A 144,179-nucleotide genomic window follows, 5' to 3' on the forward strand; every position below is an offset into this window, starting at 1 on the left:
AACTCCACTTCTGGATATTGTATGATGTCAAATGGTAAATGAAATAAACCAAAATTGACTTGATGTGGTGGATGCCCCGGTGGATGGCTACATATTTACTCACTTGATCCTATGTACACAACAAGATTCCTATTGCAGTCGTCTGCACAAGTACAACATCGGTAAGGTACCTGACTGGTACATACACGGGGGTATCCAAAAGTTTTTGACATCACCCAGAAGTGAAAGAGCTATACCGATGTAATTTTGTCAGTGTAATCACTGGTCCTTATGTACATTATGATCCAAAAATGGTCTCATAAGTATGTTTACTTTCTTCACAGGTGGCGCTAGATGGGAAGTAGGCGCATAACCTTTTCATGATAGATCCTCCACTTTCTTGAGTTTTTTCACTGTGGCCACATCATCCATAAGTGATGGAGGTCCACTTCTTGGCTCATCTGTGAGGGACATGTGGCCAGTTTGGAAATTCCTTTTTCAAAAAGCAATAGTGCCATATGATGGGCAATCATCACCGTAGATTGCTTTCATTTCATCATAGATCTTCTGAGCATTGTAGGCCTAACCCTTCAAATGCAGGAACTTAATCACGCTGCGTGCCTCAATTTTCACCATCTTGCAGGTTATGCGCCTACTGTCCATCTAGCGCCACCTGTAAAGAAAGTAAACATACTTATGAGACCATTTTTGGACCATAATGTACATAAGGACCGGTGATTACACTGCCCGGTTACACTGACAAAATTTCATTGGTATAGCTCTTTCACTTCTGTGTGATGTCAAAAACTTTTGGATACCCCTCGTACAGAGTACCTACACCGTACCAATGCTGCTGCTGCTGCACATGACCCACCAGCACTGGTACAGCACAGTACCAAGTATTGTGACAGTGTACCTGTGCAGGCAGCTGCAATAGGAATCATGTTGTGTAGTTGTGTGGGTGTGATGTGGAAGCTGTGTATCACTACAGTCTGCTCAGGTGAAAAGACTAAAACAGGCCAGAAATTTCAACCTTCTAAACTCAACTGATACATCATCATAAATTAATACAAAGATCTTCTACACCCCTTGAGGTGGTTTTCTCTCATATTTTTCACATATTAATGCAAAAAATACTCCCAGATTTTGATATTCAACAAGAATAATTTACAGAAACAATACAAGCATGAGAGATGACTAGAAGAAGCAACAACAAAAATAGACTTGATACACTGTATTAGTGAGGCACATACAAATGGTATACATGGTACAGCTTATCCAAAATTTCTATACACTTATAATTTGTACAAGCAAGAAATAATATTTTATTTATACAAGATGTTTAATAACTTTTGTTGCAATTACCATAAAGCATCTCACTACATGTAGTGCTGTCATATGCAAATTGTACACAGCATTGAATCACCTATTTATTATATGCATTACATTTCCATGAGTAACTGAAATGTAGGCACTGAACACTTCATGATTCTGTTGCTGTGTGAATGGTCTGTACAGAGTCCCGACTAAGTGCATGATATATGATAATTTGCATCTTTAAGCTTGAGCATTACAAAGATTTACGCATGTAGCACCTAACATGCGTGCATCATTGGCATAAAACAACACAAATCACAAACAGGCATACACTTTATTTAGGGATGAAACAGTTACTGGCAGTTGAACCACATTACATTGTTTAGAACAATAGAAACCGGCTCCAACCAGACCCAACCACCTGGAACCGGTGATCAGACATGGATCGAGTTTTGATTTCATCCCTTAGACCATGGAGGTATATAAATAAATGGAGGATGATCCAGCCAAGCCTCTTTTGTACTACGTTGGTTATGACCAATTATTGTTGAATAGGCAATTTCAGGTTTATATTGATTATGCTAAGCTGATTACATTGTGAAGTCTGTTTCACTGGCCATTGATTTCAATGGGGTAAAATGAAGTTTATACTTATTGGAAATTAAGTGCTCATGTTTCATAAAAGTTTGATATCAAAATCTCATTTTCGCCAAAAATTGAGTGCTTAAATTGCATCAAGAAATCAGTCTTTTGAAAAAAAAAAACACCTTATCTGTTGTCATCTTGTGACTCCCTCATTTTTGGTCATGAAAAATTGAATTAGGCCTATGACTTTTTTTTCCCAAAAAGTTATGACCCCCCCCCCCCCCCGTATATTTGGAACCCCTCCCTCCAAAGAAAATGATAGCCTCCTAATAATATTAATAATCATTTAGGCCTAAATACTGCTAATTATTTATTATACAATGAGAAGTTTAATGATGATGATTTAGGCGGCCTATACGATTTCATGACAATACAGAATTAAAAGTTTAAAACAATAACATGACATATCCGTCATGGCACTCAATCAATTTGACCCAAGCTTCAACCAAAATCACGATTATCATACACTAAACTATGAGAAACTGTTTAAACAAAGTATATAGGGCCTATACATTCCATATATCAATTTCTCTCTAGAAAAGATTGTCTGATCATCACTTTTGCTTGAATTCAAGTACTTCCGGTAAATTTTTCTCGCTTTCAGTAACTCAAATGGCCCAAATTGGCCCAACATAATTGTTTCACAATCGGAAGGTAAAAACGCGTTTTGCTTTCATTTGCACTATATTTGAACTCCCTCAGACCCCTTAAAAGCTTGATATATGAACATGAAAACTAAGTATATTTGTCAAGTTACGGCACAACTAGTGTAGAAAACAGTTTCATAACTTGAGAACAGAACATCCGAATTTCTTCGGTTTTCGCATGCGATCATACATTGAAACTATAAGCTATCAAAACTGGTGACTTTGAACTAGCTGATTGACTAGCTGACGTCATTATACAGTCTCTTTTACAAGGCTTCCGATACGGGTCATTGTAGGGTCAATTCCTATGAGGAAATTTTGGGAGTGATAATCAATGAACCATGGTAGAGGCTCATAACCATCGTGGATATCAATAGCTTGGCTGAAGTGGCTGGTCAATTCAAGTTTGGTGACTCATTGAATAGAGGTAACGGGATAATCTCCACTTAGGAGATTAGAATTCTGGCGATCATTCTCCATTTATTTATATACCTCCATGCTTAGACATTTGGGCACATGGGGAAATAATGCTGAGGTACTATATACACTCCTCAAAAGAATCAGTTGAATATAATCAACATTTTTGAAAACATTGGATATGATGATAATATAATTGATAATTGTGCTTGATGTTTCATTACATAACTTGTTCCCTAAGTTGTAAACAAAATTCACTCATTACAAATATCCGCTATCACCAGGGACAGGCGATTTGCGCGGAACTTTTTTTCCGCGCAATTCCACGCAATTGGCTATTTTTTTTCCTATGGGCAGGAATACATGATTTGCACTGAAAAAAGAGTTCGCGCAATTCAGCGCAATTTGCTATTTTTTTCCGCGCAAATCGCCTGTCCCTGGCTATCACCCACATCTTGAGGGGAGGGGGGAAAATGGAGGCTAAAATTTTGATTTTGGAGCCATTTTTCAAACGTCACCACGGTCAAGGTCAAGTCACATATTGAGATGGGTTTGTGTACGTGATGTGTTTGGGTCTATACGACACATTAGTGGGTATAAGATGCCCTCAATGTATCCCCGGGGGTGGGGAAAGTCATTAATGTAACCACACAAAATAAGATCTCCCGGCCCCCTCCATCAGGGCTTATGTGAAGTATACTCTTTTACAACATGTGTGAATAAAATCTCTCCAAGTAAAATTTCTGAACACAATATAAATAATCTGTTAAATTGAGCAAATGCCAGGGGTGGATCCACCTGGGAGCAAATGTGTGGTACATACCTCTAAATTTCCAACAAGACAACAAGGAAGAGAAAGAAAAGAATGAGACACTTAACACCCCACTTCAAGTCAACTCCTGGATCTCTGCATCTGAATGGGTATAATTTAAATGGGTGGAAATGCTGACTTGCAACAGATAAAGCAATTTCATTCATGTCTAAACATAACACACTACATAAAACGAGTATTATCACAAGTAACAAAACCACCTTATCCCTAATTCTTCCATGAAACATACATTATGCCCATTATGTGATCATTTATTATGTACAATTGTGTAGCTGCACACCTTGCGCAGCTGTCTCAGCAAGTTTCTGGCATTTTGATAACTTTTCACTTTTTAATTCTAAGATTTGATTGGGCTATTTCAGTTGATATCTATACACCCCCATGGAAACGAAGACATAGCCTTCCCCACAATTGAATTTGAAATGGGGTTACCTGAATAGATGACTCCTATTTGAAATCTGCAGCCGAAATTTAGCTGGTGTAAACAAAAATGTGTAACCACTATGCACTTTATCCTATGGGGCATTGTTACACATATAGGCCCCTATATTTTTGCTTCTCATTATAAAAACTGCTGCAGTAATAAAACTCAAGGAAACAGATTGTTTTAATGGTAGACCTCAATGTAAGATACAAAACACAGCTTGCAAAGAAAATTCACAGAAACCTGATTTCCATACATATTAGTTGCAATAGTATTTATTCATCAATCAGCATCACCAATAAAACAGTGTTAGAAAACATCTGTCCTGCTACAGGCAAAATATCCAATTCTCGATCATGAGAGGATGTACCTTCTGCATCAGCATACTTTTCGTGGAATAACATAATCACGCAACCTACATGACCAAACTTTGACCTTGCCTAGCTACGACCGTATTCAACAACCTTGATTGGTCAATTCTCAAAAACTGTGTTTGCGCCATAAGCGTGTAGTCTTTGTGCAGTACGCTCAACGCAAATATCTGTGCGTAACCAAGTTGACTCTCATGATCGAGAATTAGATATTTTGCCTTTCATTTACATGAGAGACAGCAAATAGCCATGCTGCTTCCGTAGCTGTTTTGCACACTAGTTCAAGTGTCCCAAGCCTAATGTGTATGTGTGTGTAAAAATTGTGTAGATTTGTCCCATTTTATTCCAGGAAAGTATTGGGACCTCAGGTTTAGGGTCACAACCATAGACAAACAAGTATCCAGACCATCGACCGCCGAGCCACATATCCATGGGGATAGATGACCCGAACACATACATGTCTAAAAGAAAGATGCACTCATTTGCATCTTTGCCAAAATAGTTGCTATGCAGTGTCGACTTCAAAACGCACCCCGACATTGTTGGTATAGATACTACTTTAAAAGTAGAAATTTTCGCGAGGTTTTTATTTTCGCGAATTTCGCGTGTGGACATAAAATCGCGAAAATAAAAACTCACGAAAATAACCTTTTGTATTAGGTTTCTATTGTATCAATATCAAAACCGCGAAATTTAATTCTCGCACAATTGACAAAATCTTCAAAATCGCAAAAATATCTTCTCGCGAAAATATTGACTTTTACAGTAGTTTGTCTGGTGTCATGACCCTCAAGTAAGGAACATACTTCACTAGATAGTCATCAATACTGACAATGCCAGAAGATTCACAAGCTTTGGATGCTATTTGCTCTTATTTGTATCTTTTTTTTTAAATCCTGTGGAACTACTGCTGTATGATAAATCAGCATTGACTTGCATTCAATCTCTCTTCTACAACAAATATTTCAACATACCGGTACATGCTTGCCTGACATACACCGATACATTCTTTATGACAATCAGCATGGACACGTTGACCTAACAAGCTGTACTCTAAGGGATTCAATTATGCTACACAGTGGTTCATCTGAAATTAACATTGATACACCTATACATCTGCATATTTCTATAGCGTAAAAGCAGCATTAGCTTTCAGAGTGGTATAAAAAATATGCAGATGCGTTAGGTGCAACGTTGTTTTAAAATTTCTTATGAACCACTGTTTAACATGATTGAATCCTTTCAACATCAAAAGAAGTTTAAGATCGTCTAAATCACATGATTATTTCATGAGGAATGTCATTTTGTCACTGCCACTCAACATTACAAAGATTAATTAGGTTAAATTTATTTTGTTGATATCAGCAATATAACTATAGAATAAAATTGCAAAGTTTAGCCACTCTCTCCAAAAAAAAATGAATTCAACATGTAAGCATGTATACACACAAAAGTTCCAGGCATGACAAACTTTATCTGCGCACATGTAATGTGTATTTGTGCTTCCGTTTTCTTGTGTTCGCATATACGCTACTGCAAAAGTGTGGATTCATCACCGTTATTCATCCTACTTGTTTCTAGTTACAGCATGAATCACTCCTGAAAAACTCCCTCCCTTAAAACTCCCAAGTTCCTTTTGCTGCATATCTATTATATATAGGTAGGCCAGTAATGCATAATTATGCAAAGGCGTGGTGACTGGTTGATTTGCCATAGCTGGTTAACAGACCTGCCAACTGTCCCTCATTTGGAGTTTACCAAAGTGAAAAAGAGGGACAGCCCTGCTTTCTGAAAATTTCAGTGATGGCAAATTTAAATTTAAGAACAGCAGAAAATGATGCAAATTTTACTTTAAAATTTTGCTACAGCATTCTCTTTAGTCTATTGTGCTAAATTATGTCCCTCTTTCTGACTTTGGTAGGTTGGCAGGTCTGCTGGTAATAATATTACCCCTGTCCAGTCAATTATTGCACAGGCCTAACATAATTTGACTCAATTTTTACCGTATTAGGCAAGGCCAACCAATGGACGTATGCTGCAGCACACTACATACAAGGCTACAATCGGGGACTAGTACAGATCTGATTTTCTCTTCCATGACCCACCATACTACTTCACCATTAAACACCAAATGGACACCACAACATTCATAGAGTAACCTCACGACATTTGGCTGTTCCAGTTGAAATCCATACACCCCATATGGAAGACATAACCTTAATCTTCCACACATGGAGTGTGAATTTCAGATGGAATTACCAGAATGGATGACTCCATTTGAAATCTACACCCCCTGTGTGGAAGTTTAAGGTCTTCCAGGGTGTATGGATTTCAACTGGAATAGCCCATTTCTAGAGTAGCCTCACATGTTTAGCAAATCTTCTCCTTTCCCATTCCATGATGATCTGATAGGTGGATAAAGTAACTGAATCTGGAGTCCCATTTCACTAAACTTTTAACCCTTTGTAACTCAAGTAGCCGTTTGTAAAGTTACGAATACCCAATACTAGACGTAACTTTATGAATCGTCTCTGTAGTAAATCCCTATTATTTACGAAGGGTAACGTTCGTAAGGGTGAAATGAAACCGGACGACTCGTCGTAAGTTATGAATGATTTCAAGACTTACGAAACTTTCTTAAAGTTTAGTGAAATGGAGCCCAGATCCGTTCTTGTACAACTAAGTTAGGTGGAGTGATGGCCAAGCCAGCTCAATGTGTACACATGAGTAAAATAGTACGAGCATCAACACTTCGTAGCAAATCCTGGCACAACAGGTAAAGAATGCATTAACAAACTATAACACGGTAAGGGGGAAAGGAAACAAAATATAATACTTGAAATTGGATCTGTATGATCATAATTTGTGTATAGATATAAAACTTCAGATAAGGTAATCACGCAATATGGTTACAACGATTCAAACAATATACAAAATAATAAAGGATTGGTGAAGATTAAATCAATAACATTGCCAATATGAGGCACTAGGCAAGCATATAGAATATACAGAAAGGTAAATAGGAATCGGAGATGCCACTTGTTGTTGTCAAAATTTCCTGAAAAACATGGAAATATCCTGAAAATGCATGTTTCCCTATTCTTTTTCACAGGAAGGATAGAGCAAAAATTTCCGGAAAGCCGTAAATTTTGTTTAAAAATTCCTAAAAATCAGGAAAACTCCCGAAAAGTGGCACCTCTGAGGAATGGTATTTATTTGATTAGACTCTACATTGTGAGGGCACAGATACAAGCATTGACTCATCACTCATCACAACAGAGAGGTAGCTTCAGGTTTGTATTGTGCTATATTGTGCTTCTCTCCACCCACTCATATACTGGGAAGTCAACACACTTAAAAGGGCATTTTGTGATCCACAGCCACATCCCCCACTTTTCTCAAAAAAAGTTGAGATTTTTATACCACTGGAAATCTCTAGCTACATAATGTTTATGTGCCAAAAATTTCTTGCAGATTAATTTGTTTAGCAAAAATATCGTCAAATTTTAATAATTACAACAGTGGCCTATGGAGCAGTGCAATACACATAATCATGCATAACTCGCATACGCAAAATCGGAATCCACTTAAATTTTAGGAATAAGCCTTTTTCGTGGATATCTACTGAAAAATCACGAAATCCTCCTTTAAGAGAAGTAAAGGGAATGGGCCATGGTGAAATATTACAGATTATTTAGATAGAGATATGCACTTACAAAGTATACGTCAATTTAGATTATTAAATCATGTTTTATAAAAGTTGTTTGCTGTGCGTTGAGTGTAGAGTGCCTGAACCAAAACTCAACATTTTTTAATTTATATAGTTCTGTGCATTTTCTTCAAATACTGTTAATTAGTTTCATGTGAGGGCTGTTGGGCTATCCAAATGGAGAACTCACTCAGTTAATGCCATTTGAAATTCACACTCTCTGTGTGGGTGATTAAGGTCATGTCTTCCATATGGGGTATATGGATTTTAACCAAAATAGCCCATTGGTACCATTTGCTCATCAATACTGTTGTTCCCTCTAGGCATTTCGAGCTTGGACAAAAGAAGTAATTCCATGTCAAATTAGACCAGTGTGTAATTAAAAGCCAGTGGGAAAAAATAACCGAAGGTGTCCCATTGTGCCCCTACAAATGTAAAACTTAATGGATACATTCCTTAGCATGTGATTGCCTTGGTGCCCTTGCAAAAGCCAAAATGAACTTTTTGCACTGTTACCATTTCCTTTTTTATTTTCTTAAGTTTTTCTCCAGATCGTCAGGGCAAATTTAGACAAAATCCTGGTCAAGAAACAAGTTCAATAATTTAGAGTGCTTTGTGGCTATAAAACAGCAGACTCAACTTGGGATATAATAACACAATCCTTCCACAGTCAGCCATGGGAAATTTCTGGGATTTTATTTTCCATTTACAACACTGCCACTTCTAGGTAGATTCAAAAGACCTTTGTTTGCTCTTATGCAGGACTCTCAGACTCAACAATTGGTAAAACAAATATATATAAGTTTCAAAAAAGTGCAAAGGTCATCGCCATTGAAATACTGTGTGAGCCCCGGCCGCGATATCCAACCAGATTTTACCCACAATGCACTTTGTTCAGAATGATCAAACTGGCATATTCTGGTCTATATGACATCAGTGGGAACATTGCTCATGAATATGTAAAAAGATATGCATTAATGAACACGAACAATGCAAACATCATCATAATCTACATCACATTCTTATAATTGAGTAGATCTTGTCATTCTGAGCAATAATACTTTTAACTCATCAAAGCCTACCGATTAGTGGTTGCAATAAAGTACATTGCAGCCAGTCGCACAAGAAAACATGGTGTCCCAATAAGAGCAGAATCTAACACATGTGTGAATATCTGAACAATAATTTTAGGCCAAGTTTATTCATTCAAGGATGTGTTTAATGCTGCTACAAATACATTAAGATGATTTTATCTGCCACATGCTCTAGAGAGACATACCAACACACAAGATTAATGTGATAATGCATAATTATACAAACTTTTATGCTGGTTTCATACTTTCCTGCCGCTTGTCGCTTTGAAGATGATTTGACTTCACTGCGCAGTCGCACCAGAAACGCTAGCGGTGACCAGCGGAAAGCCGATATATCGATCACTCCACCGCTTTGCCGTGGCGGCAGCACCGCTGGGAGTTGAATTCAAATCAACTCGAAGCGGTGCCGCTCTGACGTATGAGAACAAAATACAATTTTGGAGCAATGCTTAGCAGCAAGAGTGGCTTTCAGAGTCATGCCGCTGCCGCTCAGTGGTGTGCCGCTCCGCTTGCAGACAAGTGCAAGCGGCATGATGAAACCTCACACCGCTCAGCGGCAAGCGGCAGAAAGTATGAAACCAGCATTAGGCAAGAAAGTTGGTATTGTCAGAAACCGAAGCCAATCCATCATAACATTTGTCCGTGACATATACCAGATTGACCTTTTCGGTAAATCCCATAAGCCTTTGCGCATACACCTGAGATGTCGTCATTTGAGGTGGTACTCACAAAAGCTTATGGGATTTACCGAAAAGGTCAATTACTAAAAATTGGGCTATTCCAATTGAAATTAAGGTCAAGTCTTCCATAGGGGGTGTATGACTTTTTGCGGCACAAAATAATTGATCCTAAGATCTCTTTTTTTTTTCTTTGCCAAATCTTAGAATCATGCAATTTCAGCAACAAATGACACATTGTCTTGAATGCATTACAGAATGGCAAACTCTGCTCTTTTTGGGACACTACATAGAGTTAACTTCTACAGTATTTCCATCATGAATTTTTCACCAAAATGCCGTCAATGCAACCATCCAAACTTCTCAAATCACAAAAATACTATTACGTATTAAACAATTCCTCACCTCACAAACTAGCATTTAATTGGCCTATTTACTACAAATATACATACATCAGTTGCAAGGTTATTATCATCATCATCATAGAGAAAACAAAATTCAATTTTGTGATAGAAAAATAAGAAATGATTCACAGTAGTGATTAAAAAAGGCAAATAAAAATGGGGGAACCCTATGCACCTATTCCTATTTACAATAACATAATTCAGTTGATCATATAGATAATATTATAATTCTCTATTTCTGTTCATGCTGTACAAGTTTGGTTTTGAATTGTATTGCAAAAACTGAGGCTAGAAATCACATAAGCAGACTAACTTTAGTAATGAAAACACAGCTCAATCCTAATCCTTTAGATGGAGATAAAAGTCAAATTGTAATATTTGGCAACCTTTGGAAATTAGGGTCCAAAACATCTTTTTAGAGTATTTTTGGTATGGTGCGACAATCAAGACTTGTACAAAGTCATATCAGTATATGCATTCTCTAATTTTTAGTAAACATATTCTATCCTATTTTATAGCAGATTAATACAAATTAACATACATCAGTCAGATTAAGCCTATGCTCAAGATTCTGGATGCTCAGACCTGTGATTGTCAAATAACGTGCAAACTTGCATGTTTTTGCCCCATTCCAAAAATTCCCAAATATAAAAATGTGACTTTCATTACCAGTTAATTCCGACTAAATGATTAGGATTGGATATATGTTTCATTTGGCAAAGAGGATTATAGGACTTAAATTTTTCTGGAAATCAGGAGTAAAGCCCATTTTAATCCAGTTCAGGTCTGCATTAGTCCGGAGTTTTTCACACCAATCAGTAATTCTAAAGTCTACTTCATTTGGTTTCTTTAAGGCAGTGACATCATGCTGTGTGCATACCAATGAAACATCTTTGAACGATGACATATGTGATGCGATCAAGCAAAATCAGTCGGAACTCAGAAATATTAAATTTTCAGTTTCTTATAGGATAGTAAAAAGCACTTACAAAGCTGCATTTTGCAGAAAACCCCATTGAAATTGAACAACCAGTTCCAAAAATATGAACAATTAAAGAGTTTCTAAAACAAGAGAAAAGAAAAGGAAATATTTCCCTTGTTTGGCTATATCTCAAAATCAATATTTCCGCGTTCCGACTGATTTTGCTTGATCGCATCACATATGTGTGACCTGACCAGTGACCAGCAAAATCTAGGACAATGTTGCTGTAACACTCTGATCTTTCAGCAAATTGAGGACAAGATGTTGTTGGCAAATAAATCTAAATCTGTGTTCTTCATTTACCTTCAGATATATTAATCACCAGCCATCTTTGATACAATTTTGATATAAAATTGGATCGATCGAGCCTATTAGCTATTGGTTGACCTACGAGTTTTAACCACAGATGAGAAAGAAACAGACCGCGTACAACCAGTCAAAGTCCCCGTGTATTGTATGATGCGAGTTCAGATTCAGGGCAGATTGTTCGATCGTGCCGTGTCTAACAATCACGCCAGCGCTGTGTGCCTTCTCGTATACGAGATCGAGCATGAAAATATGCGGTATTTGCGTAGCAGTCTCGCCTGTCACATTTCATAGAACAATCGGCCCTCATTATCAGGTGATGCTGAGACTCTGACTGGTTGTACGCGGTCTATTTCTTTCTCGTCTGTGGTTTTAACATATTGGACAAGACACAGTCCAACGAGACAGTCCAATATTTTAAAACTCATAGCGAGACCAAAAAAATATTGGCGTATAAAGCATCCAATTTCAACATTATTATGTTTTGGATCCAATATTTTCACACACTTGGATTCATCAAAACATAATAACGAAGACAGTTGGATCTAACTGAAGCCGATAAATTATTCTTAAAAAAAAATTTAAAATTGAAATTTTCCACTTGTCCTCGTTTTGCTTGATCATGTCATTCATTTCATCCCAAGATGCAAATTGGTCAAAATGAGCTATTCCAATTGAAATCTTCACATCCCAGAGGGAAGACATCTCCCGAGGCCGGTCGACTGCATATCCGTCAGTACACGCTTTTCAATACGGAATAAATGCTAACCTCATCGTGACATCATCCAAGCAGCAAAGTTCATTTCCCATTGAAAAAGCGTGTATTGACGGATATGCAGTTTACCGTTCTGCCCACACAGAGGCTGTAGATTTTAAATGGTGTCACCCATTCAGATAACACCAAGAAAATCGCACTCCTTATGTGGAAAATTAAGGTCATGTATTTCAACTGAAATAGCCCAATTTGTCGGCCCCATCACATAATGGCTGCCTTGTGTGATTTTTTCATCATTGTTGCCTTTCGTTTTGCTATTTTATATTTCAGCATGCTTCTTTCTTTATACCCACGATGCAGCATTCACAAACTTTCAGTCTTTCAGACCATTTGACATGTACATAAACAATTGCTAATTCAAACTCTCTGTAAAATCCTCATTTTCATTATTATGTATGATGATTTAATTATCATGATTATCATCATCATGTATATGAAGGATGTGTATTAATCATAATTGGTTTCCAATACATAATCAGTACAAAAACTGCTTTATAGGGGTAGAAATAACATGAACTGGTTTAAAAATAACTTCTATGGGTACAATACTGCATCTCATTGCATGGACACCATCAATTTTAGTAAAGTCCGCTGCATTTTATCTTGTTTTGTCGATAGAAATAGCAACACCTATTTTGTGTTCTTTTTTTGTTAATTGACATAAATTTGATATCCACACAATATAAAAAAGTCATAAAAACAGCAAAAAAAAACTGTTTAAAATATATCCTGTACAATATGTCTATACAGTATTGGAGATACGGTTTACCGATCACCCTCAATTCATTGGCCACACAGCAGCAACATATGTATAGTCTTGCGCTCAAAGGGGTGTAAGTACAACTCTAGTTTCCTCTCCAGGCCTTGAATTTTTTGGGGACACCCATTTTCCAGGCCACTGAGCAAAGACAAAGAAGGCCAAAAAGTGATGAAGAATGCCTCGGGAGTTGACAAAGATCTGGAGCACTAAGGCCACAACTGAAAAAGGGCAGGAAATGGCCTTGGTGGCCTCCCTGAAATTCAAGCCCTGTTCCTTCAACAGTTTCTTGTTTCCCTTAAAATGTTAATCACCACCTTAGACTCAGACCAGAGAAGGACTTCCTATAGCTCTATGCAAAGTGCTATGGAAATCTGTCATTTGAATTGTCAGGTATGGTGACCAAAATAGTGAACCTCTAATATTCTCCATCCTACATAAGGTGGAATTGAATAATGTGTGTCTTAGAAACTGTGGCATTCCCATTCACAGAGGTTTGCCTACCAACATTTGCTACATTAATTGACAATGATCTCCATCATGAGTAATAAGCCCAATCGCCATTATAACTTCCGGTTTTGAGAGCAGTTTTGGGACACTATGACCTCCGACATATCGGGGAAATTGCTGTAATTCTCGCTATTCACAATAAGGGCGCCGCCAGCGGTTTGCGATGTAATCGTGATGTATCATGGGAAAAGGTCGATATCCAAGTCCGCGCAATATGAATATTACCATGCTATTACATAGGAACATGTGACAATATTTTTTAGTTTGTCAATATAACGGTATTACACGCAGATCGATAGAGAAAAAGTTAATTGTGCACATTTCAAATCACATTATTAAGTATTATTGAGTATCGATTCGCGTGTAACACCTTTATTTTGACAAACTAAAAAATATTGTCTCGTGTTCCTATGTAATAGCATGGTAATATTCAGATTATGCTGGACTTTGATGTCGACCTTTTCCCATGATACATCACGATTACATCGCAAATCGCTGGCGCTCTTATTGTGAATAGCGAGAATTATTATTAATTAATTTATTATTGTCATAATGTTATCATTAAATATTTATTTATTTATTTATTCAATAATAACGTTTTTTTGGGTTTGTTTTCATTCTTGTAAAACATTTTAGATTATATTTTGTACGCACAAAAACCAATTATTCTGAATTTTCCCAATAAGTCAGAGGGCAAAATGTCCCAAAACTGCAAAAACTGTCCCACAATGCATTGCAAACTTCCAATGCCGATTTGGCTTATTCAGCCATCTCTGGTCTATTTCTGTGATCCTGTTCAAATTTCCCTCTTTATTGCAGTTTTTAGTAGAGGAAAGAAAAGTTGTATTTTGAAATTCTACACCCCCTGTAGTCCAGAACTAAACACATCCCACTGCTGTGAATGCCAGTAATTATGATTACACCTGAGAAGAATTTGGTAGAATTTATACACAATGGTTGCCAGGGTTACGGTGCTTTCAGTGATTTGATATTTCAATATTTTTTACAATAAATTCTTGTTTCCCAGCAATGAGCGACAAAAGGCGCTTCTTCTTCTTCTTTCAAAAGGTGAGAGTTGTGTTCACTTGATCTTCTCCGGTAATAAGAAATGAGTACATTTTTGGCACAGGTATGGTTACCATAGCGATGGTTGCTATGGTTAGCGTTTACGCCGGCACAGTCGCTTGTGTTCTTTGTGCCAGTGGTTCTGTTGACATGTGATGCTACAATAGGATGTGTTCCAACAGCAGTGGTACATGGCTTCCTGCTCACAATTGATACACTGCAACAAAAACAGACAGAATCAGTAAACAGATTTAGTTGCAATTTGCTCAATTTTTATCTACTATATTAGCAGGTAAATATTTCAAAACATTGCTGGAATAATTGTTAGTGAGAAAACTCGCCATCAAAGAATGAATATACAATACATCCATAAGGCAAAACAAATCCGACAAACCATAATCTGGCAAATCTGGAAAAGGTTTTACTGCACACAACTGATCCTACAATCCTGGTCATAAGTAGTTCAAACACTTGTGTCAAAGTAGGACTGTTTGAAACTGTATTTCTGTTATAAATGACATTTTACAATTTCGCTTTCTTTGGTGTGAAGTCTGAACTCTTCCCTACTACTACAACCCTCCCCCTGTCCCACCAATCAATGTTGGATGTTTCTAGGGGTGCATGGCCAAAAAAACAACTACCAACATTGATTGGGGGGAATGGGGGGAGCATATTTGAAGTACCTATGTTAAAGTGTTCGAACAATTATGACCGGGATTGTAGTTTTGGAAGTTGCAGAAAAGGGGTTTGTTTTTTCAGGATTGTTGACATCCTGTAAAGTTTTCTACACAGTTTCTTCAAAAGCATTTCTAAATTGTTTTAAAACATGAATGAATTCAAAAACTAGGCTTATTCATACCTATTTATTCATGTCCTTATGGAAGACATGACCTTAATTTCCCACAGAGGGGGTGTAGCTTGGAAATGGAGTCACTCGTTCAGGTAACCCCATTTGAAATCAACACTCCCTGTGTGGAAGATTAAGGTCATGTCTTCCATAGGGGGCATATAGATTTCAACTGGAATAGTCCATTGTGAATCTTACCCATTGCCTCTTCTTTGTCTGTGATATTTCCTCCTTCAGCTGGGCAATCTCTTCTTCATATTTGGTCTTCAATGTCTCCATCTCTTGTTCCTGATCTTCTTTATCCTTCTTTGCCTCTGTCTTAACGTTCTCAATATCAACCTCCATGCTTTCTGTCTTTTCCTTCACTGCTGTTTTCACAGCTTCTTTGATGGCTTTCTGTTTTTCACTCTCCCACTCTTTTTCAGCCTGAAAGTAAATTCAAGCAGAAAATATAATAATGCACACACATTCATTAAACAGGTTAATGTTATACTGCTCAACAATGTCCTTCAGTGGTGTTTGACTGCTCTTCCTGATTACCGCATAAAAAGAACTAGGTCACACATTTCTGCGCAGCTTGATCTGTGAATGAGGTGTCCATGTGATGATGGCACAATTCAATTAAGCCAGCGAAGTGTTACGTGTAATGCAAACTGGATCACGCTTTTGAGTTCTACACCATGATCAAAATGATCGCATCAATTCCAAAAGGTGCGTGATCCAGTTACTAGGGAGTTATGTAACCACTTCGCTGGCGAATTAGCCAATCAGAAGCCACCACTTCTGTGTTTACGCTATAAACAGCAGTGCCAAATCGGTAGACCACAGAAGAACCTTGCCAAAAACTATAGTAAAGCTATTCAGTTTTTTTCAAATTGGCATCTCTGTGAACTAATTTCCAAAGATTTCCTATCAGTTACTGAAAAGGTCTACAGTCAGTCTACTCTGAAGTACAAAGTACAGACGCTGACACACACATTGTGCCGACTTTGATATAAAATTGGATCGGTTGAGCCCATATTTATTGGTCTCGCTATGAGTTTTAAAATATTGGACGAGGCGTAGTCGAGTCCAATATTTTAAAACTCATAGCGAGACCAATAAATATTGGGCGTAAAGCATCAATTTTATAATAAAATGAATATTAAATCTGTTCATCTGGACTTACTATTTTTGATAGCGACAGTATCGCGTCTCATCCAAGACGCATCATCAGGCTGACTGACCAGGTTGTTGACTATTGACCTGGACGTACTTGATGGTATGACGTCACAGGAGTCGCCGGGTAGCTTCCGGATTGCTGCGTCGAGGTCCTGGACAGGTTGTGGCGAAGTCCCCCTCCTCTGTTGAGCGAAGGTTCCTCCCGCCGGACATGTATTGCCTCCTTAACTCCTCTTTCAAACCACTTATGTTCTCTGTCGAGCACTAGCACATCCTTGTCCTCAAAAGAATGGTTGGCAAATTTGAGGTGCGTATAAACTGCCGAATCGTTCAAACCTGTAGAACTGGGTCTACGGTGCTGATACATACGCTTGTGCAAGGGTTGTTTAGTCTCCCCTATATAGGAGTCCTCACAGTCAGAGTCTTTGCACTGGATGGCATAAACAATATTACTTTGTTTATTGCGGGGGGTTTGTCCTTGGGATGCACTAGTTTCTGTCTCAAAGTATTGCCCGGTTTCAAGGAGACGGGGATGTTGTGTTTCGAATATTCGCTTAAGCTTCTCCGAAACCCCAGCAATGTATGGGATGGTGATGTTCCTTGGACGAGTGCTCCTTGTGGTAGAGGAATCAGACGAGATGGATTTTGATTTCTCGTGAGGTTTGAGAGCTTTCTCAAATGTCCAGTTCTGGTACCCACAAGTACCTAACGCAGATTTGAGGTGATTACGTTCTTCCAACTTAGCCTCCTCGGTAGATGGGATTTTTTCTGCACGATGAAATAGGGTTTTAATTACCCCGAGTTTGTGAATGAGCGGATGGTGTGAATCGAACAACAGGTATTGGTCTGTATGAGTGGATTTCCTGTACACTGTGGTATTTAACGAGCCATTGTTCTCAACTGTGACCAAACAATCCAAAAATGGGAGTTTGTTGTCATGTAAACCTTCCTGCGTGAACCTGATGTTTTCGTCAACAGCGTTAACAGCCACAACCTGTCCAGGACCTACGACGCAGCAATCCGGAAGCTACCCCGGCGACTCCCCTGTGACGTCATACCATCAAGTACGTCACAGGTCAATAGTCAACAACCTGGTCAGTCAGCCTGATGATGCGTCTTGGATGAGACGCGATACTGTCGCTATCAAAAATAGTAAGTCCAGATGAACAGATTTAATATTCATTTTATTATGTTTATCTACCTGGATGACTGAGAATATTCACATCCAATTTTATCATTATTATGTTTTGGATCCAATATTATCACAACTTGGATCCATCAAAACATAATAATGAAGGTACTCATACCTGAAGCAGAGACGCAGCACTGCGCACTGTTAACACGCTGTATACGTGTGCATTGTCACTTTGTACTTCAGAGTGGACAAACTGTAAATGCCAGATGACTCGGCAACAGATCATGATATATTCTATATTCAACGTCACTTTTAAGGATATGTGCTGGTCACATTAATTGCCTATAATGTGTATTCATTACCATACAACCTCTACAATCAAATGGAACAAATGAGTTATTTCTGATCATTTCTACGAGGTATTATTCCTTTATTACTAGGCCTATATATTTTTACTAAATGGTGTGTTAATGACCTTGAAAATATTTACCTTTTTCAGGGCATCAGCAACAGCCTTTTCTATCTTTTCTGCAATATCATCTTTCTCTTTTTCTTTTTCCTTCTCTTTCTTTCCATTTTTCTGGGGAAAAATAAATGTATGTATATAATTACTACACATATCTTTTACAAATAATATCAATTAATTTTGTGACTCATGCACACATAAGAGCAAGAACCCATGTGTTTCTGTAATGGCTTGTTCGTTTTTCTGACCGCATACATGTTATGGGCATTTGTGCAATATGTGTGCCTAGATGTGCTGGTGTTGTATACACATTTGCTCCCAACAAAGAGGGAACAAGTTGCCATACATGGTTTTTAGTTATATGATGAAAAGATAATATTCCCCTGATAGTTACTTTCATGGTTTCTGACTGGCGGACCAAGTTTGAATTGGAAATGATGGAATTAACAATTAACAAATTATGCTAACCCTATTCATTCCAATGTAAAGTAGAAAACAAATTTGTCAGAATGATGATGCAAAAGTATCAGAATACCCTTCCCAAAATCATGTGTAAATGTACTTTTGGTGTCATTTTAAAGGAAAATTTCTGGCATTTTGTTCCACATCAAAAAATTACAACCTGTGACCCGCCAGCACAAACGACCCGTAAATTCCCTAAATTGTATTCTGAGTTATGGTGTAAAATGTACGAAGGTCGTATTCATCGGTCACTTAAGCTGGCGCGACATCTGTCTTATTTGGATAGTCACAACACCAATCAATAATCCTATTATTGAAGTGGATAATAAGCTTCTACCTTAGATGGCTATAGAACTTTTAATAGCTCTGGTCTTTGTTTGCTTTTGCTAAATCCTTTTCAAGTGGTGGGTTATTTGTAAATATATGCATAACCAACAATTAACAATGAGAAAACCTTCTTAAACCTCGTTGACTTGGGGATGATTTGAAATGACCGCCAATTATGACTGTTTGATATTTATTGCCAGCAATGTGGAAAAAGAGACACACATAGAAACGAAAAAAAAGCTATAATTTTGTTGAAGGAGCAAAGTTTAACTAACCATAACTCCGCTTCTGGATATCGTTTGAAGTCAAATGATATACCATTTTTAAGTTTATGATGTTTATTTTTAAACACAAAATAAAACAAAATTGACATGGGAGGAATTTACGGCTCATTCGCCGTGGACGGTCACATATAGCACTTACGACACCTTGTAAGTCTCAAAATTGATCATAAGTACTTTCATTCAAGGAGATTTATGAGAGGCATGTATCATAAGTAAAGGGATTTACCACAGGAACACATAGTAAGTTACGATGAGTAAAAAGTATTCATAACTTTACAATGGGTTACTTACACTACGATGTATTAAACGTTTAATGAAACACACCAAGGGTCCATTTCACTAAACTTTACGAAGCTTCGTAAGTCTCGAAATCGTTCGTAACTAACGACGAGTCATAAGTTCCATTTCACTAAACTTACTTACGAGCGGTAGCCTTCGTAAGTAATATGGATTTACTACAGGACCATTCTTAAGGTTACACGTCTAATATTGGGTATTCAAAACTTTACGAATGGTTATTGAGTTACGGAGCTTCGAAAAGTTGAGTGAAATGGACCCCAGGTCACATTTACACATAATTACCTTCTTTGCAGCAGCAGCAACAGCGGCAGCAGCAGTAGCAGCAGCCGCAGCGGCGTCCGCTTCTGCTTTCTCGATCGCCTTTGCAACTGCCTCCTCTTTTTCTTTCTCTGCCTTTTCCTTATAATTTTCTAACTTGACCGTATACTTGTCCTCACAGTTACATTTGACCTTGACCGGCGAGAGTGTTATAGAGGGTGATGATGCGGCGACGGCTTTCGCTGCAGCAGCTGTCATGACGATGCGGGGTGATCCTGATGTGAGGGGTGATCCTGATGTGATATTACTGCTGCTATTACTACTAGAGCTGCTGTCCTCATTATGGTGGTTATGTGAGCTCTTTCTCTGTAAAAAAAGAATCAATGTTGTCAGGTAATTTGTCAAACAATTCTGATCAGTGTCTTAGCTAGCCACCCGTCTGCCCGTCATTTCAGACAGGGAATTAGCTCCTGGGACGGGCAAAATTAATGCCTTTGACAGATGCTACATTATAATTGTAGGTGTTGAGAAAGGCTATTGACCTTTTAAATAGACCAGATTTGCAAAACAAGGCTATAGCAATACATATTTGAACTCTTTGAACTCCCAATGGGCTGCAGAAGTCTGGTAAATGTTTTAAAGGTCAAATTAGGACAGGCAATTTCATTCAAATGATGGACAAACCTCAATTCCTAGCTAAGACCCTGATTCTGATTCAATATATGATGCATATATAATTATCTTCTACAACAAGTCTGGGATTCTGATTTCAGATACACATTATTGTGAATATTTATGCATGACAATACCCATTTGCAACTTTCATTTCATAATTTTAACAAGCGCCCTCAAAAATGACTGACCTACCACTTACGTGCCTGGGGTGCTAATTAGGTTGAATCACGCACCAATGCTTGTTTCCATTTTGATAAATACCAGTGGGAGATCATGCAATTTGAAGGTGGTTTATTGGCTATGTTTGAATGTGCAACAATTATGCTAAGCCGGATCATGTCTGATCAATGAAATGCAATTTAAAAGAATCATGCTAGAAAGTGAACTATTTCAGGGCGAGTACATAATATTTTATTGAATCTGCACAAGAACTTGCTAAATGACATTTGTAAAGTCAACAGTGGCAAGGTAATACATTAAAATGTCAGTATTATATCAAATTTGAACCATTCCATAAAAATAGTTGGAAACCATTATTTCCACAAGATGAACTCACCTTAACTTTTTTGCTTGGTGTTGGCAGAGGTGTTGGGGCATCTTCTGTATGGGCCTCGGGTGATGCTTGGCTTGTACTTATGGAATGATCCTGGAAAACAAAATATGACACATATATAAATTATCATAATAATATGTGATGCGATCAAGCAAAATCAGTCGGAACTCGGAAATACTGATTTTGAGATATAGCTAAACAAAGAAAATATTTCCTTTTGTTTCCATTGTTTTGGGAAGTCTTTAATTGCTCATATCTTTAGAACTGGTTGTTCAACTCCAATGGGGTTTTCTGCAAAATGCATCTTTGTAAATGCCTTTCACTATCCTATAAGAAACTGAAAATTTAATATTTCCGAGTTTGGACTGATTTTGCTTGATCGCATCACATACATGCAAATTATACCCTCAAAAGAGTAGCCAGAGTTTCTGACATGACTTTCCTATCCTAGAATATCTGAACTCAATGCGACTATACATTCAAGAGCTACAGCATCTGGACAGAGGTACAGAGAAGATACAGACATTGCAAAAACAGGGACGTATCACTATGCAAGGGACTTCTTTGCCACATTGCATGGTATTCAAAAGTATGTGATTTAAGCAAATAAAAAATCCTTGTTCTGCTAAAAAAATTTTAACAGTACAAGATACAATCCACCCTTTGTAAATTGATTTGGACTGATATTTTTTTTTTTTTTTTATTCAGAAAATGTTTAAAATGATTTCAGATTTTTCATGCTTTCAGTATTTTTTTAAGGTCTTTTAGCCTCTTCCAGATAAAGAAAAAATCCTGACTAACTGACTGGCCCTACATGGGAAAAAAAAATTAAAAATATATTAAGTCTTACTTGTCCTGCATCAGTACTTGATACAAAGTCATCTTCTTGACTCTCCTCATCCCCATTACTGTCCCTCCTCCTCTTTGTTCCTCGTCTGTGTCCACTTCCTTTGTTGCCTTCCTTCACATACCCCTGGTGGCGCTCTAGCTCCTTCTTGGCGTTACGCCACCCTGGTGTCGGCTTGATGTTCATCTTTTTGATGTTGGTATCAATTGGTTTTGTGTTCGAATCTGGGATCCATGCCCTTGAAGATGAATAAATTATTAATATTGTAATGAAACATCAATGAATTTCATTTTTGCTTACAGGAAGAATTATCATTGTAAACTTTGTTCAATTATGGCAAAAGCAGTAACGTCAATAATGGAAAGAAATTATTCATATTTATAATCAACTCATTTTCACAAAACTAATAATTAATGAGATTTTATGTATAATTTTTGAATGTCCATTTTCATTACATATAAACTTGTCTAAATAATGCAAATTCCATGAACAGTTGATATGAGGTCTAACCCTCTACATTATCTTGTCCCTTGTAGAACCTTATAAAGGGCAACAAGGCATCTTCTTTTCAATTCTGTCTTCACAAAAAGCTACCACATAGAGTGCAATTTTTCACAAGGGGCGTTTATAATTAGAAGCAAATTTTCAATGAAAATGCTTCGAATTTTGGGGCGAAAATCGCAGAATATGACTCAATCCCGGTTCGCTTCTGGGTTCAAAATCCAATATGGTGCCCGAGCTCCTCGTAAACTCTGTGTTATCGGTAAATACTATTAAATTATATTTGTCAGTGCGTTTTTTACCTGACCTGATTTACTTAGTGAAATTCTACTACAGTTTGAATGAACTGGATGGACGCTTAAGTTAGAATAGGTTTTTGTGATCATGCAATTTAGCGATAGTGACAGCCAGCAAATGCTAGTTTTACGCTTACTCACATGATATTGCATGAAAATTTCTGCATTTCGGTCTCTTTTTCACTGGAAAATTATGGGGGCATTAATTGGAGGGGGTATTACAGACAATACAGTAAGTATTGAACTCACCTTTGATGTCTACTTCCAAAGAACCTGACATCAACTTGGCCTTCACTTCTTTGTAACACCTTAGCTGGCCAATAACCAAATCCTCTCAACTGTGCCCATACAAGCTCATGATTGGGATCCTGTCAAACAAGTACATATATTGTGGTTACTTAATGCACCATTTATCAGGGTTGTTGATTTTTTTAAATTTAAATCAGATTTTTTAAAATTCAAATCGATGTTTTAATATTTTTTTTTAGTCCAAGAACTGCTATACCCCATGATAAAGTCAAAAGAGTACCAGTGGAATGCTAGTCATATGCACATTCCTACAAGGTATTTACAAAATACAAAAAATCAAAACATGTATTTACATGTGAAAATTTCATAGAAAAATTTTTGGTAAAATCATGGGGAACAAACCTGTTGAATTCTGCACCTTGAAGATTAATTTTAGCAATAGATAAAGTGACATCATAGAGGTTTGTATCCAAAAGTTGTAGAAGCATTAAGAATGAAGTAAAACAGTCAATTTAAGCAAGAAATTAACTTACATTTATCAAAAATGGTAAAAAATGGAAAAAGTTGATTTAAATCAGTGATTAAAAAAAAATCAAGTGATTTAAATCGGCGTGATTTAAATCAAACAACCCTGCCATTTATCCACCCATTTTTGGTCAAATCACCATTTCTGGGGCCTCATAATTTCTCAAACACCATCATTAAAATGAGAAAACATTTGGAAACTACTGGGCCTGTACTGTTTACACATCTGGCAAGGCACAATCATTCACATATCACTTGTTACTCACTAATGCTGGTTTCATACTTTCCTGCCGCTTGCCGCTGTGAAGATGCTTTTCCTTCACTACTTGGCTAGGAGTTGAATTCAAATTAACTCGGAGCGGTGCCGCTCTGAAGTGCCAGGGGTAGCGTTAACCCCCGATCGGGGTGAATGACCCCCTAAATTTAAAAAATATTAATTTTTCACCCTCTATATTGGGAATATGTGCTCAGGGGTGAACTATGACCCTCTACTTTTGGACCTTACTCCTACCCCTGACTACACTGCAAAATATTTTTCACCCCCGAGATTTAATTTTCACCCCATATATTTGGATTTTCTGCAAGCTCGGGAGTGAAAAACATGGGAAAACAACACCCGACTTTCGGGCCTTAATGCTACCCCTGCTGACGTGTGAGAACAAAATACAATTTTGGAGCGGTGCAGAGCGGAAAGAGTGGCTTTCAGAGTCATGCCGCTGTCGCTCAGCGGTGTACCGCTCCACTTGCAGAAAAGTACAAGCGGCATGATGAAGCGTCACGCCGCTCAGCGGCAAGTGGCAGAAAGTATGAAACCAGCATTAGAGGCTTTTATGGCTATACCCTTCATGACAGAAAGCAGTGGAATTAGTGCAGAATTAAGGCTTTTTAATTACAGGATTATATCACATGAAACATACTGAAATAAAGCGATACAATTGAATACCTGAGTGGAAGAAGGGCCCAACTCCATCAAAACTGTTTTTGAGATATTAAGAAAAAACTTAATATTTGGAAAAGTTTTATAGGCAGAACGTTTTTATCTTCAGGGGACCTTTAATACATGAACATACAATAGTACATACATTCGAAATTATATATGATGTTTCCATGGCAACAGTACAGGTCTTAATAGGAGCTGCAGTTGCGCCGTTCTTCCACTAATATACCACAAGTACCAGTTCTGTGTTATAAATCGCTACAGAAATTAGATAATCACCATTAATTGCACAAGTAGAACTCATGTAATAGGTTGGCAAGAAAATTTATTGTAATGAAAAGCAGATTTCATGGATGAACAAAATTCCTCTTTAACACTATATTTGTGGAAGAAGGGCCCAACTCCATGGAGTTGGGCCTTTCTTCCATGAAAACCATGATTAAGTGTACATGGAAGACTATTTGGAGAGTGGATTTTGGCTCATCCTTCACACACAAGGAAGATCAGTCTGCTGGCAATAAAATGCTGGGTCCAACTCATTTTTGTAAAAAATTGGAGTTGGGCCCTTCTTCCACTCAGGTATTCAATTGCTCTACTATTTTTCTTTTTTCTTATGCATTAGATCAAAATCCCTAATTCAAATTCATACTGAAGCTTTTATACTTACACAGGCATATAGAAACCAATCCTGATCAGCTCTGTTATTGGACATCAGATAGCAATCCTTACACAGCCTGATCTCTGCCAGATCATACTCGCAGTCAGCTAGAGTCAGTCGGCAAAGCTCTGCTCTGTCACTTTCAGGTCCATGGTAAACCACTGAACAGTGTACGATCATCTTTGTGTCGGCTTCCATCTCTTCTAGAGAGCGATATGTCTCGTTATCAATTTTCTGTAAAATAAAAACAAAAATATAATAATCATAATATTGAGAGGGTGAAAATATATATTGTTTTTGATTAAAACAAACACAGAGCAGTATATTATTAATTGGGGGGGGGGGTATAATAAGTAAATTGCACCAATCCTAATTTGCAAAAATCTATCATTCTCCCAAAATTATCCTGCGAGAATCCAAATGTGCACTGTCACAAATTGCTCCCATTCAGAAAAATACAGCACTAATTTTTGGGGATTAAAAAATATTATCAAGTTTGACCAAATGAAGCATAGCTCAATCCTAATCATTCATTTAGTACTAACTGGAGATAAAAGAAAACGTTCACTATTTTACTAATTTCTTGAAAAAAGAGTCAAAAACATACATTTTCGGTATGTTTTATGACAATCGAGTCAAAAAAAATCACTTTATGTGCTACTTTAATTGAATGATTAGTTATAAACATGTCTTTTCCAATAATTGTAATGCATAAATTGTAATTAGACTTTGTACAAGTCTTTAGACTGGATTGTCACATCATATGAAAAGATAAAAATGCATGCTTTTGGCCCTAATTCATAAATTTGGCCAAATAGGGAAATTTTAACTTTTATTGCCAGGTAGAACTAAATGAATAATTAGGATTAAGCTGTGTTTAATTTGGGAGAAGTTGATAATATTTTTTTAATCTCAAAAAATAGTGCTGTATTTTTCTGGAATAGGGAGTAGGCCTGGATCCCTGTATGAAAACAAAACTGCACTCTCAGTTTAACCCTTTCAAAAGAATCTTGGGATGGAAGCAGTGTTTGATTTACCGCCTGCATACCTGCACCAGTGCATGTAACATTCCCTTTGTGCATGAAGCTTTTCACTACCTGCCTGCACGCGTGCATGTACGCGATTTTAGCGCTAGCGATATGACAAGGCCAATATACAAAAGTAAACAAGCAGTCAGTCCGATTTGGAAAAACCCAATCTATTTTTAGCGCAACATCCTGGCGCAATTGACAATTCCCGATACCCCTATCACGTGAGAACTGCATATCACTTTTTTCATTGACTTCCCTAGTCTTCTACACAGCCAGTTTGCGTCGGTCTGATACTCGTCGATCCTAACGAACATTCGCGATAGCCACATACAGTCTGGTCCGAAACTATGACTTCCCTTAGAGGGGCTAGCGTAATGTGACGTCATCCACCAATTCCCGATACCCTCGCACATGTCGAAGCTGTCATTTTCATTTAATTGAAAAAAAGAACCGAATTTAAACCGTGGGAAATATTTGTTTACGCACGGAAAATAATCATAATAATGTCCTGCAAAAAAAGTAAATAGCTCAAAAACACTTGCATCATTCTGGAAATTGTGCACCTCGTCGGTGACTAGTTCTAGAACAGATGAAGCCACAGCATCCAGTGTTTTGGCTAAGAAATCGGCGAGTGATCGGCATAAAAATGACACTGACAGTGGAGCCGGGAATATTATTACAAGCTTAACATACAATGATCGTGATTCAATGTGATTTTATGTTTGCTTTAATTTTGGTGCTTGCACACTTTTTGCTGTGCATGTAGAAATTTTGGGCTACATGCACCAGTGCAGGTAGGAAAAAATTTGTAAATCGGACACTGGATGGAAGTTCAGTGTGTTGTCTTACATACCTCCATGATTGTTCAGTAGATCCACACGCCTGTAAACTAGATTGTAGTAATTAGGCAACTCCTTCATGTTGGGTACTTTGTACAGATCACGAGCCTAAGCAAATGTAAAAATAACAAAATCATTTGTGAAAATTACGCTAACATATGAAAAGGTCATAACATCATAGAATAGGAACAAATTTTAATGCTGCGTAAAAAGGTCAAATTTTTAATTTACAGAAAAAAATAATAATAAATAAAACACACATTTTCAAAACTACCCCGAGTAAAACATGGCAGGAGTAGAATATAGCAATCTTAGTTAATTTGGGATAAAAGCATAAATCCCCCAATATTTTTCCAATGTTGATGCCTATATGTGGGTTTCTGACCAAATTAACCTCATATTTGGCCATTTTAGCCCCAAAAGTGCAACTTTGCGCAAAGCACAAATTTATTCCACTTTTGCACCATAGTTCAGCTTCAAATGACAATTTTTTTTGTGCGCATTTGTACCATTGACTTATTCTTTCGCCAAAATGTGCTGGATTCACTATACTTCAAGAATTTTTTCCAACCCATCCCCCAAATATCAAAAAGAAATGTACGCCACTGCACAGGGGTTGTGATCTTACCTTATCCTTCATCCTGCTCAAGACATGTGTTAGTAGCTGGTATAACTCTATCTTCTTTAAGCTCCCAAACTTATCCTTGTGAGCCTGTAACAAATAAATATGACAATATTCATGAACATGATGAATAGAAAAGGACTGTAGTATCACAATTTGTTCCATTAATCACCCATGCCTCCTATATATAAGCGCCCATTGAGTGACTTAACTACACACGATCCTCTATACTATGTGCATACTATGTGCAGGATCCATGCAACTATACATGTATCAGACACAGAACCATCTTAGTGGAATGAATACGGTAGTTCTCCCGGCACAATCACTGAAAAATTGTTTCCGCATGCACAGACAAAAACACTTTCCCCATGCACAGATAATTTCCCCGTGATTTCCAATCTTTTCCTCACCTGTCCTGTTGAATGTACTGACAGTTGTGATGGTGTGGCTGGGAACTTAAACAAGGAGTGATAACGGAAGGGTTACTAATTAGTATATTAGGTAGTATACAAATACTGAATGTTTATGAGTACAATGGTAAGAATATTTTCATGAGCTGACATATGGACTGTTCCATTCCATTCAACGAGGCTTTGCGAGTTGAATGGAACAGTTCATATTTCACCAAATGAAAATATTCTTTCCATTGAACAAATATAAACATTCAATATTTGTTAAATATAACTCATATAAAAATTCTTTTTCCTCCACCTAATTTTATAAATTACCAGAAAACCAGATGAATTAAAAAATATTACAAACTGTATTTATATTAGAAGCGACACCCATAATATAATTGGCGAGTTGAGGTAGTCTCCGTGCGCGATATACGCTCAGGTCTGTCAGCTTTGCCATGGTAGCTGCGCATGAGTGCAATGGAAAATGAACTATTGCACTGGCGCTGAGTGCAAAAAGTCTTTTTCTATAAATAGCAAAAATAATCAATAGTAATTGACCAATCAAATGATAAGAATCTTTGTATGAGTTATATAATACCTGCTAAATAATGGTAAATTACATTTTAGTTAATATTCTCCTCTTTCAACAATCAAATGATTCACTTGACTTGCTGACTCGCCACCGCACAGGACATCTCCAGGCTTATCGCATTCAAAGCGGCATAATAATACCTATGTGACTTACCTCACACATAGGGCATGTCCATGCATCAGTGAAGTCATCCTCTTTCCCAGCGCACGCAGGATGGTAGACTTTATAACATGACCCACAGCACAGGACATCTCCAGGCTTATGGCATTTAAAGCGGCATAATAAGACCTATGTGACTTACCTCACACATAGGGCATGTCCATGCATCGGTGAAATCATCCTCTTTCCCAGCACAAGCAGGATGGTAGACTTTTTAACATGACCCACCGCACAGGACATCTCCAGGTTTATGGTATTTAAAGCGGCATAATAAGACCTATGTGACTTACCTCACACATAGGGCATGTCCATGCATCGGTGAAGTCATCCTCTTTCCCAGCGCAAGCAGGTGGTAGACTTTATAACATGACCCACAGCACAGGACATCTCCAGGCTTATGGCATTTAAAGTGGCATACTAAGACCTATGTAACTTACCTCACACATAGGGCATGTCCATGCATCGGTGAAGTCATCCTCTTTCCCAGCGCAAGCAGGGTGGTAGACTTTATAACATGACCCACAGCACAGGACATCTCCAGGCTTATGACATTCAAAGCGGCATAATAAGACCTATGTGACTTACCTCACACATAGGGCATGTCCATGCATCGGTGAAGTCATCCTCTTTCCCAGCACACGCAGGATGGTAGACTTTATAACATGACCCACAGCACAGGACATCTCCAGGCTTATGACATTCAAAGCGGCATACTAAGACCTATGTAACTTACCTCACACATAGGGCATGTCCATGCATCAGTGAAGTCATCCTCTTTCCCAGCACACGCAGGATGGTAGACTTTATAACATGACCCACAGCACAGGACATCTCCAGGCTTATGGCATTTAAAGTGGCATACTAAGACCTATGTAACTTACCTCACACATAGGGCATGTCCATGCATCGGTGAAATCATCCTCTTTCCCAGCGCAAGCAGGATGGTAGACTTTATAACATGACCCACAGCACAGGACATCTCCAGGCTTATGACATTCAAAGCGGCATAATAATACCTATGTGACTTACCTCACACATAGGGCATGTCCATGCATCGGTGAAGTCATCCTCTTTCCCAGCGCAAGCAGGATGGTAGACTTTATAACATGACCCACAGCACAGGACATCTCCAGGCTTATGACATTCAAAGCGGCATAATAAGACCTATGTGACTTACCTCACACATAGGGCATGTCCATGCATCGGTGAAGTCATCCTCTTTCCCAGCACACGCAGGATGGTAGACTTTATAACATGACCCACAGCACAGGACATCTCCGGGTTTATGGCATTCAAAGCAGTACCAATCATGAGTGTCTTCACTCTGCAATCAAATAATATAGCAGCTCATTCAGATACAGGTCACCCTTATGAGATGAGATTGAAATACTTATGAAACTAGAGCGGTTACCGCACCATAGCTGAACCATGGGGATTTGGCAGTATATTGTGGTATATGTATCACCCCTTTATACCCCTTAATGCGCTTAAATGAATATTAAAATATTTTAAACATGTTTAGAATGTCATAAGGATCATTGCATATAAATTTCAGCTCGATTGGAGCATTTTCGGTTAAAATGACCTTTTTTGACCCCTTGGATGACCTCTGACTTTAGGAAATATTTTTATTATATTCTTTACTTCTTTCTCTTTTATTTGACACCACTTGGGGGGTTCATACCTTCGTGGCATTTAAAGATATGTCCATTTCAGACCAAATGGTTGGTAAGTAAGTAAGCAAGTAAGTAAGTAAGCAAGTAAGTAACATACACTAATATAGGCTGATACCATTTCATGGTTCAGCAAAAATTATTCATCATAATCAACATCAATAGACCTTTTCATATCGAAGTTTTCTGAAGTGATGACCCAATGGGGTCATCATACAGTTCTTAGGCTAGTATACTTAAGCCAGTTGTGCGTAGTGTCAATGCACAAAGTTGAGGAGCATTTGTGTGTATTTACGTGTGCATGTAAAGGCATCATGATGGCTCGCTGTAAACTGTAACTTTTTAAATTCGGGTATTTTTCTTCAAAGGCACTACTGTGTTGTTAATATTGAACGACATTTGACAAATGGGGTATCAAAATGCGCGTAAATAAATCATCCTTCTTTCTATGCAGAAATATTGTGGAAACAATTATTAGTTTTGAAGCTGTAGGTCACTAGGCATATTTATAACAGCTGGGTTACTTTTTATGGCATGAACGCAGTTGGGCGCAATGCTTACACTAGTTGTGTGTTGCGTAATGCATGACTGGTGCACACTTATGTGAATTTACGCGAGCGTGCGTTTTGACTTTACTGACGCGCGCAGTAACAAAAGACAAATAATTTCCACCTTATATAAGCCGAACAAACTGGTGTAGCTTATGCGTGTAAAAGGAAGGCAGGTATGAATTTAGGTCAATCAATTTCACAGCTTCCTGCCTCTGCTTATCTATTTTAGATCTTGAAATCTGATTTAGATCTGATTGCTCGGTTGAATATCATGCAATGACATTACCCTTCCTATCTATATTTAATTCTCGGACACACCATGTACATTTGAAAGTAACAAGTGCGTCTCACAAACATATGATGCTGGAAACTACTGTGCACAAAAAAAATTAAACCAATCACATATAAAAAAATGCTTTTTTTGTAACTAAGCAGCCATTTGCTTAGGCCTTCTGAAAAGTATGCACACATAGTGATTGACACAACACCAGGCATAGAGCAACAGTAGCCCTTTCATTTAGCAAGAAGGAAATTTACATAAATTCAAATATATTTAGGAAAAAAAAACCTTCCATCGTTAATTTTGTTCATAATTTGTAAGATCAATTCACACAATGAAAACTGGGCCGTGTATATAATTGCACAAGGTGTGAGCATAAAGAATTAATAATTCATTTGTAGTCACAAGTCGTCAAAGATCAATGATTTTAATTAGTTGCCAGGCACTCTGTTTCATGAAAATGAAAACATGTAACTGCCAAATTTGTGCAAGCCATGTCAAATGGTAATGATTGAGGTATGCATGTGAAAATGAAAATGCCTATGTAATTATCAGGCATGAGAATGGCTTTTTTTGTAAACTGCCTGAAAAAGCGTGTGAATTTGGTCTTTAAAAGGCCCAAAATAGGCTGAAAAAAGATGTGTAAATTTGGACAACAGAACTGCCTGAATTCATGCAACAGCCTGAGAATTCTCATGCCTGAATTATTAAAGCATTCATTCCAATACCAAAAAGTTTTATCTTTGACAGGGCTAGACCCATCTGTTGCAAGGTAGGCCACATTCCAACAATTTATGAATTTATAAAAAAAAATTATACATCCATGCAATTTCTCAGGCAAAATATAATATATAATTTGTGGATTTTTTGAATTAAAACATGTATTTTTGGCCCAAATTATATTCTGGATGGATGAGTATATATTATTAAATCCCAGCAGAACTATATAGAAATGGAAGCAATTACTAGTGCATACTCCACAAAAACTATCCTGCTACAAGGGATTTGCTTTTATCGGCATGCATCTGGTTACCGAGTTATGAGCAATAATTTATTAATGGCTGAAAACAATATAAAACAAAAGAATTTGAACACTGTTTATGCCAATATCTCAAAAACAATATTAGCAACATCTGACTCATTCCTCTTGATCATGTCACATTTTATTATCAGGCTTGAGAATAGCTTTTTGAAAACTACCTGAAAAAACGTGTGTATTCGGCCTTAAAAGGCCCAAAACAGGCTGGAAAGAAAAATGTGTAAATTTGGACAACAAAACTGCCTGAATTCAGGCAAAAGACAGAAAATTCTCATGCCTGAATTATTAAAGCATTCAATTCTATAACAAAAAGTTACATCTTTGGCAGGACTAGACCCATCTGTTGCAAGGTAGCCAACAATTTCTCAATTTATGAATTTATAAAATTAAAAAAAATAGATCCATGCAATTTCTCAGGCAAAATATAATATATTTGTGGATTTTTTGAATTAGAAACATGTATTTTTGGCCCAAATTATATTCTGGATGGATGAGTATAATTAAATCCCAGCAGAACTATATAGAAATGGAAGCAATTACTAGGGCATACTCCACAAAAAATATCCTGCTACAAGGGAATTGCTTTTGAAATATAAATTTATAAATCTGCATGCATTAAATAATATATATGCCACATGTATAAATATGTCTTAACTAATGATCCATGGATATTATACCAATCACAAATATAGGGTGATGATATAAGGTCAAGGGCACACATACTACTAAAGAACAAGGAAACCCAAAAAGAATTGCTACTTCTCACAGATGTATGGGACCATGGGTGTGACTACACGTAGTTCTTTTCAGCTGTTTTGTGTTGCAGTGGGTCTAAGGTGAAATCACTATTATTCTGTTTCAACATTATCAATAATTCCTAATTTCACCTTTGTGCCAAAAACTCTAGTTTATACTAGATTCCAATATTTATCTTCAGAGTTACAGTGGGAAAGGTTTGAGCAGACCTCGGTCATTGCCTCAAACCGGGAACACACTTAAAGCCATATTGTAACATTTGCTGAGGAGAACGCCCTCAAAAATTTTTAAATTCTGGTTTCTACACGATTGTAATGTACTTTAGTAAACAAAGATACTCTGCAAAAATCAAGACTTTAGGTGCTGTACATGTAGTTTTGTCAACAGCAGGAACTGTTGTTTTATTATTACGATGGAAATATTAGTCAAACACGCTGTTTATAACATAGTACGTACAAGGCGTGCGGGACACATATACACACATGATTAAGAGAGAAATAAACTTACATTTATCATAAAGATAAAAAATTAAAAAGTTGATTTAAATCAGCGATTAAAAAAAAAATCGAGTGATTTAAATCGTGATTTAAATCAGCGATTTAAATCAAACAACCCTGCCTGCTACATGAAGTTACATTTGTACAATATTTTATTTCCTTTTTCTTGTGTTTTCTAATTGTTTTTGGTTCCTTGTAACTTTATAAATATGTATTTAAAATTCAAACATTTCTAGCATTGCCCAGAGTGGGTTAGATCATTTTGCATTTGCTAAATTTCAACATTCCTTCTTCTGCAAAACTCAAAATTCACACAAAATGTCTCAAATTTCAACATTCCTTCTTCTGCAAAACTCAAAATTCACACAAAATGTCTAAAATTAGAATTTATTTATAAAAAAAAAAAGACCAAATGCACAGGTACCTCTTCAGTGGCCTCCTCCATACACCAATATCCATCTTGTTCCAAACCAGCTCTGGCTCCTTTCTTCCCCAATGATGTTTCCTTGACAACCAATTCATCTTTGACAGCTAGAGTCAACTGGTTTGGGTAAAATGAAGAAAACAAACAATGAGAAGTCACCTAGCCAGATTGATGGAGAGGGAGTGTGCACTTTATTAACAACTCACTATGATTGCTTGCTATATATTATTGCTCAACACTGAAAAGACGATTTTTTCAAAGGAAATTTTTTGTTATACTGTGAATACAAAATAGGATGCCCAAATTTATGTGAAGCTGCAAAAACATGCAACAAAAGTGCACAAAAGTGCAAAAAAATGCAAAAAATTGCAAAAAGTACAAAAAAGTGGGGCGCCCATAGGCTTGAGACGCGCCTGGAGTTATGAACATGTGCTGATTTTTAAATCATATAATCATATTGGAAATGAAATCAGGGTCAGAAATTTGGTATCAATTACTCCAATAATCCATTCTTGAAAATTGTATTCTCCCGACTAGATTTGCGGATTTCACACCACCAAATAGAAATATGGTTGAGTGCACTTAATACTGTTCATATCAACTGAACTTGGAAAAAAACATTTCAAAGATAAAAAAAAACACATTAAAATGAGCTAGAATTTGCATTGATGTTGGCTAAATTTGGATTGGTCATGATTAGCGATGTTAAATCCTGCAAGTATACCACAGAGAGTAAATTTCAATGATTTTAAGCACCATTTTTCTTCTGCTTTCTGTTCAGAAACTCTAACATGATTCTGCATGTAGCGTATGTAATTCCCAGACATGATAAACTTTGAAAGCCAGTCGTAAAAAATAATGACGGTCAACCCATTGCTTTTCCTAGTCTGAGGGATCAGGCAAGGGCTGATTTCAACAATCATAGCTATCGCTAAGAACAGAATTGCTCCTGTGAAGAAAAATTATGTTTTCTTCAGGTGAATTATTTTAGTATTTAACATCTCTACGAGACTGGCATTTGGGGATGTGATATCATACTGATATGCAAGAATATAAGTAGATTTTGTAAATATGTAGGCTGTAGCCTAATTAATTGTTTATGTATATACACTAATGAAAATGGGAGAGAGTCCAAATATCTTCTAAAATCATTTTTTCTGAATCCGCATGAATTTTGGCTTGTTTTAGCTTGTGGCACACTGAACAAATTGATGTTGACTTAAAAGGGCATTTCGTGATCCACAGCTTCTTGCATGAAATTTTGATTTCGTTCTGGTATACCAGAACGAAATTACAACACATTGTCTATGGAGCAGTGTAATACACATAGTCATGCATAACTCGCAAACGCAAAATCGGAATCCCCTGAAATTTTGGGTAGAAGCTTTTTGCGTGGACAATGGACATCTACTGAAAAATGTAATAAAAAGAGGATGCTAGGATCACAAAATACTCCTTTAATTACACTTAATAATACTACAAAAGAAAATTCCAGGGGGAGAGATGTGACCACTACATAACTTGTGCATACCCACACTTTTAAACAAAAATATCCATGCAGAGAGTATGTGATGATTTTGTGAGAATATTTCCAGAAATATTTGTCCGAAAGCCTGTGCCCCTATATTGTGAAGCTAGCACATTTGATTTAAACATATATTTTAAAATACGGCCAACAGCTTACCTGTTTTTGTGTGTCTTTCGGGTTCACATTATGCTTGCGTTGCATGTAGCGCTCAATTCGGTCATAGTTTGCCACTTGCTTCCCAGCTCTTATTGAGGTGATAATGTCCCACAGTTGCAAGACCACCTGTGGGTCTGCCTGACGACGCTTCACTACACCATGCACCATGACTTAGCTACAAATATATAAGAAGAGAAAAATCATTGTTTATTAAGAGTAAGACAATACACAGTGTCATATTAAGAATTTCTATTTCAGGTTTTTATTGGCCAATGCATTCTGGGGAGGCAACGTCACAATTGCCACACGCCGTTGAAAAGATGGTCGTGTGCTGGTGAAAACACTCCTGATGTTTATGTTTGTAAACAACTTACACTAAGCACCAGAGAAAAACGCAATTTGGGAAGCCACAAAACACAACCACACAATTTTTTTTAATCTTTTTAAATTTTTTTGTAAGTTATAGACCCTAACTTTCTTGTTATTAAAGGTTGGAACCAGAGGAAAAACTCCTATTTAAAAAAAGTAAATAGTAAAGTTGGAAATTTTTGTTGCTTCTATTAAACAGCCAGGGACATGTTGAATTAACATGCATTTCTTTTTGTTTTTTTTCGCAATTGCACCCAAAAACCAATTGCAATTGCGTTTTCCTTACACGTAATAAGGTAAATAAGGACTCCATGCAATGTGCTGGAATTGTGCTTCTTAATAATATGCATGTTTTTCCTAGACTTAGGCCTCCTTAACCCTAACCCTACTAGGTCTCACTAAAGCTCACTATTAAAACCACTCTGCGTGCATGCATTTCATGTGACTTGATGACTTAATCAGCCCAAGTCATATATACCCAGGGAATCGTTGGCGAACGCGTCACCTGTGTGGCTACATGCTGGGGATCTTCTGTGGGGTCCCAGGTTCGAATCCCAGGGTGCCAAGTGACTTTTCTCCTCATCTTCTCTCCTTTTTTGTTTCTTCTTTCCCTTCCGATAGCAAAAAAAACCACGGATAGGGTTAATCATATCAACACAACATGTTGCTACGTCAACCAAATTCTTTAGCAAGCCCCAGCCTAAACAACATTAAATGGGGATGAGCCTCAAAATTTTAGGGCACTATACTAAGGTGATGAGGTATGCCCTTTTAAATTTTGTCACAAATCTTTGTTAATTTTAAAATAATTCTTCAGTTCTGGATGGTTTTGCTACTCTTCTTTGTCTTTAGAAAGTTGCCTTAAAAATGAGAGATGACTAGTTTGGGAAAATACACAATGCAGAAATCTCAAGATCTATGATGATTAGAAAATTTGCTCAAATAAATTGTGAAATAGATTTCTTATTCTCTATCTCCATGGCTATTGGCTAACTTAAACTTGTATGCAAAGTTTATCTTCATCTCCATGGCTAACTTAAAACAATTCAATCCTATAGCAACAATCACAAATTGTGATGCAATCAAGCAAACTCAGTCGGAACTTGGAAATATTAAATTTTCAGTTTCTTATTGGACAGTAAAAACTTAAAGGCATTTACAAATCTGGATTTAGCAGTTAAATTGAACAACCTGTTGCAAAGATATTAGGAATTTTTATAAGAGTATTTCCAAAACAACAGGAAACAAAAGGAAATATAACCTTTTTGTGACTATATCTCAAAATCAATATTTCCTAGTTCTGACTGATGGCTTGATCGCATCACAATTATGTCTGAATATCAAAGTAAAAGAACATCATCTAAACTATTTTCAACTGTTTGCTGGTATAAATGTTAAATATTTTTCCTTTGTCAATTTGGGTATTTTCCCTAGACTGTTAAGTTTTCAAAATAATATTATAATTCAAAATGATTTTGTCCAAATTCAGAATTTACAAGCAAAAAAATAATTTGCTAGCCAAACAGTACCAGAGAAACTGTGATTTTGTCTTCCAGCTCTTTACTTCAACCATGATACTGTATTTAAGTGGTAATTTTCACGTACAGTTATTTTCGCGATTTGGAGTGAGAGACACATTTTCGCAAACGTTATTTTTGCGATTGCCCAGTTCTTCCCTATAGGCCTACTTGTAATACATTATTGCATATATTGGCGAGGTGTAATTTTCGCGGTTGGCGCTCTGATCGCGAAATTATCGAAAATAAAACCCTCGCGAAAATTACCACTTATACATGTATTACTGTAAAAGTTGTTATTGCAGTGTCAATTTCCTTGACACCATTCATTTTATCAAACATGGATTTGTATTCAATCCAACTTGACACCCTGAGTTCCACATGTAAGTCAATATCAGCCATGTTGATGATGTCACTATTTATGCACCTGTTTTACCATAAACCCTGAAAGGGGGTCTTGTAGGTTCACTAGATTCTGGCAAGCATCACAATTACAGGCCACACTCCATACCTATTGAGTGAGCACTGGAAACAACAAGTTTCAAGATTTAGCTCAGGTATCAGACCAGGGCTACTTTGTCAATCCTGGGGTAAGGGTTCAAATTCGTTTTAAAATTTTGTGTAGCAGTTTTTGGCTAATTCATCATAATCAGGATACCTGATACCTCCATATATAAAGCACTATAAAAAGTGCTATACAAATGCAAAATTGGGTATCAGTTACTTCAAAATGTGGAGCAAACTGCTATGCGATACAGCCGAATTCGAACCCTGCCTGGGGTTACTTTGCCACCATGCCAAAACAAAAGATGTGTTATTTGCCGAGTTCACAAACATCAGGATGTCAATTGGCCCAAGTGGAAGTATCATACCCTATTATGTACATGAATGCGGGCAAAAATATATCTCATGTATCATTCATGATTTCGTAACTGTAGCAAGGTAAAAATAAATCTGACTATTTGATGCACTTCTCCAAATTTTGTATAATGTGTCCTTATCCAAGTATAAAATTTAACAAACCTCAATCTCTAGATTTTCACAAAAACAGCCCATGGAAAACCCGAGGCTACTTTGCCACCCTTGACCAGGGTAACTTTGCTATCCCCTACTATACTAAATTTAAATTGCAATCACTAGCATTATGAACCAATGAGTTTATTTGGAAAGAGTCCCCATTAACTGAAAATACACCATCTGTCTATTTCTCTGTAATTTACACTGTCCCATATTTTTTGATCTGATCTAATCTCATCCCGCAAAAAATATTGTGAAACTTTTGATAATACATGTAGTTGTAAATTACATCTGTAAACTATAAACTGTGATTTATCACATATATACATGGGTAGTTATTGGTTTACACCTGTAACAGATGCAATAATGAAATGGTATAAAATAATGAATAATGAAACAAATGGTCACCTACACAGTCATGAAAAATTATGTAACGGGAAACTACATGTAGGAATTGACTTCATAAGCCTATGCCACTTGATGTGGCTGTGGTTGATGTCCAAGTTGACCGCATGTCCTCTCCCTGGTCCTCTGCAGTAGAGCTCTCTTTTGAACCTCAAAGCAAAGAGCCAAAAGCTTTACAAATTTCTTGAGCCACGCATTTGCAGGGCTGCCAACTTTGAAAAACACTTTTCAGTATTCTTAGACCTCAAAATCAGTATTTTCCTTACAAAATCAGTATTTTGAAAAGACGCCGACGCCCTAAAATATGTGTATAGTCACGTCTTATTTTCAAGAGGTAAATGTAATGTTTTAACTAAAGTACTATCACAAATAATATATATAATCGTAGATGCTCACTACATAAGGAATTACCTTTGATTGTTGCTTTTTGCATTCAACACAGCTGATACATGTATATCAAAAGCCAATGCATTTTGATAATCTGTTTCACCAAATTTGTGAAATGATCTGCTGCTGCAAAGCTAACCACTTCATTAGCCTAAGGGTATGTTATGTTCGATGAAAAACTGAGTCATTAGAGTCTCGGCTTTTATCACCGAATAATCCGTTGGTTGTGCATAACTTGTTATTGGCCGAGTGCTAGATTTGGCATCCACGCTTCCCTTGTGTTTCTTCGATTTAAGATGCGATGTGATATCATTTGCACCCCCGTGCCCCATGCTGAAATCGCTGTTCGTGTGTTGCAAAGCGTACACCGTGACCGTGCATGGTGTTTATCCCTCCCGCTTGGAATCACAAAGTTCCATCTTTTGATGTAGTCAGGCCTAAATTCTTGCTTCCTGGCACTGCTGCTGCTAATTTTCTTTCCAATCGATGCCATATTTATATTTCAAACATAAAAAAATCGGGCGAAAACTGCACTTCAAATTATCTTTCTGTCGCAAAATAGTCCACCGGAAAGTTTTTATTTGCAGGGCGCACACCACTAAATAATCTTCCCATTGAAGCGCGTGTAAAAACACCGGTTTTCTTTGCTCATTTTGAGGCCTTTTGGGCTCGTTTTAAAATATTTTATGATGACCAGCCGATTGCAAATCGATGAAAGTTTAACATATGTTTCAATGTATGGGGCTTCTTCCATCTCGTTTTCCCGCTAGGAGGCTGCGAACAGCGCCCTCACTGTTTTTGACATGCTCTCAAGACTGCAAACCCGATTCTGCCATTTTTTAATTCATGGACCTATTTTCTCAATAATTATAAAATGCGACTTTTTGGCGACTCAAATTTATGTATAGGCTTTACACTTTAATTTAAGCTATAATTCGCCACTCTTTCTGATTAATAAGTCCAAAGACCAGCCCAAAATACCTCAAAAGTTTCTGTTTTTTACCGAACTCATTAGGGTTACACAAATGGCGCATTGATTTAGTGGTGTGCCCCTTCAAGGAAAAATGATGTTCATAAAATCGAATTTTTTTATATTTTTCTTGAAATATAAAATGTTTTGAGTAAAACACTCAAGGTTTGAGTGCTCTGTGACATCCACATCAAGAGAAATGTCCTATCAAAGATGCATGGTGCATTCAAAAAATGTGCACATTTTCAACATTTTGACCATTTGTGCTTATTTCCCTAGATTTGCATTAAATACCAATTCTCAACATATAGGTTTTGACCGTTTATCTGCTAAAAACCGCTTTAAAATGAAAAGAAATTAGGTTTCAATATGGCAAAGGTCTATATATTAATGATTTTACAACAATCACCCCCCCCCTTATAAAATAATTAAGATTTGAGAGGTTTAAAGACTTGTGCCGATTTGTCACCTTAAGGGGGTACTACACCCCTCGATAAATTTGTGTGTATTTTTGCATTTTTCTCAAAAACAAATAACACACTGGTAACAAAAGTTATGTATATTATAGGGGCAAGGAATCCAATTACTACACTGGAATTTCAGTGACCTAAGACAAGCGGTTCGTTATTTAGGATAAGAAATAAGGTACAATTAGGATGTACCTCATTTCTTATCATAACAAATGAACCGCTTGTCTTGAATCACTGAAATTTCAGTGTAGAAATTGGATTCCTTGCCCCAATAATATACATAACTTTTGTTACCAGTGTGTTATTATTTTTGAGAAAAATGCAAAATAGTCACAATTTACCACAGGGTGTAGTACCCCCTTAAGACAATTTTGCTTCAAATCTGAGAAATCTTAGTTTTCTCACAATTTTTGACAGTTTCTTTAACTTTGAAGGCCTCTGAGAGAATAAACTTAGCGCGACTTGCATCTAAAACGCATTAAATATATTCACTAACATAAAAACTATCTATTAAAATTTAAAAAACCGCAACTTAATCGACAGAAAACTTCAATTTTGGCTAAATCTCTCAGGAGCACGATTTTACGCCTAGGCCCTTCAAGGGCGCACACCACTAAATAATCTTCCCATTGAAACGCGTGTAAAAACACCGGTTTTCTTTGCTCATTTTGAGGCCTTTTGGGCTCGTTTTAAAATATTTTATGATGACCAGCCGATTGCAAATCGATGAAAGTTTAACATATGTTTCAATGTATGGGGTTCTTCCATCTCGTTTTCCGCTAGGAGGCCATGAACAGCGCCCTCACTGTTTTGACATGCTCTCAAGACTGCAAACCCGATTCTGCCATTTTTTAATTAGCGGACCTATTTTCTCAATAATTATAAAAATGCGACTTTTTTGGTGACTCAAATTTATGTATAGGCTTTACACTTTAATTTAAGCTACATGCATAATTCGCCACTCTTTCTGATTAATAAGTCCAAAGACCAGCCCAAAATACCTCAAAAAGTTTCTGTTTTTTACCGGAACTCATTAGGGTTACACAAATGCCGCATTGATTTAGTGGTGTGCCCCCTGCACGCGGTACGTCTGGCAATCATGGCTAATAACAGTCCGTGATATATTATAGCCCGTGGTATAAATCAATCACCTCTTCAACAAAACACAATTATACGCTCACATAAGCGAGGTCAATGTAAATGATACCTCATCAGGACCTTAATAGCAGGGGAAGAGATTGCTTTTACGGAACACGAAACACAAACAATTTTTAAGGTATTTTATTTTCACATAACAAATGGCCTTACTTTTAATACATATCACGAACTTTTTGAAAAACGTATTTTAGGACAAAAATCCAGTACTCCGTATTCTTTACCAATTTCCGACGAAACACGGAAAATCCGTACTAGTTGGCAGCCCTGCATTTAGCTATGTTAAGGGGTACTACACCCTGGCCAATTTTGTGCCTATTTTTGCATTTTTCTCAAAAATTATAGCACATTGGTGACAAGTAAGATATGTATGTTATAGGGGCAAGGACTACAACTACTGCAATGGATATTCAGTAACCATCAAAGCAAGTAGTGATTTATTGATCAAATATTGGTTTTCCCTCATTTTGGACTGTAACCGCATTACTGTTGTCTGTGATGAAATAAAATTTCCATTGCAGTAGTTGTGGTCCTTGCCCCATCTTACTTGTCCCCAATGCACTATAATTTTTGAGAAAACTGCAAAAATTGGCACAAAATTGGGCAGGGATGTAGTCACCTTGGTCTGGGGCGGACATTTTAAAAATGAATTTAGAAGAGCAGCAACGACATCACTTGCATTACATTCCAGATGTTAAATCTACATCATATGCAAAATTTGAGGAAATTCGCACGAGTCAGTTTTATTTTAGGGCCATTTGTCTATAACTGGTCTTTACATGTAGCCCTATGGAGAGAGTGCCCGTTGAGGCGCTTATAACCCCATTTTAGGAATAAAATGTGATTTAAAAAAAACGGACTCGTGCGAATTTTCTAAAATTTTCAGAGTATGTAGTTTGAACATGTAGAAATATAATCAAGTAGTTGCCCTACCTGCTCTTCTCCGAAAAAATAAAAAGTCCTATACCTCAATGATAATGAAACCTAGGTGTAGTACCCCCTTAACTGATCCTGTTTTGGCCTGTTTTGGAACTCCCAATATACAATGTACATGTAGCTACTGCTAGAGTATCGACTTTGACACTTTAGTGCAACAAACATCCTTAAGGGGTACTACACCCCTGGCCAATTTTGTGCCTATTTTTGCATTTTTCTCAAAATTATAACGCATTGGTGACAAGTAAGATATGTATATTATAGGGGCAAGGACTACAACTACTGCACTGAAAATTCAGCAACTCCAGGCAAGTAGTTATTGATTTATTGATCAAATATTTGTTTACCCTCATTTTTGACTGTAACTCCACAACTGTTGTCTGTGTTGAAATAAAATTTCCAGTGCAGTAGTTTGTAGTCCTTGCCCCTATAATATACATACCGTATTGTTTGTAATAAACGCTCCCCTCTAATAACGCCCCTCCAATTTTTCTGTGAAAAATTGATAAAAATGCGAACATTTCCATGACATATCATGTAGGTAAGCTTAAAACTTGCATCAGTCATGTCAGTCACGATCACTAAATTGCATGGACAAAACCTATTATGACTCAACTCCCATCACATCCATTTCATTGCCTAATTATGGTAGAATTTCACTAATTCCATGCACTTACAGGTGTAATTTTGTTGTATTTCCCACGAAAATATCATTTTCCGTGGGCGCCGCCATCATGTATAGTCGTAAATCCCTTCTTTTAACAGGAGCACCATCGGGAAATTGAACCCAATTTTTAAGCATTTTTCACTGACAATTCACTTCCAATAAACGCCCCCCTTTTGGAAAAATGCAACGCCCCCGGGGCGTTTATTACAAACAATACGGTATCTTACTTGTCACCAATGCGCTATAATTTTTGAGAAAAATGCAAAAATAGGCACAAAATTGGGCAGGGGTCTAGTACCCCCTTAAGTAACTGCAATAGAATGCAGGCTTCCGAAAACGAGTGTGATAGTCTAAGGCATGATGGTTGAGCCCACTCATCAACTCCAATCCCCATTCCTGAAACTTCACTGACACAAACACTTCTCAAGGAACAATTTTCTCACATCCTGTGACACAAACAAATTTTAGTTTCTCACATCGTACAGTATTAAAACCATGCAAGTCTGCTGGAATTTCCCCACAAACAGAAAAAGTAAAAAGTATATCATTCATGCTCATTAGCATGATAGAAAACATACTTAATTTCAATATCCTTATAAATATCTAAATTTTGAATTCTATTGCTCCAAATGAAAAAGTAAACTAATTTTTTAAGAATATTTCACAAGCAGTTTTTTTAATAAATGTCAAAAAAAACCTGTCATGACTGGGGTACAATTTATTTGTACATCCTACATTTTATAGAACTTTATTAATATAGCAGCTCCAAAGCATCAGACATGATGTAGGGTGTTACATGCACACATAAAACACTTTCAGCGATCAAAGATGAACTGGTATACTATTTCTATGTTGTCCCATTTGATTCAGAAGTCTTTGTGCATTTAATACTAAAAAGCTATGATGTTTTGCAGCATTTTATTAACATATCATTACATAGATATAATACACTATAGGGCATAAAACTTCTAAAATCACAGGGGAAAAACTGAAAACTTAAAATTTTGTACAAAATACAAAATAATGAATTGTTTTGAGATTTTGCATCTCAAAATGTGACAGAAAAATCCAAACACGGGCAGGTTACAGGAAACCTAAAATTGATATCCTGAGTAAAATGTTTCTTATTCTTAGTAACTGACTCTTAGTTACTCGAGATCTCTAGCTGCAAATTTGCACACGATAGTTACATTTCTTTTTGTACGCATTCGATGCTAGAGTGCGTTGCTATCGTTTTTCAGTTGGACAGCGGTACAACTTTTTGCACCGGAGGTTATTTATTCTGTTAATTATACTGTTGAAATTTGGATGAAAGTTATTTCAACTGTATCTTTTGAGGAAGATTTGCCTATTTTGGACAGTCTAAAATTTTGCTGAAGTGTAGGCCTATTTTTAGCAACATTTTTGATACAATCGCCTGTCGTGATCGGCTGTGTTTACTTCTGAACAGCGAATCTAACTAGATTTTGAATGCAACGGTCTCTATAGAAAAATTATTAAATTCGTGTACATCATGGAACATTCAACTCCGCGACTAATCATGCTAAGACACTAGCGTACAGCGCAGCCCTCGAATAAAGGATCTGAAGGGGCACGGCAACTTTTTTAGGGCAAGTTGATAATTGCCGTGGATTTTCACTGAAAAGGCCAGGCAGCACGGCAATTTGTAATATTTCAAAAGGGCATCAAGGCAACTGTTGAAAATTTGAGAAGGGCACCAAGGCAAATTTTCAAAAGCGAATAGATGCATTACCGTCAGCTGAATTTGACACCAAAGTAAAATTTGACTCTCAACTTTACACTAAAACTAACCTGATTGCTTAAAAAACCTGCTTTATAATAAAAAGCAATCAAAAATCAACAGTTTAATTTTGCGTTCCCTAGTTCTGAGCTGCAAAACTGACTCGAAACAGCGATGAAACAGCTGTAACTTTGGTAATAATATTGATCAAATTCGCCGGGATAAAAACTATTTCGTGCAAAACATATCTAGAGATGGGCTCACATGTACATGATAAGACGATACCGGAAGGGTATCGCCATTGGTTTGCAATGGGAAGTCAATGTTTGATAATCGAGAGAACAATTGATTTGCCCAGCGCTTAGATTTTGTTCACGACACGAGGTCGAGGAAGCTTTAGTTACTAACAGCGTTTCTGATTGGTCGATAGTACGTTGAAGGTATTTCTCTGACCAATCGAGAAAATGAAGTCAGATGAAGTCGGATTTCTAGCAACCAGATAATGTATAAAAGCCGATGTGATTGGCTGAATATGTAAGCTTATAAGGGGTAATGAATATTAATTCACAACTAACTATTATGAATACTGTGATTGAGAGCTGGGTTACGATGCTCAAAATAGCGATCGTGTTCAAGATTTTTGATTTAATTTTCCACAATTTTATGGGATTTAACCAGTACTTGTTAATGATTTTATAATGAAGGGCAGGGCTGGCGGCTAGGGCACCCACGGCAACTTCATTTAGGGCACGACAAGTGACTGCCGTCGGTAAAGGACATATTTTGAGGGCATTACGGCAATGGGGGTGGGCACCCACGGCAATATGCCGTCGGTGCCGTGGGTTAATTCGAGGGCTGGTACAGCGCTACTCTACGCGTCCATATTGCGAGGTTATCTGCGTACAACAGCTTACTACGCACAGCCACGCAAAGTCGAGTATGTTCCACGATGTACACAAATTAAGTAATTTTTCTATAGCCTAGAATGTGAAGCTACCGGTTAGCAAATTCTTGGCTAGACTTCTCGAGCAAAGTCTTACATGTAGTCGACTGTACTAGTTAAAATATTATATAATCACCTTCCTTTGATTAATGATTCAGGATTGTCTTGTGCACTTTACTAACAAATTCCATGGTGAAATGCACACATGGAAACTTAAAATTGGGTAATGTCAACAATAACAAAATTATCATCCAGATATTTGACACGTCCGATCGATAGCCCAGTTTTTACAGAATCAATGCATGCAAGTTTGCCAAGTCTGTGAATATTTATGTCAATTATGATTCACAAATTAAACAGAATTAGCAACAACAACATAACAAGTAAAGCTGTCTACTCATAGAACCTACAGCTGAGGACTAAGTCTGAGTTCCGCAGTCTACATCTAGGTACATGTTCACTCAATTCATGAATTGCACTGGCCATCATTCGCATACTGACACACACAGTCACAGACACTGCTGTGTACTGCACTGCAACACAGACAGTTCAATTCAGTCGACAAGTACCACCCACCAGGTCAATAAAACTACACGAGATTACGACTTTTATGATCTAAAATTGAAATGTCTACATTCAAAAGTCTTTGGAAATATAAAATATAGCTAAATCTAAAATAAACAATACCTCAATTCTGTAGAAATAAGATCAAACTTACCTTGATTTTTAGACACCTGCCCTTTCAGTCCGGCAAATCCGTCAAATCGGGATGTACACCCCGATCGGGATGTACATCCCAATCGGGATGTATATGGCGCATTTGGAAATGAAACATGTGGGCAGTTTGTATTCGCCATGGTAGGGTGTGACAAACACGCTGGCGGAAATTTGTTCATGGTTTCGGAAAATTTTAACCATGTTTAATCGATTCCTTACAAAATTTTACCCCCAGGTTATCCGTGGGAAAAAGGGGTTTACCGTTGCAAAAAAAAGTTATAGAGCCTCAAAGTTGGATTTTACGTTAAAAAAAACTAATTTTGTAAGAATTCAGGGTCCCGGAGCTTCCCCAGTCAGATTGTCGCAGAAAAAGCGGGTCCAAACGAATGTGGTGACATTATAAAATGTGTTTCCAACAATAATTCAGTGTCAAGATAAAAGTCACGACTTTTAGCTATCATTTGCAAAAAACCAGAGCTCATTTGATAAAACAGTTTTGAAGATATGATTTCGAATGTAAAAATGGTTGAAGGATGCAATTGTAAGCTATTTTAGGCCTAAATGTTGATCAGCCTAAGTCGCACCGCACTGCACCGCACCGCACAGATCGCACATGCATAGGCCTACTTCATTCAAATGGGTTTTGTTTGTTTGTTTGTTATTGTTGTTGTTTTTTGTTTTGTTTTGTTGCTGTTGTGTTTGTTTTGGGGGATTTTGGTAAGCAAGGAAGGATTTTGGTAGGGGTGCAGCCCGGGGGGTGCAGGCAGCTGTGCAAGGCAAGCAACTTTTAAACTTTTTAAGTTCGTTGAATAGATTCATCATGCAGGTTCAGTAAATAGGCTTGTAAAACACATTTTGGGGTTTTTTTTTGACAAAACGAAGTGAATTTTTACTCACTATACAATTTTTTTTGTAGGACGACACATTGTATGTAGTCAGTACAAATTCACTTGGTTTTGTCAAACAAAAACCCATGTTTATCAACTTTTAAGTTGAAAATGGAAAGGGTGCAAGTCAAAAAGAGGGGGGGGGGTGGATATTTACGGATACACTTTAAAACACTTTAGGCCTATAAAAGAATATAGAAACTGAACATTACAGAAAATGTCAATGTATACCGGTATGCTTTATGCAAAGGATTTTTTTGCAGGCCAAAAAACAATCAATTTTTAGCAGGTCGAGAGGGAATTTTTTTGGGCATTGACGTGACGAGAGGGAGCACCAGATTTTGGCATGTAATTTTCAAACTCACCGCTGCTCACAGACAATTAATTTCATAGCCCCTTTCGTAAACTGCGAGGACATTAACAAGTCTAGTGCAAAAATTATGTAACGAGTTACAGAAAAAAGGTTGAATTAAAAAGTTATGATCATTATATGCATTTTTATTGCAAAAGCTCATATTAATGTATAATGTTGGGTCTGTGAGGTATCAGGTTTTAAATAAGAAATTCATAAACTACAGACATTTTAACCCTAATAATACAATATCTTTTATGGTTATTTTCACCCCTAAATACTTTTTTCACACTTTTGGCAATGAAACCGGGGTCAGATCTCAAACCCTGTCATACCCTCTGGAATTCCAGACTTTTTTAGTAGTCAATTAAAAATTCCATCTTTTTATTGGTGAAAAATTCCTACTTTTTATTTGGGTATTTAAAAAAAACACCTATAGGCCTATATCCCTCTCTGGAATTCCAGATTTTTTTGGTTATAGTCAATTGAAAAATTCCAACTTTTTTTTTAGTATTTTTAAAACCCTCTGGGCCTATAAGAGTATACCCCTCCATGGAATCCAGATTTTTTTATGCACAAAACGGGGTCGGCATTCCTGGCCCCGCTTTGGAATTTCTGACATTTTTGAATAAATCTTATTTGCCCTCTATAGGGGGGTGTATGTACTATGTTTTATCTAAGTTATCATCATGGTTTATTTGAAATGCATTAGAAATTTAAACTAGACAAAAATGCAGATAACATTTTTTGGCAGGCCATTTTTTGGCCTAGCCTAGCCATGTGTGTTACATAGGCTACTCGTTGAAATTGGTAAGATCTTTAAATGTTGAGCAATATCGAGGATATGCCCATATTAGGGGCTGTGCAATAATTATAATCCCTGGGGAGGGTAAAATTGGGGGGGGGGGATAAGAAATTTGTCGAGCAGAAGGGGGGGCAAGCAATTTTTGGCAAGCCGAGAGGGGAGGGGGAAAGTGCTTTTTGGCACACATTCTTGGGCGCCTTTTAAATAAAACGCTCTAAAAAAGGCCAGGAAAAAAGGCTTAGCAAAACCATACGGAAACGCAGTGCTTGATGCGCTCGCAACATGTATATAGAATAGACCATTTAAGATTTACAAATTGGGATCCCAAAAATTTAGCATGTGCAAGGGGGGGGGGCATATATTTTGGCGGACCAAGAGGGGGGGGCAAGTGATTTTTGTCGAGCCGTTTGGAAATTTTACCCCCCAGGCTCATAATTATTGCACAGCCCCTTATAGATAGTGCAGTTTCATGCATCCGCTTCACAATTCTTGGTTTTTATTTTTATTTTTTACGTTTTATTATTATTATTTAGCAGTTTTATGGTTATGGCTAGGTCTATTATAGTAAAAGGTTGGGGTCGGGCAGGGGTGCAAATTGTGCTTTCTTCCTCACGAGCAAGGGTTTTAGGCTCAAGATTTCCTCAATCATATACCAGACATAAAATAGGTTTGTTCTGCACTTAGAAAAATGATAATGGTAACACTAACATAGGATGAAAATTTGGTATTTTATACTAATATGGTCCATGATTGGTGTAATTTTGCTGGGACACGGGCTCCTTTCCTTTCCTTTGCCACCCCCATTTTCTCTTTCATATTTTGTCAGAGGGAGCACTTTTCTCTCATATTTTGTCACTCTGCCATCCCCCTCTTCTGATAACTTTTCCTTTATATCAAAAAATCCCTACCTCTTTTGTTTGTGTTTGATATTTGTTCCCTTAAATTTCCTCAAATCGTACTTGTCAGTAGGAACCACTTGCTGACCCTTGTATCTCCATTTTGTTACTATGGTTGGTTACTTACTGCCTTTTTATATTTATCTCTTAATGTTGATGGGTCCATTTCACTGTCTTTTACAACTTGTTCAGTGCTATATGTTATCTTTTTAAATTCCCTCACAATTTTCCAGGTTGTCATCTCCTCACTGGCACTTCTGATTTATGTTTGATAATGATTGACAAGGGTCTTCCTCTCTTCCATTCAGTAGCTTCACTGCTTCACCTACCGGTATTAACTCATTATCTTTTGCTGAGATCTGTTTCCCTCTTCTACCTCATCCTCTTCTTCTTTCCTCTTTCCCTCTTCCTCCCCTCCCTTTTTACCAGCCCCCCACCAAAGTATTTCTGAACACTCCCTAGGATTTTTCTTCTCAAGGCATTATTTCCTCAATTTTGACTGTCATTTCCTAGGAGCGGTGTTCCCCGCTCCCACACAATTTGCATCGGGGTTAGTCCTATAGGCCCGATATATCCTATAGGGAGTGTTCAGAAATACTTTGGTGGGGGGGCTGGTAAAAGGGAGGGGAGGGGGCCAAAAAGTTTTGGACCTTCAAAGAGGGGGACCAAAAGTTTTAGGTGGTAGGAAAGGGGGGGGCAAAAAAGTTTTCTGCTTTAAAACCCAACATTTTCGCGCGCATTGAGACCCTATACATCACTTTTAATATGGGCAAGTTTTGGTTTTCAGTGCTTTTGTTCGAAAAAATGATGGCACTTAGTGTACACATGTCTATTAATTACTATAACATTAAAGATGATCAGCAACATGCAACATCTGGGTTGGTCTAAGAAATACTGGCACTTTTATCATAGAATATTATATCTCTACAAAGTAGGCTACAAACATGATTATGTATATCAATCTGATCAAAATACAACTAAATCAAGAAAATATTGCAAATAAATTGGATTTCTTTGCACGTAAACTACACACTTCACTTCAGTTTACTATTTCTCATTACAAAATCATTTTGGTACACATAGGCCCATGGTTAGATTTACCATAGGGCAGCCTGGGTGGGCACAGGCCCAGGTGATTTTGACCAAATTAATCTCATATTTGACCATTTTAGCTTTTTGCATAAATTAGTTCAATTTTAACAATATTTGACCATTCAAGCTTCAATATGGCCATTTTTTTACGCGTTTCACGCCCATTTGTAGTCATAATAGCCACGGATCCAAATTATGCTGCTGTGCCTATGAACCTCCAAATAAATCCTCTATTTCACTTATCCCTGTAAAATCAGATAAACACCCTGATTTGAGACAAATCTAAATTAAGTATCAAATGAGAATTTCCTTGTGCTTGTACCGTATTTCATGCGCAATTGTCCCACCAGGAATTTTTCAAACATTTTCCACATGCCACACCACTGGAAACAACACTATTAAGTATGTTTGTTTTAATGAAAATCAGTAGGCCTATATAGAAGACTCTTAAAAACAAGTGCTACTTAGAAGTTAGAATCTCGTTTTGTCTCGTATACACCCCAAGCAATGTTAAAGTTCTATGAATAGGCTAACCCTAAAATTTACGTAATGAACCTTAATTCTAATTAATAGTTCAGGGACTAATCACTAAGTGAAAAGAGGTGTAAACCCTTAATTTGTTTGCCTAAAAACCCGCCTTTTTTCTGTTCTACTTAGAACCCTTAGCTACCCTTGAAAGGTTCCAGGTTCTACAATAAACCATTTTCTTGGCTAAAGATGGAACATTTAATGAAGAACCCTTCAAAGATTCTATGTAGAAAAGAAAAAAAAACTTCTTTAGCCAAGCAAATGGTTTTATCCCAAAAAATATCACACTGCTTTTCCTGTACTAGGCCTATTTAAATCTTTAAGGTTTTTTGTATATAACTTTTTAAGGTTCTTTATATAGGCCTAATATCAGTTCTAATATCATTGCTTAGGGCGCTGAAAACGGGAAAAAAGCAGGTTCTTACCGGTACGTTGCACTTTTTTTTTTCTAAGAGAGAACAATGTTTGGCTGATCTATCTTCTGTTTGAGTCCTTGGTTAAATATGATATTGCATATAAATATATCAATTCAAATCTTTAAAATAAGAATAAATTGTTTTTCATCTCGTTTGAGAACGTGTGCTGCAAAAAAGCCTATTAATAAAATTAGAAATGTCCTGGAATAAATCACTGCAAGGTAGGTACCGGGCCCTACTGGGCGCCCAGTTGCAAGCATGGCGCTTTATACATCCCATTCGGGATGTACTTCCCGCTTATACATCCCGTTCGGGATGTACATCCCGTTTTGGTATATATGCTCGTTTTGACGGATTTGCCGAACTGCCTTTGGTGATAGGCGAAGCAACATACGCTTCTTTGACCTTTGACATCAATCACTCACTGAAAATTTAGCTATTTCACGAACATACACTTTACCTTGACCAACACAAGCTGTACGTTAGTATTAAAACTCAAAACTTGTTGAGGATGGGAAGGAAACTTTGAAAGTCTATATCGGAGTCTAAGAAACTTTAGGAATAAAATGTTTTGTTTAAATATTGTGAATGACATTTAATACCAGTGTTGAATCAGCATTGGTTAATAAGTAGTAAATAAAATGGGTTGCTTGATATTATAAATTTCTATTCTCTTATTAAAATACAAAAATTCCCAAATAAATTTTCAAAACGACTGAATTGTAAATGAATATTCATAAGGTCCAACAAGACAGATTAGCATATTTGACCTCAAGTGACCTTCATGACCTCCGGTGTAAAAAAAAGTGCACATGTTGCATGTTGTTGATCAGTGTTTGTTATGATTTTGCATGTTTGTGTGTGGTTGACAATATCCTTTGATAATTGTTACATGTTATAGTGAAAATTTGCTGCAAGCTGTTCACTGCTGAATCGATCATGGCTCGTATAGTGGAATGTGTTCCAAACTTTTCTGAGGGAAGAAATAAACAGGTATAAGCTTAAAAATTATACATGTTTATGATGTTATAAGAAGCATTGGAGCCACACATACAATTAACCCTACCTCTAGCTTGAAAAAGTGTGTGCAATGTGTTTATAAATGATACAGTTACAACCAAGAACTTCTTAAAATGTCTTTTCATCACACAAATTTTAGAAGTAAGGGAGCAAATAAGAAAAATAACAAAAATATTTGTTTTCACTAAATTCAGGCACTTGATCTGATATAAATTTGGGCCATCTAAATTTGTAGCTTTTTTTACTACACCCCTCGATAAATTTGTGTCTATTTTTTCTTTTTTCTCAAAAACTGATAATACAGTGTTTACAATTTTTTTATATTATAGTGTGCAAGGAATCCAATTACTACACTGGAATTTCAGTGACCCAAGACAAGTGGTTTGTTATTTATGACCAGAAATGAGGTACCACTAGGATGTACCTCGTTTCCTATCATATATACTGAACCACTCTGTCTTGAGTCACTGAAATTTCAGTGTAGTAATTGGATTCTTGCCCCAATAATATACATAACTTTTGTTACCAGTGTGTAATTATTTTTTGAGACAAATGCAAAAATAGTCACAAATTTACCACATGGCCATGGTGTAGTACCCCCTTTAGCTGAACTTGTACTCAATCGCTTTTGCAGAAAAGCGATTTTCATGCATGCTCAATGCACAATCAAACTTGCACCATTGGCACTGTGCAAATAATTAAGAGAACACACCAGGTACCACCACCATATGATGATCAATTGCACAGTTGGGAAACCACCAACCAACAGTAGGCCTACACACAGAGCTGCTCGCATTACAACCCCATGCACTGAACTGACCAATCAGGTGCATGGATTTTCAAGAAAATTTGTTCTGGACTATGAAAAATGCTCATGCATATTACGTTTGTCCATCAACATTTGACTGTCTCCACTTGTGTATGTACTTCCTACACAAGTAGCTTGAATAAACCTTAAACTTCAGTAGAAAAACTTTGAAAATCTCCGAAAAACTTGTAATTTTTTACAAAAAGGTCTTGAAATTTGAGTAATGTTGGTTCCACTTACAGCAGTTGTATTTCAATGGGATGTAATTTGAGCTGGTGATGTCATTGGGTTATAATGAGCTGTGGTTGATTCATTTGCATAAGTTGAATTTGTACAGAAGTTTGCTTACAAGTGCAATGTTTACATTTCCAGAGCGTCAAGCCGATCAATCGATTCAAATCGCCCAGGCAAAAAAACGACGTCGCTTTTGCAAGTTGAAGAAATCTCAACTTCCCTGCGATATCGCTTGACACGTGAATGTGTCAACCAATCATATACAACCATCTGGATCTATTATTTTGCTAATTAATTTACCTTTCTCGATTATTAATTTTTGGTGATGCAGTAATTTAAAGCAATAATTATTGACAGCAACTGATGTTTTAAAAATGTATTTTGTGGCATTTAGAATATTTTAATTGTCGTCTGCAATCGCTATCGCCGTGATAAGTATAAATGCAAAAGCGACGAGCGATGCATCGCAAAATTCGGCGATTGCCCATCGCTTTCCAAGAGCATTTAATCGCAATCGCTCGGCGATCAAGTATAAATTCAGCCTTATGAAAGTTATGTTATGATAAGGCCCTTCGCAGTTGATTATTAGTTTCCTGTTTACCGCCCGTGTCCAAAATTAAAAATCTCAAAATAATTAATTATTTTATTTTTATTTCCAATTTTCTCCTTAAAATAACTTTCAACTATTTCTACTTGCCATTTTCTGACTTTAATAATACTGTATCAACAATAATGATGAATGAACAAAGAGTACAACTCCACCTTCACTTATTTATAAAATCAAATATTGTTGTGAAATAATAAAATGCCCGCTCTAGTCAAAATGAGTCAATAGTTGCTTGTAATAGTTCAAACTAAATTTAAAGAAAATAAAAGATAATTAATAATTAATAATTAAGTCACCTCGTCCCTTTTTCAAAACCTTTAACAGGAAACTACATGTAATAATCAAGTGCGAAGGGCCTAATGATGATGATCTTGATCTTGTCAATGTAAGGGATTCCTAACCCATCTCCATTTTTTTGTATATAAGATGTTTATGATACACTATTTCCACCTTCAATAAAAAAAAGGGGCAGGTATGTTTTATAATACTTGAAAGATTTGTCTCAACTTGATTTAATGATTGTTAGACATTGTAGGTTTTGTTTGTTTATTATTTTATATGTTTGTTTGCTAATCAGATTATTGATGCTATCGCAGCTGCTGCCAGTAACACAGATGGTTGTACGTTACTTGATGTTGATCCTGGACCATCCACAAACCGTACTGTGTACACCTTAGTTGGCTCGCCTGAAGCGGTTGTAGAGGGCGCTCTCAATATGGCTAAAGTGGCATTCAAGTTGATTGATATGTCAAAACACCATGGTAAATTAAATCTGTTTACAGAGCAATAATCACCACATGGTAAATTAAGGGGTACTACACCCCTGCCCAATTTTGTGCCTATTTTTGCATTTTCCTCAAAAATTATAGCGCATTGGGGACAAGTAAGATATGTACAATATATATTATAGGGCAAGGACTACAACTACTGCACTGGAAATTTTATTTCAACACAGACAACAGTTGTGGAGTTACAGTCAAAAATGAGGGAAAACCAATATTTGATCAATAAATCAATAACTACTTGCCTTGAGTTGCTGAATTTTCAGTGCAGTAGTTGTAGTCCTTGCCCTATAATATACATATCTTACTTGTCACCAATTCGCTATAATTTTTGAGAAAAATAAAAAAATAGGCACAAAATTGGCCAGGGGTGTAGTACCCCTTAATCTGTTTACAGAGCAATAATCACCACAAAAATACAATTTTTACTAGTTAACCATCCAAACTGGCTGTACTGCTAGATTGTAGTGTATGACTCTATGAGGGCTTTGATTGCATGAGGCACATCGTCATCATCCCTATATCTTCGTGTCAAAAATTGCCGTGATAGTACAGCGACTCCTCTCGTTTTTCAACAGCTACGCATCGCGATTTTGTTCGAGATAGGCCGAGCGACTCAGGCTAAGCATACCATGACTATCATATGAGATACACACAGAGTTTTTTTTTGTTTTTGTTGAACACATTTTCAATCGCATATTTTTCACAGGTATGCAACTTAAAAGCAAGTTGAACAATAATTACATTTATTTTTAAGTGATTTTTTTGTTGAACACATTTTCAATTGCATATTTTTCACAGGTATGCAACTTAAAAGCAAGTTGATTAAATGTTGTAATTGTTCTTTGTCCAGTAAGTTCTGTCTCGCATTTACATAATAAGTGATCATTACAATTAATGCTGTGAAGTTCAATTCTTTTACAGGTGAGCACCCCCGGTTTGGAGCTTTGGATGTGTGTCCATTTATACCAGTAAGTCCTGACATCACCATGGATGACTGTGTGATGTGTGCTAAGCAATTTGGGGAACGCCTTGCCAAGGAGATCAATGTACCAGGTTGGTGCACAATATATTTCAGTTCATGCCAGATCAGTGTCTTTGTTGTTGATCTGTGGGTCCATTTTCACCATATTTTTGAAAACAGAATTGTCTGGATCAAAGTTGATTCCTGTAAATGTGAGAGCTCTGAAAGTTAATTAAGTTAATAGAATTCAAAGATTCTTATAAAACATGTTTGGAAGAATAGATTCTTACATTGGGCAAAGGGCAAAAAAAAAAGATAGCCCATCCCTCAACAGAAACTTTCATAAGCAACAAATTTTCCAGGAAACAATTCAGCATTTTAGAAATCATATTTTTTACATACATGTATGTAGCTTTTGAATTTGTTTTCCTTTTTTGAACCAATATGACCTGATCCACATAGAATATTAATGTCGGATACTTAAGTGTTGGCAAAAACCAGGTGCAACAACAAAAATCTTCACTTCAAATTTGGTTGGTTCCATCCTGGCTATATTTAATTATGTGGGTTAAATCAACAAATTTAGTCATGGTTTCATAGGAAGCTTTTTCTTTCAAAATTGTGTTACTTATTGCAACCTGACTATAGTTTGATCAGGCTCGTAATCAGCAGCCCTATAACATCGCGGATTAATATCAATATCTTTTATTTTGAAAATTGTCTTGTGACATCTCGCCAGAAGCATCATGAATTGTTAATTCAAGCCCTATACCTTGTCTACTCTCTGTAACATGCAAAATATATCATTTTTAACATGGGTCTACTTTTTCGGCATAGTGGTAAAAGCCTAACAATTCCCGCCGCTTACAAGCTGATCAAACTATACATTTCTGTACTATTAGAAAATAAACAATAGGAATTTTTGTTTTTACCATCTTCCATAGTGTTATAGAGGATATGTAGGTCCAATATTTTGAGTATAGTGGAAATGACGCTCTCAGTATCCACTACAATAACATATCGGACGTGCCTATATTAACCTGCCTACATATTTGGTAAAAACAAAAATTCCTATCATTTATTCTTATTCTAAGCCGGTTACATATTATTTTTAACTAAAACTTGCTTCATTTCGCAAAAGTAAGCTACAGTGCATGAAAACTTCTTATTCTAAAATTACTGAAACCTGTTTGAAAAATTACCTTGTGCATACTGCGATAGCATTCACATATTACACACTGACTTACATGCGATGTAAGTGCGCTCTACAAGTGTCCCCCACAACAATGCAGCCACTGCCTTCTATCATCTCATACATAGATAGATGACATTAGGAACCAATAAAATTACAAGCTAGGAATGTAGGCTATATATCTGACCATCATATAGGAGGTTTGTAAGAAACTTGCCTTTACATTTACATTGTACATTACGTAAATACTGTCCAAGCTGAACCATTTTGTTTACTTGTATTTTCAGTATACCTGTATGGTTTTGCTGCACAAGAGGAGAAACGTAAGAAGTTACCAACCATTAGGGCAGGTGAATATGAGAAACTTGCAGACAAGGTGAGATTATCACATCAGATAGAGCAGTACCAGCTGGTTATCCATTTATCTAAATGAGGAGGAGGGGAATGAGAAAGCACTCCAGAGAGTGTGGGGTGGATGTGTGTGTGTGATTGTGTGCATGAGTCTGAGAGAGAGAGAGAGGGAGAGAGAGAGGGTGAGAGAGAGTGCATGGGTAAGTAAGAGAGTGAGTATACATTTTATTCTTTCACTACCAGCTATAAGTCTAATATCATCCTCAAAGTGAAGGTTTGTGATCATTTGTCCTTGAATGATAACACCCACTTTTTGTGTCATGAGTAACAATTAGTGCTGTCGTCACTTGTCGGCAAGCGTTTGGCTTGTCAACATGTCAGGAAAAAATTAATCCCGATGTCGACACGTTGTAGACAAAGTCAACAAATCAGATCAACCAACGGTCCTGACCATCAAAAGCGGTGATCGTCACAAAAGTAAAAACAAAGTATATAACAAAAAAGATACAATGTTCCATTTTTGTTCTCTTATTATTTTATTTAAAACTTTCTGGAACTTATTCATCCACCACAATCGCAATCATTGTGTGATGCTGAATCATGTTGCTACATGCCTAGTAAACTCTTTTTTTCCCTTCTTGTTGACAATTCGATTATTTGACTAGTATTGTCGACTGTCGGGGAAATGTGTCTTGTCGACAACAGCACTAGTAACAATGTACCTGGCTTTCTAACTTTTATCTAATAGCTGGTAGAAAGAAGCAAAAGTGTAATATTTCCTGATCATAATATATTTGACATGATTTGTTAATTCAGCTTAAAGACTCTGAATGGAAACCAGACTTTGGACCATCAGAATTTGTGCCATCATGGGGTGCAACAGCCACAGGCGGGCGCAAGTTCCTTATCGCATACAATGTCAATGTACTGGGAACCAAGGAGCAAAGTCATCGTATCGCTCTTGATATCAGAGAAAAAGGACGAGGAGAAGGAAAGGTAAGTGTATCAATTAGTAAGTTTTTAGGGTTTGTGTCGGACAAGTTTAGAACCATCAAGATTTTTCGTCACAAGCAGCTCTGACTTCTTCAGGACAAAGTACGTAAGTATGAGAAATGTGGCTTCCCCTTGCCTACCTACCTACTACTGCTACCTACTGAAGAGTGCCCCTTGTGAACAAGCAGACCGCGCCTATCTGCTAATGTAAAAGTTTTTGGTGGCTCTGAAGAGAGCTGTTCACTGAAGACCGCCCTGTTTCAACAGATTAAAATAAATAAGTTGTGGCTCTGAAAAGAGCCATTTACTGAACAAGCAGACCTTGCCTATCTGCTAATGTAAAAGGGTTTGGTGGCTTGGAAAAGCTGTTCATTGAAGACTGCCCCTTGTTAACATAGAACAAGCAGACCTCTCCTGTGTGCTAATGCATCTGCAGAGAGTTTGCATTATTAGTTTTTTATTTATTTATTTATTTATTATTCATTAGGCATTTCAACAAAAATATACAGCAAAATTAGACCAGCAAGCAAGGGCTGCCAGGGCCCAACAAAAGTGGCAAATAAAGCACTGACATCTAAAAGATGAGTGGACCCCACCCTTGCAAGCTGGTCATGAAAATAAACAAAGTATTGCACTATAAATACACATAAAAATTACAAAGATTATTAACACATTAAAAGTACAAACATTTTTTAAAAACAGCACTATGTTAAAACTAGAAGCATGAAGCCCCAAGATACAAGAGACACAATATATTGCACTTAGCCAAGCAGGAAAAAACACACCACAACATAATGAGATAATGCCCCCCCCCCCTCCCACCCTATCACCACAACAAAACATAGATGGCACCAAGGATTAAATTTCTTGAATGGACTGAAAGTAGTCTCTCAAGTGGGATTTGAAGCAGTTAAAGCTATTGCACAAATAAATATCAGTGATGAGACGGGGGAGGTCAGACCATTTTTGGGGGAAGCGTTGGATGGAATGATAAAGAAAAGCATCAGTTTTGGCTTTGAGATGGTGAAAAATAAGGTGATCGGGATGCCTACTATTTGGACGGATTTTATTTAAAGCAGGCATAGCATTGCAGCAGTCAACATTGAGAAGGCATTTGGAAACAAGTGAAATGGACATGTATTCACGTCTTTGGGACAAATAACTGAGGTCAAGACGCGCCAAACGAACATTGTACTCCTCCTCGCGACGCTTCTGATGGAGAATAGCCCTGGTGGCTGTCCTTTGAACGCGTTCAAGAGCATTTTTGAGACGCTTTGTGTGGGGCATCCAGACAGGGGAGCAATAATCGAGGATGGGCAAGACCATGGTCCGATATAATTGGAGGAGAACCTCTGGGGGAGATTCCCCGGCCACATGGCGAATAAAACCAAGAAGTTTGTTGCTTCTTGCTATAACATCCTTAACATGAGCATCCCAATTTAGCTTATCTGAGATGATGACACCCAAGAGGGGAAGATTATTTACCTGATCAAGATTGATGTTGTTAATACTATACACTGATGGATATGAAGTACGTTTACGAGTGATAGATATAAATTTACATTTGGTAGGATTCAATTTGGTACGACCATACTGAAAGCTTGTCAAGATCCATTTGTAAATCCCTTACATCATTAGCATTGTAAATAGCACGATAAAGAAATGTATCATCAGCAAATTGCCCGATACCAGAGGTCAAGTGCTGGCCTAGATCATTGGCATAAATGGTGAAGAGCAGGGGGCCAAGAACAGAGCCCTGGGGAATTCCAGAAAGGACCGAGACCCAATCAGCACTCTGCCCTCTAAAAGTAACCCTCTGAACACGACCTAAGACAAAGGAACTGATCCAGGCAAGCAGTTGACCTCTGATACCATAAGTTTTTTCAAGTTTAGAAATTAGAATGTTATGTGATATACAGTCAAATGCTTTGCTGTAGTCTAGAGAAATGAGGTCAACTTGAGTAGATTTACTGTCCATTAATTCCAAGAGTTCATTTGTTTTATCAAGTAATAGTGTACAGCATGATAAACCAGGCTTAAAGCCATGTTGACTTAATGATAAGAGATTGTTGTTACCTAGATGGACACGAAGGTTGTCAGCCACGATGCTTTCAAGCATTTTACAGACAATACTAGTCAGAGCGATGGGCCTGTAATTGGCAACATTTGAGCGGTCCCCTTTTTATAAACAGGGACAATATTGGCTTGTTTCCAGCCGCGAGGAAGGTGACCAGAACTAAGAGAAAGATTAAATAATTTGGTGAGGATTGGAGCAACCTGGTACATGCAGAGCTTAAGCATCCTCGCTGACAAACCATCGGGACCAACAGCACCATCGGTTTTAATTTTTTTGATGCGGTGTATAACTTGGTCTATGGTTATTTGGAGGGAGCATAAGGGGTCACAGGTAATAAAGGGAGATGTGATATCAAAGGCTGGAGAGGTGGGGGCAGTAAAGTAGCTAGCAAAAGTTTGGTTAAAATTGTCAGCAATAACGGCCGGGTCAGAGCACAGTTTGCCGTTGACAACAAATGATTTAACATCGGGTTCTTTTTGCGACACGAACAAAAAAGACCAAAAGCGTTTTTACTGTCGCCAGCAGTGAGGAGAGAATGAAGGTAGTTACTGTAAGCAGCTTTTATACCATTGGATACCCTGTTACGAAGTTTTTTAAATGCAGCCCAATCAGTTTGTGATTGAGAAGACTTCGCCTTGCGAAAAAGGGCATGTTTACGAGTTATGAGTCTGTGCATTTCTGGTGTAATCCAGGGCTTGGGACGTTTTCTTTGAGTGCGAGAAGGTATGGAGTCCCTAACACATGCCATGAATAAATCGAGAAATTGATCCCAGGCACCATCGATGTCGAGGGGGAGCAAGACGTCCCATGCAGTCCGGGAAACAAGATTTTGCAATTTAATCTTGTCAGCCTTTGCATAAACAAAGCATGTCCGGAGAGGGTTTTGAAGGCGACTCGGAGTACCACGGATGCGAAATTTCACACCCAAGTGATAAGACTTGCCAAGCCCATCAGTGACGTCAACGTTGCAAATACGGTCCGGTCTTGATGTAAACAGCAGATCTAACATGGTACCATCTTCAGGGTTCATGGCAGAATGGCGGGGACAAGTAACCTGATTAACAAGTTGATGGAGGTTATTTGCGTTTGCCAAATTGGCAAGTTCAGGAAACAAGGGGTGATTGGAATTCCAGTTTATATTAAAGTCACCTACAACTAGGATACCACTGTAGGGCGTAGCAGTCAGCTCCCAGAGCATGGTTTCAAGGTCTTGGATACCATTTGTAACTTCCTTAGGGCGTGTAGACTACACCACACAACCATTTTTCATTTTTGATTGTAAATGACACCCATTTGGTTTCAAGCAGGGTATCAATGTGAGAGGTGTTGACAACAATGGGATCTAATTCAGGTGTCAGGGCTAGGAGAACACCGCCACCTCTGCGGTTTGGACGATCACTGCGAAAGATTGAGTAGTTCTGAAGCACAACTGAGTTTGGAATTGAGTCATTCAACCATGTCTCTGTTAAAGCACAAATTGATGGTGAGCTTGTCTGAATAAGTGTTTGAAATTCATGGAATTTGTTCTTGATACTCTGGGCATTGAAGTGGAACCCCAACATATAATTGTCGGAGTGTGATAATGTAGAGTTAATAGTCTGAGATAACTTTGAGTCCGAAAACTCCGAAAAACTTGAACCAGAAGAATTATTGAAGAAAGAGTCTGTAAATGGTGGGAGTGGATCCGAACAAGTTACGCAAGTCCAGACGAGTGAGTTCAGAGAGTGGAACTGTTGCATAGACAAACCGCTGCACCTGCGGTGGAAGTGTTCACAACATACTGTGCACTGAACACGGTATTTATTGAATATTGGCTTGTTACACGTAGAACACTCTTGCCGTGGTCCAGGATGAGGGTGGATATCGCCAGACAAGAGTAATACTTGAAATGAGGCAGTGCTGTTAGCGTAGTAGGTTACTCGCCTGTTGAGGTATCTGGTGCCATGAATTTTGTATGAAGTGTGGTGTATGCTTAAGTCTAGACCATGATGAACTGCAACAAGGTGCAGAATTCTGCAGTCAGTAGTTAAGCTTACACCAGTGTCTGAGGAGCTGGTGAAATGCAAGTCTGAAACAGTTATTGTGAGAGTCCAAACAACCAGCAGGTGTGTAAAACTGATGATAATCATCATTAATCCAGGTGGAATCCCACAAACATGCAAAGTCAGTACAGATCCAAGATGATATTTTCAGACACAGACATGACAACAGCTCAACCTCTGGCAGCCATTTTTTTTAGTAGGTTGCCCTGTACCTCTTTGTGTTGTTATTAAATAAATAGGATGTCATGCAGACTGGTGTCAGATGATCAAAATCACAATCTTATTATGCCCCCCCCCCCCCACGAAAAAATTCCTGCCGCCGGGCCGCCACTGGTTGCGCCTGACTGCATTATGTATGCAATTCTATATCAATCCATGATGTTGTATATAGTCTCGCCTATTATTAGCTGAATAATTAAAGTATAGTGTGATGTAAACTTCATTATTTTGTCATTGTATGAGGAAGTAGAACAGCATTGAAAAACAAATTATTCAGGGGTCAGTAGAAAGTAGCAGAGGTAGAGGGCATCCAACAACAGTATGGACAAATGGCATAACGGCAGGGACGGAAAGTTTGCCAGTTGCGATGTACATGGCTAGAGATAGGGATGGATGGTGGGCCACATAGCAGTGCCATCTGACAAGAGAGAGAGAGATTGAAAATAAATACAGGTTATTCCTTCCATCTTGTAGGTACAAATCAATTTACTTGTACATGGGTTGGACTTGGGCACTTTTATTATGCATTTTTTATCCCCCTGGCTTTATAGCCATGGAGGGGGATCTTGCGATAGTGTATTCCTTCTGTAGGGGTGTGTATGCGGGTGGGGGTGTACATGTATGTGTGTTCCATTTTGGTTAGGTTTTGTTTTCCGCCTATTTTCTCGGAGACTAGGGGTCGTACGTTCCTCAAACTTGGTGATGAGTGGGTGCATCTTGACCCAAGACAGAACAAGTTTGTATTGGTTAGTGGGTCAAGGTTACCTGAGGTAATCCAGGGGTCATCTGAGGTCAAATTAGTAAAAACTGTCGGATGGGCATGAAACATGTTGGGTACAGTTAGAGCCAACTTTTTAGAAATTTTTGAAAGGTCATTGTGGGGTCACCAGGGGTCAGTAAGTATGGGTACTAATTTGTTAGATTTTACTGACCGCCCAGCTAGGGGGATCGTGTGGTTTGAGAACCGCCTATTTTTTGCATTTGTGCATGAACGATCAAATTCTGTAGGCATCCAAAAAAAGCCTTGTCCCTGCAAGATAGCAGACATGTGGTTACACCTGTATATCTTTCTTTGTTTTCAGCCTGGTAAATTCAAAGAAGTACAAGCCATAGGCTGGTGGTTAGAGGAAGCCAATCTTGCCCAGGTTTCCATCAACCTAACTGATATGGATCAAACACTGGTACATCAAGTGTATGAGGAGTGTAAGAAACAAGCAGAGGTAAGGTGTTAGCCAGCGTGTTATCAGGGGTGTATCTAGGGGGGTGTGAAGGGTGCACACCCTGGGGTTTAAATCAGCCTATTTGGGGCTATTCTTGCTGCTGTGTACCCCGGGGTCCCGTTGCGTGCCCGGTTGATCTTGCAGCCAGTTCCAATCAGGGTAATTAGCCTGGCTGTCTGTACACCCTATTCCGGAATCATGGGAGAACAGTGCCTGACATTGAATGATTTTTCCAGAGGTTAAACAAGAACAATGAAAGCAAAGTAAAAAAGAAATTAAAAACCCTGCATTTAATATTCAATTATCATGTTCACATTGCTATGTTCAGGGGTGTGATTTGTCTGGATTTTCCCAGATTTTCAGGATTTTTTGTGGCCAAAATTTACGCAATTTTATTGATTTTCAGCAATTTTATTGATTTTCAGCCCATTTTAAGGTATTTTTGCCCAATTTCAGGTTGTTTTTCTGGGTTTTTTTTTTTGCTATTTAACTACTTGTTCAAATAAATGATTTTGATAAATTCACTTCTTTCGCACTTTCTTATCATACATGTATGATAATAACAGGCAATCAACATTGCAGTGTGTGGATCGGAGATAGTTGGTTTGGTACCATTGAGGGCGCTACTTGAAGCTGCTGAATATTATATTCAGAAAGAAAATCTCTTCATCTTGGAGGAGGACCAGAAAATTAAACTGGTAAGAAGTGATTTATGCTATTCAAACCATGTTTTGGTGTCGTCTGAACTTGTTCAGAAAAAAATACTATGCGATCACTATTATGTATGTAGGGGTGTGGGTATGGGTGTATACATGTATGTGTATGTGCTAAATTTGATTTTAAGCAATGTAAAATAGATGCCATTCCAAAGGTATTACTACTGGTGAACTGAAACTTGATAGCAATGATCATTGGGTGGACTTATGGCCCAAAGCATGTTGAGGCCAGTGGTCATTTTGTACCCTGTGCTCTAGTTTAAGGTTAGGAAGGGTTGATATTTTTCAGCCTGATGTGGCAATGGGGTCAGTGAGCATTTCATTGGGCACAGCTTCACGTAGTTTGCAGACACTCAAAGCGCTGGCGTACACATGCAAGTGCTTAAAGACGCTGCATAAATGCACACACGAAACGGCTACCTCATGCCGTTGACGTCACTTCTACATCGGGGTGAAAAGTATTACAGCAACTGATTTGGAAATATGAAATGTCAAAATTGAATTAATTGAATCAGAAATTGCTAACAGTTAAATATCACAACCGCAATTTAATGAATTACTTTGACCTGGAATCAATGTTGGTTTTGTGACCTGGATTATAATCACAACTTGCATTTTGCCCTTTAAAAGATCAAACAGGTAAAATCAGACTTACCCATTACAACAGTGCGAAATCACGCCATACGCAAATACGGTAGTCCGCAAGTAAAATGTTCTGGCCCAAAGGATGCATGTATGCCGAAGTTATTGTACCACGTAATCCCTCGCTACATCACACGTGGAAGTCATTGATTGATATCAGTAACCTCCGCATGTGTGCATATGTCATCTAACAAGCAATTTGATTGGGATGCATGTATGGTGTGATATGAGAAGGTTATGAATTTTATTTGACATCTTTTTGTTTAGCATTTCATTTTAAGTGTTTCCCATTTCATTTGATATGATATTTGTTCATTTACAGGCAGTCAATAGACTTGGGTTGAGTTCTATGTCACCATTTAAACCTGAGGACAGAGTCATTGAGTAAGTATGTAACATACCACTGTGGACTAATTGAACCGGTGTGAACTAATTGAACTCAATGAACTTAATTTTGAAATTATTACAATTTCTTATTTAAAGATGGGTGACCTGATTGACAGCCTCAACCCCCCCCCACTTTTTCTATCTAAAGATTTTAGCATCAGAGGAAAGCTCATATTTTTCTCATAATCCCGGTCAGGTCTCAAATATATTTTGTTTAGATGTTATGAACGAAAAAGTGATAGCCCCTCCCCACTTCTTAGTATTTAAGAAATGATTTTGGGCTTGTTGATACAGGTATAGAGTACGACAGTCAGATCCTAAGCTTCTCATCAACCACACGCTAAAAGATTTCATCTTGAGCGTTGGAGCGAGGACTTCAGCTCCTGGTGGGGGCTCAGTTGCTGCAACGGTAGGGGCATTGGTGAGTAGGAAAATAGACTATTCCAGTTTAAATCCCATATACTCTCTATAGATGGCATGACCTTAATCACCCACACACGGGGTGTGTAAATTTCAAATGAGTCACCTATGTGAATTTCACATTCCCTGTGTGGAAGTTTAAGGTCGCATCGTCCATGGGGTGTATGGATTTCAACTGGAATACCTCAATTAAATAAAGTGTGGTGTAAGGGTAGGTAGGGAGTATATATGGTAATTCTTATTACCCATTCACTGATATATTTATCCAGTGTTATAGTAAGAATAGCCCCAGTATGAGGGGCATTAATATACTGTGCTTCGCCTCAAGTTTGTAGTGATGTAGGTGCATATTTTGCTGGTCGCACCATCAAATCGCTCACATAAAGTTTAGCATGCAGAGCATAGAAGTATGCCTACAAGGGCGATTTGTCAGCATGCTTGCTGCACAACTGAGAAAAGGCATTGATGTTACTACTGAACTTGAAGTGAACTACTTTATAGTAGGTAGAGGTGTATCCCTGGTGGTGTCGAAGAGTACTGGTATATAGTACTTCTGTCAACATCCCAATAATCTGACTACAGGACTCAAAGAATTGATATTTTTATGGGTGCTATTTTATCAATTTTCTTCAGAAAAATCTCACCTGTCCATAAAGTGTTGCTCATTTGACAGGGGCTATTTTAGAAATAAGGTGTCGCATCCCCCACCCTATTCTTTGAGCCTTGATTGTAATGCTGGCGATTTGAGTTTGATATGTGACAGAAGATTGGCCAAGCTCCATATTGCTCTTAATGTAACAATGAGAGATTATAATTGTCTGTGATCATAGCCTGATTATTATTGTACTCTCTTTAGCCATAATATGTGAAGTGTGCTGAGGCCTAGACCATAATATGTGACGTGTACTGAGGCCTAGATGGGTTCTGGTGTGGTGCATTAATAGTCACCAATATTCTTTTTATTACAGGGAGCAGGTCTCAGCACCATGGTGGGTTGGATGACATATGGAAACAGAAAGTTTGAAGCTTTGGATAGTACTATGCGTCGACTTCTTCCACCTCTACACCAAGCTATGAATAGTCTTATACCAATGATAGATGCTGATTCAGAGGCGTTTAATAAGTATATGGTTGGTATAATATGGTTGGTATAATATGTGACCCAGTGTGAATTAATGAGAGTGATGTGAACAATGAGTTATTCTAGTTAAAATATGACCTTGTTATCAATTGAATACCTGAGTGGAAGAAGGGCCCAACTCCAATTTTTTACAAAAATGAGTTTGACCCAGCATTTAATTGCCAGCAGACTGTTCTTCCTAAGATGAGCCAAAATCCACTCTCTAAATAGTCTTCCATGTACATTTAATCATGGTTTTTATGGAAGAAAGGCCCAACTCCATGGAGTTGGGACCTTCTTCCACAAATATTGGGTTAAAGAGGAATTTTGTTCATCCATGAAATCTGCTTTTCACTACAATAAACTTTCTTGCTAACATATTACATGTGTCTGCTTTGCAATTAATGGATAATAATCAAATGTCTATGGCTATTTATAACAAATCTGCTTACAGAACTGGCACTTGCAGTATATTAGTGGAAGAAGGGCCCAACTCCAGCTCGTATTAAGACCTGTACCGTTGCCATGGAAACATATATAATTTTGAATGTATGTAGTATTGTATGTTCCTGTATTAAAGGTCCCCTGAAGATGAAAACATTCTGTCTATAAAACTTTTCCAAATATTAAGTTTTTTCTTAATATCTCAAAAACAGTTTTGATGGAGTTGGGCCCTTCTTCCACTCAGGTATTCAATTAATAACACAATAAAACAATGTTGTCTTCATTTTGCATGATCGGATCACATATAATATTATGTCTTGGGATCACTTTTCCTAATTATATCAGACAACTGTTGAAACCCTTTAAAATTTGTATACTGATTTTATGTAAAGATTGCATTGAAAAAATTACAGAAGATTTATTTTTGTCTTTTTGAATTTATGTTCTTCCCCTTTTTTCTTCAATTCACAGGCAGCAATGAGAATGCCCAAGGAGACAGAAGAACAACAAAAGATGTAAGATTAAGCTTAAGCTGTATGGGTTCTTCTTGAAGGCCCATTCAGTGATCCTAGCAAAAGTGTAAAAAAAAAAATTGAAATAAAAAATTGGGAAAAAAAAGGAAAGCAGCAGTATTGACAAAGTTGAAGCCCATTCAAATACATGTAGCTAATTTCTCTACTTAGGCCTAAGTATAGATGTTTCATAGTTTCATGTCAAATGTCCTAATTTGTCTTTAATACACAGCTTTCAGCTTAACCACTAGCAGGCTATGTTAGCACAGTTATCAGGGGCGTAGCAAGAGCATCAGGGGCCCATGGACAAGGAGCAGTACGGGCCCTTTTAACCAGGGCGGGATTTACCGTATATGGGCTCTTGGAGGCCAAAACTCACGTGCCGAGGAAGGACGTGCACTGAAGTCAGTGGCCAAGATTTGGTTTAAGATACATGTAGAGGGGACTAACATATTTTGTTCGAGGTTACTAGGACATTTATGGCATAAAGCACGAAAAAATTCAATTTCACACTGATTTTAGTCCCAGATCAACATGAATTTTGCTATTTGAATGCGCGCGAAGTGCAGAAAATTTTACAATTTTGCCCTATTTTGGCCAAAAAACATCAGTGCTGTTATTGGATTTAAAGGAAAGATGCATACATGTAGGGCAACTTTGGGGCCTTTGGGGGGCCTGGACCCGGGCCCATCTGGCCCAATGGTAAATCCGGCCCTGCTCACCATTATCGATATCAGCCCTTATTTAATTTTCGCTTTTGTGCTCGGGCCCCTGAACCCTCGGGGCCCATGGACTTCGTCCACCCTGTCCCCCCCGCTTGCTACGCCCCTGACAGTTATGCTACTAACAAAGGTGTAAAGAAAAAAAAGAAAGAATTTTTATGAATTTCCAAATGAGCTAATCACTGAATATGCCTTTAAGAAATCCTTGTACCAGATAAGTAGAATTTAAATAAATGAAAGTCATCCCTGTAATACTAAAATATTAATGAAAGATTGAGTCCTAAGGCCAAAAGAAATATGTTGTGTTGCCCTTACATGAAAATTTTGGGTAGGGTTAATTGGTAACCAATGGTTATATTTTTTTTTTTTTTTTTATACCAACTCAACCATTTTAAATCTGCAATGAGAGGTCAATATGTTTCTTAAACTGTAAGGCACAACATCTTTTTTGGTCCTATAGCGCTATCGGTGCCCGAAGAGGTACCGATGGCACTTTTTATCATACCCAGAACTTTTGTACAGTGCATTTGTTTTCTATTTAAATGAAAAACAATAACACTATGCAGCTGTTAATTATCATGTTTGATACAATTTATTATATCTCCAGGGAGTGATGTTAAGAGTCATCGGTACCTAAGCGGGCACCGATAGTTATGTATAAGACCAAATTTGATGTAGTGCCTAAAAGAGAACAAAAACACATTCTTGGCTGTATTTTCTATAAAGATTGGTTTTAGCAATAAATTTAATTAAATATTTTATTTTTTTCTTGTGCTAGATTTTCAAACTTTTTTAATCAAGAAAAAAAACACACCATGCTGACCCAGGACTTTGTAAAAATCTAGGTGGTCGGGTAATGGCAACTTAACATTTTTGACAAAGATGCCATTGAAAGCACTCAAGTGAATGTATCTAATTTTGTAGCGAAGAATGTTTAAATTACTTTCTATTTAGTTTCTTACCGCTATAATAATAATGATTTGTTTAAATTGTTTTTTAATCCTTACAGCCGAGCTGAATGCATGGACACAGCAATGAAGAATGCAGTCATGGTGCCAATGACCGTTGCACAAACGGTCAACACCTGCTGGACGCCACTAAAAGAAATGGCTGTCCATGGGAACATCAATTGTAAATCAGACCTGCAGGTTGGAGCAAGGTCACTGGAGCTGGGAGTATGGGGAGCTTATTACAATGTGATGATTAATTTGCCAAGTGTAGAGGATGCTGAATTCAAAGAAAAGGTCAGGAACTTTTTATTCTTGTTTGTTTTTGTTTTGTTTTTTGTGTTTTGCATATTTTGACAGAATAGTGTCAGGAGGATAAAGGTTATTCAATATGGGTTTCTCTGCTGGAAGCTAGTTAGTACCAAAATTACTTCCCACAAGGTAATAGGTGTATTCTGTATTACATAGCAATAGATACAGCTTATAGCTTTGTAATGCAATATGCATAATGTTCTGTGGGAAGGAATTTCAGTAAAAATTTACTTCTGGTAGAGAAACCCAGGATACACATGTTACAATTGTGGTTAAACTAGTGAGATTATCTCCCACCTGCTGGTACTTATTGATTCTGATAAAGTTGTCAAATGTAGAGAATGCAGGATTATTTCAAATAAATTCTGAAAACATTACATGTATTGAGAATCACAAACAAGTGGTACATGCACATGAATTAAAAAAACTTCTTCCAAAAATGAAGTAAACAGTTTACATTTTAACACATGTCAAGTGTACAGTAACTTGAAACAAAATGACAACAACTGGAGCAATATTACTTATCACAGAGAAGAGTTGTGCAACTTACTAGGACTAATAGGACTACACTACCATTCCTATTGGGGCTGTCTGCACAGGTATACCATCGCAGTACATGGCTGGTACTGTGCAGTACCAGGGAAGTACCAGTGTAGTACCAGTGCAGTACCACTGCTGGTGGGTCCTGTGCAGTAGCAGCATTGGTACTCTGTAGGTACTCTGTAACAGTGTCCTGTGCAGGCACCCCCTATTTAATAGGAGTCTTGTAGTGTACAAGTATTTTGTTCTCTATAGATAATGAGAATTTTTTATTTATGTATTTTCTTCTTACTTTTATTCTCTGTTACACACAGGCTAAAGCTGAAGCAGAAGGTCTCCTGAAACAAGCACAGGATGCATGCGTAGAAGTACTGAAGATCATCGGTGAGCGAGCGTAATATATGACAGCTACTGATTTGTATTCAGAGTATCCTGATTCCTGTGTGGTGTGTTAGAAACAAAAGATATCTTCAGGTTTTGTATCAATCCCTTGCAGAACTAAACTATACTTGATTTGTCAGGAAATATGCAAGATTCGTCATATTGTGTATCGATATGGCAACAACTATAGGGTCCACAACTGATACATGTAAGTTCCCCCTAATACTTTTTTAAATAAGTCCAAAAATATTTTACGAAATGTAAAAATGTATGTTTAGCCCTATTTGTTTTACACATGTAACGAGGCTGTTTGGTGTGTATATATATATATAAATATGGTGTGGTAGGCCACTGGTTTAAATAAAAGTTCTGGCAACAACAGGAATTGGTTTGGTGATGAATTTATTTCTTCTTACTGGTACTGATACACATTAAATCAAATGAATACGGAACGACCAATTATTGTGGTGTTGACCCGATGAGAGTTTGAGTGAGAGAGAACGAACTCCCAGCACGCTACAGCTTTTATTACTGATTCCCCTATTCATAAACAAATATCCTTTGATACTAAAAATCGATCGGGATGAGTCGGCAATTTGTGACTTTCCCAAACAAGAATATCTTATAAAAAAGTAAGACTCCCGCATCAACATTCTGCACTGTTACACACATGTGGACCAATTTATAGTGTCAAACATCATTGCGTTCAGTCACAATGGTTAATTGTGTAAGAAAAGAGGTCATTTTAAAAGTTGCACCTGAGTCCATAGCAGTCAGGGTTTCTTTAACAAACACATAAATAGGCCTGGCCTTCTGTATTGTTTGAGAGTTGACTCCTATGGACTCAGATGCAGCTTTTAAGACTGTTTAAAACTGTCTCTTTTTTTACATAATGAACCATTGTGACTGAACACAATGACGTGTGACGCTCTAATTTGGTCCATGTGTAAAACAAATAAGGCTACCCATACCTTTTTACACATTTGCATTTTGTCAAATATTTTTCGAATTATTTTAAAAAGTATTTTGGGAGAACTTATTATAAGTTGTGGACCCTATACAACTGGTCTCAAAATTATTGGTACACATGAGTGTAAGAAACGACCACTGCTAACGTGACAACTTGAAATGACAAGAACATTATTTTGTCAATCATATATTTAAGTTTTATAGTTGCAATCCTTATTTAGGTATAGATAAACTACACTAGGAAAGTGCAGATGTGACATCAACTTGCAGAAATGTAGAAGAAAAAATGTAAGAGAATAGCGGACAACAAAAAGTTTGTACCATTATCAATACAGGTTGTATCAAAATGATTGTTATCCATTAGTTGTGATATTTATTCAAAAGCCTACTTATTCTATATTCAGCATTGCAGTATGAAAGCCACTTCGCTGATTTTCCATTAAAGGTCACGGTTTTACCGAGAAACTGCGACGCTCAACAAAAAACTGTGAAAATGTGATAAAAACATTAGACATTGTTTTAAGAAATAATCATAAAGTCCATAAATCATCATTAAATTGGTGTTGTTGATTTGTTGTTGTAAATTTGCACCAATCTTTGACCCGATTTTGCGGTCCAATTTTGACCACAGATAGTCGCGACTATAGTCGTAGTCGTGACTATTTAATTTGCGGTCCACTAGGAAAAAAGTGATAGTCGCCCAACTCTAGATATTTGTATGACCTGTCATAACACTAACTACAAATAAGGTGGATCCAGGACTGTTAACTTTTTTTAATTGCTTGGTGCAAATTGGTGTGAATTGCCTACAAATGTTCACTTTGACCCATGATTATTTGAGCCCGGGTGCTTGAGAATCTAAAAAGTAGGGGCAGTTGAGACAACTATTTTATTTTGACAATGTGTGAGATTTTGTGAGTTCTTACAACCTTGCCGTGACATTTACTACCTTAGCGTGAGAAAGAAAGTGCCCGAATATATGAATGTCACAGTTGACAGCCCTGTTGGTCTTGTGTTGCAATGATGAGACAGTCTTGTACTTGATCACTAGAAACTGTGGGGTACCAATCATTTTGACACAGCCTGTAATAATTGGAAAGTAATGGTACCAATCATTTTGATACAGGTGTATGTGTATAACTAGCACTAGTCTCATTTCATTTTTGGTGCAAGTTATGTATCCATCAGTGTAGACACTCTCTTGATGTATTGAAAATGTACTTGCCTATTTCTGGGCAAACAATGTATAGATATATATTTCTAAAGTGTTCATCCTTCCATGTTTGTGATTTTGTTAGTGTTAATCCCTCCATATTTTTTACCTCATATTTTATAAGCCTAGTATATGCCTAGAGTAAAAGTAAAGCAAGTAAAAATGGCTTACACATATATAGAGGAATTCTGAAATAGATGTTACCAACTAAATCTTCATCATATGACCAGTATATCAGGTCAACAATCTGTGTGATGAAAGTGTTTAAATGTAACTTGTCTTTTCACCAGTTCCTCCAGAGGCTGTAGCTCAAAGTATGCTTTTAATGGCCACTGGCAGCTGAGACCAAATGGTGCCTTAATGCCTTTAATCAGTATTTGTCTTCCACATTGGTGCTTTTTAAAAATACAGGGTTTGTATATGACTATATGTTAAAATGTTTACAAGTATGTTATGTAAAATATTTAGTGTCACATCAAAAAATTATACTCTTGAACGAATGTAGCTTTAACGTGACATACCATGTTTGTTTGTTTTTTTCTGTAACTTTCAAAAGGTTCCAAGTGTATTGCAGTGTTTATATATAGCTTAAAGCCAAGAGGGGAAACTAATTGTCTCGAAAACTGTAGCTATATGAAATTGGATTTGCACATAGCGTATGTGTTTGGCATATTGTTGACTTTTTTTCCACTTTTAGTTATCCAAAATGTCAAGGGTCAAAAGCGTGCAGCTTTTTTACCCCCAAAAATGGAAAAAATGACATGATGCACAGCATATCTGCCTGTAGTTTCTGAGACAAATGTTTTCTGTCATGTAGTCCAAAATTTTGTCAATGTGGTGTGAAACAATATGCCTTAAGATAAATGATATTTCATTTACCTCACAATACTAGAGCACAGGGCTGTGTTTTATCTGGATTTTTGAATTTTTTTACAAATGTGTCCCGGATTTTTTTTTTTTTTTTGGTTTTGGAATGTCCCTGGACCCGGTATTGGAAACGTTTTTACCAAAACCAAAACCCAAAACATAACCTGTTTAAAATGGTTTTAAAACGTTTTGAGTTTGCTGGGTAACTATGCAGCTATAAATTGATGTGTGCCTTAAGTTTTACTTTCTAAATAAGCCCAATCGCCATTCTAACTTCTGGTTTTTGAGAGCAGTTTTGGGACACTTGACCTCTGACATATCAGGGAAATTGACGTAATTATTATTATTTTACTTATTTTTGTCATAATATTATCATTAAAAATACATAAATAATTAATTTATATAATAATAATATTTTTTATATTTGTTTTTATTATTGTAAAACATTTTAGATTATATTTTGTATGTACAAAATCCCAATATTTCTGAATTTTCCCAATAGGTCAAAGGACAAAGTGTCCCAAAACTGCAAAAACTGTCCCACAATGCATTGCAAACTTCCAATGCCAATTTAGCTTATTCAAGTATATTAAAATGATTCCTATGACAAAATTGTGGACCTTTTTAACAGAAGAAGAAAATTGTGTATTGTTTGTTATTCCATAAGGCTATATCCCTTTGACACCAAAGAGGTTAGACCAGGAGAGTCTGGAGTCTATATAGCCCTGTGTATAATACTGTGGGAAATATGCCATATTGGATTGTTTATACACATTTTGACCAGCCTTTGCAATTTTAGAAAGGCTGGAATCTAGCTAGAATTGGCTTCTTAACCTACAAGCGTTGTAGCATCACAGCACAGGTTTGTGTGTAGCGATTAGTACTACACTGGTACACCCCTAGTACTGCACAGTACCAGCCAAATACCGCAACAATGTACCTATACAGGCGGCCCTAAATGTGTATGCACTTAAAATGGTGGTATATCAGGATTATACATGTAAATGCTGAGGCAACAATGAAAAAACTTTCATCCCGTTTCTCTTTCTTCTATTTTTCGACAATGTAACGGCCTTGCTTGCTTTGGTGTAAACAGCCGGACCTCATGGTTTAAAATCGCAGTTTGCCAGTCGTGAGGTTGAGAGTATCCTCATTACTCTCTATACTTTGATCAGCTCGTAATCGGCGGGCCTTATAACATTGCGGATTAATATCAATATATTTTATTTTGAGAATTGTCTTGTCTTGTCTTGTCTTGTCTTGTGACATCTTGCCAGAAACATCAAAAATTATTAATTGAAGTCTTATACTTTATTTAACACGCACAATATAGACCAGACATGTCAACTATTTCACTTTTAGCATGGGTCTACTTTTCGGCGTAGTGATAAAAGCCTAACAATTCCCGCCAATTACGAGCGGATCAAAGTATATGAAGTCCAGGCTCCTCCAATCCTATCTTTGGTTGTCATTCACCAAAATTATGGTTTTGCTGATAAAGGTTTTAGATTTTGTTCGGCAGAGTATTCTGCACAAAACTGTATACAATGAAATTAGTGTGCACATTATTTTTAATATTTCCATTTGTTATAGTACAGACTGTATCAAAATTATTGTTCATCTGCTTGTTTTTTGTGTGTGTTTTTGAAATGCCTTAAGAGATAGGGTATGAACATGTGGACAGTATTTATTGTGGGACATTAGAGCACATCAGCCATATCGAATTGCATTCTGAATACGAAGAATGTCCTTCTGATATCAAATAATTTTGATTTTTTGAAATTCGCAATGTAATACACATTTTATGGCAAATGATTGAAAATTGATATTTTTGATATTTAACAGTACTAGAAGTAAACTTTATAAATCTGATGATTTATACTTAAAGTGTATGTAGGTGTGATGAAAAGCCGACGATCAATTGAAAAATCTAACGATCAATTGAAAAATCTAATGACATTAAGAATATGTCATTAGATTTATAAAATTTCCTTCGAGGACTGTTATATATCAAAAATGTGAAAAATATCAAATTTTAATAATTTGTCATAAAATTTGTATTATATCGTGAATTTCAAAAAATTAAAATTATTTGATATCAGAAAGACATTCTTCGTATTCAGACTGCAATTCAAAATGTCTGATGTGCTCTTATGTCCCACAAAAAATACTGTCGAAACGCTCAAAACGCTCATTCCTGATCCCTTAAATGCTCCATTGGATAAACTAGAAATGACAAGACTTTTTAAGTATAATGTATGTCTGGTCAGTTCAAGTGTATTCAATGGTGGCTTTGGTGGAGGCTGGCGTTTCAAAACATCAACGAATGAAGAACAATCATTTTGATACAGGCTGTGTAGCCTTAGACCAAAAACTACAAAGCAAATATGTAGAGTTCATGCTTCCAATAATGTCCTGCATTCCATATTTAACCTTTAAATGTTTTATGAGACAAATCTTTTTCATTTTTTTGTCCTGATGAGCTGTTTTAAGTTTACTGTTGAAAACAAAAACTACACTTAAAGTAAACTCGAAAACTTGAAATCATGTTATTTATATATATTACCTTTTCAAAAGGAAATCATCAGTAGACAATGAATACATAAGCATATGTATTCAATTAATGCTATATAGTTTATAAAACACTGTATGAATATCCTATAATGAATGTTGACAATCAATAAACTAAAGAAAGAGATGACTTCTGTGATATTGTCTGTTTTAATTTTGAAAGTTGGTGGTTGTATTCATTTCAAATTCTGCAAGGTAAAGTAAAAAAGTTAAGTATGTTTCATTGATCCATTTAGATGCTTGATGTAAAGTAACATATGTAGGGTAATTAGAGTGTTTATATTGCACAATTGAGATTTTGTCAACACAGCGCTCCTGGAGCACTGGGGTTGGGGTTATACTCTGATCAGCTCATAATAGGCGGGACTCGTAAAATCATCGATTGTTATAGAATTGCGTACACACACCTAGGTACGTACAGCACCTACTCGAGCTGTGCTTTGCATATTGCATGACTGACGCACGCTTTTGTTAATTTACGTGGGTGTAAGGGACTTTGACTCGTGCAGTAACAAAAAACAAATAATTCTCACCTATTACGAGCTGATCCTAGTATAGTGCTCCAGAATTATGGTTATGGTTCTCTGAGAGCACTATGTGTTGATGATATCTCAATTTTGCAATTTTGGGTTTGTCAGAGATGTCAGTTTGCATTTCATAGGGCACAACTTCAAATCATAATACATAGAAATACAGGCGCACGATACAGCTGCCTCATGAATTATTGCTGGGATGAAATTCATAATGACACAAATCCATGATCAAACATACTTCATGGCCTTCATCGGGCAGATCACCCCTCCTCTACTTGCATGGATAAAGACTTGTGTATTCTGATGATCCTATTGCCTATCCCATGTAATCCATACTTTCTGAATGCACCATGTTATGCTTAAATTGGTGGAAAACTATTAGTCCAAACAAAAAATACAAAAGACTATTGCACCAAATATAAGTTTTTTTTCTATTCATAAAAATTTATTAGTGTAAAGGTGTCTTGCATTTATTATCATTACAGTGAGTCATAAAAATAAAGCTAGATGTTGGTTTCATAGCTTCATGCCGCTTTATGGTAATATTTGTGTCACTGTGCAGTCGTACCAGAAACTGAAGTGGTGACCATGCGGCAAGCAGTTTCTTGTTGATAAATTGATCGCCCTGCTGCTGCCCAAAGCGGCAGATTGCAAGGAGTTGTATTCAAGTCAACTCGGGATTCAGAGTCAAGCCACTGCAGTCGAGCGGTGTACAATTTGGTGACTGCCGCTTATTTGTGATCGGCAATCACAAAGAATTTGCCCCAAAGCAGCATGACACTATGAAACCAGCATTATTATTATTTTGAACAAATTAAAAATATTGTTGTCCTCAAGAGTCACAACAGTCACTTCCCATACTACAGTAGAAATTTCAATTGAATGAACACATCCCTGACATAGCAAGACGATTTATTGCGTACACTGCGCGATGTACACCAACGTGTGCACCCCTGTGTGCGTAATGCGGAAGTGTATCCAACACACTCATGATTTGTTAGTTTTGTATGCGTTCGCATTGTAGTTTGAAATAGGCAATATACGATCATCGTTGAATCGTGTACAGCCGTTGAAAGCTGTGTTTGTTCAATTGAAATTTCTACTGTAGCTACACACACTATAAAATAATGTACATCAACTTACATTCTCACACTATTGCACCTGACACAAAAGTTATTACAACTATCAAGATTTCGGATAGTTAAATCCACTTTTCTTTCATTATTTTTCCTTATTTATCAATGATGATTTCTTTTGTTTTGCATTTTATTTATTTGCTTTTGGAAATAGATAATTGTCAATATGCACTGTGCTATTGCAATTGAAATCCACATACCCCCTATGGAAGACATGACCTTAATCGTCAAACATGGGAAGTGTAAAGTTCAAATGGGGTCAGGTAGTCCAAATTGAAATTCACATTCCTTGTGTGGGAGAATAAGGTCATGTCTTCCATAGGGGGTGTATGGATTTTCAACTGAGCCCATTTTGAAAACCAAAGTGATTAAACCAAAAAAGAAACACATATAATTCATTACCCTGTGTGCAACGTTATGGCAAATTCACCATCTTGGTTTGTCATGCATGGAGACCAAAACAGTGTACCTCTGGCATTTATCGGCAAAGATTATTTAGAGGTTAATAACTGCGCATCAGTTATTTGGAGGGCATTGTGAAAAATCTAAACATTTTGCCTTTGGAACCGAGGAATATCCAGAGGGGCGTATATTCCGAGTGCATATTACCGATGCAAAGTTATTAACCTCATTCATAACCATCACTTAATTGATCTTTTAACTTTACGAAAATAACACAAAAGTTTCCTCAAAAGTTTGTAAAAATAAACAATTTTTACATCTTCCCTTTCCCAAAACCGATCAAGCTGAAACAAGACGACCAATAACAAAGGTGCGTATCAGAATCTGTGCAAATATGGTACCGCGCAATCCAAATACAGCAGCCAGCGCTCGCGCTGTTTGTTTGACGCACAATACGGCACACGCGGAAGTCAATTGTGAGCGACATTGGAATAATTACGCATTTTGCGGTCAGTTGTGAGATATTAATGACCTTTGTGTTCGCGTTTTCACAAATACTAAAATATGATTGGATCGCACGCATCGTGTTTATTAATGAGGTTATGAATGGCATCTAGAAGCTTGTGTGACGTGTGTTACAGGTTTGCACATATAGCTATTTTGCCCTCTGTGAGCGAAATACAAACATAATTGAACAAACATGGTATAGAGTGGGTTCTCTTTGTGTCCAATCTCTTTGTTGAAGCCTGATGATGGACGATGAAGATTCACAATACTCATCAAAAGTAATTAAGCATTAGAAGGCATATACATTGTACACTGTCTTTAAAAGATTTAAGGAAAATAGTTACAACTTCTTCAAAGATAACCTTAATTAAACTATGTACAACTACCATCTCAAATAATCATATATTTTGCAACTCTTCATACTTGCCTCTAAATTTCATTCCAAGTTAGAGTATAAATACACTTTTGTACAAGTAAAATATACAAGCCTTCATAATTAGGGGCTGTCAATAATTGCTTGGCCCACTTTCAGCTTGCCAAAATATGTTTGTCACATCTCTTTCAATCTTCCTAAAACTATTTGCCCCAACCCTTTGCATAGGCCAAATTCTGACAACTTAAATCAAATTGCTAACTTTTATATAGCCCAAAATGTTGCATATTCATAAACACTGTAACGTTTATCATCGTCTTTTCAGAGTGCAAATGTGTCCCTTAAATTGCTTGTCATCCCTTATTGTCTGGCTTTTACCATAAGAGAACACACAGTGACTCACATATTAGCTCATATTGACAGACGGAAACCAATAAAATAATTTTATACAAGACAATAAATAAGTTAAATTTCTGACCTGATTTAGTCCACTCAGGCTAATATTGGCTAATACTAAACTAAGATATAGCTAGAAATAGGTTAGGGTTATAGATAGTATAGTTAAGACTATGAACATGTAAAAATGTGCAAAACAATTTTTACTTTATATTAACCTGATAATAACTCAATTTTGAAAACAAATTTGACTTTAACCTGAGTGGACTCGGGTCACATTTATAACCACAAACTAATTAAATAAACCTAAGATTGTTAAGTTAGTAAACACAAATGTTATAACATATCTATATGCATGTTTATTTTAACACATATCAGTAACTAAAAAAGGAATACATGGAGATTTAAGATTCTAATTCTAACAGAAATGAAATATATGATTATAATATTGAAGCAAAGACATTCTCTTAAGTTATCAAAATTGCACCATACATAAAGCTATTATAGTATATCTGCCATAATGTGTGTCCGTCATTCACCGGCAATTTGGACCATATTTTACGTCTTTAAACTTGAGCATTACAGAGCTTTGCATATCCAGCGCTTAGCGCATATTACGATGCGTCACATGCAGAATGCAAACCACCACGCATATTGAATCAAAGTTTGCCAGGCCCATAGCAAAATAATGCAGCGGTTTAGTGACACACAAACATGGCAGAGTTTAAACATCAGTCAAAATTGTGTTGCACTGACTTTGAAAGATTTCCACACCTAGTTACAATGTACACCAAATGATTTGCAATTGGCAGTGCTAACGCAATAACACCAGGGCTTCTACCTTACTGTACCAGTGAAAAGTCAGGCTAAGAACCTCTTAGATTATACTAGCTGGCCTGATTTTCAATAATACCGTATTTCCTTGAATAAACGCCCCCGGGGGCGTTGCATGTTCCAAACGGGGGGACGTTTATTAGAGGTTATTTTTAGCACAACAAGTCCCGTTAAAATCATTAGGTAAACTTAAAAGTCACGCTAAAATGACGAACTATGAACTAGAAACACTGACTTTTGGTTCACTTCCGGGTTTCCGATGCAGATTTTAGCCAATTATTGCTGCTATTATCGACCATGTGACCACGTACACAAGAGCATGGAAATATCAGCATTTTTTAATATCTTGGTTGAAAAAAGTGGTGGGGGCATTTATTTGATGGGGGCGACTATTCGAGGAAATACGGTATTCATTTCCCTTTACCAGATATGATATGACCTATGTACAAGGAACACATTGTGCTAAATATAACCCATCTAAACATGGTTTCGTAAACACAACACAACAAGAAAGTCGATCTGCACTAGTGTAACCAATCCCTCACCGAAATTTAATCTTGTTATGACAATTTGATTGATAAGGTCATTTGCAGAATCTTTTTAGCTCCAATTTGAAACAGCATTTGCTAATAAAAGCTCTGAAATGACAATTGATACCAGTACATGAAATTTGATGCAATTTGAAAAGTTGTGAATTAAAAATGATCACACATTTTGAATATTAAGCATGGCCAAGCGCGAACAACCCTGTCAACTATGCCATGTGCCCGATTTATTCAATTGTTAATTTAAAATGCAAGAATTGTTACAATGCTTTACTGATGAATACTAGGGCATGCGATAGACATAACCTAGCAATTGTTTCGGTCATTGTTGCACTCTGCATTCACCTCTACAGCTCTGGATGCTAATTTTTTAATTTGCAACTTTTACATGTGCACCAAATTTCATATAACGGTATCAGTATTTGTCAATTTAGCAGTTTTGGTAGCAAATGTGGTATCAAATATAACAAGATGCTGCACATGACTGTGTCAATCAAATCGTCACAGCAGAAGCAGGTTTATATTTATGATGGGTTACATATAAGTGTGGACTTTTTTGCATCATCAGCATATTGTGTTTAGGGCTCATATTGAAATACCCTACCATGTTTTCACACAGAAAGAAGGCAGGATTCCCCTCGCTAAGCGCGCGCCTCAAGAAAGCTCAGTCATAAAACAGATGGATTATATGCATCATCAGTGATACACCCTGCCCAGGATTTTAACAAAAGAAGACTAGCACAGGAAAGCTGCAGGATGGTGCACACCTTCCTGTGTAAGGGAATTTCAATATGAGCCCTTAGTTTATTTGGCCTCCTCGAGACAAAACAAAATTATTGTTTTCAGACTTTTTAAACTGCAAATTGTACTGCAGTACAGTGTAATATTTGCAGCAAGTTCCCTCAAAATTGTCCATTCAATCTTATGAGGTCAAAGGTCAATATAGATTTATGTACATTTTTAGTTATTGAACTTTGACCCATAAATTAATGCAATGTTCAAGACGAAAACACCACTCCTTTGGCTCCATATTCAAAAGCTACACGCTACTCTAAACAAAAACAGCTGCACAGAGAATATTATTACTAAACAAAACAGAAAAAAGGTGGATTGATGAACAACTTACATTACAATACATCTCATTTATATATAAAAACAAATTTAACACAAAATATGTCTTGTCTCGAATGATTCCCACAACTAAGCTTTGGATGAGATGATGACATAAGATGGGTGTTGAACTAAAGGCCTATCGATAATAACATCAATGCTCTTCGCCATCCGACTCATTAGCTCAGTTGAGCTAGAGCATCGCTCTATAATTTTCAGCACAGTACTTCAGCGATCTGCCAATTTGGCACAGTTTATGGCGTATACGGAAGTGGGGTTCTGATTGGCTAATTGAATCACGTCATCATCTCATAGGCACCTCATTCGCTAGGCAAAATGCTGATAATTAGGTCATACCTAGCTGAAGCGCATGTTAAATCAAATAACATTTATTTATTTATTTTATTTGGTTGTTTTCTTGAATGAACACAGCTGCAACAGCTGTATGTGATCTGACCCCTGACCCCAATCATATTTCAAAATACAACACGGATGCAAGACCTTGCTACTTCATGAAAATACAAACCAATAATAAGTGAGTTGGATTCACTTCCATGTTGTACGCATTATGCACATGCAGGCATTCGTCACACAGTGTACGCGGACAATTGTCTCGCTGTTGGCAGCTATGTTTATTCAAATGAAATATTTACTACAGTTGTTTGAGAAATGAAACATTTGCTTATCTTATAAAATAACCCTGCCGAACTGTACATGCATTGTTTTGTTGAAATTCTCTTTCAATAAGTGCCGGTACTACACCATTTTTAATCAACATGTATAGTAAAAGTTTTCAACAATATTGGCATATTTACATACTTTGTTTCACATCCAGTTTGATAGTAAAATCATTGCCTTTATGAGGTTGCATCACAAGCACGTCAACATAACGCTCTTGTATGTGTGTAGGCCTATATGCTCTGCGAAATTAGGGTAACACATGTGATTCGATACTTTGACCAGCAAAATATGCGGGGACACCCTGTCAGTCCGAAACACCATCAATCCGAACCCCCTGTCAGTCCAAAAACCTGTTTCGCATAGGGTTAACCCTAACCCCAACAGGTTTTCGGATTGACGGGTGTTCGGATTGGCAGGGTTTCGGACTGACGGGGAGACCCCAAATATGCAAACATGCAGCTACGTCACAACCAAGCTCAAGGTGAAACAAGGTATATAGTGAGATCCATGATCATCTGATTAATTCCTCCCAGCCGCCATTCAATTCCAGTATGCCGCTACTTCTTTTCACTGGATGTGTAGGAGTGACACAACTTACAAGCTGGTAATGTGTTAAACTAGATTGACTATTTTGGAACATAAAACTGTAGTATATTGTTGTTCTGAAAGGAAAATCAAACAAAATTTTCAAATAAAAATGTTAAACAAAGATACTTTGACTTACAAGTGCTGTAGTGAGGCATGATTTAGCCATAAATCGGCAAAATGACAGCTTTGTCTGTAAAAAAATAGCCAAATTGGGCTCAAATAGATAAATACAAGATTACCCCCCAATCATTTTTGTCAAATTTGTCTTAAATATAGGCTGATATTGACTTTGCAGTGGCAGATTCAAATCAGTGAGCTCACACGGTTAAATCACCCTTTTACGTGTGTGTATATATTCCGGGGAATTAGGTTAGCGTGCATGATTCGGATCTGCTACTGAAAAATCCAACATGGCGTTTCTCTCAACTTGAGACGAGACACACTATATGTGACCATCCACCACAACTGAGCCCGGATGTCTCCAGTGCCACTATTGAGATATGCTCCATTGAACTTAACAAGGAACAATAGGAAACAAAGGATTTATTGACTGTTTTATTGATTTTTCACTACTTAAATGTCAAGTCAATACTATAGACATGATATACATCATTTTAAAGCTAATTTCAAGCAGAATATTTTGGTTGAATATCTCAAAAAATGATGATTGGCGACTTCAGGGCTCAGTTGTGCTGGATGGTCACATATTTGCTGATGTTAAATCCCCAGATGAACCTTTTATATATCCATTTTCTTTTGTTTTTTATCCTCACTTTTTGCCTATATCTCAATTTCATTATTGCTGACTTAAGCTTGTTGATAGAGTTTTAAACAAATACACACAACTATTTTGTTCACTTATATGAGCTTTTGACACAACACGACACAATTGAGATTGGTTTATTGATCTGGGTTGTCACATGACGAGCTAGCGATGTCATGTGACAGAACAGGTTCATATACCGGTCGTAGCTGGTGGCGGCCTTTGGCTTGATTGGATCAGAACTGGTCACATATGGTTGTACTTGTTAGTTTTGAATAATCATGCGGTGTTTGTACCATTAAAGGTGGGTGGTAAGTAAGGCTGGCATTTTCGGGCTGGCTCGCGGGTACCATTCAAATTCAATGCATTTTGATATCATTAATAGAGTATGACATGAAAACAAAGTATCAATTTTCATATATATTAAAAACACAAAACATTGTGCAAATTTTTTTTTTTTAGGTCAACCATGAATGGTCCAGGGACACTACAAAACCGAAAAATTAAATAACTTTTTATTTTATTTTTTTTCTTCAATTTCGGGTACCCGGTTACCCGCCCGAAAAATGCGCCGGGTACCCGGGCACAAAATTACCCGAAAATGACACCCCTAGTGGTAAGAATGCAACACATGATGTTTCTACCTTATATTGCTGCCCATCACCTAAACATTTATATTCCAAGTTTGGAGTTATTGCTCCAGCAGTTTGGATTCCAGAATCCAAAACCAAACTACCATATCTTTGTTCATATCATCCAAATTAAACAAGGCCTAAAATATCAGTGGAGTAGAGGAAAAAAAAGACCATTCACCAAATACTTACTGAAATATCATGTAAATACCATGTGCTGGTTGGGAAGCATCGCAATATGTTCTGTTTGAGAAATAGGGAACAACACAAAAAAACGTAAGTAGTCAATCACACACTCACTAAGCCAAAAAAGAAACTTATAATTTTTCACAAGGTCATATCTTAAAATCCTCTCCATAAAAATGAACAAACATTGCACACAGGATTACTTCAATACTCTACTCTAAACACTTGTCAGACAGTTATCCAACTGACACAAAAGCAAAATGCACTGACATGCAACACCTTCCTGGACCACATTCACAGCGCAACAGATTTCTTTGGCTGGGTTCCAATTATTCGCCTGTACATGAACAAAAATTACTCAGAGGATTACTTCAATACTCTACTCTAAACACATGTCAGTAACCAAGCAGTTGTCCAACTGACACAACAGTAAAATGCACTGACACAGAACAGCTTCCGGGATCACATTCACAGGCGAATAATTGGAACCCAGCCGAAGAAATCTGTTGCGCTGTGAATGTGGTCCAAGAAGGTGTTGTATGTCAGTGCATTTTGCTGTTGTGTCAGTTGGACAACTGCATAGCTACTGACATGTGTTTAGAGTACAGTATTGAGGCAATCCTGTGTGTAATTTTGGTTAATTTTGATAGACAGGATTTTAAGATATGACCTTGTGAAAAATTATAAGTTTCTTTTTTGGCTTAGTGTATTTCTTTTTGAACACTGCCATTTTTACACACTTACTGATTTTACTCAACTATAAACAGAAGGGGCTAATTTGCTTTTATTACTGGTTTATATCACTCACAAATTCCAGACTTTTTATTGGTTGACTGCCATTGAATATTTTACAATCAGCCAAACCATTGAAAAACAAAAAGTGGGGATGCTGGTTCCAATTATGTTATCCAAGTATATGGGTCACAGTGACATCGCCCCGATATCTTCATGGCAGAAATCGCCATGGTAGGTTGAATCCACCTCCGCGCATGGCTTTTGTATCAACCTCTTTTGAGTCGCATAATAGGCCGAAGGACATCTGACTAAGGCTACTGATAATAGCCCCGATTAGCTCGGTGACTGACCTCGCTGTGTGTCAGTCGAGCATGGATGCCATAGGTTATATCCTTTCAGACTACCTCAACGATTGGCCTATACACTACGCTATATAATTCGGCACATATAAATCAGAATTATTGCCCGAATTATTGTCAGTTTTTGACTCAAGACGCAAGCTACTGTCTCAAGATGCACGCTAACGACTATCATATCTGTTCAAAATATATATTCAAGGGCAAGGAACCACATCTGGTTTCTTTATACGAAATCATTTATGGGAGATATTCATCATTTTCTATTCCGGTATCCAAAGATTTTCGTCTCATATCAAACTCGTGCATAGCAAATTCCCGTGTATCGATCCCGGGTATTTATTTTAGTATCTCTGCTGACAAAGTAATTATTAGCCAGGCGATGTCGGTGTGTGGGTACATGTAGTAGACCTAAAGGTTTTTTGCATCATCGCATTATTTGCGCTTTTTGACATCTATCGACCAAAAACGTGTGAATTACGTCTCACTTTTGTTCAGATTCAATAAAGAATTGCTTCTTTGTGCCACATGCATTGTTTATCACAACAAAACTGTGCTGTCTTATTAAGCATTATGCAAAAAATAATCACAATGATAATTATATACTTACAATGGAAAATCATCATCAGATATGGTAACATTGACTGGCCATGTAAATTGCTGTAGTTTGGTTCTTAATGGAATTGTTAATCCAATAACCGCCATCCTTTGTTCATTAATCACTTTACCTTTAAATGTACTGATGACTTGCATAGTTATATTAGTGACTTGCAATGATAGGAAATTCTCATTGCTAACATTAAAATAGTTCTGAAAGGAGACAAAAGTATAAAAAATAAAAATATAAATGTTGGTATTTATACAGCGCCTTTCATATGTGAACATGTACCAAAGCGCTTTACATTTATTCCACCGTCGTTAGAATATGTCAGCTGCCACGATTCCCAAGGCATGCTCATACCTTTAGGCGGCGCTCAATGGACAGTATTCATAACAGCTCCCCATTTCACACCTGGGTGGAGAGGAGTAATCGAGATAAAGTGCCTTACTCAAGGGCACAACACGATGGCGTCACCGGGGCTCGAACCCGCAACCTTCCGATTATGAGTCGTAGCCCGTTCCGCTCGGACACCATGCTCCCAGTATACAGAATATTGGTCAAATCCTTTGCTTCAAAAGTAAAGTTTGTTCGGCTTATAATACACGAAAATTATTCACTTTTTGTTACTGCATGCATCAATAAAGTCCCTGCACCCCTTCTGGCAAAAGCCTAACTACAGCACTTATAAGCCAACGTGCATGCCATTCTGTATCCATACACAACTAACTTTTTTGCCAACAAACTTTTGTTCAGAAGTTAAGCAAAAATCAGGGACCAGAAGCATTCCACCAAATGCACCCAAAGGTGCCGAGTTGCTAAAAAGTACCCAAAATGGGCCAATTTATTCTGATTTGGGCATAAACCATCAGTGGGCTTGAGCCCCAAAACCGCCCACAGGCATGCAACTGAGTACTGCCAGGGCTTGAAATATGGTTAATTTGCTGAAAAGATAATTAAGCCATTAAATTTCCTAGACAGCAAAATTTCACATAATTTATAACATATTTTTTCCAAATGGAAGCAACATTTCTCTTGAAAAATGCTCATGAATTCAACATTAACCCAGGTCTGAACATCACTTGCTGATAAAAATCCTTACCATTAATGACAGGTACAGAACTTGTTTACGAAGATCCGTTGTCATGGTGAGGTCTTCTGCGTCTGTAAGATTTGCATGTATTGTCTCTACTCTGTCTTCTACAAATGTTATTGGTCTTGGAATTAGGAAGGCACATAAAACACCTGCTATTGCCATACAGATAAATACAGCTAGGCAAACATACAACACCCTGTAAAGTAACAAACACACAGATATTGATATTATATTACCAATATGTGACACGATCAAGAGAAATGAGTCGGATGTCGCTAATATTGATTTTTAAATATTGGCAAAGAAAGTGTTGAAATTCTTTTGTTTTATATTGTTTTTAGCGATTGATATGAAGTTGACGTAACTTCGCAAAGAAAAGTTGCATCAACATGAGGTATTCAGTTTCTGAAAGCACTACATGTCCTCTTTAGAAACATATGTAAAACTCATTTTCGACCAGGGTCGACATGTGTCTCATTCCCCTTGATCATGTCACATACTACTAACAGATATAATGTGCCATTCCAGTTGAAATCCACTCTACCCCTGTGGAAGATTTTGGAAATATATTCCACAGGAGGAGTATGTTTTTCAAATGTAATTGGTCAGAGTTAATCATTTTGAAACCTATATACTCCCCCTGTATTATGGCTTTACCTATATCTTCCACAAATGGAAGTTACCCAATTGTGTATTCTGTTCAAAATTGATACTCCCTCTGTGGCAGACATATTATTAACATACATGTACACAAACATTAGGCTAGCCTATCATATACTGAAAACATCAAAGGTCTAGTATACTTGGCTTTTAAGTTATGATGCTTTGTGATGTATTTTATTGTTTTTCTCCATACTTTTGCATTTATCTCAATTTCAAATTTATGATTTTATAGTTTTTTAACTCCATATTTTTTGCCTTTTACCTCCATGGACCAGATCGTGTCACATTTAGGGAAAAATTTGTCAAACAGTACTTTTCAAACAATAGAGTGAACATAAACTGAGCTCAAAAAGAAACTATATTTTTTACACCTTGTGAATCACAAGGTCATATCGTAAAATCCTGTCAATCAAAGTGAACCAAAATTACACCCAGGATTACTTCAATACTCTACTCAAAACACATGTCAGTAACCAAGCAGTTGTCCAACTGACACAATAGCAAAAAGCACTAACATGGAACAGCTTCCTGGACCACTTTCACAGCCCAATATTTGACACCCAGCACAAGAAATCAGAGCGAATGCATACAAGATTCTGGCACAGATGATGAAACGGTGATGCTTTTTCTTTTCACACATTTTCTTCAAGAAACAGGTCTTGTTCCACACTATTCCACTTACTCTTTGGGAATTATCACATGTGCAAGGATTTTGTACTCATTCTCACAGGTTTCTTTTGCTGGGTGCCAATTATTTGGCTGTGAATGTGATCCAGGAAGCTGTTCCATGTCAGTGCATTTTGCTGTTGTGCCAGTTGGATAACTGCTTGGTTACTGACATGTGTTTAGAGTAGAGTATTGAAGTTAGCATGAGTGTAATTTTGGTTGATTTTGATGGACAGGATTTTAAGATATGACCTTGTGAAAAATTATACGTTTCTTTTTGAGCTCAGTTTATTATTAACAAAGGAAGTAAACTGATTTGATACACAATAAATATAATATTTTTGAATACCAGCAACACTTTCATTTTGAGATAAAATCGCATGTCTTTGTTAACAAGTAATGTGATTATTGTGATCTGTTTAAAGCAGTATCAGATTGCAAACTGTGGTTTCCTGATAAATGTATTTTGTGGCAACTGGTAACCATGGTAACACTGTTGTTTCCTATATTTAGTTTCATACATGTATGATGTATGTAAAATAAAACCCTCTCAGTCTTGGCACATAATACCCTAGACAGCAGAACTCAGTCTGCAAAGACAGTCAGTCATTTATCTGTTTGCCATTTGATGACTATCATTTGAAGACTCGAGTTTGAATCATACAATTCGTCATCTGCATCACATGCTGCCGTATCTCAAAATGCTGCCTTGGGTGATTTTTATTATCAATGTTGTATTTCATATTGTTATTTTGTATTTCAGCATGGTTTTTTTCTTTTATGAATGGACATGAGATTGTAATATTGTAGTAATATTCTGATAATAGTATACCTCTAAATTGAATATATTAATTCAATTTTACAATGTATCTCATCACAATAAAATGAAAATTATACAAAAATCACAAAAGGCAGCCTTTAGAGATACGACAGTATGTGAAGCAGAAGACGATTTACCATGTAGCAGTTTCAGACAATGGAGGGGATTACTGGGGCAGAGGTTATCGTTTGAATCTTTTCATAACCCTGAAGCATACTATAATGACAATTGTGAGAAATGAAAGGCATGTGGGTGTGGCAAAAAACACTATGTCAAAGGTCATAAGCTACCAATTATTTCCGCTCCATAATATTGGCCTGTTTTGATTAGCATGTAACAATACCTACATGTATGTGCTGTGCATTGACAGCACTATTTACTTACGTTCTCCTTGGTTTAAGTCTTTCATCTCTGTATGGTATCAATGCAACTAAATCATGTTCTTGACCTGTATAATGTGTAAGGCAATAAAGGAATATATATATTCTGAAATAATTCAAATAATGACAATACAAAGCTTAGATACATAAAACATGATATGTGCGCATATTGCCAGGTATAAGAACAAAACATGTTGCATATACATATTGCTGGGCTAGGAACAAAACATGAGTTATGTGTCATACATTGAGGGTGAACATAAGATAGTCCACTTGACAATTGAGTTATATAATCATTACAGTTACAAACATTAGGCTATCATACTGAAAACACCCAAGGTCTAGTATATACTTGGTTCTAAAGTTCCGAAGTTTTGTGATGTCTATTTTCTTATGTATTTTATTGTTTTTTTACTCCTTATTGTTGCCTTTTTCAAATTTCAAATTTGCCGCCTTTGGCCTCCATGAACCAGATTGTGTTCTTTTTTCTTTGAATTAAACATCGCAATCTTTAAAATGTAATACCAACCTCTGGGAATTTTGCCAGTCCCTTGACAAGTTGGACACGTGAGACCATTAGAGAGTTCTTCATATCCGAAATCTGGTGATCCAGATGATGATGACGTACTCCCATTTCCTGAAGTCCTGCCTTTGTCTTGACTTACTGCTGAATTGATTTGCCTAACATCATTGTTTGGTTGAAGTGGCTCTTTATCTTGCGCGTCTCCCATTATATGTTATCTGAAAATAAAATACCATAATTATCATTATTAAGGACAGGGTAAGTGATATCTGGAGATTAAAAAAAAAGTAAGGTTTATTTAAAACTCTAACGGTGACCCGCAGGTCAAATTGCTAGAATTTACATTAAACATATATTACATACCTAAACAGACAAAATGCAATTTGCAGGCAGCAGCTTAATCAATGCCAACATTGAAACAAGCAACTATACAAACATCCAACCCCACCCCCAACCGTAGGCAATGAGGATAAAGTGCCTTGCCCAGGGACACAACATGTTGACACAAGTGGGGTTCGAACTCGCAACCTATATATGGATTATGAGTCAAGCGCCTTATCCACTTGGCCACACATGCTCCTCGAGATGTGAAGGCAATCATGAATTTTGCCTAAAATTTGGCAAAATGGTGATTTTTTTTCTGATGGGGAAAACTTGGAGAAAGGATGAAAATAAATGGGCTACAAAGGCCCAGCATCAGTCCCGTTACTTATGTACTGTTACTGTAGCTCTTGAGAATAACAATAAATAGCCAGTCACCATACATGCATATTTAGATAGGATATTTAAAAATACAAACCAAAATGGAGTTTTTCTGCAATGTGAGGTCACAATTTGAGCTACATTTTTGTTTAATTGATGCTATTGAACCATGCCATTTGGGTTTAAATAAGTGACTGATTAACAGCAACAGGTTCTTGAGCCACAGGTCTTGTCTACTGTCATGATCGCCTGCTTTTGCAAGTAACTTGGGCAACATTTTAATTTTGTGCAAAGTCAGGTAGGACTACCCAGTGAAAATATCTCCACCTCATCCTACCCCACCTCTACCCTAAGGGGCTGTGCAATATTTATCTGTCCCCTCTGGGTTGGCAAATTTCAAAATGGCCTGCCAAAAAATGCTTCCACCACCCTTTTGGCATGCCAAAAATTTCTTGCCACTCCTAATATATCTAGGCTTCATCCTTTTCCTAGTCATTTTTGGCACAATCTCCTATCTAAATTGAATAGTTGTGTCACAGTTTTTTAAGTTGATGTGATCATTTATTAATGTTTCTAACAAAACATTTCATAATTTTCAAATCACACTATGTATATATTTTTAGCTATTTTAAACTTTTTTACCACTTTGTCCAATTTTTTTTTCTCATTTCTTCACAAAATACAAAAAAAAACCCCAAAAATGCAATGGATGTAGTATCCCCGTAATATGACATGCCACTATGTTACAGTATTGCCACTGTGGCGGGACGGCCGATTGCCAAGAGCAGAGCACGAACGTCTCAATGTGGTTATTAAGATGGATACCTGGTTAACTGTAAGTTGGATATGATAGTCAGGTGGCCGGGTTGACACCAGTTCCCAAAATGGGAACACGAAAAGTTTTGTATTGAGACTAGGGTAAGTCGTGGGGGCAGAACCCCACCTTCCGATACCTTTTACCAGCAGAAGTGCATCTAAATAATATCACGTATGAGTTCTTTCTTTAACTTCAACAGTACTTTATTTCCAGACTACAACATACAACACTCAGTCACACCCCTATCCTATACTTTAGCTTCCTACCACTACCTCTGCAATACTACACAGCTAGCACCCTCTCTCATCTGTCAGCAAGGATGAGAATGACATGCGGTCGCCCAGCCATACGGCGCGCTGGTTGGCTGAGGAGATAATTGATTGAATACGTACGGCACGCTGATTGGCTGACGGAGATAAGTGATTGAACCGCACATGGGCAGAAGCCGGGTGATAATTAATTGAACCGAATATGCAGAAGCGACCATAAATCATTACAAGAAATCCAATTTAAAGGGATACACGCGATTTGGGGTTAGGAAAATGAAATGGGAATTACCTAAAAAATATTATGTGTTGGCTTGATTTACCAATACCGTTTCACCACCTCATCATGAATATACTGTATATTTTGAGTGAATAACACGGGAAGTTTTGAGTTTTATTTCAACTGGTGGTGTAGGAAGGTGAGTGAATTTGTGATAAGGCCCATGAAAGTCAATTCGAGTTTATCGTCCCTTTTTTTTCCAGGTTGGTGAGGTGACTTTTTCGTTTTTTCATTTTTCATTATTTCATCAGATTTCATTATTGACCTAAAATGTGTGTTAATTTAAAGCCACGAAAGGTAGGGGCTAGAAAAGTTCGAAAAGAGCCTGGTTTTGCTTCCAAGTTATGAATTTATATGTTTTACAAACAAAAATATGTTTCCAAAATGCTAAAACTGGTGAAAACACTGGTATTTTGAAAATAATGAATTATTTTGGCATTTTTGAAAATTTGACGCGGGTATTTTTGGTTTCCAACAAGTGACGCGGGCGGGGGGACGATAAACTCGGAATCGACTTTCACGCGCCTAAGCCTAGGTTAATTCTCTTTTCAACGATCCGATAGTAGGATACGAGACGTAGGCTAAAAAGGCCTTACGCATGCGCGGTGGTGTTCTTGAAATCATCTAGAAACGCTTCATTCGCTGTTATCGTTTCAGGCGGTCTTGGTACAAAAAAAATGTGTACGAGTATTCATGGACATGGTCAATATCAATATGAGTTTCTTTTTAAAAATAAAACCACACATGATTCGTGCTTGATAATTATTTTTCTTACATTAAATGCAATTGGCATACATTTGTATTTGTATTGGCAATGCCAACATCATACTGTGATAATGCATGCCGGGAATGCATGCATGGACACGACACATGATGGACATTGGTCAATCAGACCTTTCACCTGGTCCTTGACATTGTTCATTTGTTGGCTTGATTGTGAATACAATAAGCTTAAATACAAACATGATCATGATCACAAAACTAAAGTTAAACTTACACTTACTAGTTCTTTCCTGGACAGACTCCACACAAAGCCCAAACTTATGAAAAACTGAAACCGAAACTAAAGCTCAGCTCTCTAGCAATAATGCCAAGATTTACACAAGCGGCTAGGGGACGCAGGGGTAACCATGGGTAACCTTGTCAATCAATGGTTATTCTATTGTCCGCCAAAGTTTAAAGCCAGTGACATCACCAATACGTTGTTGATCCATGATCCCGTCCATGATCAATACAATCGATAGGCAATTATCCCACCAACAGCAAATCGATCTGCATGGCAGAGCACCACTCTGCGAAATTGACCAAGTTTAACTCGTGCGCATAAACTTGCATGGAATAAAAGTTAAATAAATATAAAATATTACAATTTGAAATGAAATAAAAATTAATAATGTGAAACTTTATCACAATGTTAAAACAATAATCATTCATTCATGTTTTATTTCATATATCACAAACCATAGACCTACATAAATAAAAAAGCTTCATCATATAAATAATAATAATAAATATAAATAATATTAATAACATAAAATATATATTAAAATTTTAAACTTTCAAACTTTATGTTATAAAGTTGGCCATTTATTTATAGCCTATAGTATAAGATTAAGATACCACATAATCTACATTTTAATGTGAAAGTCTGAAAGACCATAGTTTAACATAATTAAAATAAATAAATACGTATTACTAAATTAAGAAGAAATCTTACTATTTCTATAAATTTGAAAACACTTTAAGATTTAATATCCTGCTTTTTTTTAACCACATAAACGTTTTCAACTGAGATGTAGGTATTTTCGTCTCATGCAGGTTTTCATGTTACAAGTTTATATTAATATTCATGCTGTTTGTGCGGGATATTACTAGGCCTATAGATGTTACGAAATGGTATATTTAACATGGTTTAATTAATAGGCCTATGATAAAAAATGTTATAATTTCTTTAATTTAAAAAAAAATCCTGTAATAATATTATCATAATTTTATTATTATTATTATTCTTATTATTATTCTTATTATTATTTTTTTTAAATCGTAATCATAAAGAATGACATCCTGCTGCTGAATCCAGGTACCTGGCTGAATCGAAAGTATTAAAGCGTGCCGCCATAGTTCATCCACGATCTTGATCCTATTTTTATCGATATACATCGATCACTTATCGGATTAAGTATTGGACACAATAGATGAAGTATTTGATTGACAAGGTTACCCCTGCGTCCCCTAGCCGCCTGTAGATTTACAGTACTAGTCAAATCGTGATTCGTGATCAGTGCATGAAAAAAACCCGAATAAACATGACCTTTTGCACAAATTCATTTGGTCACATGACCGGATATGAGCGTGAAGTCACATGACCAAACAGCTGATTGCGGGTTCCTCCTTCCGTTCGATGCTCCCGATAAGCTTAACATCAAATCACATTTAACTTTATAAAATCAAGTCAAAGTGGAAATTAAAACATTAATAAAAGATCATGCAGCGAATGCAGACACTCCTGGGCCATCTTGGACCCACAACTAATCGCAGTTTATTGGATGCAGCTGGTACAAACATCTCTCTTCACACAACTGCAGCTGGCGGCTCCAGCGTTGGTGTTGGTGCGGCTCCACGCCTAATGGTTGAAAGAGGTGATGATGTTGTTGTTGTGTCGGCTCTGAGGACACCTATTGGCAAAGCAAAGCGGGGTTCATTTAAGGTAATATACCATGTATGGTATGTTTATAATAGACTGCCAAATTTGTATGAATTTGCTGTCTGTCGAAATTACAACACAGCTCAGCCATGACAGTGAACTATGTAGGTAGCCTAGGTGAATTCAAATTTGCCATCAAATTGCATCATTTTATATATCAAATTAAAGCCCTTGAGTAAACTAAGCCAAAACTGAAAACCTTTTTTTCATAGCACTTTCAATAGCAAAGTTACATCTTGTCAAAGATTGACTTTCATCAAAAAGATTCAGCTAGCAAAATTCCCCAAAAGCGGCATTTCGGGGTGTTTCTAGATCTTAGTCTCATGGCGATAGCAGCTTTTTTAATGGAAGTGCTATCAAAATCCCTCTAAAATTCCATGTGCGACTTGATTATCACCATAAAAAATCATATATTTGGGTCAAGTGAAGTATAGAAAACATATTTATGTAGGTTTCCTTCACCCACCTATTCTCGAAAAAAATTCAAATTTCTATGTAAATATGCATTGTGTTGGGGCCCCAATCTCGGCGAATTCGCTGACTAGTAAATGTGTTAACTAAGGTTTGCCTAGGTTACCTAAACTATGACTGAGCTGTTGGCTCGTCTAGTTCCATAAGGGACGTTGTGCAGTATCACAAAGAAGAAGAAGAAAGGTAGGCGAACTTGAAATTGAAAGTCCAAGTCCAACCCAACTGAAATAAGCTTTTTTTGTGGATATTAATATTGAAGCCTTTGACAGAATTTTATCTTTGGCTAATCTGCAGTCTGCAGTGTAGGCACCAGGATTTTTTATCCAGTGGGACAATGGCGAGGCAAAGCTAATTCTGTCTAACGCAGTGTTCCAATTAAATGGTAATCCAGGTGTGCTGATGCCCAGATTTGCATTTGCATGACCAGAATGACACTGCAGCTAGGTTATCTGTCGGACACCCATACTTTTATGATTTCAAAATGTAGGCCATATTGAATTTGTATTCATATTCCATCCAACATTACAAGCATCCAAGATCCTGAACATTTCAAAATCACCTTGGGTGATTTCATCAGAGCCCAGGATCGGAACATTAAGGACTAAAAAGTCCTTATCGCGCACACCACAATCCTTTGCGTCTTGTTCCACCAGGAATGTTGCACAGTAACTAAAGAAGAAGAAGAAGAAGAAATAGTATGACAATATGAACACAAATTATAACTTTGCATATTATTAAAAAAGGCACTTTTTTTCATCAACCATGAATCAAGCATGTCCACTCCAGGGACACTCCAAAACCAAAAAAAATAAAAAATTGGCCGATGACCTATTTTTTTTCTTAATTTGGACACTGGTCTAAAGTTTAGCATTCTCTGCAGTGATTGGATTTTCAGGGGAAGACAAAGTTTTGAGAAATGTGCACCCCATTCCCCCTTCTTAAAGTTCAGTAGTTTTGCCAATGTTCAATAAATAACTTCGCATACACAGTCACTTGTTTTTATGCACAATGTTAACATAATTTTCTCTGCACATGAGATGAAGCTCCAGAACTATCTATTATTAGCAACAAAACAAAATATAATAATTTAAATTAAATTCATAATACATTTTCAATATAACACTTTCAAAAACCTCTCTAAACATCATATTGAAATTGCCTAGTAAAATGTACATTTTAAGACCTTGAAACTTTGTGTTTTGTTTATTTTGTAAAGAAAACTTTCAGATTGTAAATACTTACATTTTGTTTTCTTTGTTTTGTTACAAATTTTTAAGATTTTAAAATGCAACCTAGATCCAAACCTAGAGCAGTGACAAATGTGTACGATTGAATGGTGGGCAGGCTCGTTTTGGATCTCTCAAATCAATACATTTCAGTCTAAACTTAGAACTTATTGTGTTTTTAATAAGTCATTCCAAATGGAAAATTGTGTTTTAATGCTTATAGCTATTCATCCCAAACTCCTTTTTGTGCATATGCTGATGGTAGAGAAAGGTCTGTATTCCCCACCCCCCAGGTTATCCTGAAGAAAGACTTTATAAGCTTTGTGACAAATGAAATTGTACATCTATAAATTTCATTTTATTCGCAATGATTCATTTAAAGTGGTACTACACCCATTGATAAATTTGTGACTATTTTTGCATTTTTCTCAAAAAATAATAACACACTGGTAACAAAAGTTTTGTATATATATTATAGGACTCAAACAAGCGGTACATTATTTATAATTAGAAAAGAGATACCGCTAGAATGTACATTATTTCTTAACGTAATATATAATTAACCACTTGTCTGAAAAATAATTGGATTCCTTGCCCCTATAATGTACATAACTTTTGCTACCAGTGTGTAATTATTTTTTGAGAAAAATGCAAAATTAGTCACAAAATTTATCAGGGGGTTTAGTACCATCTTAAGTCATTGAGAGAATTTATTGATATAGACTCATCTTCTGATTCAGAAATTTTTAAGTTGATTATGGTGCAGAGACTATACATGTGGTTTGGCATAGCATAATATATCGTCATTTTGTTTGTTGATTTTTAAAAGGATACCAGAGCAGATGATTTATTGGCTGCAGCTCTCAAAGGAGTCTTAAAAGAAACAAAAATACCCCCTCAGTTAGTTGGAGATATTGTAGTTGGAAATTGTTTAGCTCCAGGAGGAGGAGCATTCTTAGCCAGAGTAGCCCAGTTCTTCAGGTGAGTTGGTATCATAGAGGCTAGACTAGGGGAGTAGAAAAATAAATATTATCAAGTTAACTGCCAAATGAAGCATATAGCTCAATCATAATCATTCATTTAATTCTAACTGATGATAAAACAAAAAAAAAGACTAGGGGAGTAGAAAAATAAATATTATCAAGTTAACTGCCAAATGAAGCATATAGCTCAATCATAATCATTCATTTAATTCTAACTGATGATAAAACAAAAAAGTTCACTATTTTACTAATTTCTAGAAAAAAAGAGCCAAAAACATGCATTTTTGGCATGTTTTCTGACAATCGAGTCACAAAAATCACAGACTTGGAACAAGTTTAAGCATCAAAATCTTGAGTATATGCCAAAATTTTGCTTTAATTTTCACTTATTTGTGTTACTTTAATTAAATGGTTGGTTATAATAATGAAAAATGTCTTTTCCACAAATTAGAATGCATAAACTTAAATTAGTCCTAGTACAAGTCTTTGGGCTTGATTGTCACAGTATACGAAAAACGCCCTTAAAATGCATGTTTTTGGCCCTTATTTCCAAAAATTGGCCAAACTTATTAAAATTTGACTTTTATTGCCAGTAAGGACTAACTAAAGGATTAGGATTTAGCTATGTTTCATTTGGCAAAACAGGATAATATTTTTTTTTAATCCCAAAAAATTAGCTCTGTATTTTTTCTGGAATAGGGAGTAGACTCTGTCATGTTTTATGTTACTCATGGAGGGGGAATGGGGTACATCCAAATTCACTGAATTGAAGGTCCTATCTGCAAATCCTGCAATAGCTGCCAGGTGTCATTTTTAGATGTATACAATAATGAATGTCAAAATGTATATAGAGCAGCTATTGCTGATGGGCTCCCTTATTAATTTTGATAGAGATGCCAAATAAGATTTTTAAAACCAGTCTGTGAGAAGTAAACACATTTGAAACATTAGTTTAATCTTGTTTTTTTTTCTCCATTGCATTTCAGCGGCATTCCAGAGACTGTCCCAGTCAACACAGTAAATAGACAATGTTCATCAGGATTACAAGCTTTCATGAATATGGCAGGAGGCATCAGAAATGGAGCATTTGATATTGGAATAGCTGCTGGGTAGGTAGAGTCCGAAGGGTCATTAGTGCAAAAACCCATTAACTTTGTTATAACCTTAACCTAAGCTGTAATCCCAATCTTAAATATAATCCTAACCTAACTGTAATCTTAACACTTACCCTAACCCAATAAACCTAACCCTAACCTTAACCTCATCCCTACCATTAATCCTAACATAAAATGCCCTAAACCTAACTTTAACCCTTTTGGGCCTATGATGCTTCAGACTAATGGGTTGTTCCCTAGATTTTGACCAAATTGTTAAACTACAAAACATGATACATGTATATGCTTTACATATCTTTTCCATTATTATGCCATTGATTGGCTAATTGAATTCTAGGGGTGAGATTGCTCAATTATTTGGAAGTGACAAGAATTTGTAGCCAGTACTTTAAAACTAGGGGTCTTTTGGTGAAATTTGGCACATAAAAGGGGCTCATTGAGTGATTTGTCTCTTAGTTAGCTTTAGTTTTTGAGATTGCTAACTGGTGTTAATTTTAATACAACGTACGTTGATTGGAATGTAAAATGTTTTTTTTTCCTTACTGTATAATGTCATTATGTACTTAGTGTAATATATAACATGTGACCATTGACCACATATTGATAGGCTGGAATATAGACCTATTATGCAATTATGCATACATGTCTTCCTAAAACTAATGCTTTGCATTGGTATATGTTCAATGTTCAAATGCTCAAACATGAACTGTATGCCAACTTACCAGCCCATTTATGTTGGACGGTCACACTCAACAAACTAAAGAACTTGAGGGTATTCGCCACTTGCACGGTTCCGCCATTATGCACTATGTGCGGGGAGAGCCTCGAACTGGCAGCATACATGAATGGGAATTGAACCAGTCATATAACATTCTGTGTAAGGTTACGTAATTCTTCCTTTCATGTATGCTGCCAGTTCGAGGCTCTCCCGCATATAGTGCATAATGGCGGAACCGTGCAAGTGGCGAATAGATGAATCCAACAAGCCAAGTCATGGTCAGGATTTGATCGGCCATTATTGGTTCCCCGCATGCACCAAACAGGTGTTGTGAGTGCCCAATTGGGTGGATTAAACCCGCTTAAAATTCGATGTTAGATTCTTTTGTGTTGTAAACTGTCATCATTCTTTTGTCTACGTGTAACAGGGGTGATAGAATGCAGTTTAAAATACCCTTCAAGGCCGCATCATTTCACATTTTAGGTGAGATAGCTGGGTCCCCGTCGCGGCTATTGCTGCCATTGAGGTGTAGGAATGTGTGAAATTGGATTCGTCTGTAGATGAGTACCATATTCTATATGCTTGATAGACATAAATCATAATAATAAATCTGCAGCATTGTGAAGTTAGTCTTAGAATATATACATACAAGTACACCTTCTGCACAGTTTTTAGAATCACTACATCTTCCATCAATTGCAGAGTTGAATCCATGTCACAGGGAGACCGTGGAGCTGCCCGTGAAGATCTAAACCCTAAGATCTTTCTTAGCCAAGTCACCAAAGATTGCCTCATTCCAATGGGGTAAGCCTAACCAGATTTTACTAATATTATTTCATTTTTATGTTTTTTATCTCTAATTATCAGAGTTGAGTCTATGTCCCTTATGTCACAGGCAGGTGCGGGCGAGGATCTGAATCCTAAAGTTTTTGAGAATGACAAAGCCAGAGACTGCCTTATACCGATGGGGTAAGGACAATTATTCCAGTTATTCCAGTCCAGTTATAAATGTATTATTATTTGTGGTTTAGTGTTTATGTTGTGATGCATGAGCCCCAGGGAACCACTTGTAATTCAAGTTGTTTATTACCTGCGTACAAGACTTTCAAGAAGTACCCAAAGCAAGTACTTTTCAGTAGTGTAAAATGGACCCAAAGCAAGTACTTGTTTTCCTACCTTATGCAAGTATTTTACTGTTATGAGTCTCAATGAACACTCATAAAACTGCTGACAGCGATCAGTCAAGAGGCCTGAGGAAATACCAATGAAATGGCACATGTTTCTGGAGTTTTTGAGTATAATTTCACCCAGAGTTATATCTTAATTTCCACTGAATTTTTTGTCGGCATCTCTGTATGTAGTTTAGTTACCCTTTATGAGTAAAATTGTGCAATTAAGGTACACTTTTTTCCCCATTTTTGCTATGTTTGATACCCTAAACGAAATACTCACATATTATACACTACCATGAAAAAGACTCTTTTTATTTTTATTTTTTTTTGTACACGGGTGATATACAACTTGAAATGCAAGTGGGCTGCCAGGTGCACAAGGTGATTTGTTGGGTCATGTCTCAGAAGAAAATGTGAACTCATTTTTATTTCACGGCTGAATATGTTGCTCAATTTGTTCTTGTAAATGTTTAAAAGATTTGGGATGTAAATCTGTAAACAAATCAAAATTATTAGATGGTTCCCAATTTCACACTTGTAGGTGCTCAGATATGCACTTTATTTATATATCAAGTCATATTTTTACAGGGTAGCCCAGTCAGTGCCCAGTGCAGAGCCAAAGTCTAGATAAATTTAATTTGAACATTTGCAATGATTAAATGGTCAAATGAGTAATGAGTCTTTCCCAGTCAATCTATATCATCCATTCCTGATGAAGGCAGAGTCATTCCTTGATAACTGTTATCAATTGGTAGGCATACCCACTGATACCTTGGTGCTTGACACTGAGGGTTGTGATTCCTTGATTCAGAGAAACAAAGTCCCGTTGTGTAGATGGATGTTGCGTAATGTGCAACACATTGTTACCATAAATAAATACAACTTGTAATTAGCTTAAAAGATGACACACATATTTATTTTGTTGCAGGATAACTTCCGAGAATGTGGCAGAACAGTTTGGTATTACAAGGGAGCAGCAGGACTTGATGGGACTACAGTCTCAAGAGAAGTAAGAAGTGTACAAGAATACAGCAAAAACTAAGTTTTGTGGTTAACCCCATGAGAAATACATGCCGATTGGCCAAAAAGAAGTCATTTTTATCAATTGGCCAATCAGCAACATTGTTAGAATAATTTCACCATGCAAAAAATTGGGGTGAATTATTTGCAAAGCTCCATTCTGATTGGTGATTAAAGTGAAGATATCATGTAATTGACCAATCAGAGGCAATGTTAGATCGGCAGGTAGTGCTCAGGGGTTAAATTGGCTATTGAGACCTCTATTTTGGCCAATAAATAAGATCTTTCACAGGCCCTAAAGTAATAAAGATTTCTGGGGCAGCTTCCACCTTGTTCACCCTCTGGTTATGCCACTTCGTCATGGTTGTATTTCAACACAGTGTGATTAGATGATTTGACAATCTTTACTCATCTGTGATTTTTTTTTATGTGTGTTTTATTTTCAGAGCTGCTCGTGCTAAAAGATTGGGGCTATTCAAAGATGAAATTATACCAGTTACTACTACCATCACTGATAAGGATGGCAATGAAAGAGAAATCACTGTAAGAAACTGTCAAAAATAATTAATTTAACTCCCAATTAATTCCATCAATTTTAGAATAATGTATGCTTCACCCTAGCAGGGCCTAAGACAATATGAGAGTCTAAAACACAATTAATTTATGAGAGGATGCGAAATTACACACAATTTAAAAATGACACACTTTTTTTATAATGGATAAATGTTTTTGATAAATGTAAGTCATTTTGCCATTCAGGTGAATGTCTGTGATTCAAATATGGCAGTGATCATTTACTTTTTCATTATGATTACAATTACAATATATCCTCATTTATGAAAGGCAATACATTTAATTGAGTGACTTTCTTAAAAGTCACTGTCACACACAAACATCCAAACAAACAAAGCAAAAATAAAATGACCAGTCTTTCTCATGCCTAAATTACAAAACAATAACAAATGTGTGTATGTTAGAAAAGAGTATTAATTTACAATTTATTTCAATTGAATCAAAATTAGGTCATCATTGATTAAAATAACAAAATGAATCTGATTGATGACATTGAACATTTTCAGTAAAATTCATGTAAGATTTTTTTTAAAGATCATTTCCAGACAAGAAAAGGAAGGAAAAACAAAACACGTACTGCCAATGCATATTTCAGACTGAAAGGTAAAATAATTATTTCTCATGAATTGTGATTTTGAATTTCTTGACTGTAATAGGTAAGTGAAGATGATGGAATACGTCCTACCACCAAAGAAGGTTTAGCAAAACTCAGACCAGCATTCAAAAAAGGAGGGACTACTACTGCAGGTATGTATAATGTCACCACATATATATACCGTAAATGTTTGCCTAATAGTAGGGTCATCTTTGGACCTCCAGTGACCATCATTTCTCAACAGCAATTTTTTGATGGATTCTTGTACTTTGGGGTATTTTAAACAAAATAAGCTCCTATGTCCCTCACCAAGGGGTGGGCGTTAGCTGGGAGAGGCCAAAATCCAAAAATGGCCATGCCATTTTGAAAAAGTGAATTTTCGGTATCTTCTGAATGCTTTGGTCGTTTGAAGTCATTTTCGACTAATTTTGTGGTGAGAAATCCATTAAAGGCATTATTTTACCCATTTTTGGCCATCTACGTCATCAAATCCAAGATGGCCGCCTTTAGCTGTACTAGAAATACATTTAATTATACAGTAGCCTACATTGAGAAACAACTCATAAAAATGTATTATAAGTGCACTTAATTCATCGTTTGTATTATAAATTGAACACCGATTCAATGCTTGTAACATTTATTCACAAATGAGATCGTCTGCTACTGAAAATAATCCAAAATGGCCGCCCATAGCAACCAAAATCCTCATAGCAACGCATCAAAATACCAAAAAATCAACGTTTTTTGACATATATGTGCATTTATTATACCTATTCTTAGTAAATCAAGGTTGACTGATTGTAAGAAAGTGAAAAAAGAATGGTCATAGGGGGTTTGAGGTAAACAAAAAGTTCAAAATGGCTGCCCTTAGCAACCAAAAACATCACAGTAGTGTAGTAAAACTACTATAAAATAAGTAATTTTTGACCTTAATGTGTATGTAATTAGTCTTATCCTAGCAAATCTAGACCTTTTAATTAAATGAAGATACCAGTTTGATCAAAGGAGGTCAAACAAGTCCAAAATGTTCAAAATGGCCGACCAAAGGACACAATAGCAACCACATTTTACCTAGCAGCATAATAAAATGTCTATAAATCATGCACTTTTTGACCTGGTTGAGTATTCAATGTGTCTTTTTCTAAGTAAATCATATCCTATTGATGGAATGAAGATAACAATTTGGTCAAAGGTGGTCAAACTACTGAAAAGATATCCAAAATGGCTGACTTAAGACAGCCATAGCAACCAAATTCCACATAGCAACGCAGTAAAATTACTATAAATTATGTACTTTTTGACCTGGTTGAGTATCAAATGTGTCTTTCCTAATACGTGAAAGCACATTGATGGAATGAAGATAGAATCTTCATAATGGGCTACAAAATTTACTTCTTAATTAGAAATTCTAAAATTTGGTTAAACTAATTTTGGGACAATTGTCTGGGCATTCAAAAGATACAAAATTGTTTACAAATTTCAAAATTGCACCGGCAGCCATTTTAGTTGAGGTAGCAGACGATCTTATTTGTGGATAAATATTGCAAGAATTGAATAGCTTTTGAATTAATAATGAAAACAGTGAATAAGATGCACTCAAAACATGGTTTTATCGGTTTCATTTAAATAAATGCATACTGCAAAATTCAGTGGATTTCTAGTAGTGCAGCCGATGGCGGCCATCTTGGATTTAATGATGAAGATGGCCAGAAAACCTAACAATAGTACCTGGAATGGATTTTTTATCACTAAATTAGTCAGAAACAACCCCTTATGGTTCAAAACGGCCTAATGACTTTTAAAATATAAAAAATATATACATTTTCTAAATTTTACGAGGTATAGCAGACAATCTCATTAATTAATTTTACAGCGTTGCTATTTGAATTTTGGTTGCTATGGTCACCTTTATTCGACCATTTTAAATATTTTGGACATGTTTGGCCTTCTTTGATCAAATTGCTATCTTCATTCCATCAATTGATACTCAACATTTGATACTCAACCAGGTCAAAAAGTACATGATTTATAGTAATTTTACTGCGTTGCTATGTGGAATTTGGTTGCTATGGCCGTCTTTAGTCAGCCATTTTGGATATTTTTTCAGTAGTTTGACCACCTTTGACCAAATTGTTATCTTCATTCCATCAATAGGATATGATTTACTTAAAAAAGACACATTGAATACTCAACCAGGTCAAAAAGTGCATGATTTATAAACATTTTATTGCGTTGCTAGGTAAAATGTGGTTGCTATGGTCTCCTTTGGTCGGCCATTTTGAGCATTTTGGATATTTTTTCAGTAGTTTGACCACCTTTGACCAAATTGTTATCTTCATTCCATCAATAGGATATGATTTACTTAGAAAAAGACACATTGAATACTCAACCAGGTCAAAAAGTGCATGATTTGTAGACATTTTATTGCGTTGCTAGGTAATAATGTGGTTGCTATGGTCTCATTTGGTCGGCCATTTTGAACATTTTGGATATTTTTTCAGTAGTTTGACCACCTTTGACCAAATTCTTATCTTCATTCCATCAATAGGATATGATTTACTTAGAAAAAGACACATTGAGTACTCAACCAGGTCAAAAAGTGCATGATTTATAGACATTTTATTGCGTTGCTAGGTAATAATGTGGTTGCTATGGTCTCATTTGGTCGGCCATTTTGAACATTTTGGATATTTTTTTAGTAGTTTGACCACCTTTGACCAAATTGTTATCTTCATTCCATCAATAGGATATGATTTACTTAGAAAAAGACACATTGAATACTCAACCAGGTCAAAAAGTGCATGATTTATAGACATTTTATTGCGTTGCTAGGTAATAATGTGGTTGCTATGGTCTCATTTGGTCGGCCATTTTGAACATTTTGGATATTTTTTCAGTAGTTTGACCACCTTTGACCAAATTGTTATCTTCATTCCATCAATAGGATATGATTTACTTAGAAAAAGACACATTGAATACTCAACCAGGTCAAAAAGTGCATGATTTATAGACATTTTATTGCGTTGCTAGGTAATAATGTGGTTGCTATGGTCTCATTTGGTCGGCCATTTTGAACATTTTGGATATTTTTTCAGTAGTTTGACCACCTTTGACCAAATTGTTATCTTCATTCCATCAATAGGATATGATTTACTTAGAAATAGACACATTGAATACTCAACCAGGTCAAAAAGTGCATGATTTATAGACATTTTATTGCGTTGCTAGGTAAAATGTGGTTGCTATGGTCTCCTTTGGTCGGCCATTTTGGACATTTTGGATATTTCTTCAGTAGTTTGACCACCTTTGACCAAATTCTTATCTTCATTCCATCAATAGGATATGATTTACTTAGAAAAAGACACATTGAATACTCAACCAGGTCAAAAAGTGCATGATTTATAGACATTTTATTGCGTTGCTAGGTAAAATGTGGTTGCTATGGTCTCCTTTGGTCGGCCATTTTGAACATTTTGGACTTGTTTGACCTCCTTTGATCAAACTGGTATCTTCATTTAATTAATAGGCCTCGATTTGCTACGATAAGACTAATTACATACACATTAAGGTCAAAAATCACTTATTTTATAGTAGTTTTACTGCATTACTGTGATGTTTTTGGTTGTTAAGGGCAGCCATTTTGAACTTTTTGTTTACCTCAAACCCCCTATGACCATTCTTTCACTTTCTTACAATCAGTCAACCTTGATTTACTAAGAATAGGTATAATAAATGCACATATATGTCAAAAAACGTTGATTTTTTGTTATTTTGATGCGTTGCTATGAGGATTTTGGTTGCTATGGGCGGCCATTTTGGATTGTTTTCAGTAGCAGACGATCTCATTTGTGAATAAATATTACAAACATTGAATCGGTGTTCAATTTATAATACAAACGATGAATTAAGTGCACTTGTAATACATTTTTATGAGTTGTTTCTCAATGTACTGTATAATTTAATGTATTTCTAGTACAGCCAAAAGCGGCCATCTTGGATTTGATGACGAAGATGGCCAAAAATGGGTAAAATAATGCCTTTAATGGATTTCTCACCACAAAATTAGTCGAAAATGACACCTTAATGACTTCAAACGACCAAAGCGTTCAGAAGATACCGAAAATTCAACTTTTCAAAATGGCCGCCGGCGGCCATTTTGGATTTTGGCCTCTCCCAGCTAATGCCCACACTTTGGTGAGGGACATAGGAGCTTATTTTGTTTAAAATACCCCAAAGTACAAGAATCCATCAAAAAATTGTTGTTCAGAAATGATGGTCACTGGAGGTCCAAATATGACCCTACTATAATGGCGCCCCTGGGCTCCTTTGCCTTGGGGTAAATTTTATGTACAAATAGAGAGCTCACTCCTCTAAGAGTTCCAACAAGAATTAAGAGTACGTGCCATTATTTGCTGGTGGGATTTTTATGGGAGGGCACTTTTAGTTTGTGTCTAAATTTCCAGTTATGTCAAGGGAGCCCATAATGCCATTAGGCAAATGTTTACGGTATTATACTGGTATAAATTTTTATTAATGAATAAACAAACTAATTTTCAGATTTACTATAGGGTTCAGAATGAATGAGTCTGGAGAACCCACACTTATGATCAGCTGCTTGACTGTGTTTGGCTGACACACTTGGTAGAGTTTTTCAGGTCCTTCAGTTCTAAAGGCACAACAGCAACAGCAGCAACAATAAGTATATTAATCCCATAAGAACTACCTGTCAATTAGCCAAAAAGAAGTTTTCATTATCAATTGGACCAATTAGCAACATTGTTAGATTAATTTCACCACGCAAAAAAATAGGGGTGAATTATTTACAAAGCTCGATCCATTTTGATTGGTGAGTAAAGTGAAGATATCATGTAATTGACAAATCAGAGGCAATGTTAGATCGGCAGGTAGTGCTCGGGGGGATAAGTATATAACAACAAATGAAAGAAGAATGAGGACAGCCTACATCCTACTCAATCAATCAGTTGATCAATCAATGTGTATTTTAATGTCATTGGATACAGGCACCTCAAGTCAAGTGAGTGATGGGGCTGCCGCAGTAATTGGCATGAAGCGTTCCGTAGCTAATCAGATGGGCCTGCCAGTGCTGGGCGTATTGGTATCATTTGCTGTAGTTGGTGTTCCACCAGCAGTCATGGGCATTGGACCAGCCTTTGCTATTCCTGAAGCACTCAAGAAAGCAGGTATGTTCTTATGGTGGATCACTGTGAATGTGGCCTTACTCCATTTTCACATATCGACAAGGTTAAAGAGATAATTGGCTGTAGAAATTGAATGCATTTGTACACATTTGTCGATATGTAAGAGCAGTGTTGCCTACAGCTAAGATCTTTGATGCAAGAAGTGCAAGAGGTCCCCAGTTCAATTCCCAGTGTAGGCAAACAAACAGACTGTATCAATTACTGTATTCGATTTGTGGACAAGATACAGTGGATGACAAAAGCCTCGCAGCCAGTCCCCATCATGGTAATGTATGGCTGACTATACACACTACCCTTTGTATCATGGGAGAACAGTGTCTAACATTGAATGCTTCACCCAGGTTAAGTATAAAATAAAATATGTGCATGACTGCAGGTTATTCTGCTCGGGACAGTCCTGATCTGTGGTTGTGCTACTCTCAAGTGCAACTATATGTTATTACAATCATCAAAAGTGTCCATTCTGCTTGATTTAATTAGTAAGTTTTTCAAATACAATTCTATTCAATCGTTACATTTCTATGGATTTAATTCATTTGTATTGACTTGGTTGTTTTGACAGGCTTAAGCATAGATGACATTGACGTCTTTGAGATCAATGAGGCATTTGCAAGTCAGGTAATCTATGTGTTTTTGTTAATTCTGTTTTGTTTTGTTTTTGTTTATGTGTTTTATGTTTGTGCTTATTTGCCCCCCCCCCCACCCCACACACACACAGAGAGCACCACAGCCACTTGTATTAAGGGGGTACTATACCCCTCGATAAATTTGTATCTATTTTGGCATTTTTCTCAAAAACTAATAACACAGTGGTAACAAAACTTATGTATATTATAGGGCAAGGAATCCAATTACTACACTGGAATTTCAGTGACCCAAGACAAGCGGTTTGTTATTTATGATAAGAAATAAGGTACCGCTAGCATGTACCTCGTTTCCTATCATATATACTGAACCGCTTGTCTTGAGTCACTGAAATTTCAGTGTAGTAATTGGATTCCTTGCCCCAAAAATATGTATAACTTTTGTTACCAGTGTGTTATTATTTTTGGAGAAAAATGCAAATATAGTCACAAATTTACCACAGGGGTGTAGTACCCCCTTAAGAAAAGCTAGACTTGCATCAATTCAGTCAAGAATCACAATTGTCTATTTTTAGTAGTCATTTGATATCCTACTATATAGCAGATACTATTAGTTTCAGCTTCCTGGACTAACATTCATAGAACTCATTATTATTTGAGTTATGGCCAGATGCATAATCTCTGGATCACAAGCTTTAAAATGATATCTTGCCAGGATTGCCCTCCTCACTTGGAGTTCAAAAGGCAATATTTCAAAGAAGAATTCTTTTCTATTGTTTTGATTGCTTCCATCAAATGAATCATATCTCCTTTTCTACTCTGGTGAGTTTCTGCTCATTTACAATATACTTGTCCCGGGGGGTTCACTCCCATTGTGGCCTGTACAACATCCGCGATAATAAAAAGGCGTAAAAAGGGTAGTTTTTCGTGGGTAGGCACGATACACGCGTATCGTGTTTAGGGTGTCAAAAACATGAAAAATTGGGAAAAAAGGGTAGCAAAATTGCAATTGCTAATGTGCGAAAATGAAAATTAGCGTAAGAAATTTGATCCAAGGAATAAAACCCCTGTTTAGGATGCGAAAACAGGCACGTGTTACCTGTTTAGGGTATGGTTTTAGCCAAGGGTTAAATCCTTGTTTAGGGTGCTTTTCAAAAGCTGATTATCGCGGATGGTGTACAGGCCACAATGGGAGTTACCCCAGGATACTTGTGCATGAACATGACCAATATATATTTTTTTCATCAAAAATATCATCGTGCTGTTGGGTATTAATTATATAGAAGGCCTATATTAGAAGGCCTATTCGCAAAGAAAGTTATGTATATATTTTCTACTATGTTAAAGAGAGAGTCCTGTATTTGAAAATTCCAAAAGCTTGAAAAACTTGTCATTTTGTATAATTATTGTTGTGTGATTGTACAGGCAACATACTGTGTGAAGAAATTGGGTATCCCCATGGAGAAAGTGAACCCACTAGGTGGCGCTATTGCACTAGGTCATCCATTGGGTTGTACAGGAGCAAGACAGATAGGGACGCTACTACATGAACTGAAACGTAGAGGAAAACCGTAAGTTACATTGCAATAATTAGTGAATATAATTTGAACAAACAATGTGAAGCAAAATATTAAAATGACACAAAGGAGCTTATGGCATTGCAAATTAGAGTAAAATGTGACACGATAACATGGGGGGCCAAAGGTGGCAAATTTGAAACTGAGATAAAGGTAAAAATATGGAGTAAAAAACAATAAATTACATAAGATTATAGACATCAAAAAAACTTCATAACTTTAGAACCAAGTATGCTAGAACTTTGGTGTTTTCAGTAAATTATAGCCTATTGTATGTATAATGTAATAATTACAGTAACTCAATTTTTAAAAATGCCTCCTTTGGCCCCCCATGGACCAGATCGTTTCACAAATAAGCTGCTTATAAATTGCCCTTTTATATGAAATTTATAACAATGAATTGATGAAAATAAAAGCAAAATCTCGGGAAAACTTTCTGAAGGATTTTTAATATGATTTTAACTTTGTTTTATAATTTCTATTTTTATCACATATTGTCAAACCATTTTTGGATGGAAAGTTCCTGGAAGAACTTTTCATACTTAATTAATCCCCTTATGAAAACTTAAGTGAAAAGTGTGCTAAGCCCCTCCCCTCACTTTTCAGGGAATTGCAATGTTATTTTGGTTCATATTTTGGACCAAAAAAAGATGATACTGGTTCGTATTACTTGCAACTCTTGATTGAAGTCCTGATCATTATTTATTTTCTCTGGAAGGTCCAAGGCAAAATATTGTTAATTCTTGACCAAGCTTAGAACTTGAGACTCCTGGGTATCTAGCCAGTGCATTGCTTACACCAACTGAGCTATCCAGGAAGATTTGAACACTAAATCTGGAACCCAAATACACAAAGATTTAGTATCACATCTGTGTGTGTTCTTTTTTGAAAAAGTATTGCAAATTGGTGTTTACTGATTGGATAAAATACAGATAAATAACTTTTTTTTTCATTTTCTTTGGAGATTATGGTAAAAGACTCATTTGTTGGGAGATGATTTTGATTTGACAGAGAGTTTGCAAAAATAATCATGACACTTCTGGTATTCTGGGTGTTTTGAGTTTTTCAGGGAGGGCATTTTTTTTTTAATGTCGGGCATATCTAGGCATTAACAGCTGAAATCTAGGAGATAACGCTGACGAAACTTCGGCCAGGCACAAGTGACCTGGTGAACGAAGGGGGTCGCCGTAGATAGCTGGTCGGGGTAATTTTACAGGACAGGCAAGTGTAACCGACAATCGAGCGTTATCCTGACCATTAAGAATTTCATGGGGCAAAATGGCTGCAAGAATTGGGAAATGTTTGTAATTTGGGATATTTGCTGAGGGGCAAGAGTTCTGACTGGGAGGGTACATTGGTGCTACGGTGACAGGCCCGACCGACCCAGATTTTGAACAAATTGGGAAAAGCCTCGACCGACCGACCCTACTTGAAAAGTCCGTCCGCCAGTAGAACAGGGTTGTTGTTTTTTTCGTCGCCTTGGCACTGATATTTTAACCACTGGCTTTATTGTGTACTTTCAGTGCTTATGGAGTAGTTTCTATGTGCATTGGCACTGGCATGGGAGCAGCTGCTGTGTTTTATCATCCTGGAAAGTAAACACCAACCAAACAGAATGGACCAAACTAAAACAATATTATATTAAGTTGATTGCAACATACAATGAGATATTGTAGTAATGGGCTGAATGACAACAACTAGTATAGAATTATATTCAAATAGCAAATTAACAAACATCCTGGAGGCACTTGATTAGACTAATTCCAATCAGCCGTCTACACTTTGCATTCTTCGTAGTGACGACTGATTATCTTACGGTCCATATCATGACGGACTTCTGAAAACTATTCAATGCGATTTTGGTTGTTCGCCGTAGCGCGACTGACTAGCGGCGCCGTGTACCGCGTCGCTGTGACAAGATCGTGCTCTGAACTTCTAAAAACAACAAACTCTATGCCACAGGAATCCTGTTGCAAAATCCGTCACTTTTTTTCCATGTAGTTTTCTCAGTCGTCAATCCAGACGGTTGACGACTGAGGGCAGCAGTCTAGCACTTGATATGGACAAGGGTACATTACCTATGAACATGAGCTTTTAAACCTAATGTTTATAAGCATTGATCTGAAAATGCGCCCCTAAACAAGTATGGCAAGTGCTATTTCTCTATCCTAAACAATGGCCAAGTGCAGGCCCGTACGCAGGGGGGTGCGGGGGTGCAACGCACCCGCCCCCCCCCCCTCCCCCAATTTGGAAAAGTATACAAAAAGTCCCAGAATCTGCGATCTTGGCGAGCAAAAAAAATCAGGTTTATTTACACTTTTTTGGACAAAAAAGGTCCAAATTTTGGGAAGAAAGTCCACTTTTCACAAAATCGCCCCCCCCCCCCTTGGAAAAAAAGTCCACTTTTTCAAAATCAGCACCCCCAAATGAAATCCTGCGTGACGGGCCTGGCCAAGTGCCAGTTCTCTATTCTAAGCAAGTGTTGGCATTATTTCACACAAACCAACTGCATGCAATTAAGAGAAAAGTGGTGTGGGACAAAAAACATCTCTTTATTTCTTGCCTTAGCTAGAGTTTCATGAGAATTTTCAGGTTTAAACATGAATTCAGGCTTTTTTGTCAAAATTTCCACTTTCTTTTAATTTCAGCCCGTTTTTGGTCTTTTTAGCCTAATTTAACACACTTTTTCCGGCTTTTTCAAACATTTCAGGTTTTTTCATGGATGATCATTCTCATGCCTGGTTTTGTTTAATCTAGGAATTGCAAACTAGTTTTAATTAAATGTGATTTCATCATGCAAACAATTGATTAATCTTACAACACTGCCTTAACCTGCTTAAAATTAATGACATTGTAATTTTACTTAATATTTTATTTGTATTCAATAAAGTGCAATATTAACATGTTTAATAAAAAGGGACAAAAATATGCAGATTAAGGTAATGCTAACCATGCCAGCAACTCGAGTTTGTTACAAATGTTTAAGTACTTGTTCACATTAGCAGTGTAGATTAAAAAATGTGTGACCATGCATCACAAATGTGCTGTAATATTGGCAGAGCTAATTTTGAGATGTGGTCCATTGAACCTTCCAGAAAACAAAAGATTTCTCAACCCATTTATTGACTTTTACTACCTTACACACAAGCTATATGGACATGTAACATACTGTAAAGCTTATTTTGAGGAGAATAAAATGTAAAATGGACTAGATGTGGAAGATTTTGGACATATCTTTCACAGGAGGAATATGAATTTCAAATAGAATAGACAGTTGGGTAACTTCCATTTGAAAGACTCGCTCCCGTTGCGGAAAATATAGGTAAAGCCAAAATACAGGGGGAGTGTGGGTTTCAAAATGATTAACCCTGACCAATTACATTTGAAAAACATACTCCCCCTGTGGAAAATATTTCCAAAATCTTCCACAGGGGTAGTGTGGATTTTAAATGGAACAGCCTATTATGTCAAGAGAGCAGTTCAGGTTAAGCATCACCTTACGGGATATTTTGATATATAACTGGATCGATTGACCCCATATTTATTGGTCCAGCTATGCGTTTTAAAAAGTCCAATATTTTAAAACTCATAGCAAGACCAAATGATATTGGGCGTAACATCTAATTTTGTCATTACTGTTTTGGATCCAATATTTTCACATTTGGATTCATCAAAACATTATAATGATTTACATTCACATTTTGCAAACTAATGTATTGTATAATATATATATATAATTTTTGTACTCAAATTTTGTATCATGAAGTTGATAATAAAAATATATATATAAATAGCTAATAAGGTGTTCACTTTTTCTTTTGTAAGTAGTAGGGAATCATCAAGGATCAGCTTACTGTCAGTACATAAATTACAGATTCATGAAAATGCCTTTTTTTTTGTGTTAAATACATAATGCGGAGGTGTCATATTTAGCGTTAGCTTTGGAAATTAATTATTTTCTTTATATTCCACCCAACTTACCCGGTGAAAAATAAAGAAAATAATTAAATATCCAAAGCTAAGGCTAAATATGGAGTCTCTGCTTATTTGGGCTATACCATTACCACATCTATGACAATGACAAAGGTACCAAAATCTGAATTTTGATTTTTACGATCGTCCTGATGAACAAATCACTAAATGGGCTTTAAATAGGCTCCTACAGAGAAAGACTCCTATATTTAAAGGCCCATTCACTGATTTGCTCATTCAGAAAATCATTGAAATTCAGTTACTTTGCACCTTTGTTAGTATCATAGATAGCCTGCATCTGATTGAGCCGAAAGGTATATATTATAAAGACAGAACAGGACATTTTGCCTGAAAATATTTAATGTCATTTCTCTACTGAAGTAGAGAAGAGAGAAACTAGCTTCATGTATTTGAATGGGGCTTCAACTTTGTAAATACTGCTGTTTTCCTTCTTTCTTTTTTCTTTCTTTTTTTTGCCAAATTTCCATTTAAAAATACCCAATGATGCATTAGTTGTGATTTTGATTTTAACTTTTGATCCAAACACAAGGAAATAATTCCTTCCTCAGAATTTTCAGATGGTACTCCATCTTTCATCAGCGAGTGAGTGACTGTATCAGGTCGTGATCTTTTTGACCTTTAACCTGATATCTTTGACCTTTCATGAATGTATTGGTTTTATTGTGAAACAAGTTGCTGAACAGGGCAAGCCCAGCCATTAGGCGGTCGCATAGGGCAGCAGGCTCAGGGGGCACCAAGAATGTGAATAAAAACAAAACGATTAAAATCATAAATAAAAAGTTGTGGAACCCCTGGTATTCATTGCTCTATTTTGTTTATTATTAATCACATTTTTTTCTTATGAGGTAGAAAAAAAGGGGCATTTCGTGATCCACATCCTCATCACAAAAAAAAAAAAAAAAAAAGTTGAGATTTTTACACCACTTGATACCTCTGGCTACATAATGTTTATGTACCAAATATTTCTTGCAGATTAATTCGTTTAGCAAAAATATCGCAAATTTGAATTTCGTTCTGGTGCACCAGAACGAAATTACAACACATTGTCTATGGAGCAGTGTAATACACATAATCATGCATAACTCGCAAACGCAAAATCGGAATCAACTGAAATTTTGGAAATAAGCTTTTTTCGTGGATATCTACTGAAAAATGTCATAAAAAGAGGATGCTAGGATCACGAAATCCTCCTTTAACACAGCAATCTCAACAAAACACACCAGACCAGCTTATTTGTTTCAATATTATCCTTTATTGACAAAAAAATTATCTGAAAAAATACAAGCCATACTAAACTTATTATACCCAAATTTGTCTTGAACATAACATTTAGATTTTTTGTTTTTGAAGACCTAGAACTCAACTAAAATGATTTTTCTAAAATCTCATAAAAATATCTACAATCGTTTAGTACAAAAGTGCATATCTTTCTATTTGCAGATTAAGTTGTAAAACAAAACTTAAAATAGTTCATATCTTTAATTTAGATAAAACGCACATACATTTTGTAAACATACAAACCATTCTGTAAAGTAGTGAATTATAGGTTGGTAAATTTGTATCACTTGTTGCGAGTGAAATTGGACAAAATAATGCATGCATGCTGAGATGTTGATGAGTCTAATGCACAAGCCCTGCAGGGGGAGTACATTAGATGCATCAACATGTCACAGTACAAGTGCACTATTTTGACCAATTTCTTGAGCAACAAGCGATATGCATTCAGTAACCTTCATACACAAAGTAAAAATCCCATGATTTTAGCTATTTTATTAACAAAATTTTCACTATAAAATGTTGGAAAATACAAGTAAATATAAATGCATCAACCCGTTTTTTTTATTTCTATCCTTTGCTCCGATTGGTTCTCGCTATATATCTAAAAACGTATGAAGTGCAAAATAGTATATAAACTTTAGTTTTCATAACAATTAGTACCATAATAAATACATCACTGAATAGATTCATCAGGTTTAGAGGTAAACAGACTTAATAAATGTCTTATGCACAAAACCAGAATTCTACTCACGATTAATGATTTCATGGTCGATAGACATCATCAGAATGATGATGGTTGATCCTCACATCCGGTTTACCGGATCCCGACTGTAGAGGGTGTATTTTGATCAGTCAGGAGGAGATCATATCATCCCTATTCATGACATTGGGTCCTCTTCTCCTGATCCAAATGGATATTTTGATACATTCAGAGTTTGTATTACACTCCTTACAAAGGATTTTGCATTGCCTCAGTTAATTCTCTTCACGCGGGTGTTGACTGCAGACGACATGTTTCAAAAAAAATTTAAAATTCAAAAATTGCAGAAATGTAAATTGTCATGACCATATTTGGAATCAGCATGAAAAATGCATTAAAATGAGTACAAACAAGCCTTGTATTGGTTCAGTAGTTCTTAAGATGGCTCTTGATATTTTGAGAAAATATTTCAAAACTTGAACTTTTTCCGTTGAAGTGCATGGCTAGCACGCAGAGCATTAATGATGTGATTGACTGGAGATATACCCTCTACATTTATGATCTGGCAAACCAGAAGTGAGGACCAACCAACGTCATTCTGAGGATGTATAACAACGATGATCAACGAAACCGTCAATCGTGAATAAAATTATGGATTTGTGCACAAGAAATTTATTCAGTCCATAATAAATATAGTTTTCCACATCCTATGTACAAAAAGAGAACAGTAAAATAAAGAGAATTATATAACTCATACAAAGATTCTTTTCATTTGATTGGTCCATTACTAACGATTATTCTTCCTATTTCATGCACAGCTACCATGGCAACGCTTACAGACACGAGCGCATATTGCGCATGGAGACTACCCCGTTTATTTTATTAATTTATTTAGTTTTTCTGATTTACAAAATTAAGTGGAAGAAAAAGAATTTTTATATGAGTTATATAAAACAAATATTGAATGTTTTTATTTGTTCAATGGAAAGAATATTTTCATTCGGTGAAAAATGAACTGTTCCATTCAACTCGGTAAAACCTTGTTGAATAGAATAGTCCATATTTCATCTCATGAAAATATTCTTACCATTTTACTCATAACCATTCAATATTTGTATATTATGTGTGTTTGCCAAGAAGCTCTGATAAGCTCATGATAAAAACAATGATGAATTATTGTGCGACCTATGACCTATTGTGCGACCCATATGCCCAAGCCAAAAAAAAGCAGGGGAAGGGGCGGCAGAATTAATAAAGAAAAAAGGGCAGAAAAAAATTGAAAAAGAATAAAAAATTTTGAAAAAACTGGTACTATACATCAAAATGTGTTGCTTTTAGGCTATAATCCTTTTTTTTTTTGGTCTTCACTTTTTCAAACTACTTAAAAAAAAATTGGGTCAACCTTTTAGGGCTGTTGTTGAGGAAGGGGTGGCAAAATTGAATTTTCTTCAGTCCCCGGGGTAGGAGCGGCCACGGTACGCCATTGATACTGCAGGCAACACAAACGCAACAAGCTTAGTGTGTGACATGCGGTACTTAGGGAGTGTTCATAAAAACTGTGGTAGGGGGTTGGAAAAGTTGGAACCTCGGACATAAAAAATTTTGATCCCCCCTAAAAAAGGGTGGATTTTTTTATTCCCCCTTTCCATGGTCCAAAATGTTTTTGATCCCCCTTCATGTCCTAAAAAAGAAACCAAAATATATATGTTATTAACTCATTAACTAAAAATTACCATTTGGAGTTATTACTTATTGTAGTCATAGTGTTACACCCAAATTCAAAAGTGCGCAAATTTTGTTGATTTGAAGCTTGAGAGTACACAATTGAATACTTATACAGGGTGAGTAAAAAAAAGTGCAATAGAGAAAAGAATCCATTTTTATTAAAGAACCAAGTTGAACCTTTTAGGTTTGAAAACATTTTATATATGATATATTCATCAGCAACCTTGTGTGAAAAAATAAAGGAATTAGCATTTACCGTTTTGTTTTTATGACACATTTTATAGCGATACCCAATGTTAATGTTTGTCCAAGAGAGATCTAAAATTTGAATGTCAGCGCACTCTGTGTAAGGTAGATTTGGAACAACTGCCATTTTCTTAACCTCATTGGCATTTGAATTAAATGGAGCACCCAAAGTGTTATTGCCCTTGGTCTTTTTTAAGGACAAGAAACATAATTTCTTGTTATTTTCATTTTACCTTTACTTTAAAGATGTTTATTCTCAATCAAAAACATACACATTTGTAGGCGGGTTTTTTTTTCAAATGTCAAAACAAAATGCGCGCAAATTGAAGTGGAGTGAATTACTAAATATCCAGTAAGTTGGACATATTGGGATTAAAAAACTGGAGTTGGAGTCGAGTGAGGTATGAAGGACTTAAAGTAATGTTAGAAAGTTTGTTTGAACAGAAAAAAGAAATAAAAATATCGCAAAAATCAACCTTTTTTTAAGTTTTTTTCAGAGCTAATGCCTTTGCCGTGCATTGTGTGGTCTCATTCAAAATACATGGTATTCGTGGACAAATAACGAAATTGGATATCGCAGCAAAAGGACTTACAAAAATTAAACGGTAGTCGCGATTCACATCATATTTTCACAGAAGGTGACTTTTGAGTGTGGCATTTATAAAAATTTTCAATAATGGGAAAGTTTGACGTGGTTCTTGCAATAAATATCGATTGTTTGCTCTATTGCACTTTTTTTGACTCACCCTGTAACATTCATGTGCGCATAGCACACACAAAATTAACAGAACCAAAACAATGTTTTTGAATAATTCTTTCGTCATAATTCAGATACATGCACAATATTTCACAAGGGAGGGAATGCTCCAATACGCAGATTTTGGGTTTCTCTATACCGGAAGTCAATTTATGCCGAAATTCCTTCCCACAATGCAATAAGCGTTTTGCATAACAATAGATACAGTTCGGAGGTTAATCAATAATCTTTGTTATGCAGCACGATATTGCATTGTGGGAAGGAATTTCGCACAAATTGACTTCCAGTAGAGAAACCCTAAATCCGCGTATTATCATGACTGACTCCCCTTACTCACATCAAGTTGGATAGAAATTAGCATTTCAAAAAGGAAATCCACTGTTTGCTCTCCCTCCCTCTGTGTATGCTACAGTACAGCCATTGCTACATGTTAATATCAAATTTCACCACCATCGAAGTCATGTTTTGCTTGATTGCATTAGGCAAAAAAAAAATAATGGTTTGTCTCAAAGCTCACGAGTGGTTTGAAAACAAATGCTAAATGCAATTTTTTTTTTTTTTTATTTATTATTTTTTTCATGGTATTTGGAGAAAAAATCTGATTTTCACGAATTTTTCCGAAAAACTTAAAATAAAATTTTTTTTGAAATAAAAAAAATTCTGCATTTTTTTTTCCAAATCTCATGATTTTACAAATGCGCGCGCAAGCTTTGAGACAAACCTTTTTTTTTTTTTGCCTTACATATACAAAAGCCTCAACGTCACTCCAAAAGATTGATTTATCATAAAGAATTCTTAAAAACAAATAAAGTTAAAATGAACAAGTAATTCTGATTAAATAGAAAATCACACACATAGTACAAGAATGAATTAAAACAAGCCATATATTTATTCAAATATAGATTCCTGTCATCTGATTGTCTAAAAGTGGTGGTATTGTTTTAACTATGCCCTGTATTTGAGAGAATGAATTTCATCAAAAAGAAGTGTGCCTGGTCATGGTAACGAACTATTGACCGGTGTGTGTCTTGATCAAACTCTATGCAATTGCAATGCAACATCCACGTACATCTATTTAACGTTGGATCGTCGGCTATCGTGTCATGCACCGAATCCCCTCAAAATTTCCCTAATTGTGCCCTATCCTGTAATAAATATCTTCCCCAAATTACAGATTGGGGCATCATTTAAATCGTTCTGAATTACTTCCAGGGCAAAATTGGTTGGGTCGCAATTATTTTGACCAGCAGACGACAACATTGCATTGGTACTGGTACAAAAACATGGAAAGTAAACAGGAGTAAATAGAAGAAACGTTACAATAATGGCTGAATCTGAAAATATGCAAGAGATCGTCGATGGAGCGATGACAGGAATCTATATACGAGGTATATGAAACAAATATTGACTGCTTTATTCAGGTCATGATTAAAATTATAGGCCCACGGTGATCTCAAAACCATGCTATGACCCCCGACTGCACCTCAGGTCATAGCATGGTTTTGAGATCACCTTGGGCCTATAATTTTAACCATGCCCTTCATAACAGTCAATATACTGTACAAAGATATAGGCCTAAAGCACAAACTGGATATAACTAGTCTGATATTCGTTGCATCTCTAAGCACATGGCACATTGTGTACAAGTTACATATTATTATATATCGTCAATGGGTGGGAAAAACCTCATATGTACTTTTTGCCCTTGAACGTGAATAAAGCAAACCATTCAATATAAAGTCTACATCTACAAGGCTTTATCCATGTTCAAGGGCCAAAAGTACATACGAGGTTTTTCCCACCCAGTGACGATATATAAATTACATTTCATGTTATGTTTTGTGCATATTCAAAACTATTACTACGGTATATAATATATTCTATAATATACATTCCATAGCAGGACCTAAGTCGAATGCTGTATTAAAATTGCTCTGTGTAATATATGAAAGACCCTTTATTGTGCATACAATACATTTACAATTCATCTAAAATGGACAATTCCAGTTGAAATCCATACATCCCTTATGGAAGATATGACCTTAATCTCCTACACAGAGGGTATAGATTTCAAATGGAGTCACCCACTCAGGTAACCCCATTTCAAATTCACCCTCCCTATGTGGGAGATTAAGGTCAAGTCTTCCATAGGGGGTGTATGGATTTCAACCGTAATAGCCCAATATGAAGGCACCTGATTACATGACAAGGTTCTTTGAATAAACAAGTCCCCAACAATTATTGAAGTCCATGAAGCACCAATTGGTTATAGTTGTAGTAAAGACCCCTCTCTCAAAATTGGGAAATTGTTTGGCAAAATTAACACCCAAGTTTTGGGTTAAGGAGAATAAATGACTTAATTTTCTTCACACATGGTGTTGCACATGAGACATGTTCCAACAAAATGAGTGGGAAGTTGCTTTTTTTTTGGAGTTATGACCAGATTCATAATCTCTGGATCACAAACTTTAAAATGATATATAACTTGGTTAACTTTTGTTTTCAGTCCAAAAACAACTTAATTTTGGCACATTTAAGTATTAATATTGCAAATTTTGTGTGCTCCATGCACTTGTTCCGGTTAAGTAATTCTCAATTTTTGGCCAGTATGGCACTGAGCGGTGGGGAGGGGGACATACTTGGATCAAGAACAATCATTGGCGCAAGAACATATATTTTGTCAGTACATTCACAAGTTTGTGCCCCCCCCCCATTCCGAAAATCTGGCTATGCCACTGCAGCTAGGTGTATCCAACATCATCATGTGTAAGTCAGATCCACTTTTGTTTGTCTGCAATCTGCATAAAGGCTTTTAGTTTTAACACCTGTGTTACACTCGCCAAACATTCCACCCAGATGAATGCATGACTTGACACAGGCAAGTCATTAATGAAAACAATAAGATATCTTACAGTATTAGGCAGGGTCCTTCAGCGGTGTCCAACTGCTCTTTCTGATTATGCTGTAAAAAGAACTAGGTAAGGCAACGTCACACAGCTTTCGTGTTTACGCCGTTAATAGCGTAAAATCGGCAGACCGCTGAAGAACCTTGCCAAAAACTATAACGTATCTTGAGGTAAGACCACATACAACTTCACAAGAACAATATTATAATTTGGTAACAACGAATTTGTTAATAGCCTTCTAACTGGCACAAACATTGTAGCTACTGATTGTTGTGATTTTGGTATATATCTCAAATTTGGTTTAAAAAATCATTGTGTACCATTTCAAAAAGTTTCGCTATGTTTTCAAATGAATCAGGAATAAAGTCCTCTAAACTAAATGGATGAAAAATCTACACCATGATACCCTCTAAATAACCTGAACCATTTTCCTAATCTACCTTATCACATAGATCATATATTAGCGCGTTAAACATGCCAGCTTTATCTGCATACACATGATGTCCTGCTCCTTTCAGAATCTGTATGGAAGAAAAAAAGAGCATACAATTCAGTATCATGTTACTCGTTGGTTTATTTGTTTCCTTTTTAATTTATTTGCTTGATTTTCTTGCTATAGAGGCCGTCATCATGACGTCATATGCCGCCATCTTGTGGGTACACGCTGCGGTGGTCGTTCGATCTCCATGCGTGAACAGAAAAATCAGCGCGTTGATGCGTGATAACAGCTGCGTGACAAGCTGCACCCTGAGCGTAGTGTCCAACACATGAACACACAGATCATTTGTACCCACAAGATGGCGAAAGACTGACGGCCTCTATACTTGCAAAAAACATCAGAGATCTGATCCTGGTTGCAATGGTTTATCTTAGGGTAGGTTGATTGGGATACATGTCTAATAGGCTGCATGAATCTAATCTTATTGCAGCTGGGTTTTCTTATATCAACTTCCTTACATCAGTTGTGTCCATGGCGTTCCAACACTATTCAGACAACATACTGAGATGCCATATAACAAAGGTTTGACTGTTGTATTGTCATTATTTTCTGGCAATTTGGTTGATGAATTTACCCAGTGAATCTTTATTATGCATCCTTTGATTAGTGTTATTTAATTGATTTATGGTACATAGTTGTATATATGTATCTTCTAAGGTACCATTTCTTAAATTCAAATTCAAATTGTTTTTTATCTGTACAAAGTAGATAATTCAGTCATGTGGCTGCGAAGTGCATTTTCTATTATCTTGATGAAGAAAAAGAAGATGAAATAAATACAACAGTAAAAAGCAGTTTTCAATGCACTAAAATGACATCATACAATACTTACATGTACATTGACCTCTGACCCCTGACCCTGTCTTCTATACTTCAACTCATTGCCCATATCTATATCCATCCATGATTTTGATCCATACATCACAGTGATTGGTACATGTGCTAAAATAAATGACATCATACAATACTTACATGTACATTGACCTCTGACCCCTGACCCTGTCTTCTATACTTCAACTCATTGCCCATATCTATATCCATCCATGATTTTGATCCATACATCACAGTGATTGGTACATGGGCTAAAATGACATCATACAATACTTACATGTACATTGACCTCTGACCCCTGACCCTGTCTTCTATACTTCAACTCATTGCCCATATCTATATCCATCCATGATTTTGATCCATACATCACAGTGATTGGTACATGAGCTGGTACAGCTGTAGCACGCATTATCATAGGGTTGACCGCCCATGCGAATGATGTTGACATTGACTTAAAGGCAATTTCCCCGCTAGAAAAATAAACAAAAGAAAGAACTGAAATGGTTGGATAAGAATTATTATATACTGCAAGATTCCTATTGCTGCTGCCCAGAGGTACAATGCTATCCAGAATACCTGTGTAGGTACTCTAGAATCACATTATACAGTAGCACATACACTGGTACTGGATTGGTACTGCACTGGTACCACCTCTAGATTAGCCACAAAGTAGCTGGGCAGCAGTGTACCTCAGTGGATCATTAATATCTTAGCTACAATCCAGGAAAAAAATAGTTGGCACACTTGTACTAAACAATGGAAATGTTTGCCCTATCAAAATTGGAGAGGCGAGTGAAACATGCATGCAATATAGGCGAAGTACAGCCCCCCCCCCCCCCCCCCCCCTATATCTCACCCTTCCCCACTCCCCATTTTTCAATGTTGGAGGGTCTCACGGACCTGTTGACAACATGACTTGGTCCAACATTGAATTGGGGAGCGGGGGAAGAGATATACCAAAAGACAGGCAAAGTGTGCCAACCTTTTTTTCCTGGATTGTAGCTGTCTGTCTACCAGGGCGTTTACTCATGGACAGGCAAAATTAACTTTACAGATATATCAACATAATTATATACATTTATGAAATTATTAAACTTAGTTCTCTGGGTTAAAGGATGAACAAATTTCAATCTTTACTCAGAGCAGCTAGCGTACATAAACAATGAAAAAATAAACCCAGTGCATCTGGCCGGATTCAAACCAGCGCCCTTCATATTACTAGCATGAAGCACTAACCAGGAGCTCTAACATAGAATATATAACATGTATTTGAACTCTCGGAACTAGTAGGCTGTAAAAGTCTGGTTAGATTTTACAGGGTTTAAGGATGTTAAATTAGGACAGGCAATTTTATTAAAAAGATGGGCAAACCTAAATTTTTAGCTGATAACCATTAGAAGTATGCATACACAAATTACATGTAAGCTGGCTAGTTCTGAAAAATAATTAGGTGCACAGGAACTACTTTACGTGAATCCCTTGATAATCCCTGCCAGCTTTTATCAGAGATGTAAGCGAGGTAATGATCCACCTGAAAATCATGCAAGCCGAAGGTGAGGCGTGGAACAGGGGTCCATGGGGCAGAGCCCCTAGGGGGTTCACCCCCTCACAAAAAAATAAAAAATTGCCCTTTTTATGACAAATTATCATCATCCAATTCCGAAAATGTAAAAAAAAAAAAATTTATTAATTTTTTTTTTTTACATTTCCAGATTTTGTTTTGGGCCCCATTTCCGGAATTCCGGAAATTTCCGGAAGTCTTACATCTCTGTTTTATTAGCCACTCACCTGGGTGTTTGTGCATTCAAATGATAGATATAATTGCACACAGTATCATCGTCTATTATGCTCTCAAATCTTCTTTTCATATCTGATCGGAATTTTCTCACAAGACGTGGACCTGTTAACACATAACAAAAACATGATTTAAATAGCTTGATTTTGAAAGACATAAATACTATTTATGTATTACACACCTTTTGAAAGTTCCAAACATTTTGTTTCTTGTCCTTTAGAGCACATCAGACATATTGAATTGCATTCTGAATACGAAGAATGTCCTTCTGATATCAAATAATTTTGATTTTTTTTTAAATTCACAATGATATACACATTTTTATGGCAAATGATTAAAAATTGATATTTTTGATATTTAACGGTACTCGAAGTAAACTTTATAAATCTGATGATTTATACTTAAAGTGTATGCAGGTGGGATAAAAAGCCGACGATCAATTGAAAATTTTGATCTTTCGTATTGAAGATATGGATTTTTTTCCCAAAACACAAAAAAAAATTAGGTCTTTTGGGGGAAAAATCCATATCTTCAATATGAAAGGTCAAAATTTTCAATTGATCGTCAGCTTTTCATCCCACCTACATACACTTATATACAATATATCATTAGATTAATAAAATTCATTTCGAGGACTGATATATCAAAAATGTGAAAAATATCAAATTTTAATAACTTGTCATAAAATTTGTATTATATCGTGAATTTCAAAAATTAAAATTATTTGATATCAGAAAGACATTCTTCGTATTCAGAATGCAATCGATATGTCTGATGTGCTCTCATGTCCTACAAAAATGCTGTCAAAACGCTCAAAACGCTCATTCCAGATCCCTTAAAGTTTTGCTAATGGCAATTTTAGAGTAGTATACTTTACAGGCCTTACCTAATGGACCAGCTGCTCTGATGGTTGACAGTGGGTTAAATGGTGAAATCATGGCACGAATCGCTCGAGCCCACAATGGGAGTTGATTCTCAGGATCTGATTCATCTGGTTTCTTCGGAAATCCCCAGGGATCTGCTAATACTAAATGGCTAACCCTTGAAGGATGTCGTATACCATAAGCGTACGTTAAGTATCCGCCAAAACTATGTCCGACTAGAATCATCTTTTCAATCCCCATGTTTTGTCTCCATGCTTCAATCGCATTCACAAATTCTTGTTCTGCAAGTTCAGCATCAAAGGGGAGTTTTGGTCTGGAACTACGCCCAAATCCAAGCATGTCAAATGCATGTAGAGGGCGTCTTGTAGAGAGAGCATCGAGATTGTGAGACCAGAGTCCGACACCACTACCGAAGCCATGGATGAGTACAATGGGGGTTTTGTTGGATTGAGATGGATTCAGGGAAATTGTCCATAGTTTGTCCTCACTATTAATAGGTACATATCTGCCTTCATATGTATGTTTCAACGCTGTAAATAAATGGAGAAGCAAATGTATTAATGAATGAATATATAAAAACAAACAAATAATTAGGAAGGCACAAAATGTTGCAGATTGCTATTTGCACTGACATAGCTGTAATGTCTTATACATACATGTAGGCCTACTTGAGGGATTGTGGACTGTTAAAGCAGAAAAGTAATACTTATCTGAGAAGCCTCATTTGCCACATCAACCCAGCTGAGGTTCTAATTATAAATAGTTTGGCACATAGTTAATCATATATGGTATATTGTCCTCAATTAGTGAAAATCAGAGATAACGTTAATCAAACTCTGATTTGATTTGTTTACGAGTTGTTGGGCCAGTAAACTTCCAACAATATTGACCCGGCGGGCCATTAGATTTTGGAGCTTGATTTAACTCAAATGAGACAAGATAGGCCATATATAATCAGTGATTGACAGATTGAACACATTTAAAGCTAAATAGTACTGAGTACTTACAACCTAGAAGTTTTTCTTCTGCTTCTTGGAGTTGTCCAGGTGATGTGGGGCACCATCTTACCCACCCACTGCAATAACAATTATAATGGGGTTAATTGCAATCAGTACATATTTAGATTTGCAAGTACTTTTGGCTCATTATAATCATATAGTTCTATTGTGGTTCAATGAAAAGTTAAAGCAATAATGTGTGATTTGCAAAGAATAGATTTTAAATGTTGGGTTAAATGTTGGGTTTTCTCTTATCATATTGTCCCCATTTTAATTTCAAGCTGAATTAATGCTCAGGTAAAACAAAGAAAATTGCTACATGTACTTCATTCCCTACAATATGTGTATTAGATCACCAATCGTATTACATGTATGATCATGATTATTGCCCGGAGCATCTAGCAACTGGAATGTATATAAATGGGACGAATGAGGAATCAGTGGCATACCCAGGATTTTGGAACTGAGAGGGCACAACATGTAAATGTACCGACAGAAACATTTTTTGCCGACGGAAGTTGTGAATGGTTGCCCAAAATTTATTTTCAATGGTTTGAAAAAGTGAAGAGCAAAAAAAAAATATATCAGGCGCTAGCAACCCAGAGGAGGCTTAAAGGCATTCCTACAATGCACTATGATTGGGAAATTTGACCAATATAACCTAATTTTAGAGGCAAAGTCCCCATTGCCACACACACAAAATGGTCATTTTAAAACTGCAGCCAACGAGCTAATAGTTGAGACTTAGGACTGATATTTGATTTTCTTACAGGAAACATTCATATTGTCCCACTGCATTAATTTTATTCCTAAGTCTCGATGTTTTCAATGTTAAATAATAGGATGAAAACATCCGATATTTGCACACAATCCCAATGCAAAGTATGGTCAACTTGCCACATGTGTACAAAAACCAGACATACCAAGGTCAGAAACCCCATTGGGTCATGGGAATGTCTTTAAACATCCTCTGCTAGCAACCGAAAAACAACAAATTTTATGTATAATTCAATTTTTAAACAATTTTATACAATTTTCCATTCTTTCTTTCATCACCGTGCATAAGCAAAGTCAAATATTAGTCCATTGATCACCCAAATTATTTTTCACCAACAACTTCCGTCTACCGCTTAAATACCACCAATTTTGCCCCTCCAAAAATTTAATCCACCAGCCGCCACTGACAGCCTTCATGCAGGTAACCGTTTATCATAGAGGATAACATCCAGATCCCGCCTACCCTATGCCTGCCTATCCATCCCCACCATGCATATCATGAGTTTGTGTGTTCTAAAGCACCATTTCCTTGTTGCAAGAATGGATTCTCAGCTATAATTTTGGCATACACTATGCTAGCTATATACGCCAGCATACATGTATGCCTGTGCGTGTGCAGGATCTTTCATAGTTATGCGGGGGGCTTAATGGCTAATGAATTTTAACAAAGTACAGGGGGGCTTCAGCACCCAAGCCACCCCATGGACACCACTGGTGTGCGTATAAACGCGGAAGTGAATCCAATATGCCAACACAATCGTGATTGGTAAGTATTTTAATTATTGTATCCAACAGGTTGTGCGTTTGTGTTGTAGTTTGTAATATTTTATGCGATCGATATATACTATCGTCATATCGTGGTTGGATCGTGCAGCTGCTGGAAGTTCAATCAATTGAATTTCTATAATTAAATTAAGTATTTCTTGGCCAAACTGGAAGAAAGAAAGTATACACGCGCCTTACACTGCGTAAACGTTTTAGTACATTGTACACGACATGCATGCAGCACGCATGTTCCAGTTTGGCCAAGAAATACTTATAGTAAGAATTCCAATTGAATGAACTCAGCTTTCAACAGCTGCACTCGATCCAACCGCGATCGTATATTGCGTATTTCAAACTACAACGTGAACGCACGACCTTGGATACAATGCTAGCCAATCACGAGTGCGTTGGCATGGTTGGATTCACTTCCGCGTTACTCACGCACAGTCGCACACGCTGGCGTACATCGCACAGTGTACACAAAAATTCGTCACGCTATTGAAAGCTGCGTTCATTCAATTGAAATTCCCACTATAATTTGATTATAGTATTCGGTACTCGGTAGTGAACATTTTGCAAATATCATGCATGCATGGAATATTATGAGTATGGTAAATGTTTGCATTCTGAAACTCTTGAACTATCATGACTATAACTTTAATAACTGTACAAAAAGCTATGTCTACACGAAGGCATACCTTGAAAAACGTGTGTGATCCTCAGGATCCTCAAATGTCAAACTTTCACCCAACTCTGGAGCCGACTTGACGTTGTTAACGTTGCAGCGGGTTCTGGTGTTGTTATCCAGATCAACTCCTGACATATCGGTTGATTTTGAAGGTCGCAATAGACGAAATCCCACAAGCGAAAGAACTGAATAATGTCTTAAACTCATTTAAAAAGTATGCTTACGTTTTCATTAATTTTAATGATCCATTGGATCAATTGACAAATGATTGCAGATTATGTGTCTGATTTGAGTAAGCTTACTAAGTTAGACTCGCAAAGCTAGTAGTAATACCAGTGGCATTTACTTCAAATTCAATTTATACTTTATTAGGTCAAGGATTTTAATACTTCTGCTTTTTCACGATGTCAACAATGGTCAATAGAAAGACAGTTTTCCGAGCTTGTGCTGTGTATGTTGTCTACCACACCTCCCCATGAACGCGAATCGTGATCGTGCACCGGCATGTGACACAGCAAAATGACGTAAGGAAGTCCTTGGATGTAAACGCTAACGTCAGGATGTCAACCATGGTTTTTTTTGTCTTAATGTTTCTAGGTAACATTGATTAAAAGGGATTTATAATCAAATTGTGGTGCTTTTTTAAATATTTTTTTCAATTTCAATAATTTTGTATGTATAGGTTATGATAGGCTTGACTACTTGAGTGCTACAAATAATTAATTGCTTCTTTTACAAGTTATTGATTTAAGGGTTAAATTTCTACTAATCATAGAAACGCTTATATATGTTATATACAGAGCTGACACTCTAAATCCAGTTAGCTTTCGTATTTATAAAGGACATACCCCTTTTAAAGGACATATAAACACCATAAAGGACAGGCAAGAATCATCTGAGGCTGATGTCATTTGATTGATGCTGCAAGTAAAATGACTTTGCATTAAACAGAAAGAAGGGGATACAAAATTATTTATTATCTTTAAATATATATTATTTGTGTTTTGGTTTATCAATTGAAAAGCCTCTTCAAATTAAGTTACTGAGCAGAGACTGAGTCTCTGCTGAAATGTATTCGTTGAAAGAATAAGTTTCTCAAAAAACAAATCCAAAAACCTACTGATGCAAATGTACATTTAAGATGTAGGCCTATCGTAACAAGTTGAAGTCCTTATTAAGGAAGGCAAAACGAAATTATTTCAATTCTCAACTGAACAACTTGGTATAATATGCGAAATACGTGGCAAATTCTGAATAGGTTGCTCAGATGTCCAAAAGACATCTTGTCTGAAGTTTGTACGACCCCCCCCCCCCCCACTAAAGTAGCAAACACATTCAATGAGGGTTTTTTGCCAGCATTGCTCCACTGATTCTATAAAACATCAAGGCAAAAAGTTTGATGAATATCTAATTAATAGATGTATAACTCTACTTGTTTTTTCCAACCGACTGAAGAAAATGAAATCTTGAAGATTATTAAGGGCTGGGTATGAACGTTTGGACAGTATTTATTTTGGGACATTAGAGCACCGTGCCCAGACATATCGAATTGCATTCTGAATACGAAGAATGTCATTCTGATATCAAATAATTTTGATTTTTGAAATTCGCAATTTAATACACATTTTATGGCAAATCATTAAAATTGATATTTTTGATATTTAACAGTACTTGAAGTAAACTTTATAAATCTGATGATTTATACTTAAAGTGTATGTAGGTGGGATGAAAAGCCGACGATCAATTGAAAATTTTGACCTTTCGTATTGAAGATATGGATTTTTTTCACAAAACACCAAAAAAAATTAGGTCTTTTGGGAAAAAATCCATATCTTCAATATGAAAGGTCAAAATTTTCAATTGACCGTCGGCTTTTCCTCCTGCTACATACACTTTAAGAATATATCATTAGATTTATATAATTTACTTCGAGGACTGTTATATATCAAAAATTTGAAAAATATCAAATTTTTATAATTTGTCATAAAATTTGTATTATATTGTGATTTTTAAAAATGAAAATTATTTGATATCAGAAAGATATGCTTCGTATTCAGAATGCAATTCGATAGGTCTGATGTGCTCTCATGTCCCACAAAAAATATTATCGAAATTAACGCAATAAACGCTCATTTTGGATCCCTTAATAATTTGAGCAATAGAAAAAGTCCAGGTTATGATCAAATAGTCTGACGTGGCAAATTGGTTGCCACTGAAATTCTCACAGAAGGAATATTAAATCCTGATGTCTTGAAAATAGCCTAAGAAAGACTCTCCACAATCATTTGGCAATTATAGACCAGTATCTGTGTGGCCTTGTCCAAAATTCTTGAAAGAAATGTTCATGAAAGATGTACTAAATTTTTTAATGCCAAAGAATTACTGTACAATAGACAATATGGGTCTCGTCATAAAGATTCTACGTATATGGCTGTATTAGAATGTACGGTATTAAAGGGACAAATAAGGCTATTGATGAAAATATGTATACTGCAAGTATTTTCATGGACCTTTCAAAGGCCTTTGATACTATTAATCATGACATCTTATTGTCAAAGTGAATTTCGGGGGGGGGGGGGGGAAGTAAAATTGTTCGTAATTTTGTGTTTTGACTGGGTGGGTAACAGCTAGCCATGAATTATGACTGGAGGTGATTCCTTCCCCCCCCGTGGCGCCGCCACTACCAATGGCGGTAGTAAAATCTTGAGTAGATAGCGGAAAAACAACAAACAAACAAAACACATCAAAAACAAACTTTCCTAACAGATGTTTTCTAAATTTGTAAAATATTTTCTGATGTTTTATTAGGCCCGCAATGCTATCTTCAGAAGATATCCGTTTGCGGGCGTGTTCCAAGAAAATGATGCAGATCGTAAATAATGCATGCCGTAAGTGGGCTCGCGCGTGTTCACAGAAGATGATGCGGGTGATTTGCAAATCGCACCCTAAATGGAATCTTGGTTAGTTAAAAAAACAAAAAACAAACAAACAAACAAGCAAACAAACAGACAGACAGACAGACAAACAGACAGACAGACAGACAAACAAACATGAAATATTTTTAAAAAATATACAAAATGATCTGTCTGACTCGTCTCATGCTAAGTCTTACGATTCCCTTCTTTTTTTTGTATTATTTCATTAGGTTTAAAAATGCTATCATCAGTAGATAGGCCTATCAAAATATATTCAACCTTTCTCAATTTCTAAAATGACAATACTTAAAAACTTTTGTTCACAATCCTAAGTCAGAATATTATTAAATTATAAATTGTATATGACAGCATTTCGTTTATTTCAATCAATATTTTGCTCTTTTGCTATCTACTATAGCTCAAATTTAATGCATTTTGTTATTTCCTATAACGAAATAAATCGATGTTTTTACTGTTGTAATAGCGGTGCTAAAATGATCTGCTAAAGATCAAATTAAAATTTCTTTAGCGTTATGATATTTTCTCTCGATAGGCCTATAATTTTGTTACATGCACGTGTTTTTGCCTCTATTGAAGAGATGCCTAATTCAGATTAAATGGATATTGTCAACGAGGTATCTTATTATTTTAAAGCCGTGTTAGTGGTGCTGTCTACTGAAAACAAAGAAATTTCCCATAATTATGACGGTCAAAAATAAACGTTTTTAAAGCAAGCAGAAAATAAACAGGTTTAAAAGAAATCTTACTGCTTGAAATTTCAATTTGATCTTCAGTAGATAGGACCGGTAGGCCTAATTCTATTGTACAATACAATCGTACTGAATCATTATTTTCAATTTGTAAATAATGATTCAGTACGGCGGGAAATGGCAAAACTGCATTGAACGGGGTTACGCGATCAGAGAAAATTCGGCATTCGGGCCGACTGCAGAGCTATAAAGAAATGTTAAAATGACGAAGCTGACCAAAATTAAAAACGGCACTTATAAAGCAGAGATTATCATCTGTCTGTTTCTCGATGTTTACCTCTTCCCCCGCCCCTCTTTTTTTTAATAGCGCGGCATATAGGCCGAATGCCGATTTTTTTAATTCGGGCAGAGTAACCGTGCGCGTTTTAGGATTTTTTGGCTATAGGCTATACTGAAGATAGCATTTAGAATCTCATCCCTAGTCATTGCATCTTTCTACTCTAGAAGTAATGTTTTACATTATTTTCTCTAAATTTTTACTTCATCATGTAGCGGCGAGTTTTTTCTTTCTAATACATCAGTCCCGATCAGAAAGTTTAAAGCGATATTACAGACTCATCACTTTCCGCATCTGCCTGTTTCTCTATTTTTACCCCTTGCCCTCCCCCTTCTACTGAAGATAGGCCTAGCATTTAGAATCTCATACAGTCCCAAATTAACGCCTATAGTCCCAAATTATACCAAAACAAAATGTCGCAACATTTGACATTTAATTTGATTCTCAGTAGATATAGCACAAGTAGGCCTAATTCGATTCGAAAATATATATCTCGCGCGGGGGACAATGAAAACATAGGCCTGCATTTTATTTCAGCCATATACTAGTATTCTGTAGGTAGAACAAAAAACCACATGAAATTAAAATTATAAACCAAAACAAAATGTAGCAACATTTGAAATTTTAATTTGAGCTTCAGAAGATAGCACACCAGTAACATGATTCTATAGAATATCGCTTTAGGGTTCATATACCACTAAATCCGCCTGTGAAGCGTTTTCCGGTAAAAGTTTATCACGCCTATAGTCCCAACTTTGCATAAAAATTGTGCAAAATCGGTACAATATTAACAATTTTAGTGTTGCAAATCGTGTTTTGCTAGAACTTGTGAATGTGATCTCTACTAATTTGAGCAGAAAACGCAAACAATTTGAGTGATGTTTACGATGATGAGCGCATATCATGAACACACGAGGTCAAAACGCGGTTAGCAGTCGGACGTAAACACGGGAAAATCGGGCCTTTTTATATAGCCCTATTTTTTCTCAAAAAGTAGATCTAAAATTTGGTGTCATTTTCAGATATGTTATGCAGAATTTTGTTCTCATTAAGATGATATCAAATATATATTTAAAAGTTGGACGTAACTCGACTCATGGCCAAAACGCGATCGGCCCCTATTTAGCACGTAAAGTCTCTGGAAATCTTTTTTGTGGTATGTACCCTTTATCTCGTTCAGCAGACAAAAACGACAACCAACGGGCATTTAACTTTAAGCTAGGCCTATATGCAGTTGATAGCAAAATCACACGAATCCGACAAACATCAAAATGGCATAAAACAGATAGAGAAATGTAAAAGCTTTATTTCAAAGTTTGTTTCAGCGTCATACGGTATTCGGTTCTTGAGATATTTCAATTTTAATATTACCCATGTAAATCAATGCAGGAGCTCTATAGACAGTTTAGACACCGGCACCAGAATCGAGCAAATTACGGCATGTCTCGCCACATTTTCTTTTAGTATAAAAATCGGCACTAGGTCGAATGCAAAGCTATAAAGAAATGTTAAAATGACGAAGTTGACGAAAATTGCTATCTTCAGAAGATAGCAAGCAAAAAAAAAATAATAATAATAATAATATAAAAAAAAATTTAAAAAAACTGTTGCCTAGCACGCATTGTAAATAATGATTCAGTACGGCGGGAAATGGCAAAACTGCATTGAACGGGGTTACGCGCTCAGAGAAAATTCGGCATTCTGGCCGAATGCAGAGCTATAAAGAAATGTTAAAATGACGAAGCTGACCAAAATTAAAAACGGCACTTATAAAGCAGAGATTATCATTTGTCTGTTTCTCTATTTTTACCTCTTCCCCCCCCTTTTTTTTTTTAATAGCGCGGCATATAGGCCGAATGCCGATTTTTTTTTATTCGGGCAGAGTAACCGTGCGCGTTTTAGGATTTTTTGGCTATAGGCTATACTGAAGATAGCATTTAGAATCTCATCCCTAGTCATTGCATCTTTCTACTCTAGAAGTAATGTTTTACATTATTTTCTCTAAATGTTTACTTCATCATGTAGCGGCGAGTTTTTTCTTTCTAATACATCAGTCCCGATCAGAAAGTTTAAAGCGATATTACAGACTCATCACTTTCCGCATCTGCCTGTTTCTCTATTTTTACCTCTTTTTTAATAGCGCGGCATATAGGCCGAATGCCGATTTTTTTTTATTCGCACAGAGTAACCGAGCGCGTTTTAGGATTTTTTTTCGCTATATCTACCATGTCTACTGAAGATAGGCCTAGCATTTAGAATCTCATCAGTTCAGTCCAAATTAACGCCTATAGTCCCAAATTATACCAAAACAAAATGTAGCAACATTTGAAATTTTAATTTGAGCTTCAGAAGATAGCACACCAGTAACATGATTCTATAAAATATCGCTTTAGGGTTCATATACCACTAAATCCGCCTGTGAAGCGTTTTCCGGTAAAAGTTTATCACGCCTATTATAGTCCCAACTTTGCATAAAAATTGTGCAAAATCGGTACAATATTAACAATTTTAGTGTTACAAATCGTGTTTTGCTAGAACTTGTGAATGTGATCTCTACTAATTTGAATAGAAAACGCAAAAAACTTGAGTGATGTTTACGATGATGAGCGCATGAACACACGAGGTCAAAACGCGGTTAGCAGTCGGACGTAAACACGGGAAAATCGGGCCTTTTTATATAGCCCTATTTTTCTCAAAAAGTAGACCTAAAATTTGGTGTCATTTTCAGATATGTTATGCAGAATTTTGTTCTGGTTAAGATGATATCAAGTATATATTTCAAAGTTGGACGTAACTCGACTTATGGCCAAAACGCGATCGACCCCTATTTAGCACGTAAAATCTCTGGAAAGCCTTTTTGTGATATGTACCCTTTATCTCGTTCAGCAGACAAAAACGACAACCAACGGGCATTTAAATTTGAGCTATCTGCAGTTGATAGCAAAATCACACGAATCCGACAAACACCAAAATGGCTTCTTAAAACAGATAGAGAAATGTAAAAGCTTTATTTCAAAGTTTGTTTCAGCGTCATACGGTATTCGGTTCTTGAGATATTTCAATTTTAATATTACACATGTAAATCAATGCAGGAGCTCTATAGACACCGGCACCAGAATCGAGCAAATTACGGCATGTCTCGCCACATTTTCTAGTAGTATAAAAATCGGCACTAAGCCGAATGCAAAGCTATAAAGAAATGTTGAAATGACGAAGTTGATTCAAAATTGCTATCTTCAGAAGATAGCAAGCAAAAAAAATAATAATAGGCCTAATATTTAAAAAACAAACAAAAAAACTATTGCCTAGCACGCATTGTAAATAATGATTTAGTACGGCGCGAAATGGCAAAACTGCATTGAACGGGGTTGCGTGCTCAGAGAAAATTCGGCATTGGGCCGACTGCAGAGCTATAAAGAAATGTAAAAATGACGAGACTATCATCTGCCTGTTTCTCTATTTTTACCTCCCCCCCCCTTTTTTTTTTTTAATAGCGCGGCATATAGGCCGAATGCCGATTTTTTAATTCGGGCAGAGTAACCGTGCGCGTTTTAGGATTTTTTGGCTATAGGCTATATCTACTGAAGATAGGCCTAGCATTTAGAATCTCATCAGTACAGTCCAAATTAACGCCTATAGTCCCAAATTATACCAAAACAAAATGTCGCAACATTGGACATTTTAATTTGATTCTCAGCAGATATAGCACAAGTAGGCCTTAGTTCGATTCGAAAATATATATCTCGCGCAGGGCACAATGAAAATATAGGCCTGTATTTTATTTCAGCTATATACTAGTATTCAGTAGGTAGAACAAAAAAACCACATGCAATTAAAATTATAAACCAAAACAAAATGTAGCCTACATTTGAAATTTTAATTTGAGCTTCAGAAGATAGCACACCAGTAACATGATTCTATAAAATCATCGCTTTAGGGTTCATATACCACCACTAAATCCGCATGTGAAGCGTTTTCCGGTAAAAGTTTATCACGCCTATAGTCCCTACTTTGCATAAAGATTGTGCAAAATCGGTACAATATTAACAATTTTAGTGTTGCAAATCGTGTTTTGCTAGAACTTGTGAATGTGAATTGTAAATAATGATTCAGTACGGCGCGAAATGGCAAAACTGCATTGAACGGGGTTGTGCGCTCAGAGAAAATTCGGCATTGGGCCGACTGCAGAGCTACCAAGAAATGTAAAAATGACGAAGCTGACCACAATTAAAAACGGCACTTATAAAGCAGAGATTATCATCTGTCTGCTTCTTTTTTACCTCTTCCCCCTTTTTTTTAGCGCGGCACTATAGGCCGAATGCCGATATTTTAATTCGGGTAGAGTAACCGTGCGCGTTTTAGGATTGTTTGGCTATAGCTACTGAAGAATCTCATCCCGAGTCATTGCATCTTTCTAGAAGTAATGTTTTATATTATTTTCTCTAAATTTTTACTTCATCATGTAGCGGCTCATCACTTTCCGCATCTGCCTGTTTCTCTATTTTTACCTCTTTTTCGCTATATCTACTGAAGATAGGCCTAGCATTTAAAACAAGCAAATTGAGCAGAACAAACGGCATTTGAGAGCTAAAACTGCGCCCTTGACGTTGATGTAAGCATCATGTCACAACGGTATTTTCGAATTGAACAATTTATTTTGAGACAGGCTGTATATACCACTTCATGCATGTTTTAAAACAGTTTAGAAGTGTGAAGAAACTGTTTTAAAAACTTTTTAGGACGTCAACAATTTTAAGGAAAAAACAAACCTTTTTCTGGAACTTCCAAAATTAGGGTTGGTATTATTTTAACCAAAACAAAAAAAACCTTTTTTCCAGATTAGGGTCGGTCAGATAAAAAAACCGGTACCCCCAAAAAATGTTGAACAGATTGCCATTTTTATAAATGGATAATTTCAGGCCTCTTCCTGCCGGGTGTCTCTCATCACAAATATGGACATGGATATTACATAATAATCCGGGGGAGGCACTCCCATATATTGACATACGTCTTGTGCCCATGAAAAGACCTGTTATTTTTGGCAAATCCTACACCCAATGACCCTGTTCGGGGCACTTTGAAAAAAAAAAAGAGTTTTGTACTGTAAAATAGGGTAAAAAGCTGTTTTTGATTGTTAATGACGTGACATTTTGGGTGCTCCCATCAAAATCACCCAATTTTTGACATTGCCAACACTGATTGCCAACACCCCTTTTTTTTCTTAAACTTTCTACACTGATAGACACCTAGTTTCGTACGTTGGTGGCCACAGGTACGTCACTTTCATATTCATATTCGAGTGCGCGACCCCCCCCCCCGGATAATAATACCTGGGTACCTTAGACAATGGCTAGTTTACTTTCATCATCTCCCCATGTGGTTAGCTTGGTGCTACCAGGTAATCCACAAGGTCTGCACATGTATCCAGTACACACACCCAATCCTTTACTGTGGGAGCAAACTTTCTGGTTGGTTCAATTTCAAATGAACAAGGCCAAAATATTGAATCCAAGAGGAGAATACACTCTAGTAATTTATTTTAGTCATTGCAATTCAGATAAAAGTGTGATTACTTGATTATTTAGGGGGGAAGACTATTTTTAAAAAGTGGACTTAGCAGTGTTAGCATCACATGTAGCATGTGGACAACTTAACTGCGAGGGGTGTCTGAGGGGGATGTGGCCTCTCAGAAGTTAGGACTTTGTTCAAAATGAAGCCCTAGTTGAAGCCATTTGGTGCACCATTTATTAACAATTTGGATTTATTGGCAAATGTGTGCTGTGAGGCAGACTATATTTTGCAAATGGGACTGGGTTGGCTAAGGGCCTGGTGGTAATTTCTTATCACTGAAACAGAGCAAGCCAAGCTTCACGTAAGGTAAGGTTGGCAGTAGCGTAGCCAGCAGGGGGGTGGGGGGGGGCAGAGTGCCACCCCTGACAAAAAAAAGAAAAAAAAGGGCCCCCCGGACAAAAAAAGAAATGAAGAGAAAATCTGGAGGGCACAGGAAAAGAAAAAGGGCAAGGAGCCCCTGGCACCAAAATTCAACCTGATCATGGGTGTAAAATATAATTGTTTTGCGCGCTGCGCGCCCACATTTTCACAATAAAGCCCCTTTCACCCCAATTATAGGCAAAATATTGTACAATACAAAACTTTTTATTTTGCCCCCTGAAGGTTGAGCCAAAATTATGCCACCCCAAACATTTTTTGAGTTTGAATTTTTGAATTTTTAAGTTTTGAGAATGGTGCATGTCACCCCGGTTCCACTACCCCTGAAGAGTTAACGTTATCTTTACACTGAAAAGTATAACATGGACTGATATAATAATAAAACGCACTCAGTAATGCAAGAAAACAAGGTCTTAAGGGAACTGGAATGAGCGTTTTGTGCGTTTCGACAGCATTTTTTTGTGGGACATGAGAGCACATCAGACCTATCGAATTGCATTCTGAATACGAAGAATGTCTTTCTGATATCAAATAATTTTCATTTTATGAAATTCACGATATAATACAAATTTTATGACAAATTATTAAAATTTGATATTTTTCACATTTTGAGATATAACAGTCCTCAAAGTAAATTTTATAAATTTAATGATATAGTCTTAAAGTGTGTGTAGCTGGGAGGAAAAGCCGACGATCAATTGAAAATTTTGACCTTTCATATTGAAGATATGGATTTTTTCCCAAAAGATCAATTTTTTTGGTGTTTTGGGAAAAAAATCCATATCTTCAATACGAAAAGGTCAAAATTTTCAATTGATCGTCGGCTTTTCATCCCACCTACATACACTTTTAGTAGAAATCATCAGATTTATAAAGTTTACTTCGAGTACTGTTAAATATCAAAAATATCAATTTTTAATCATTTGCCATAAAATGTGTATCACATTGCGAATTTAAAAAATCAAAATTATTTGATATCAGAAGGCCATTCTTCGTATTCAGAATGCAATTCGATATGTCTGATGTGCTCTAATGTCCCACAATAAATACTGTCCAAACGTTCATACCCCTTCCCTTAATATCACAGTTGTGGTAGAGTATGGTACATACAGTAAGCCAAAGAAATAAGGTACCAGTTGTGTTCACCCCTTTATATCATAAATAAAGACAAATATGTCAAGATTAAAACAAGCAGCAAATATCTGTTTTCTTTAGCTCTGATTTTTAAGACCTTATTTGTTGAAATTTGTTGAGAATTACAGAAAAAGTGATCTAAAACCTAATGAAGAAACAAAATCAAAAGTTGCACTTTTGTGTTCTAATCAATGAAAGCACAACACTAATTTTAACGTGCTAATCAATGGAAGCACAGCGCTAGTTCTCTTGTTTGTGAACGCTTTGTGTACAAATCAATAGGGCATGCAATGGAGCAAACTGCAACTTTAATATTGGCATCATCCTTGGGTTTTTGAATTATTGTGTCTTTATTTCTTGAAAATTTCAATGAATGAAGTCTTAAGGGTACTACACCCCTGCCCAATTGTGTGCCTATTTTTGCATTTTTCTTTAAAATTATAGCATATTGGGGACAAGTAAGATATGTATATTATAGGGGCAAGGACTACAACTACTGCACTGGCAATTTTATTTCAGCACAGACAACAGTTGTGGAGTTACAGTCAAAAATGAGGGAAAACCAATATTTGATCAATAAATAACTACTTGCTTTGAGTTGCTGAATTTTCAGTACAGTAGTTGTAGTCCTTGCCCCTATAATATACATATCTTACTTATCACCAATGTGCTATAATTTTTGAGTAAAATGCAAAAATAAGCACAAAATTTGGCAGGGGTGTAGTAGTAGTACCCCCTTAAATTTGAGCTAAAAGATGTAGCTATTGGCTGCTGGTTCCAATTATGATATATCTGTCTTTGTTTAGGATATACAGGTGGTGAACAGTGGCGGCACTACTGGGGGTGCAAGGGGCATTCACCCCAAAAATATTTTTCTTCCCCCCCAGTTTGCCTCCTCACTTTTGAGGCAAAACCTCCAAAATTACGTAAATTACGGCAATTTGTCTATTTTGCCCCCCTGAAATTCACTTTGCCCCCAATGCCCCCCAAAAAAAAATCCTGGTGCCACCACTGGGGTAGAACATAACTGGTACCTTAATTATTTGGCTTACTGTATGTGCAACACACTGCTTGGAACATACAAACCTGTGCAACTACATTCCTTTAAAGGGGTACTACACCTCTGTGGTAAATTTGTGACTATTTTTGCATTTTTCATAAAAATTATAGCGTATTGGTGACAAGGTATGTATATTATAGGGGCAAGGACTACAACTATTGCACTGAAAATTCAGCGACTCAAGGAAAATAGTTATTGATTTATTGATCAAATATTGGTTTTCCCTCATTTTTGACTGTAACTCCACAACTGTTGTCAGTGCTGAAATAAAATTTCCAGTGCATTAGTTGTAGTCCTTGCCCCTATAATATACATATCTTACTTGTCACCAATGCGCTATAATTTTTGAGAAAAATGCAAAAATAGGCACAAAATTAGGCAGGGGTGTAGTACCCCCTTAACACAAAACACAATAAAATATACTGCAACAACAAACACACATAAATAGACACTGGCATGACAAAATGTATAAAGCGATTGTCAATAATATTTTATTTCTCAATTTACTTCCAGAAATTCAGAAACCAACAAGCTAAAACAATATCACAAAATGTGTACTTTCTCTGTTATTTTACCAATAATTTTAACATGCAATATGACATCACTCATGACAGAGTCATCCTCATTAAATAAAATTCTTTCCTCCATAAGGTACCAAGGGGATAATTCACATGATAATACAATAAAACAGGTGATAGGTATGAATTGTTGTGGAATCGTTCTAAAGACCCATCCCTCTGTCATCTTAAGCCATATACGAATCCAATTTCATGCATTCCTACACCTCAATGGCAGCCATAGCTGGGTTCCCGTTGGCTCCATTTCGCCTAAAATGTGATATGATGCGGCCTTGGAGGGTATTTTAAACTGCATTCTATCACCCGTGTTAATGACAAAAGAATGATGACAGTTTACAACACAAAAGAATCTAATATCGATTTTTAAGCGGCTTTAATCCACCCAATTGGGCAGTCACAACACCAGTTTGGTGCTGCGGGGACCTAGGAATGGCCGACCAAATCCTGACTATGACTTGGCTCGTTGGATTCGTCTATATCTTAGAACTGTCCTCCAACATGGCTGCCGTTTCAATATTGTTATACCTGACACAGAAGCAGAGCATGGAATTTGATGTGGCAGCTCTTGATATATGTAACACAACCTGATCTAATCAAACCAAAGTTGGCAAAAATTAAATTGAGATT

General features: G+C 36.6%; 5 protein-coding genes across 7 annotated transcripts; 2 read left to right on the forward strand and 3 right to left on the reverse strand.

The window, feature by feature from the left end:
- Nucleotides 1-14,303: 14,303 nt before the first annotated feature.
- Nucleotides 14,304-52,650, reverse strand: LOC140150952 (zinc finger MYND domain-containing protein 11-like). Its single transcript, XM_072173110.1, has 15 exons — nt 52,579-52,650; nt 47,236-47,256; nt 35,941-36,115; nt 34,257-34,373; nt 30,214-30,360; nt 27,891-27,974; nt 27,288-27,370; nt 25,402-25,636; nt 23,273-23,391; nt 22,230-22,464; nt 21,383-21,472; nt 20,176-20,517; nt 18,545-18,634; nt 15,957-16,184; nt 14,304-15,128 (listed from the first exon to the last, which is right to left on the reverse strand). The coding sequence occupies exons 3-15, from the start codon at nt 36,106-36,108 to the stop codon at nt 15,006-15,008; spliced, it is 2,061 nt and encodes a 686-aa protein (XP_072029211.1). The 5' UTR covers nt 36,109-36,115; nt 47,236-47,256; nt 52,579-52,650; the 3' UTR covers nt 14,304-15,005.
- A 347-nt stretch (nt 52,651-52,997) lies between these two features.
- Nucleotides 52,998-72,024, forward strand: LOC140150954 (formimidoyltransferase-cyclodeaminase-like). Its single transcript, XM_072173111.1, has 13 exons — nt 52,998-53,203; nt 55,457-55,640; nt 56,586-56,717; nt 58,105-58,193; nt 58,985-59,164; nt 64,582-64,719; nt 65,286-65,417; nt 66,400-66,461; nt 66,759-66,885; nt 67,853-68,014; nt 68,920-68,963; nt 70,692-70,926; nt 71,796-72,024. Exons 1-13 carry the CDS (start codon nt 53,150-53,152, stop codon nt 71,877-71,879), a joined length of 1,623 nt encoding a protein of 540 aa, XP_072029212.1. The 5' UTR covers nt 52,998-53,149; the 3' UTR covers nt 71,880-72,024.
- An 11,637-nt stretch (nt 72,025-83,661) lies between these two features.
- On the reverse strand, nt 83,662-95,172 carry LOC140150955 (transmembrane protein 106B-like). 2 transcript variants are annotated; one of them, XM_072173112.1, is made up of 7 exons: nt 95,074-95,172; nt 92,012-92,223; nt 91,487-91,550; nt 88,960-89,149; nt 87,870-88,069; nt 86,175-86,225; nt 83,662-84,661 (listed from the first exon to the last, which is right to left on the reverse strand). In XM_072173112.1, exons 2-7 carry the CDS (start codon nt 92,211-92,213, stop codon nt 84,511-84,513), a joined length of 858 nt encoding a protein of 285 aa, XP_072029213.1. In that variant the 5' UTR covers nt 92,214-92,223; nt 95,074-95,172; the 3' UTR covers nt 83,662-84,510. The 2 variants fall into 2 exon arrangements, with proteins under 2 accessions (XP_072029213.1, XP_072029214.1); XM_072173113.1 differs by having other exon boundaries at nt 95,068-95,172.
- Nucleotides 95,173-96,420: 1,248 nt separating this feature from the next.
- Nucleotides 96,421-115,133, forward strand: LOC140150956 (3-ketoacyl-CoA thiolase B, peroxisomal-like). 2 transcript variants are annotated; one of them, XM_072173116.1, is made up of 11 exons: nt 96,421-96,777; nt 99,301-99,452; nt 100,441-100,563; nt 101,990-102,091; nt 103,388-103,468; nt 103,926-104,022; nt 104,709-104,799; nt 109,669-109,848; nt 110,429-110,484; nt 111,876-112,021; nt 113,551-115,133. In XM_072173116.1, exons 1-11 carry the CDS (start codon nt 96,556-96,558, stop codon nt 113,624-113,626), a joined length of 1,326 nt encoding a protein of 441 aa, XP_072029217.1. In that variant the 5' UTR covers nt 96,421-96,555; the 3' UTR covers nt 113,627-115,133. The 2 variants fall into 2 exon arrangements, with proteins under 2 accessions (XP_072029217.1, XP_072029216.1); XM_072173115.1 differs by lacking the exon at nt 101,990-102,091 and adding an exon at nt 102,155-102,256 and having other exon boundaries at nt 96,423-96,777.
- An 8,349-nt stretch (nt 115,134-123,482) lies between these two features.
- Nucleotides 123,483-131,593, reverse strand: LOC140150957 ((Lyso)-N-acylphosphatidylethanolamine lipase-like). The gene is made up of 6 exons (XM_072173117.1): nt 130,880-131,593; nt 128,649-128,716; nt 127,644-128,171; nt 126,751-126,862; nt 125,240-125,432; nt 123,483-124,153 (listed from the first exon to the last, which is right to left on the reverse strand). The coding sequence occupies exons 1-6, from the start codon at nt 131,074-131,076 to the stop codon at nt 124,064-124,066; spliced, it is 1,188 nt and encodes a 395-aa protein (XP_072029218.1). The 5' UTR covers nt 131,077-131,593; the 3' UTR covers nt 123,483-124,063.
- Between the last annotated feature and the right edge of the window lie 12,586 nt (nt 131,594-144,179).

Source organism: Amphiura filiformis, chromosome 4, assembly GCF_039555335.1.
Source record: "Amphiura filiformis chromosome 4, Afil_fr2py, whole genome shotgun sequence".
Lineage (NCBI taxonomy): Eukaryota > Metazoa > Echinodermata > Ophiuroidea > Amphilepidida > Amphiuridae > Amphiura > Amphiura filiformis.

What these genes read in the sequence shown, in the direction of transcription:
- LOC140150952 (XM_072173110.1), bottom strand. Translation starts at nt 36,108, where the DNA reads ATGGTGCATGGTGTAGTGAAGCGTCGTCAGGCAGACCCACAGGTGGTC. An exon ending in CGAAAGACACACAAAAACAG is followed by an intron (nt 34,374 to 35,940) that starts GTAAGCTGTTGG and finishes TACCCAAACCAG; the next exon opens with TTGACTCTAGCTGTCAAAGA. An exon ending in TGGAGGAGGCCACTGAAGAG is followed by an intron (nt 30,361 to 34,256) that starts GTACCTGTGCAT and finishes ATTTGATTGCAG; the next exon opens with AGTGAAGACACTCATGATTG.
- LOC140150955 (XM_072173112.1), bottom strand. Translation starts at nt 92,213, where the DNA reads ATGGGAGACGCGCAAGATAAAGAGCCACTTCAACCAAACAATGATGTT. An exon ending in GACTGGCAAAATTCCCAGAG is followed by an intron (nt 91,551 to 92,011) that starts GTTGGTATTACA and finishes CACATTATACAG; the next exon opens with GTCAAGAACATGATTTAGTT. An exon ending in GGTATTTACATGATATTTCA is followed by an intron (nt 84,662 to 86,174) that starts GTAAGTATTTGG and finishes TTTTCCTTTCAG; the next exon opens with AACAACAATATACTACAGTT.
- LOC140150954 (XM_072173111.1), top strand. Translation starts at nt 53,150, where the DNA reads ATGGCTCGTATAGTGGAATGTGTTCCAAACTTTTCTGAGGGAAGAAAT. An exon ending in ATGAGAAACTTGCAGACAAG is followed by an intron (nt 58,194 to 58,984) that starts GTGAGATTATCA and finishes TTGTTAATTCAG; the next exon opens with CTTAAAGACTCTGAATGGAA. An exon ending in ATGCTGAATTCAAAGAAAAG is followed by an intron (nt 70,927 to 71,795) that starts GTCAGGAACTTT and finishes TGTTACACACAG; the next exon opens with GCTAAAGCTGAAGCAGAAGG.
- LOC140150957 (XM_072173117.1), bottom strand. Translation starts at nt 131,076, where the DNA reads ATGAGTTTAAGACATTATTCAGTTCTTTCGCTTGTGGGATTTCGTCTA. An exon ending in GATCACACACGTTTTTCAAG is followed by an intron (nt 128,717 to 130,879) that starts GTATGCCTTCGT and finishes TTGTTATTGCAG; the next exon opens with TGGGTGGGTAAGATGGTGCC. An exon ending in CAGAGCAGCTGGTCCATTAG is followed by an intron (nt 126,863 to 127,643) that starts GTAAGGCCTGTA and finishes ATGTGTTAACAG; the next exon opens with GTCCACGTCTTGTGAGAAAA.
- LOC140150956 (XM_072173116.1), top strand. Translation starts at nt 96,556, where the DNA reads ATGCAGCGAATGCAGACACTCCTGGGCCATCTTGGACCCACAACTAAT. An exon ending in GGACTACAGTCTCAAGAGAA is followed by an intron (nt 103,469 to 103,925) that starts GTAAGAAGTGTA and finishes TTTTATTTTCAG; the next exon opens with AGCTGCTCGTGCTAAAAGAT. An exon ending in CTGAAACGTAGAGGAAAACC is followed by an intron (nt 112,022 to 113,550) that starts GTAAGTTACATT and finishes GTGTACTTTCAG; the next exon opens with TGCTTATGGAGTAGTTTCTA.